This window comes from Rosa rugosa, chromosome 5, assembly GCF_958449725.1.
Source record: "Rosa rugosa chromosome 5, drRosRugo1.1, whole genome shotgun sequence".
In the NCBI taxonomy this organism is placed as follows: Eukaryota; Viridiplantae; Streptophyta; class Magnoliopsida; order Rosales; family Rosaceae; genus Rosa; species Rosa rugosa.
In genome coordinates, this window is record NC_084824.1 from 10,047,509 (window position 1) to 10,187,853 (window position 140,345).

The 140,345-nt window shown below is 40.1% G+C and overlaps 16 protein-coding genes, 1 long non-coding RNA gene and 3 pseudogenes across 22 annotated transcripts; 11 read left to right on the forward strand and 9 right to left on the reverse strand.

Annotated features, from left to right (window-relative positions):
- The first annotated feature begins 2,875 nt into the window (after positions 1–2,875).
- LOC133709769 (stemmadenine O-acetyltransferase-like) lies at positions 2,876–4,533 on the forward strand. Its single transcript, XM_062135635.1, has one exon. The coding sequence runs from the start codon at positions 2,986–2,988 to the stop codon at positions 4,276–4,278; it is 1,293 nt and encodes a 430-aa protein (XP_061991619.1). The 5' UTR covers positions 2,876–2,985; the 3' UTR covers positions 4,279–4,533.
- Positions 4,534–9,936: 5,403 nt separating this feature from the next.
- On the forward strand, positions 9,937–11,602 carry LOC133710373 (stemmadenine O-acetyltransferase-like). The gene has a single exon (XM_062136430.1). The coding sequence runs from the start codon at positions 10,002–10,004 to the stop codon at positions 11,280–11,282; it is 1,281 nt and encodes a 426-aa protein (XP_061992414.1). The 5' UTR covers positions 9,937–10,001; the 3' UTR covers positions 11,283–11,602.
- A 1,870-nt stretch (positions 11,603–13,472) lies between these two features.
- Positions 13,473–14,744, forward strand: LOC133711172 (ornithine decarboxylase-like). The gene has a single exon (XM_062137334.1). It carries the CDS (start codon positions 13,473–13,475, stop codon positions 14,742–14,744), a length of 1,272 nt encoding a protein of 423 aa, XP_061993318.1.
- A 4,034-nt stretch (positions 14,745–18,778) lies between these two features.
- Positions 18,779–22,177, forward strand: LOC133712281 (stemmadenine O-acetyltransferase-like). 2 transcript variants are annotated; one of them, XR_009847277.1, is made up of 2 exons: positions 18,779–19,521; positions 21,432–22,177. XR_009847277.1 is itself a non-coding variant. In XM_062138386.1 (2 exons), the coding sequence occupies exon 2, from the start codon at positions 19,846–19,848 to the stop codon at positions 21,136–21,138; it is 1,293 nt and encodes a 430-aa protein (XP_061994370.1). In that variant the 5' UTR covers positions 19,000–19,521; positions 19,825–19,845; the 3' UTR covers positions 21,139–21,284. The 2 variants fall into 2 exon arrangements, 1 of the variants encoding a protein (XP_061994370.1); XM_062138386.1 differs by lacking the exon at positions 21,432–22,177 and adding an exon at positions 19,825–21,284 and having other exon boundaries at positions 19,000–19,521.
- A 3,689-nt stretch (positions 22,178–25,866) lies between these two features.
- LOC133708821 (stemmadenine O-acetyltransferase-like) lies at positions 25,867–28,334 on the forward strand (annotated as a pseudogene).
- A 133-nt stretch (positions 28,335–28,467) lies between these two features.
- On the forward strand, positions 28,468–30,023 carry LOC133708820 (stemmadenine O-acetyltransferase-like). Its single transcript, XM_062134354.1, has one exon. It carries the CDS (start codon positions 28,535–28,537, stop codon positions 29,876–29,878), a length of 1,344 nt encoding a protein of 447 aa, XP_061990338.1. The 5' UTR covers positions 28,468–28,534; the 3' UTR covers positions 29,879–30,023.
- Positions 30,024–30,218: 195 nt separating this feature from the next.
- Positions 30,219–32,012, forward strand: LOC133708822 (stemmadenine O-acetyltransferase-like). The gene has a single exon (XM_062134355.1). It carries the CDS (start codon positions 30,633–30,635, stop codon positions 31,950–31,952), a length of 1,320 nt encoding a protein of 439 aa, XP_061990339.1. The 5' UTR covers positions 30,219–30,632; the 3' UTR covers positions 31,953–32,012.
- Positions 32,013–32,078: 66 nt separating this feature from the next.
- On the reverse strand, positions 32,079–33,625 carry LOC133711173 (BAHD acyltransferase BIA1-like; annotated as a pseudogene).
- Positions 33,626–33,782: 157 nt separating this feature from the next.
- On the reverse strand, positions 33,783–35,394 carry LOC133708823 (metal tolerance protein A2-like). Its single transcript, XM_062134356.1, has 2 exons — positions 35,278–35,394; positions 33,783–34,909 (listed from the first exon to the last, which is right to left on the reverse strand). The coding sequence occupies exon 2, from the start codon at positions 34,907–34,909 to the stop codon at positions 33,821–33,823; it is 1,089 nt and encodes a 362-aa protein (XP_061990340.1). The 5' UTR covers positions 35,278–35,394; the 3' UTR covers positions 33,783–33,820.
- A 3,814-nt stretch (positions 35,395–39,208) lies between these two features.
- LOC133709962 (acyltransferase Pun1-like) lies at positions 39,209–40,880 on the reverse strand. Its single transcript, XM_062135925.1, has one exon. The coding sequence runs from the start codon at positions 40,771–40,773 to the stop codon at positions 39,457–39,459; it is 1,317 nt and encodes a 438-aa protein (XP_061991909.1). The 5' UTR covers positions 40,774–40,880; the 3' UTR covers positions 39,209–39,456.
- A 2,610-nt stretch (positions 40,881–43,490) lies between these two features.
- LOC133712237 (geraniol 8-hydroxylase-like) lies at positions 43,491–45,674 on the forward strand. Its single transcript, XM_062138351.1, has 2 exons — positions 43,491–44,657; positions 44,866–45,674. The coding sequence occupies exons 1-2, from the start codon at positions 43,761–43,763 to the stop codon at positions 45,466–45,468; spliced, it is 1,500 nt and encodes a 499-aa protein (XP_061994335.1). The 5' UTR covers positions 43,491–43,760; the 3' UTR covers positions 45,469–45,674.
- Positions 45,675–52,842: 7,168 nt separating this feature from the next.
- On the reverse strand, positions 52,843–60,343 carry LOC133712635 (putative ABC transporter C family member 15). Of its 2 annotated transcripts, none has more exons than XM_062138744.1 (11): positions 59,845–59,909; positions 58,881–59,765; positions 57,223–58,649; positions 57,013–57,099; positions 56,321–56,917; positions 56,016–56,180; positions 55,555–55,849; positions 54,881–55,401; positions 54,370–54,433; positions 54,011–54,250; positions 52,843–53,810 (listed from the first exon to the last, which is right to left on the reverse strand). In XM_062138744.1, the coding sequence occupies exons 2-11, from the start codon at positions 59,704–59,706 to the stop codon at positions 53,686–53,688; spliced, it is 4,347 nt and encodes a 1,448-aa protein (XP_061994728.1). In that variant the 5' UTR covers positions 59,707–59,765; positions 59,845–59,909; the 3' UTR covers positions 52,843–53,685. The 2 variants fall into 2 exon arrangements, with proteins under 2 accessions (XP_061994728.1, XP_061994727.1); XM_062138743.1 differs by lacking the exon at positions 59,845–59,909 and adding an exon at positions 59,951–60,343 and having other exon boundaries at positions 52,844–53,810.
- Positions 60,344–70,275: 9,932 nt separating this feature from the next.
- On the reverse strand, positions 70,276–72,453 carry LOC133712269 (uncharacterized). Of its 2 annotated transcripts, XM_062138374.1 has the most exons (3): positions 72,233–72,453; positions 71,776–72,009; positions 70,276–71,335 (listed from the first exon to the last, which is right to left on the reverse strand). In XM_062138374.1, exons 1-3 carry the CDS (start codon positions 72,253–72,255, stop codon positions 71,206–71,208), a joined length of 387 nt encoding a protein of 128 aa, XP_061994358.1. In that variant the 5' UTR covers positions 72,256–72,453; the 3' UTR covers positions 70,276–71,205. The 2 variants fall into 2 exon arrangements, 1 of the variants encoding a protein (XP_061994358.1); XR_009847271.1 differs by having other exon boundaries at positions 70,276–72,095.
- Positions 72,454–74,937: 2,484 nt separating this feature from the next.
- LOC133712592 (uncharacterized) lies at positions 74,938–77,981 on the reverse strand. Its single transcript, XR_009847491.1, has 3 exons — positions 76,862–77,981; positions 76,230–76,308; positions 74,938–75,203 (listed from the first exon to the last, which is right to left on the reverse strand). It is a non-coding gene; the product is annotated as an uncharacterized LOC133712592 (long non-coding RNA).
- Positions 77,982–78,470: 489 nt separating this feature from the next.
- Positions 78,471–80,172, forward strand: LOC133710774 (mitotic spindle checkpoint protein MAD2). Its single transcript, XM_062136909.1, has 7 exons — positions 78,471–78,797; positions 78,909–78,924; positions 79,036–79,166; positions 79,261–79,381; positions 79,477–79,580; positions 79,678–79,799; positions 79,933–80,172. The coding sequence occupies exons 1-7, from the start codon at positions 78,722–78,724 to the stop codon at positions 79,987–79,989; spliced, it is 627 nt and encodes a 208-aa protein (XP_061992893.1). The 5' UTR covers positions 78,471–78,721; the 3' UTR covers positions 79,990–80,172.
- Positions 80,173–88,737: 8,565 nt separating this feature from the next.
- LOC133712970 (geraniol 8-hydroxylase-like) lies at positions 88,738–91,122 on the forward strand (annotated as a pseudogene).
- Positions 91,123–91,648: 526 nt separating this feature from the next.
- On the reverse strand, positions 91,649–95,322 carry LOC133708830 (trihelix transcription factor GT-1-like). The gene is made up of 5 exons (XM_062134364.1): positions 94,548–95,322; positions 93,335–93,373; positions 92,700–92,831; positions 92,333–92,557; positions 91,649–92,071 (listed from the first exon to the last, which is right to left on the reverse strand). The coding sequence occupies exons 1-5, from the start codon at positions 95,098–95,100 to the stop codon at positions 91,869–91,871; spliced, it is 1,152 nt and encodes a 383-aa protein (XP_061990348.1). The 5' UTR covers positions 95,101–95,322; the 3' UTR covers positions 91,649–91,868.
- Positions 95,323–95,381: 59 nt separating this feature from the next.
- LOC133708831 (uncharacterized) lies at positions 95,382–97,169 on the forward strand. Of its 3 annotated transcripts, none has more exons than XM_062134365.1 (2): positions 95,382–95,642; positions 96,021–97,169. In XM_062134365.1, exons 1-2 carry the CDS (start codon positions 95,516–95,518, stop codon positions 97,016–97,018), a joined length of 1,125 nt encoding a protein of 374 aa, XP_061990349.1. In that variant the 5' UTR covers positions 95,382–95,515; the 3' UTR covers positions 97,019–97,169. The 3 variants fall into 3 exon arrangements, with proteins under 3 accessions (XP_061990349.1, XP_061990350.1, XP_061990351.1); XM_062134366.1 differs by having other exon boundaries at positions 96,042–97,169; XM_062134367.1 differs by having other exon boundaries at positions 95,519–95,642; positions 95,944–97,169.
- Positions 97,170–99,023: 1,854 nt separating this feature from the next.
- LOC133708829 (F-box protein SKIP14) lies at positions 99,024–103,744 on the reverse strand. Its single transcript, XM_062134362.1, has 2 exons — positions 101,696–103,744; positions 99,024–100,809 (listed from the first exon to the last, which is right to left on the reverse strand). The coding sequence occupies exons 1-2, from the start codon at positions 103,001–103,003 to the stop codon at positions 100,255–100,257; spliced, it is 1,863 nt and encodes a 620-aa protein (XP_061990346.1). The 5' UTR covers positions 103,004–103,744; the 3' UTR covers positions 99,024–100,254.
- A 1,143-nt stretch (positions 103,745–104,887) lies between these two features.
- On the reverse strand, positions 104,888–108,555 carry LOC133709780 (uncharacterized). Its single transcript, XM_062135651.1, has 6 exons — positions 108,384–108,555; positions 108,156–108,292; positions 107,008–107,354; positions 106,554–106,650; positions 106,172–106,456; positions 104,888–106,041 (listed from the first exon to the last, which is right to left on the reverse strand). The coding sequence occupies exons 1-6, from the start codon at positions 108,508–108,510 to the stop codon at positions 105,052–105,054; spliced, it is 1,983 nt and encodes a 660-aa protein (XP_061991635.1). The 5' UTR covers positions 108,511–108,555; the 3' UTR covers positions 104,888–105,051.
- Positions 108,556–140,345: the final 31,790 nt, after the last annotated feature.

Below are 140,345 nucleotides of genomic sequence, written 5' to 3' on the forward strand. Positions count from 1 at the left end.
TGATTCTGCGCACCCCAACTGCTGAAATCCGCAGGGGTCCTCCGGAGGACTTGAGTGGGTCTACGAATGGGCAGGCTATAGAGAGTGAGAGCGTTAGCAGGAATGGAGTCTCGCGGTGTCGGACCCAGTCCGGCGTGATGATCTGAAAGCCTGAGAAGCAGAGGCCTCTGGACAGAGGTATGGATATGACAACGGCCACCGATGTTGGCTCCCCAAGTGCGAGCGACATTCTCAGTGAGCTCTTCTTCCTGATCGATAATCACCTTCTTTGGGGGAGCCATTTCTGGGTTTCTGTAAAGCGGGTATGGAGCGAGAGATTTCTGGGTTTAGGAGACTGGAAGGGTTTCTGATGTGACAGGTCTCTATTTGGCTGCGGTATTTAAATAAAAGATTTTGTGAGGGAAACGATGCGACGAAAAGACGTTTTGCCAAGCGAATAGACGCTACCTTCATTAATGACATCGTTTCGATCACCAGGCATGTCGTTTTAACCCCCTTCTATCAGTTACATCTTAGTGGGTCTGATATCGGGGCCTGGGGGGCAATGTTTGAGCCCAAAAGTAATTTTGGCAAGATCCTTTAGTGGATTCAGCACAGCGGGCCGATACCTGCGGCCCAAAAATAAGCCTATTCGGGTTTGGGTTACAGTTTCACCCATTCCGTGATCCATAAGGAAAACGAAACCTTATTGGAGTCGGGTAGCGAGGATTGAATAGGAAACTTCAACCAATAATCCTTCTGTGGCAAGGAGCAGTCGAAACCCTAGGTATATATACCAGGTTTCAAGGACGAATTAGGGACCTCTCTCATATCAATCAATCCTAGCGATTACAAAGCCTCCCCGGTGCAAACCTTCAACCTCGTTGAAACCCGGTGACCGCACGTCAGTCCTAGTCTTTCCAAGAGCCGACTGTCAGCATCACCAGATCAAACCCGGCGACCGTACTTCCAGTCCTAGTCTCCCCAGGAGCCGACTGCAAGCGCAAACGCCACCGTTACTACCAGCGAAGCAAGGGTAACGCCCTCGCAACCCAGCGAAGCTAAAGTCACGCTTTAGCGCAACCCGTGCTTTCTCCAAACTTCCCAGTGATTGCTCTGCTCAGTCTACAATACTAAGTATCGATTCAGTGACGCGAAGAGATCACACCCAAAGTCCTTATCCGTAAGGCAGAAAGTCCTTTCCCGGAAGGCTAGAGAAGAACTTTGTGGCGAGGTTGGTGCTCTCCTCGTCCACAACGCTTGAAGAAGAAGTCAGGTCAAGGGACTACCCCGACGACTGCACCCCACGGTGCTGGCACGCCTGCGCACACGCTCAAAAGAGACAGTTTGCAAGTCAACTGGTTTTGGAGCCAAACACCCACCATGTACCAGTGATCGTTTTGTAGAGCTTCTAGCCCCGCCGATCCAAGAAAAACTCGTGCAGAATCAGCATGAGGAAGGGCTGCCGTAAGGCTAGCCGTGGAGGAGGCCATCGAGGCGTGAGATTTGGTAGTTTTTGTCGAAGGCAATTCCACAAGAAAACCCTAACAAACGACGGTTAGATCAGATTTTACTCTCTCTAAAAGACTACTTACTAGTCTCTCTACAATTAATAACTAATTTTTCAAAGAAAGAAATAATGATTTCTCTGCATGCATAGCATGTGGGTAGTTTCTGGTTTTTACAGCATAAAAGAAAGAAGCTAAAAAAACGCTTGGATAATCGCTTTTATCATCCAAGTGAAAAAATAATAATAATAATAATAACCGTTGTGATAATTTTTTATTTCTATAAGAGCAACTCCAACAGCTTCCCTATAATTTCTGTATTATAAGGAAGCAAAAGTCAAAGTTTTAGCCTCTTTTTTTTCTCCAACTCTAACAGATTGCCTATTTTACAACAATCTCTAAAATATCTATATTCTTCCTTAAAATTTTAGAGTTTGCTGTAAATATAGGGAATTTGATTTTCTTTTTCCTCACTTTCCCTAAAATAGGGATAGTTATAGGAAATCTGTTGGAGCAAAAGAGGCTTATTTTTTTCCTAAAGTAGAGAAAAATCAAAATATAGGGAATTTGTTGGAGTTGCTCTATAAAGCACACAAAACAAGCAAAGAAGCCGGCCTAATCTACAGTTCTACACCATTATTAAGATAATTAATGATCTGATCATATTGTCAAAAAAATCAGCTAAACAAAAAATGTTTGGTCAATTAAAGAGTGCAGAAAAAGAATATATTTCAAATAAAACTTAATCGAAAACGATTGCAATCAAATGAACAATAACTATTTGGTTGTTTTTTCTTTTTTGTAACAAAACTAAAGATTAAATAATTCCTATCGTTATTATTCCAAAGTGATAATCTGTAAATACATACATTCTTTTGTCGAGGGCCTCATAGTATAGAGGATATAAGCAACCTTTCTAATCTTAAACCAGCGACATAACCCTATGCTTTAAGTTGGGTGATCAAGCACTCAATCCCGTTCCGTACGTACTATCTAATTTCGAATCTTATTCGTCTTCCAACCTCGTTGCATATTCACATTTCCTTTTTTGACATATTCAAATACTTATGGCGCCCAGTCAAACCCATTTAGCTAGGCTACAAGTGCATTTAATTAACATCCTATATAGTCCCCAAAATCCGCATCCAAACGACTTTGAATGTCAATAACTAAATTAAGTCTCCTCCTCAAGAAGACAAGAACAAGATGACAAAGCAGAAACCTACCACCTTTATCTTGTCTCGGGTGATAAGTATCCATTAAGCTTCATTCCGGCCTAACGACTTTCCTAGTTAATCATGTAGAAGAAGTAAACGTCCATATTGCATATGTAACCGCGTTAACTAGTAAACGGACAGCCGCCCCAGCCCCTATATATAATGATTGCATAGCCATGCAATATGCACACAAAACCATATCTTTGTTCTAGCTAAGCTAACACAACTCCTCCACATACCCAATTACTTATTGATCATTGTTCTTTTATAGTTTGATCAAGATGAAGGTTGAGGTGATTGAGAGGGATTGCATCAAGCCTTCTTCTTCAACCCCAAACCACCTTCGCAAACATGAGCTTTCATTTCTCGATCAAGTCGCCCCTCCCATTTTCATGCCCATGCTCCTATTCTACCCTGCTACTAATTATGGTCACGGTAATGACGAAAACGCTTTGTCTGCTAGCCGGGTTAAGCAGTCCCTATCCGAGACTTTGACGCAGTTCTATCCGCTAGCCGGACGGATCATCGACAACGCCTTTGTCGACTGTAACGATGAAGGTACTCCTTTCGTCGAAGCACGAGTCAACTGCCTACTTTCAGATGTTGTATCCCAACCGGACCCAAACCAACTCAACAAGCTACTCCCATGTGAGTTGGAATGTGTTGTCGACTTTGTTCTTGCAGTCCAAGCCAACATCTTTGACTGTGGAGGCATGGCTATCGGAGTGTGCATTTCGCACAAAATCGCCGACGCCTTGTCACTAGTCATGTTTCTCAACTCTTGGGCTTCCATTTCCCGAGGTGATAATTGTGATTACACAGCTCCCACTTTTGACTTGGCTACGTTCTTCCCGCCGAGATCCATATCCGGGTTCAAACCAGGGACTGGAATCGCAAGAGACAAAATCGTTACTAAACGATTCGTCTTCAGCGCCTCCACCGTCGCTTCTCTCCGAACAAAATACACGACATCTGCAACTGACAGACGCCCGACTCGTATCGAGGCCCTGTCAGCTTTTGTATGGAGCCGTTTCTTGGCTTCCACGCAAGGAAAGCCCAACTCGGACACAGTTTACAAAGTTCTCCACGCAGTCAACCTACGAACCAGAATGGACCCGGCGCTTCCGGAGAGTCATTTCGGAAACGTGAGCCGGTTCGCGACTGCGACGACGTCGTTTGAGGAGGGCGAGGAGGATTGTTATGGGTTTGTGGGACAAATGAGAGATGCTATAAAGACCGTCGACGGGGAGTACATGAGGAAGATTCTAGAAGGCACCGCGCATGTGAATTATTTGAAGCAGCGAGCGGAGGAGTTTCTGAAAGGTGAAGTGGTGTCATTTAGCTTCACCAGTCTCTGTAGGTTTCCATTGTATGAGACTGACTTCGGGTGGGGGAAACCGATATGGGTCGGCTCTGCTAGCCTCACGTTCAAGAATCTGGTTTGTTTCATGGATTCTGGGTCCGGTGGTGGGATCGAAGCGTGGGTTAATTTGAAGGAAGAAGACATGGCTAAGTTTCAAGAGGATGAGCAGTTACGCGCACTCACTTATCCGGCCAGAGATGCTAAAGTTTAGTGCTGGCTGGTCCACTGATAATGGATATTGTGCTTAGATTTTACTTTTCTTGTATTGAATTAATTGTTATTTAGTTGGGAACTTGGGATTGAATAAATTTGTTTATCAACAGAAGGAAAAAGTAAAAATGTAACTAAAGAAAAGGGATAGGATTAAGTCAAAAAAGGCTATATATTCTGTTTGTGTACTGCATATAATTCCCCAATTAAGCATTTTAAGGGTCATTTGGCAATACAGTTGTACCTACTCTTAGAAGGTTTGCTCTTCTTTTATTTGACATTTTTTTATTATCTATTTTACTAAAAGAACTTTGATTTCATGTTTCTCCGTACTCATGCAAATGAGGTTAACGGGCATGCCAACATAAGTGAGGTAAATAGAAATGTCCGTGAATTCGTGAAAGAAGCTGAGCAGACGGAAAATTGTGGTTTTCACTCTGGAATGATGTCCCAATTCTAGGACTATCTCTAAATTTATTCTTTTTTGGTCAGAACCCATGATTTCTTAGAGAAAACTGTGGACTACAGCATACGTTTTATTGGCCAAAATCGTTCTTATCAAAATCTTCCAATCTCAAAATCATGATTTTTAATCAATTGTTGAAATGATGAAACTCAAAAAATCTTGACTTTTTTTTTTCTTTGCTATTTCTCAAAATCAAGAAATTAGAAAATTAGTATTAAAAAGAGGATAAGTCTCATGCGTGTGGTGACTTTTAAACCCACAAATTGGGTTTATCTATTGATTAATTATTAATTTATCAATTAAATAATAATTATGCTAATTTAATAATTTTTCGTGGTTCCAACTTTATTAATTTATCAAAATTTTACTGTAATTAGGTTGAGAATCATAATAATGCCAAGTTGTTATATTGGTTGAATCGATCATATAAGCATTATGATCTTTTGTCGACCTCTTCTAATTATATTAAAGAATACTTCACCATGTATGTATGTATGTCTGTGTGTGTGTGTATATATAGTCGACCTCTTCTAATTATATTAAAGAATACTTCACCATGTATGTATGTATGTGTGTGTGTGTCTATATATATATATATATATATATATATATATATATATATATATATATCCTATCTAAAGCGAAGCTTCGCTTTGAAATTAAAGTGCGTATTTAGAGTTTAGGGTCACTTTTCAGTTACATATTCACATCTGAACCGTTCAGTTTCTAGGTACTAATGTATACATCATCTCTGCAAATTTTCAGCCAAATTGATGATCGTTAAGGAATTGATAACTGCCTTAAAACTAGTACGGTTCAGGTTGGACAGATTCAGTTCGTCCATTGGTTTAAGCGAGTTAGATACCTTAACAACCATTAATTTGGCTGAAAATTTGCAGAGATGATCTATATATTATTACTTAAAAATTAAACGGTTGAGATGTGGATATGCGACCGAAAAGTGACCATAAACTCTAAATGCGCACTTTAATTTCAAAGCGAAGCTTCGCTATGGACAAAATATATATATATAGAACTTTGCTCAGGAACGGACACGGAGTGTCCGTTCCTAAGCTTAGGAACGGATTTCCAGTTTTTTCCCACTTTTCGATCACACATTCACATCTTACCGTTCAGTTTTTAGGTCCTAATGTATAGATCACTTCTGTAAATTTTCAGCCAAATTGATGATCGTTAAGGCATCCAAAACTGCAATTTACACGAATGAATCGGAACCGTTCGTGTTCATTGTTGTAAATTGCAGTTTTGAATGCCTTAACGATCATCATTTTGGCTGAAATTTTGCAGAGATGATCTATACATTAGGACCTCAAAACTGAACGGTTAAGATGTGAATGTGTGATCGGAAAGTGGGAAAAACTAGAAATCCGTACCTAAAAAAAGGTGTTTGGCTCCAGTTTTGTTGCAGCTGGTCAACAGTCTCTTTTCTGCGCGGGCGTGCCAGCACCGTTCGGGTGCGGTCGTTGGGGGTGTCCCTTGACCTGACTTCTTTTGAGCGACTGTAGACAAGGAGAGCACTAACCTTGTCATGGGGGTCTTTTGTGCCTCGTGGTGAGGACTTTGTCTTGTGTCACCAAGTTGATACTCAACGTTGTAGGTTAAGCAGAGCGAAATCACCGGGAAGTAGAGAGAACTTGCCAAAGCGTGACTTTAGCTTAGCTGGTTTGCGAGGGCGTTACCCTTGCTTAGCTGGTTCCGTAACCGTTGTGGTCGCGGTACTACAGTCGGCTCCCAAGGAGACTAGGACCGAAGCACGTTGACAGAGGGTTTGGTGGCACTGACAGTCGGCTCTTGAGAAGACTAGGACTGGAGTGTGATCACCGGTAAGAGAAGGAGAGGAGTTGCTCTTAGAGAGGGGTTGCTCTAGTGAGGCTTGGATAATCTTAGAGATTGTTGTTGAATTGTGTTGTGAATTGTTACTTGTTGTAGCCTCTATATATAGGCTACCAAGCCATAGTGGTTGGCCTTAAAAAAATCATGATGGGTTAGTTTTGAGCACTTAAATACTAATGGAATTGTTAGGTTTAAGCACTTAAACACTAATGGAATTTGTTAGGTTTGAGTACTTAAACACTAATGGAATTTGTTAGGTTTGAGTCACTTTCTGCTCCTTTATTCCTTCAGTTATATCTCCACCAAGAAATCAGAATGGGCCTTCGACTTCTTCATATCAAATTATCCATAATGAGTGTAGATCATTGTGGTGAAATTTCAGAGCTTAATTCCATGTGGTTGGGCCGGAAACGCTGCTGGACTCCTTACAGGTCTAGTTTTCCAGTTTTGCTTCTGTAGAAAATTGGATTGATTGTTGGAAGGCTTTCCACTCAAAACTAGCTCTGGAACTTTTCATAAGAAATGATCCATGGGATGTCTAGAATTAATCTGGAAAGTTTTAGCTCATTTGGATTTCGGTTGGTTAGTCTGCCACCCTGCCTTCCTTGTTTAGCTCGGTTTCTCCTAACCGAAGTAGGAAAATATGCTAAAGTTGACTTTTCATTTCCATGCTTCCATCATTTCCTTTTCTTTCCATAATTATGCAGGTAAGCTTTATTTAGCCTCTAAATAATATATTTCAAACTTGTCGACAATATATAGCTTGAGCCAGGACAATACTTGGCTGACCAGCCCTGGTCAGCCCTTCCTAACCAACCCCTGCGTGTCACACTCTCGATCCAACACGTGTCTCTTTTTTTTTGCCTCTCTTTCTGTTCTCCTCCTTCCTCTTCCTGTACTCCGTCTCCCTCTTCTCCTGTCTCTATCGGCGACCAACTTGACCATCCTCAATCTCATTCCTCCTCCTCAACCCCTTCTCCACTCCCCATCGTCGGTTTCAAGTCACCACCACCGCCTTCCCCACCCTCTCAATCAAAGCCTACGCCACGGATCGAGATCCCTCCATACTTGTCTCCGGAAACGGCAAATCCTCCTTCAGAGTACTATTCCCTGCTTCGCAGCAGGACTACGGTTCCTCCACCTCCATTGAGGTCGATGCCGTCACCCGGGAGAACGGATTTTGAAGCACAGCGCCACAAACGGGTTTGACGTCGCGCGGCTCAACATCGCGACGAGATCGAGCGCGTGAGGAAGGCTTAATTGGCTTAGAAGGACACATGTCATCCAGTTAGTGGATATGGTCAGCCAAAGCTGACCATACCTGGTCAGCGAAGTATAATCCCTTGAGCCACTGACATTGGCTCAATTTTTCCAAAACACGCCTTGTCAGGCCAAAATGCTCATTTTGGGTCCAAACAAAAGGTACGGACGTCCGTAGCGGAGACGGACTGTGTGTGTGTGTGTGTGTGTGTGTGTGTGTGTATGTATGTATGTATATATATATATATATATATATATATATATATATAACAGATCAGAGTACCGGATTTCGAAAATTCGAAAAAGATATATATATATATATATATTATTTTGTTTGAGGCATACCAGAAAAATGCAAGTGGTCTGGTGGTTGGGCTCTTCATTTGCACACGTGGTGGGGTGGGTTCGAGTCTCCCCCATCGCAAAATATTGTGCTTATTTAAAATTTTTGGTATATCCGATTGGGTATAAAGATATATATTATTTTGTTTGGGATTTATCACTACCGAGCAAGTGGTACGGTGGTTGGGGATTTCATTTGCCAATCTGGTGGGGTGGATTCGAGTCTCCCCAACCGCAAAATATGATGCTTATTTTGGATTTTTCCATATCCGGTTGGCTATCAGATATATATTGTGTTGGAAGTGTGTCATTATCGTCCAAGTGGTATGACGGTTGGGGCTTTGATTTGCATATCTTTGGGGGTGGGTTCGAGTCTCCCCAACTGCAAAATTGAGAGTTTATTTTTTATTTTTCCATATCTGGTTGGCCAGGGTTATTTTCGGTATTTGACTTCCATGTGGGTCCCACTTTTGCTGAATTGGATTGCCACGTCAGCAGTTAACGGTTGAAATTGACGGAATCCTGACGGAGGGACCTATTGGATGAGAATATGATATCACAGGGGTGTTTTTGATGAAATTGAAAGTTGAGGGACTGAATCGATATTGGACCGATACCACAGGATACTAAATAGTATTTAAAAGTCTCTTGTTCATCCTTTGTTGCTTGCCCATGGGTTTTGCTTTGTGCATAGCTTACTGCCTAACTTATCATTCATTTCTTCTGTATAGTTTCTCCGTCCTTAGGCGAATTCTGCCGATCCATTAGGGTCCAAGCAAAAGGAATTAACTTTTTGGTACATGGTAGACCACAAGTTAGCCATGCAAATTGGCATTTTTGGGGCCCCGGGGGGGGGGGGAGGACTGGAGAACCTTTGTCCTAGTGATGGAGATGGCTTTCACAACCCTGTTTAGATTTATACCCCCGTCATGATCAATAAGTCACTACTACAGCCCAACACCCTAGAAAAATTTTCCAGATCGAGTTCCAGTACTTCTACCGACCCCTGTGGGAACTAGAAAACAAAGAAGAAAATTAATTTAGTCATCCAGGGAAATCAGCTATATATGGCCGACCATGTCCCCGGTAGAAGAGACGGCGGCCAGTTCCTATTTCAACTTGTTGGTAAACGAACTTTGAAAAATTAAAAGTTTCGTTACCACCGGCCTTTTATTATGAGTTTCGACAACAATGCCATGTTGATTGTCATCTGTGACGAAAAGGCCACTAGGGATCCAACCACGCACGTTTTCCATACGTACACTGTTACGTTCGCACCCTCCTTTTAATTTGCTGTTGGTGCATGCTAGATGGATAGCACACTATAAGTAAGTGGCTCATAATTAAACAAACCGAGTTTAGGTATATTGTAAATCTCTCAACGATTAAAGAAAAAACACTACTTTTCAAAAAAAAAAAAAAAAAAAAAAAACACTACAGAAAAAATGTGCCATTGATGGCTTCACGCGTTGTGAATGACAACAGTACCCTTATATGATCTATTGTAGGATTGTATATGAAATTATGAAGTATAAAACTTTGACTTTTAAAATTTTTATAATTCACATGCAAAGTCAAACTTCATCAGGCTACCATATGTGAAGAAGGATCCGTTTTTAGTTTTTACACAATAAGCACACACAATTGCAACAATCACACGTAATTTGACTTTGTATCCCTAGCTAGCTACGTATGTGTATAAGTAGGAGCAATCTAAACACCACTGAACCAAACAAAATCGAATAACAATCCGATATATCATTTTGCCACAACCACTCGATCGAGTAAGTTAGGAGAGATCGATGGGCATAATAAAGTTTGAAGCTGAAGTAATCTCCAAGCAGATTATCACGCCTTGTTCTCCAACCCCTGACCATCTTCGCCATTATCAGTTCTCATTTCTTGATCAAATATCTCCCCCGGTCTATAACCCTTTGCTTCTCTTTTATGAATTCAATGCCAAAACTCAACCCAACATCACTGAAATATCCAACCACCTGAAGACCTCCTTAGCCAAAGTCTTAACCCTTTTCTACCCCCTAGCCGGACGACTCAAAGGCAACCAATACGTGGATTGCAACGACAATGGTATACCCTACCTTGAAGCTAAAGTGAACTGCAAACTCTCAGATGTTCTCGACAATCCAATACCCGGAGAACTCAACAAGCTCATGCCATTTGAGCTGGACGATGTGGCAAACAAATCTGCCCTTGGCGTCCAGCTCAACATCTTTGAATGTGGAGGTTTTGCTATTGCTCAATGCCTTTCTCACAAGCTCGCAGATGGGTTATCATACTTCACGTTCAGCAAAATTTGGGCCGCCACTGCCCGTGGTGAACCCAAAATAGCACATCCACAGTTCATTTCCGCCACACTATTCCCTCCCAAGAATTTAAGTGGATATGATGCGCGCACTGGTATCACAAGAAACAAAGTCACAAAAAGATTTGTGTTTAGTGCCTCTAACATAGAGGAGCTCAGAAAAGATCATGCACATAAGGCCTTAACACGCCCTTCACGTGTTGAGGCCTTATCTTCTTTCATCTTGAGCCGATTTGTGGAGGCTACCAAAGATATTGGATCAGCTGACAAGTTTTACAGGGTGGTTCATGCTGTGAACTTGCGGCCAAGGTTCGACCCACCACTGCCGCACCATTCTTTTGGGAACCTTTACCGAGTAGCCATGACAGCTCCGTTACAAATAAGTTCCCGAGAACCATATCATGGTATACGAGAAGTGATAAGCAAGATCGACAATGAGTACGTAAGAAAACTACAGAAAGGTGATGAGCATTTGAGTTCCATCAAGTCCTATGCTAAAAGTTTTGCTAAAGGCGAGCAGGTTACAATTAGCTTCAGTAGTTATTGCAGGTTTCCTCTGTACGATAACGATTTTGGTTGGGGGAGGCCTACGTGGGTGGGGTCGCCGGCACTGACGTTCAAGAACCTAGTGAACTTCATGGATACCAAAGAGGGTGGTGGGATTGAGGCATATATTAGCTTGGAGGAGGAAGTCATGACTAAGTTTGAGAGCGATGTGGAGCTTTTAGCTTATGTGTCTCCAAGTGCGGTGCTGAACTAAGCAAAATTAGTATGCGTTGTGGACAGTGCAAAATATGAAGGTGTGTAGTGAAGTATGTCCTTTCGGACTTCCATATTACAGAAAGCAGTTGTCAGTAAATCCAGTATGCGCTCTTGTTTTGTCCCCCATCATCCTCAGTGTTCCAGATATTGAAGTCGATCTATATCTATGTATGCAATTAAAAGAAACCATGATTGAGAGTTCACCTAAAAACTGTCTCGTAGATGAACACTCTTGTGATGGATAATATTAAACTATTTTTACGCACTAATTAAGATGGTTGGAGAAGTTTAGACCTCATAATGCAATTAGGTTACTCATGCTCTTGTGGTCTTTGCCTGGTTTGTGCTTAATAAATGGATTTTAATTATCTACAGGCTCATTAATAGTTCATGTAAAGGGATCGACCAATATCAGGATATAATATATATAGCGACTCTCCTATAAATAATCACCTAACCCTTTCATTTTCTTGAGTTACATCTTGTTTTCTTGATAAATTTATCGAGTGCCAAATATCATAATACCGAAAAGAAAAAAAGAAAAAAAAGAAATTAGGAAATTACTCCAAGAGGAATAATCTATTTAAGCACACCATACACTTCGGCCAGGCACTAAGCTTTTGTATCTTTGGCTGGACAAGTATTTCAAGAATTATTGCGTGCGGAGGAGTATGTAATCCTACCAACATAAGCTGGTAAGCTTTCTAGCTCCAATTCATACTCGCTGGTATTAGGCGGAGACTTTTATAGTTTAACATCTCCTGCACATTTAAAACTTAGTACTGAATACTTTCAAAAAAAGAAGAAAAAGAAATTAGTACTGACTTCATGCATGAAGACTTGAAGAAGATAGGCCTGGCCTTTGGCTTTAATATAATTACAAAACAAGAACAAGTCATACCCTGGGTGGTTCAATCAGAGTAATTACTCAAATATATCAAATATATTATATTGCAGCATCAAACAGTGTATATGAAGAAATATTGCTTGAAATCTAGCCAGTGTAATTTGATCTCTTTAATTGCTCTCATCGCTTAGTCTTACAATTATGTTCAGAGACTCAAAATTTAAAACTGAACTATATACACATATTCTAACATAGAAATATACCCTAAAATAACAAACGTAGATTCATAATTTTAACACATGTCAGACCAATAGTAAACTCTAAATACACGTTCAAACGTTCAACTATATATCCTAAAAAAACAATAACAAATGTAGATTTGTAATTTTAACATATGTTAGACAACAGTTTCTCAGACATACCAGCAATATGTATGCTGCATAATGTATCTGGTTTATACAACGACTTTTCCTAATCTGCACCAATATCAAAATATCAATTATGATCGAATTATCAAATATAGAAATTATCACGATTCATCATGGAGTATTAAAGAAAACATTTTTAAAAAGTAGACCATAGTCAGGAAATGCCTATTTTTAGCATGACTCTTGCCTGGTTTCTGCTTTATAATTAACTAGATTTATAATTGCTTAGTTAGATATTGGCCCTATTGGCTCATGATTCTGATATTGATGTCAACCCTACTTCAGAAACTAATACAATTATTTGCCTTCTTATAAAAGTAATGAAAGCAGGGACTCATGATTACTACCCAGTTGGCCACTAGATCTTTGTTAAACAATCAAAAGAGCTATCAGTTCCAAGTTTAGCAATGACTTCCTCCACCAAACCACTATATACAGGACATATATAGTAACTCAAAGTCTAATCTCTCAACTTTTGACCCCACAAAAAAAAATATCTAAGCTTTCTTCTCCAGGAAAATCTGATTTTGTATGTAATAAAACTATTTTTGTTCTTTTATGATGGTGATTAAAATTATTAAGCTCAGTACGTAGCTGAGCTCACTGCCAATTCATCCCACTCAGCTGTGACAACTAGAGTAAGTTAGTTAGCTTGCTTAGCGTTTGGATATATCTTTGTAATAATTCTAAATAGACATAATATTTGCTTAAATATAGGCTTTGATCTTTGTAATAATTCTAACACAGTCGTTCATCAATACAAATTAATCCAGCTACTTTCAGCCTCGAATTCTCTCTCATTTCGTCTGCATCCTCTACCTTGCAGCTCTAGCTGTGGCTTCAGCATAGCTACTATACTAAAACTAATTCTCTGCTCTGTGTACGCTATTAGCACTAATTAGAGTGGACCAGCATGGATGTAAACAGCGTTGAACCCCGACTAAGTGCATCAGATAAGGTCATGAGCAATTACGGGCTGAGTAGTACTCATGAATATTTCCTAGAGAAAATCATTTCGACGATCAAAAAACAGCAAAGTGAGGAAGCATTTTACGTGCTGGATTTAGGTGTTGTCATTAACCTCATGGACACCTGGAAACGTAACCTTCCGATGGTCCAACCCTTCTACGCTGTTAAATGCAATCCACACCCGGATCTCCTCGCCACCTTGGTTGCTCAAGGCTCAAGTTTCGACTGTGCAAGTCGGTCTGAGATTGAATCCATTTTGGCTCTGGGAGTTTCTCCAGATCGCATTATCTATGCTAATCCTTGTAAAGCTTGCTCTCACATCAAGTATGCTGCCGCAGTTGGCGTTAACCTAACCACTTTTGATTCAGTAGATGAGGTTCATAAGATCCGAAAATTGCACCCGGAATGTTCTTTACTAATCCGCATCAAAGCTCCGGACGAGAGTGGGAGCAGGTGGCCAATGAGTTCCAAGTACGGTGCTCTTCCCGAAGAAGTGCCTAAGCTCCTCCAAGCCGCTCAAACTAAAGGACTCAAAGTTGTTGGGGTATCATTTCATATAGGGAGTAAGTCCCACAATTATCAAGCATATAAAACAGCAATACAGGCAGCTAAGGCGGTTTTTCAGGAGGCGGATAGGCTCTGCATGCCTCCCATGCATGTGTTGAACATTGGCGGTGGCTTCGTGTCCGATGCATTGTGCTTTGTAGCTGCGGCAACAGCCGTGAAAACTGCCGTGGACAAGTACTTTTCAAAGGAGGAGCAACAAAACTTAACGATGATGGCCGAGCCCGGTCGGTTCTTTGCGGAGACGGCTTTCACGCTTGCCACCAACATCATTGGGAAGCGAGTGAGAGGGGAGGTCAGACATTACTGGATCAACGAAGGGTTCCATGGCTCCATGATGCGCGTGGATCGTACAGCGCTAGTTGAATCGTGCATTTCTCTGAAATGCATGTCCAATAACAGTAGTGACGACAATGAGAAGAACCCAGGCATTATGGTAAGTGGTAAAGGTGTCGGTGGTGATCGCACTTACAGTTCGATTGTGTTTGGTCCGACGTGTGATCCCATTGACAAGGTCTTGGAGGGTCACCAGCTACCAGAATTGGAGGTGAATGATTGGTTGGTGTTTCAGAATATGGGTGCTTATACGTCATCCTGTAGCAACAAGTCTAATGGTTTTGGCGCAGCCAAGATCACCTACCTTACTAATTAATCGATGACGCATGAGTTTGCAATACGTACTCTCTGTGTACGCTCGCTCAAGTGTGCCATGCCACTCACCTTTTTTCTTTATGTATCTTTTATGTATGAAGTTTCATTTTGGTATTTTTGTGTAGAAGAATTAATTTTGGTATCACGTACATGTGGTAATAATTTTTTGGTTTTTTGGCCAATTAATAAGTAATTGTTGAATCTTAGAGAAAAAAAAAACTGTAATTGCAGTTTAAATACTAGCAACAACTCTAGTTTCATGGAATCCGATTGGGAGTGAATCAAGCCATTTGGTAGCATATTCCTTGTGAGATTCAGTGACTTTCTATTATTTGATCACGTAATCATGATTATTAAAGACTACTCAGCTCAAAAGTCTTTTAGAAGAGATGCAGCCAGTTATTAAAAGATATGCACACTTTCATAGATATGTTCGTTCGCAGCAAGTTGTCATATATTATAAAGGCAATAGTTAATTGCCTGATGCAAGCTATACGATTATAAGTGTTGTGGATCGTGGTGATGTTGAAACCCAAATAAGCACAGCACACAAAGAGAAACAATCACATAGATATGAATATAAGAATATAAATTTAAGGTGGTTCAGTAAAATTTTTGTCTACGTCCACGAGAGAGAAAAACAGTCTTTCACTATATTTATAATGGGTACGGTATATAATCATATCAAGTCTCTAACAGACTTGATGAACAAAAAGAATAAGAAAACAAGTACTCTGTCCTCTCTTTCTAATTCATGTCCCTCTCTTCTTTGCCCTCTTGTTAGTGTCATATTCATGTAATTGGCATTTTCTAAGTTAAACAATCAAGAGTCATATCTGTGTTGTAATAGTCCTTACTCGTGGAACTCAGAAGCTTGGATCACATACAAGACTTGCTACTCAACCCAACTCAGCACCTTCAAATGGTAAGTCTGCATTCATGTGTGTCATGTTACTTTTAGAAGAGAACAAGTTCTTCTATCCTAGATTAGGAAAGCATAGTTTTCTGTTTGCTGAGCTACTAAGTCAGACGTGTTTCTTAGTGTCGTGAATAGGCTTGTTATGAGATAGTTTATTATCCATGCTCGTTAAAAACGTTTTTAAAAGCCCGTGCACAACAGGAACCCTAGCGTAGCTCCAGTGTCACACTAGTATAAATACATGTTTGTTTAGCATGCTAAGGTCACGGCTTTTTTTAGAGAACTTTGAGCCTAAAGAGATTTTCGATAATTCTTCATGAGTTGTTCTATGTTAAACTCTTGAAGGATTATCAACACTTTAAATACCTTCTTTGAAAGCTTTGGTTTATGCTTCCGTGTGTGCTGCATTCGTGCATGGTTTGTGTCATTTCAAGATTGACGAAGGTGATCAGATCCACTTTCCAGATTTAGTAGCAAAGACAAGATCAAACTGCCTTTCTAATAGAGTTCTAGTAAGTAGAGTGTGTGAGTTCTTTATGTACTAATCTTTTATTAGTAGATTTTTTACCGGTATAGTGTCTGCAGTTTTTTACCTATTTGGAGGGTTTTACTGCATGCATCAACATATCGTGTGTTGTTGACCTACTCTTATACTTGCTTTGTGTTAAATGTTGGCCTACTGACAACATCCCATTAGGCTAGGTAATTCTGTTTCTGCAATTTCACCTCTCTCACTCTCTAACTCCGAGAAAAGAATATACACTTTGCTCTCTGTCTCTGTGATGCAAAACCAAGACCCTGAACCTCTCCTTATATAGTCATAAAGATATCACACGCTTCCCGAATATATGTTTAAGGGTGACCAATTACCAGAACTGGAAGTGAATAATTGGCTGGTGCTTTTTTGAATAAACGAGCTTATTTGTTTTCAATCAGTAGTACTTGTCAAATTTAGTAGTTTGCTTGGTTCCGTATATGGTTGATTCAAAATAGGAATTGATGTATGTGCCGTTCTGGCTATGATAAAGAATGAAATTATCTGCTTCGCTAAAAAAAAAAAGTTTGTTGGAATTGAATTTGCTCACCACGTACCTTAACTGGAGTGGTGATACCACCACTACTCTCAATCTTGAAACCTATGCCACTAGTTAAATATGGTTAACATTAACATGCAATAAATGGATTGTCGGAAGGAAATTTGGATGATAGGGACCCAACCACTTTGATAATTTTGGCATCCATGATGGCGAAATTATTAAAAGAAATAGTGCTTCTATTCGGGAGTGTATTCCATGCACTGACAGTGCATAGGTACTTGCAATATGAATGGATGTAATTTTTTTTATATTAAAATATATAAAGAGGTGTGATTAAATGAGTGGCTGTTATTTTTTTTGAGATTAAAATAACTGACAGTGCACTTGCACTGTCGGTGCATACAATCTGATGATCCTAGAAGGGGGTGAATAGACTCACAAATAAACTTTCTCTGGGATTGCAACTAGGTGATCAATCCTGAGAGTAGATATTGAATAGAATGTATTGAACAATCAAACAAACCAACTAAAGCAATAACGAACACAGATTTTTGTTAACGCAGTAAATACCCTATCGAGGGAAAACATCTGCGTGGCCTTTAACTCTTGAAAGACCAAACCAAATCACTAGTGAAAAACAGATTACAAGTCACAACACAAGGATTGTACTGACCGCGACAATCATTCCTGGACTGACTTGTTTACAACTCTGGGATTGCACTGACCGCGGCAATCCTATCTGAACAGACTCACTAGTTGTTTTTCAAACTGTTTTCAATCCTGGAACAAACCAGTTTGACAAAACAGAAATACATAGAGAACGACTCCTTTACAATAAAGGGATTGAAAAGAACAACTATTTTCAATGCCGAGAAGAACCACAGAACTCCTATATATATAGGGGGAAGAAATCACCAAGATTCCTTCAGTTTGGTTGAAGTGTGGCCACGAGATGCAGAGGCACTGACTTCCCACTTCCTTCTTAGACAGCAAGGTCTTCATGATTACACTGAGTGGACAGCAAGGATTCCATAATAGGAAGATAAGAAAGTACAAGCAAGAGAGAGAGCCCATGCTGCGGTATCCTTCAGCATGCTGAAGAGGAACTGACACACTTACAGTTTAAGCATATTTCATGCTTTGTCAGATTATTCCAAAGCCATAGAATTAAACAATTTGGTACGTATTTGGTTGCACATGGGACTTTGGGAGAGATTTGTGTTTAGTTATGAATGCCAATACTTTAATACTAACATTTTCTTCTTCACTCGGATCCATCTCAAGGGGATATTAATTACCTCTCCAAGATTTTCTTCCTCACCCGGATCCATCTCAAGGGGATATTACCTCTCCAAGATTTTCTTTCTCACTTGGATCTATCTCAATGGGATATTGCCTCTCCTTGCCAATATGTTAATACTAACACAATCCTCTCCAATTCGTACCTCTACATTTGATATATAGACCTCTCCAAATTTTTGTAATTCATTTTATCCCATTTTACCCCTCCAAAAAGAAAAAAGAAAAAAAAAAAACAACCAAGGTTGTCGTTTCCATCTCTTCTTCTTTCCCGCTCTTACGGACTATCTCCTCACTCTCTCTCTTTGTTTCTTTTCATTCTCTTTGGTTGAAGAGTAATTTTGCTAATTAATTTTGGTAGGAGTTGATATTTTAGATTCAAGGACGGGGTTTTGATTTTAGATTTGGGAATTCTTCCTTTCTTGATCTATATACAAATAGAGAGAGAGGGTAAAGAGTGTTGTAGAGGTCTGCAACATTACTTGTTGTAATTCTATGTTATTATTAGATTCGATGTCTTGATTCTTTTCTAGTTTATCAAGTTTTATACCACACGTAATCTGATACGTGGTTTTAGCAATTGCATATTGCAATTCTGCAATTGTCATACAATTCAAGTCTGCAAGCAGCAACATAAAAAAATAAATACTAGCTTCCCATGAATCACAATAAGCACAAACAATTAGAGAACAAACAAAGAGAGAAAGAGAAAAGGAGACAGAGTGAGAGAGAGAGAGAACCAGAGAAGAATATAGTCGTAGATGCCGGTTGCATTAGTTTTTATTTTTTTCTTTTAATTTTTTCGAGAGACATAATGGGATACAAATGTTTACAAAAATCTAATGAGGTCCGCATGTTAAATTGTGAAAATATGAATAGAAGTAGTCTAAAAGAAAAAAGACAATACTTGGATAACCATAGCTGGTTAGCAAATGTTGACTGTATCCAATAATAAGAGGACATTTGTTCTTTTAGAATTTTTTTTTGAAAGCTAGTGATCCGCACGTGATGTTCACATGTTGGGGGCTTATATAAAAACTCATGTGATGGCTCTAAAAGGACAGATGTCCTCTTATCATTGGATAATGACATAATGTTAGCTATGGTTAGCGAAGTATTATCCAGAAAACAGAAAAAGAAAAAAAAATGATTCTTTAAGGTTCTAAAGCCCAGGTAAATGGCTATTATATGAAATAAATGAAAATGGTGGTATCTAATTGATATAAAAGGGAAAACCTCAGGGGGCATCGTCTCCATATTTTTATCCCACTGAGAACGTCCGGACCCAAAGCGGCAAAGACACTGGACATGAGTAAAGGCTCGTGCTTTCTTCAAAATTTCTCATCGCTGACTCTGAATCACCTTCGACTATGAATTCGTTAATGATATTTTCAGAGTCCATTTCAATTGCAACGGTATTGAAGTTACACTCTTTCCAATTCTACAGCTTCCTGCACCGCCTTGGCCTCAGCTTGCAGCGACGAACCGGCTAAAGGGAAAGCTTTTCCGGTGATGAAAAACCAGTGAGTAACTCCGGCTTTACTTTCCCAATATAACCCCATTTGGGTTCTCTCATTACTCCTCTGTTGTAGAAATTAAGCTTGGGTCGAATTTACTGTTTCTATGAAGTAGAAAGCTTTGACTTTGAATGTTAATATAGACTTTTCTGCTTTGTATTTTAGCAAGAAAGCTGAGCATCTTAGACCACAAAGTCAACAATCAAACTTAGAACCCAATATCAATTGAACTACTTCTTCTTTTGTATATGTGTATTAGTTTTATCACAACCAAAGATCAGTTTTTTTTTTTTGCCACAACTCGATCAGTTGAGTTGATTAGGAAGAAGAATGAATATTGAAGTTGAATTGATCTCTGAGGAGATTATCAAACCATCTTCCTCAACCCCTGATGATTTTCGCCATTACCAGCTTTCCTTCCTTGATCAGTTATCTCCTCCAGTCTATAACCCTTTGGTCCTCTTTTATGAATTCAATGACGAGACGATGCCTAGCGTTACTGAAATATCCAACCACCTTAAGAAGTCCTTAGCCGAGGTCTTAACCCTTTTCTACCCATTAGCGGGACGAATCACAGACAACAAATATGTAGATTGCAATGATGAGGGCATTCCCTATGTTGAAGCTCATGTTAAGTGTGAACTTTCTGAAGTTCTCAACAATCCAGTCCCTGGTGAATTCAGTAAGTTCATGCCATTTGAACTAGATAATATTGCTAATAAGCTTCCTCTAGGCGTCCAGCTTAACATCTTTGAATGTGGAGGGTTTGCTATTGGTCACTGTATTTCTCACAAGCTAGCAGATGGATTATCTCATTTCATGTTCAGCAAAACTTGGGCTGCCACTGCCCTCGGAGATCAAGCCAAAATTGAGCCTCCGGAGTTTATTTCAGCAAAACTCTTCCCACCAAGGGATTTTACAGCCTATGATGCAGGCCTTGGCATCACAAGGAATAAAGTAGCAAAGAGGTTTGTGTTTAGTGCATCTATGATAGAGGCTCTCAGAGAAAAATATCAGAACAGCGAAGGCCTAGAAAACCAGAAACGCCCATCACGTGTTGATGCTTTGTCGGCTTTCATATGGAGTCGATATGTGGCCAACACCAAGGATACAGGGCCTGCTGAGAAGTTTTACATGGTGCTCCATTCTGTGAACCTGCGTCCAAGGTTTGACCCCTCGTTGCCGCACCATTCTTTTGGAAATCTTTATCGTGCTGCCATGACAGCTCCTTTCTTAAGTAGCGGGGAAGAATGCTATGGCTTGGTGATGAGGCAGGTACGAGAAGAAATAGACAAGATTGACAGTCACTACATGAAAGGTCTGCAACAAGGTGCTGAGCACTTGAGTGAGCTTAATGAAAGTGTTGGTAGTGTTATCAGTGGAGAGCTGATTACATTTAGCTTCAGTAGTTTCTGCAGATTTCCTCTGTATGATAATGATTTTGGTTGGGGGAAGCCTACGTGGGTATCGTCACCACCATTGACCTTCAAGAACCTAGTGGTTTTCATGGATACCAAAGAGGATGATGGAATAGAGGCATATATTAGTTTGGAGGAGGAAGTCATGGTTAAGTTTGAAACTGATATTGAGTTCTTGGCTTATGCGTCTCCAAGTGGGTGCTGAACTGTTTTGTTTATTGACAAAATAATCTTCTCTTTGGAGTTGATCGATTGTTGTTCTGCAGCTGATACTCTTTCATGCTTATAGTAAAACTATCAATTCAAATTACATGATTTATTAAACAAATTGTGGACTTCATTTTTGGTGAAGATGAAACCTCCCTGTTTGGGTAGTTCACATTCATAATGTAGAATAGAAAGGTGGACCACGACGATGTAGCATTATTATTCTTTATCAGTGTCAAAATATCTCTAAACATGTCAATAATGGAGCTATTTCTCTTTCCACCACCTCAGGGCCTCTTTTGATTTTCACCAAATTAGTAATTTGGTTCTTGCTGGTGCAATTAGACTCTGTTCAGACGGAGTCTATCAGGTTATTTCTCTGGGTTGAGTCCTCTGCTACAAAGCTACCTTCCAGTGCAGTGATCCCGAGTTCATCCCAATTGAACTAGATGATATTGCTGAATCTTTACGGTACAAAGTAAGAAAGTATAATTGGAGTGACTCAGACAGAAAAGGGCTTTTGTAGCCAGTAGATGGGCCATTCTAATATATCAACAAAGATTCCAGTGAGTAAAAAGTCCTCACCTATAACTCCTGTTCAATCTCATAGTGCAGATACTATGGTATACAGTATTGGTAATCCTTCTTCCCTTGATAAGATCAAGTCCGGTAAATATCCCCAGAGATTTATACTAGTTAATCTTAGCTAGAGTATGCTCTATGAAAGTTCAAGGCCATTGCCTATGGAGTTGATGATTATTGTTAGGTTTAGGTGCCTGTTTCATTTAGATTCTTAGCAGTAAGTACCATATATTGTACTAGAGAGGCATATATATTGGTTTGGGGAGGAAGTCATTGCTAAAATCTGAAACTGATAGCTCTTCAAGGAAGTCTGAAGTCTGACCTTCTCCTCAATAATAGTTATCCAGCTGGTATTGAGAGTATGAGACTTTGAAGTCTGACCTTTCCTCAATAAGTTGAACCACCCTATAATCAAGGCAAATAGCCTAACATACAAGTTCTATTACTAAATCTGATTTGATTTGACATGATACGATATATATGAATATTGTATTTTTTTCCTTTTTGATTACATTAGTAAACTCAAATTGTACAAAAATTAATTTTTCGTGAGTCGAACTCATATATATATATATATATATATATATAGCCAATACAACCCTTGCAATACAACCACAACCTAACTTGCACGAGATATATATATATATATATATATATATATATATATATATATATAGCCAATACAACCCTTGCAATACAACCACAACCTAACTTGCGTGTGTGTGTTTCTACAAGTTTAGAGGCATATATATTGGTTTGGGGAGGAAGTCAAGGCTAAATCTGAAACTGATGGCTCTTTCTTGGCTTTGAAGTCTGAAGTCTGACCTTCTCCTCAATAATAGTTATCCAGCTGGTATTGACTATTGAGAGTATGAGACTTCGAAGTCTGACCTTTCCTCAATAAGTTGAACCACCCTATAATCAAGGCAAATAGACTAACATACAAGTTATTTAGTAATAGCCGATTTGGTTTAATATATATATATATATATATATATATATATATATATATATATATATATATATATATATACAGATCCAATCCAGAGCAGAGCTCCGCTTTGAAATTAATGTGTGAAGTTCGAGTTTTGGGCTACTTTTTGGTCGCATATCCACATCTCGACCGTTCAGTTTTTAGGTACTAGTGTATAGATCATCTCTGCAAATTTTCAGCCAAATTGATGATCGTTAAGGTATCTAACTCACTTAAACCAATGGACGGACTGAATCTGTCAACCTGAACCGTCCTAGCTTTAAGGCAGTTATCAATGCCTTAACGAGCATCATTTTGGCTGAAAATTTGCAGAGACGATCTATACACTAGTACCTAAAAACTGAACGGTCGAGATGTGGATATGCGACCGAAAAGTGGCCCAAAACTCAAACTTCACACGTTAATTTTCAAAGCGGAGCTCCGCTCTGGATAGGATCTATATATATATATACATAGCCAATACAACCCTTGCAATACAACCACAACCTAACTTGCACGAGATTCAACAACCGGATAGTTCTGAGGGTGAATAATGGAATGGTAAAGATACATTACTCGAAAGTCTCCCACGGGGAAAGGGGATCATTTCAACATAATCAAATCCATATTCATTAAGGTTAAAAAAGTTAATATTCGTCATATATGTGTGTGTTTCTACAAGTTTAGAGGTATATATATTGGTTTGGGGAGGAAGTCAAGGCTAAATCTGAAACTGATGGCTCTTTCTTGGCTTTGAAGTCTGAAGTCTGCCCTTCTCCTCAATAATAGTTATCCAGCTGGTATTGACTATTGAGAGTATGAGACTTCGAAGTCTGACCTTTCCTCAATAAGTTGAACCACCCTATAATCAAGGCAAATAGACTAACATTACAAGTTCTATTACTAAATCTGATTTGGTTTAATATGATATATATATAGAAGTTTGCTCAGGTGCGGATATCCGCACCGAAGAAAAAGGTGCGGATTTCCAGTTTTGACCCACTTTCCGATCACATTTTAACATCTTAGCCGTTCAGTTTTTAGATCCTAATGTATAGATCATCTCTGCAAAATTTCAGCCAATTTGATGATCGTTAAGGCATCCAAATTGCAATTTACACGAACGGACTGAATCTGTCGAACCGGAACCGTTCGTATTTATAATGGTAAATTGCATTTTTGGATGCCTTAACGATCACTAAATTGGCTGAAATTTTGTAGAGGTGATCTATACATTATGACCTAAAAACTGAACGGCTAAGATGTGAAAATGTGATCGGAAAGTGGGTCAAAACCGGAAATCCGCACCTAAGCAAAAAGTGCGGACGTCAGCACCGGAGAAGCGCTGTATATATATACAGATTTTATCCAGAGCGGAGCTCCACTTTGAAATTAACGTGTGAAGTTCTAGTTTTGGGTCACTTTTCGGTCGCATATCCACATCTTGACCGTTCAGTTTTTAGGTACTAGTGTATAGATCATCTCTGCAAATTTTCAGCCAACTTGATGATCATTAAGGTATCTAACTCGCTTAAACCAATGGACGGACTGAATCTGTCAACCTGAACCGTACTAGCTTTAAGGCAGTTATCAATGCCTTAACGATCATCAATTTGGTTGAAAATTTGCAGAGATGATCTATATACTAGTACCTAAAAACTGAACGGTCGAGATGTGGATATGCGACCGAAAAGTGACCCAAAACTCGAACTTCACATGTTAATTTTCAAAGCGGAGCTCCGCTCTGGATAAGATCTGTATATATATATATATCCTATCCAGAGCGAGGCCTCGCTCTGAAATTTCAGAGTGATGTTAAGGTTTAGGGTCACTTTTCGGTCATATATCCACATCTCAACCGTTCAGTTTTTAGGTATTAATGTACAGATCATCTATGCAAAATTTCAGCTAAATTGATGGTCGTTAAGGTATCTAACTCGCTTAAAACCAATGGACGAACTGAATCTGTCCAACCTGAACCGTACTAGATTTAAGGCAGTTATCAATGCCTTAACGACCATCAATTTGGCTGAAATTTTGCAGAGATGATCTATACATTAGTACCTAAAAACTGAACGGTTGAGATGTGGATATGCGACCGAAAAGTGACCCTAAACCCTAACCTCACTCTGGATAGGATCTATTACATTCGTAAACTCAAATTGTACAACAACTAATTTTTCGTGAGTCGAACTCATAACTTTCCACTTACAAATGAGAGAATAGTGCAACGAGATCAAATGGTATCGGCCCTTTTTTAAAAATTTATTATTATTGTTAGAGTAAATGTCACAAACAGTAAGGGGTCATTCGACACTTTAATTCCCTACATTTTATAGTTATCATATTGTTACCTCAAAATTAATTTCCGACATACATTTAGTCACCTCCAATAGTTAACACTGTTAACTTTTTCTTTTTGTCAAGGGCATTTTCATCTTACTTTCTCTCTCTCCCCCCACCACCACCGTCTTGATTGAGATAATTATTCACTGATCAGTAACTAAAAAAAAAAAAAGCATAGATGGTATTAGTATATGAAAAATGAGAAGTGATTAGGATAACTGTTATTCAATTAACCTAAAAGAGAAAAATATTAAAATACCCTTGACAAAAAAAGGAGTTAACGATGTTATTAATGGAGGATAAGCACTAAAGTTATGTTGGTTAATAAATTTTAAGGTACTAATATCATACTTTTAGAATGTTAGCGACTAAAATCTCGAATGATGTGGGAGAGGAAGAGTTTATTATTGTTAACATGAACCATGTGTTTGTATGTATTACTTTATCAATAGCTTGTCTTCCTGGCAAATGATTTCTAATCGATTTTTCATTCGTTTGAGCTCTGCACGATGATTATACATTTAGTTGTCTATGTATATTTTTTTTTGACTTTGTCAAGGGGAACCCAAAGGCTTCCTAGGCCTAAGATAAACCCATTCGGCCCATGTGAAATGCTCCAACTGTGCATTGCAGCACAGTGCCTCACCACTTTGACAGCTTCGGGGTTCGAACCTAGGTTGGGGAGCACACCCAACTAGGCAAGAACCACTAGGCCACTTGCAGTGGTTAGTTGTCTATGTATATGAATCTGATCAGAGTAGGGCAAATTATTAATAGTACATTACCATAACCAGACCAGGAGTTATTAAACAATTAGTTTTGTATCTGTATATAAACTTGATCAGAGTAGGCCTAATTAATAGAACTACATAACCTTAGTACTCAATCGAGTTCAAAAGATCGATCTAGCTAGTAAGAATGAAGGTTGAAGTAGAAGTAATCTCCAAGGAGCTCCTATCACTCCATCTTCTCCAACCCCTGCTCATCTTCGCTATTACCAGCTCTCCTCCTTTGATCAATTAGCTCCCCCAGTCTATAACCCTTTGGTCCTCTTCTACGAATTCAATGACAAGACAGTGCCCAACATTACTGAAATATCCAGCCACCTCAAAAAGTCCCTAGCCGAAGTCTTAACCGTTTTCTACCCATTAGCCGGACGAATCAAACACGACGACTGGCATGTTGATTGCAATGATTGGGGCATTCCCTACCTTGAAGCTCACGTCAATTGCAAACTCTCTGACTTCCTCAAGAATCCGATCCCTGATCAACTTAGCAAGTTCATGCCATTTGAACTTGACGATCATATTGGTAAGGAGTTGGTCCTAGGGGTCCAGCTCAGCATCTTTGAATGTGGAGGATTTGCAATTGGTCAATGCATCTCTCACAGGCTTGCCGATGGGTCATCTTATTTCATGTTCAGCAAAACTTGGGCGGCCATAGCCCATGGCGAATCCAACATAGAGCATCCAGACTTTCTGTCAGCAACACGTTTTCCACTGAAGGATGTTATGGCATATGATCCAAGCACTGAAATCTCCAGGAATAAAGTCACAAGGAGGTTTTTATTCAGTGCCTCTATGATAGAGGCTCTCAGAGCGAAGTATGGGGAAAGCGCTGTAGGCTTAGAAGAAAACCAGAAACGCCCATCACGTGTTGATGCTTTAACGGCTTTCATATGGAGTCGATATATGGCCAATACCAATAAGATTACAGGACCTCATGATGAGAAGTTGTATAGGATCGCCCATGCTGTGAACCTACGCCCAAGGTTTGATCCACCATTGCCACAACATTCTTTTGGAAACATTTACCGTGGTGCCACGTCAGGTCCCTTACTAAGTACTGGGGATGCATGCAGTGCATATGGTCGGGCTATGAGGGAAGTACGAGAAGAAATAAACAAGATCGAGAATGACTGCGTCAAAGGACTACAGCAGGGTGCTGAGCAGTCAGGGCTCCCCTTCAATGAGAATACTGGTAGACTAACCGAACTAGAGCTGGTTGCGTTGGGCTTCAGTAGCTATTGCAGGTTTCCAGTGTATGATAATGATTTCGGTTGGGGAAGGCCTGCGTGGGTGTTCTCAACACCATTGACCTTCAAGAACGTAGCAACTTTCATGGACACCAAAGAGGGTGATGGAATAGAGGTATACATCAGTTTGGAGGAGCAACTCATGGCTAAATTAGAAACTGATGCCGAGTTCTTGGCCCCTATGTGTCTCCAAGTGGGCGCTGAAGAGCCCTTTGGTTGTTAACAAACAGCTACTAGTCCTGCTCTCATAATTTATACAACATCGTCTGCCGTACTGAACTTTGGTCTCATCTTTGGTAACTAAATTAAGTTTCGAGTAAATCTGGTCATCTTTTGGTAAGTAATGGTTATCTTCTGGGTACCGAAAGGATGACCAAATATCCAAAAACTAAAAAGTTTCATTACGAGATAGATGGTCGCTCAAATCAACTCAATAAGTGCGCCTGCCTGGCTGATCTGCTCTTAAATTGTGGATTTTTTTCTTCTAATAATAGTATTTGTTGATGTCAATCATGGGGTAATATATGCAGTAAGTAGCTCAGAGCATGAGGAGGGTCAATCTCCTTAATTCGCAGCAAAATAGTTTTATCTTCATTGCTACTAAGTGGGATATCCCTTTGAGTTGAGATCGATCTTGTTCTTAGCTCGTGTTTTCTTAAGAGGCTTTTCTCTTTGTTTGGCAGGGTTGTTCCTCGTTGGTTGTTTAATATAGTTTTATCTTGCTAGCTGATGCAATTAGACTCTGTAATTCACTGTAAACAGTGTTTCAGCACTGTTATGCATGCTTTTTATAGTGTGAAATATTTGACTTCCTGGACTAGTCTGTTGTCTGCAACTCTGCATACTTTGTGTTTTCTTTGAAGTTCAAACTTTCTCTAAACGTCTTGCCCTTTCTTGTTAACAAGGATGTTAGGTTATCTTACCTGCACTTCACACGCTACATATATACTGTTCTGCAAGAAAAGTCGGACTAATAATTTACCAAATCACAAATATTATATTTCTGCTTTTCTTAGAATTAATTAGGCACTTTTAATGGAGAGATGAGTTAACTCTATCTGAGAATGATCCCTATCATAATCTCATTGGAAAATCTTTCCAAGCTAATCCTGAGATTCATTCCTTCTATTTCGATCTCTTGTAGCACAAGAAAAGAAAAGATTTTTAATTTTTGTATGATACTTCAGAAAATTATAAAAAAACATAATGTGATGCTATGCTGCACAAGTATCTAATTGTGATTCGTCTTTTGGAGTTTAAGAAAAAGAAAATCACACAGTGTATAGGACGTCATTGTGATATCAAAATTTGCTTAACCAATGGGCCTTTGTTAATTAATTTTTTAAGATGCATTCTATCCCCTTAGCATTTAGCTATATATAGCTTTATATAAGTCTAACTGAAACACATACAACCATACAAGCACAACCAGACATACCCATTGTTTGTAGGAGATCAATGATCATGAAGGTTGAGGTTGAGGTTGTCTCCAGAGAGCTTATCAGACCATCTTCTCCAACTCCTGACCACCTCCACAGATATCAACTCTCCTTTCTTGACCAGATATCTCCCCCAGTCTTTAGTCCTTTGGTTCTATTTTATTCATCATCCGAGGCTGATACAAATTTCGACATTGCTGATATATCGAATCGGCTAAAGAAATCCCTCTCCGATGTCTTGGTCCAATTCTACCCACTCGCTGGACGAGCAAATGACAACATGTTCATAGACTGCAACGACAAGGGCATACCCTTCTTGGAAACTCGAGTTAACTGCCAACTATCTGATGTTATCCAAAACCCAGTTCCCAGTGAACTCAACAAGTTGGTTCCATTTCAACTAGACGAAGTTGCTGATCTAGCCCTTGGTGTCCAACTAAATGTCTTTGACTGTGGTGGAGTTGCAATTGGTGCTTGCATTTCTCACAAGATTGCAGATGCTTTATCGTTTTTCACGTTCATCAAAACTTGGGCAGCCACTGCTAGAAAAGATCATTATCATCAGACAGATGATCATGCAGCTATGTCTCCACAGTTTGTATCAGCCACACTGTTCCCACCAAGGAACATATCCGGGTTTAATCCACGTGTTGGGATCACAAAAGAGAATATCGTAACAAAGAGGTTTGTGTTTGATGCTTCCAAGATAGATTCTCTTAAATCAAAATATGGTGTTAATGATAATGATCATGAGCATGAGCAGAGCCTAGAAAGTTACCAAAGACCGCCATCTCGTGTGGAGGCTCTATCTGCTTTCATATGGAGTCGCTATGTGGCTGCAACCGGAGTTGGGTCTGAAGCACCTGAGAGGGTCTATGCCATTGTTCATGCTGTGAACCTCAGGACAAGGTTTGATCCACCACTTCCAGAATGCTCTTTCGGGAATCTCTACCGAATTGCAGTTACGGTTCCACGTCTGGATACAGGGGAGGAGTGCTATGGTCTTGTGAGGCAGGTCAGAGAGCAAGTGAGTCATATTGACAAGGATTATGTGAAGAAATTGCAAGAGGGCAGTGAACACTTGAGTTTCATCAAACAAAGCTCCGAGAATTTCTACAAGGGAGAGATGGTTACACTGAGCTTCACAAGTTTGTGCAGATTTCCTCTGTATGAAGCTGATTTTGGATGGGGAAAGCCTACTTGGGTCGGCTCTCCTGCCCTGACTTTCAATAATTTGGTTGTTTTTATAGACACTAAATCTGGGGGTGGAATAGAAGCATACATTAACATGAAGGAAGTAGAGTTGGCTAAAATTGAATCTGACAAAGAGTTCATTTCATTTGTTTCAAGTGAGTCAAAGTAATGAAGAATGTCAGTTGTCAAAAAAAAAAAAAAAAAAAAAAAAAAAAAAGTAATGAAAAATGTCTGCCTGCCAACGCAGCTCTTGGTTCTCTGTTGTTGATTGATGCCATATATTCTAGGTGTGAATGAGTCTATTATTGTTATTGTATTTGGTAAACTGCTACTTGTAAAATAAGATTGTTTAATTGTTTAAGATTGGTAAACGTGCCACCACCCTTGCTGCACAACCACCGCCGTCGAACAACCTCAGCCACCACGCCACCGTCCCCATCGTACCAGCAGAATGCAGCACACAACAAGACCACCAACCCACCCAACCTAAGAACTGGATAACAACTAGTTCCAAGCCAAAGCAGGTAACCCAACCTTGCCGCCGTCTGCACTCCAACGACCAGGTGACCGGAGGAAAAGCATCGGAGAATCCAGATCTCTAACCCGAGATCTTAACCCTATCCAGCCGCAATTCCCAATCAATCCAAGACCACCACCTGTCAGAAGCCGTTTAATTTCTACTTTTCATCACAGAAAGTTCATTATATATTCTTCCCTCAATTTGATACAATTCTTTGCAAATTGAAAATTGAAGATAGAAACAAAAAACAAAAAACAGACGGAGTAACTTTGGGTATTCCTCCAAAATTTGTTGTCAATGGGATTATCTTATTTCATTAAGACATTGATCTATTTGAGTAGAACCAACTATTCTTTCTTTGACAACAACTCAACACTGTTAAAGTTCACAGAGACAGATCAAGATGAAGATTGAAGTTGAAGTAATCTCTCAAGAAACAATAAAACCTTCAACTCCAACCCCTCACCATCTCCGCCATCACCAGCTCTCCTTTCTCGATCAGTTAGCTCCCCACGCCTACGTCCCTTTCCTCTACTTCTACTCCCTCCCCAACACTCACAACAACCACACCCAAATCTCCACCCACCTCAAGAAATCTCTCTCCAAAATCCTAACCCAGTACTACCCAATAGCCGGCCGAGTCAAATTCAACCTCTTTGTGGATTGCAACGACCATGGAATCCCCTTCTACGAAGCTCGAGTCAAATCCCACTCACTCTCTGATGTCATCACCAATCCCTCCCTCCCCGAATTGAACAAGTTGTTACCTTTCGAGCTTGACGTGGTCACAGACATAGCTCTCGGAGTTCAACTGAATCTGTTTCCGTGCGGAGGAATTGCTATTGGGTTGTGCGCTTCGCATCGAATTGCAGATGGGTTGTCATTTTTCACGTTTGTCAAGAACTGGGCATCAACTTCTTGTGGAAATGAGTGTGTGAATCCCGATTTTTCTGCAGCTTCGATCTTCCCTCCAAAGAATATGGATGGGTATAACGGCGTTCCTCTCCCGAAAAGGAAAGATATTGTGACCAAGAGGTTTGTGTTTGATGGGTCGAAGATCGAAGCTTTACGAGCAACGTATGCAGAGAGCATCAGACTGAAGACCAAGAAACGCCCGTCGCGGGTTGAGGCATTGTCTGCCTTCTTGTGGAACAGGTTTATGGCCGAGGTTGCAAAAGAAGAAGAATCAAGTTCAACAAGGTTGTACACGGTTGTGTATATTATGGATCTCCGTTCGAGGTTTGACTCACCTCTGCCGCAGAATAGTTTTGGGAACTATTACCGGGCAGCCACTGCAACTCCAACATTGGTTGATGGGGAGGAGAGAGGTGGCCTTGTGAGGCAGGTGATTGAGGAAATAGAGAAGATTGATAGTAAGTATATGAGGAAATTTCAAGATGGCTATAAGGAACATTTGGATTTCATGAGGAGAAGGATGGAAAGGGCTGCAAAAGGAGAGCTTGTTACAGTGACATTTTCAAGTCTGTGCAGGTTTCCATTGTATGAGGCTGATTTTGGTTGGGGGAAGCCAGCGTGGGTGAGCATGGCTTCCATGAGAATCAACAACCAAATAGTTTTCATGGACACCAAATTGGCTGATGGAATAGAGTCGTATTTTAGCTTCAAGGAGGAAGACATGGCCAAGTTTGAACTTGACTCAGAGTTCCTCGAGTTGATTTCTCCAATTGGTAATGTCAAGAAAAATCCATTTGCACGTCTTTAAATATAAGTTGAATCATCCATCAATAATATTTCTAGTGTAGCAATGTGATCACATTATGCATTAGTGCATTACTCTTGCCATATATAAATAATTTAGATGTATAAAATGTTACAATATATCTGTGGCTTAATAAGATGTAATGCTTGGATTCAAAGATGCATATGCTGGCAGCTCTTGATCACATTTGAATAGTGTCATGTCTTCTTCGCTCAAGCTTACTCAGGACTCCATTCCATCACGGCCTTTTATATCCATCAGATATACCATATTCTTGGCAGTTGGAATAGCTGAGCTCACCCAAATTGGTTTTCCATACCCAAAGTCTGCACCCTCGTATAGTGGAAACCTAAACCAACTTGTGCACACATAGAAGTCCATGCCATCACTGGTTAGCATTCTTATAGCCTCGTTCTGAGGCTCACTTATCACTGAAATATCCTCACTCAGTGGTAGTCTTTTTGCTTTCTTGCAAAATTCTTCACTGCCTTCCCTTAATTGAGTTAATTCAGTAACCAAGCCATGTAACTCTGCCTATGCGTCCTCTGCCCTCGCAATAAAGACCCAACAAACTTCCCAACAGAGTTATTTGGTAGGGGAGGGACTATTCTGTTTCGAATGTTCACATTTTGGTACAGGGACGATAGCCTAGATGAGGATCCGAAATTTGTCCTTGAAGCCTTCATTGCACATTTCCAGATGAGTGCTGCTACCCTCTTCACCTTTGTCGGTTGTTTGACACTCACAGAAGGTGCTTTGGCCCTAAGGGCAGCAATCTTTGAGCCATTGAATACAAACCTCTTTGTTGCAGATTCGTTCTCTGATCTTAAGATTTTCAAGATCTGATGTAGTCATCGAGATATCTCTTGGTGGGGTTATTAACATGGCGTTGAATATAGGATCCACTTTCTGGCCAATCCCAGAAGCATTATTGGCCCAACTTCTGATGAATGTGCTCAATGTGGCTGCATCAGCTATCTTGTGAGAAAGACATAAGCCAAGGCCAATTGCACCACACTTAAAAGTAGTTGGCTTGAACATGCAGCACACATCCCCTGCCTTCTAGAAAGACTTCACAATTGATAAGCAGCAACTGTTTTAGTACCTCGTGGTCTGTTGCTTTGAGAATGTCTGCAAGAAGGCAGCTGACTTGAGCTTCAGTGAACCCCGCTCCATCATCATTGCAGTCAATGGAGGAATTGTCTTTGATTCTTCCAGCAAATGGGTAGAAGCGAGTCAGAGTTTAAGATAGTGATTTCTTTAGCTGCAAGGTTCTTCCAGCTGCAGCAGTATGATCACTTGTGGTATAGAAGAGCAGCAACAGAATGCAAGTAGCAGGAACCAGTTGGTCCAAAAGGGAAAGATTGAAGGTTTTCAACTGGATGGGAGTTAAAGAAGAAGGTTTGCTGGTTTTTTTTTTTTTTTTTTTTAGCAATAATACCAATCTCTATAGTTGCCATTTTCTTCTTCTTGCTCCAAGTGTTGATAGGTTTCAACTCACTTTGGAAAGTTGTTTAGCCTCTACATGTTTATAAGCACAAGCACAACAATCTAACTACTCACATGCAAATGCTGTGAATGGGAGTTTGTTGAATGAAATTACGTACTGAAAAATCTTTCAGTTTTTCCTTGAACTCTAAGTCAGTAATGGTTAGCGAGTTTACCAAAATAACCATACCTTCGACGAATTCCAATATTTACTAGTAATGTGGAAAACGAATGACTTTACCTTTGCTTAAGAACAGAATTTAGTAGTACCTTAAAATTACTTGGTTCTTTGAATGCTTATATGTGGATTAGTATACAGTTAGAAGTTATATTTATTTGTTAAACTGGAGCAAAGCCAAGCAGATGAACATAACAAAAAGACTTTATTGAGATGCTAGCTGCTGAGGCTCAATTTGAATTGTTACATGAGTTATATTGTACTCTGTTTTGATATAATTTATAGCATTTTCTAACACCCTATAAGAATTAGCTTCTTGGTTGACAATTAGATGGCAAGTTAGTAAACTCTTCCCAGGAGTTATGCACCATATGTGCAGTTCATGACAGGCAACTACTGCATCCAGCTCACACAAAGCTTTCTCAAGCTTTAAGGTGTCGATCCCTCTTGGAGTGCTCTCCATAAGAACCCCAACAATTTTCCGCAGCATGCCGATGGTTGTAGCCAGCACAACTATTGAAAATACTAGTGTGCATATGAGATCAGCGATCTTCCATTCAGGCTTAGCCCATATGACCACTGCGGTGACCATCACTCCAATGCTCTGAATGATATCCCCAAGTACATGAAGATATGCCCCATGGAGGTTCATATTGCGACGATTGTGATGTGTCCCATTGTTATCTGTATGATCATCATCATCATGATCCTCGTTATGATGATGATCACCATGGCTGTTGCCATGGTTGTGATCATGACCCAACAAGACCGCCATGGCGATGTTAAGCACTAAACCCACGGTGGAAACAATAAACATGAGAGAGCCCTTAACTTCGCCAGGGTTGCCATTCTTAAGTCTCTCAATGGCTTCATAAATTAGAATACCAGCAGTGAGCCATATTATAAGGATTGAAACGAGAGCACCTAGGGTTTCAATCCTTAAGAAGCCATAAGTCTTGCCTGGAGTTGCCTTCCACCCCGATGCCCAAACTGAGAACACAGAAATTGCAAATGCCACAACATCTGTTAAGACATGTAGCGCATCGGACCGAATTGCCAAACTATTGGCTTTGATGCCTACAACAATTTCCACTGTCATGAAAATGACTGAGGCTACGAGTGCTGTCATCAGGTTTCTCTTGGATGCCTCTCCATAGTTGGAAGTTAACGCTTTACATCGTCCTTCCCCACAACTATGTGACACCACCCTGTTTGTCTCCGGATCTCGTTCCCGATCTTCAACCATTTCAATTTCTGTAGTATTTGCAGACCCGGAATGATTCCCTACTTCCATCTGAAAATTAAGCAACAAGAAATTATATGGCTAAAGTATCATATATACAGTAATAAAAAAACTTCAGAGCATGCAAGGGAATCATGTAGAAGTGTAGAACCAACTGATACAAGGATATGCATAACTTATGGAACTAGGATAGGGCCAAACTGATTATCGTGCAGATCCCAACCGAGTATATTTATCCATGAAAGCAAAAATGACAGGCTAAATCAACGACACCGATACAACTCATATAGTATACAAAACTTACTTCCCCCTCCCCTCTATCATGATATTGGCCAATTGAAAAAGCATTAGGTTAATGGATTCCAACACAAGGAATCAGAAAAGTACTAATGAATCTGGAGAGAGATATATTCATTTACCTCCGAATTCAGTCTTGTTTCTTGACTTGCAGAAGTGTTAATATACGAAACACAGAGGAGGAATATTACGTGAACTTCGATAGTTTTCAATTCACTGTGAAGAGGTATTCAGCCTCTAGCTAGATACTGATATGTGTGTGTGTGTATTTATAGCAGTATAGCACGTACAAGCACGAGAAGAAACAGAGGAAACGTGTAAGAAATCGAGTTTGTTACATAAAATGGCGCAATGAGACTTCTATTTAGTTCCTACACATGAGGGAAAACGAATGGAAAACTTTATGGTTAGGTGCCTTGGTTGTAGTCATGCTATCTGTTTCAGATTACAATTTACATTTTGCAGAATTTCACTCGCATGCTTTTGTTTTTTTGTTTTGGGGTATCCGTAACTATAAAGGAGTGAGGCTACCTAAATTGTCTGGGAGCTCCAATTGGGGGGGGATGGAGCCTAAACCTCTTATTACAATAAACATGCATCTAGAGTATTCTATGAAATAATATCAGAAATATTTACACATAAGACATATATTCTAAGTTTCTAACAAGCACCAACTAGCAAACAGTGCTCTATTGGCTACTCTATTTGCTTTGACATAGAGGTGACATAACAGAAAGATAACTTGATATGTAACCCGATTACAACGTAACATAATTATCATAAGCACAGCTTTCTTACTATGTTGCCGCCATAGGATAAATCCGGCAACACTTAGTTTTACCCTGCTAGTAGGAGGTTGCAACCATTTGATAAAGCAAGGAACTCGCCGCCTACGTACCTAAAGCAGACAAGGCACATAAGATGTGTAACTCGAAACCAAGCCCGCATCCCCCTACCACGTACCGGTAGGTACTTAATGTGGTTGGTAATTAAATTTTGTGTATAGGTAAGGTTAGATCCAAGAAGAAAATGAACAGACTTTCTTTGTTGCTCAGGAATGAGAATGATGCAATAGAAGACCTTACTTTGCGATGCATTGGGCAATGATGATGGTGATGATATTGTTGTGAGTGGATATGATGATTTGGAGGAATGAAGTGCAATTCTTTTGGAATGAATGTAGTTTTTTATTTTTTTTATTTTAAATCTTAGCCTACCACACCCTTACATATACCCAGTGAGAATCGAACCCATGCCATGACCTTTACAATGTTGGAATGAATGTAGTATGAAACTATGAATAATTGAATTTAATGGTCTAGGAGTGATTATTTTGGGACCTTGTTTTAATTAAGCATGAACTTTTTATGCTTAAATAATGACAATCAATATTTACATATTATTTATACATGTAATGTATTAGACAAAATTAAATTCAAATCCAAAAATTAAATCTCAATGTATTTCAATAACATATGCGAAAAATGCGGACGCCTCAATATTTTGAAGAACTCACCTCGCTAGGCACTAATAAAGACGTCTCGCCTTTCATCTTCGCCTTTGAAGGCATTGATTATACCCACATGCTTTTGTTTCTTGTTTTGCAGTAACTAACCTTATCAGTATAGTTGCATTTGTATACATATTAAGTAAGAACTGTTGGAGAATTTTTTAAAATATAATTTTTATTAAAGAAATCAAAAGGTGTAATTTGGTTTTGCACATTTTGGGTTTGTCGAATGAAGCAATATGACCAAAGTCAAATGGTACAAGTGAAAAAGTACCCTACCATTTGAAGGGGTGCATATACTTCTATATAAATGATTCATTCTCTACCAAACAAGACAATCCAAGATAGTCCCAAGTGTTTGGCGCAAAAACCAGTTGGCTTGCAAACTGTCTCTTTTGAGCGTGTGCGCAGGCGTGTCAGCACCGTGGGGTGCAGTCGTCGGGGTAGTCCCTTGACCTGACTTCTTCTTCAAGCGTTTGTGGACGAGGAGAGCACCAACCTCGCCACAAGGTTCTTCTCTAGCCTTCCGGGAAAGGACTTTCTGCCTTACGGATAAGGACTTTGGGTGTGATCTCTTGCGTCACCGAATCGATACTTAGTATTGTAGACTAAGCAGAGCAATCACTGGGAAGTTTGGAGAAAGCACGGGTTGCGCTAAAGCGTGACTTTAGCTTCGCTGGGTTGCGAGGGCGTTACCCTTGCTTCGCTGGTAGTAACGGTGGCGGTTGCGCTCGCAGTCGGCTCCTGAGGAGACTGGGACTGGAAGTACGGTCGCCGGGTTGATCTGGTGATGCTGACAGTCGACTCTTGGAGAGACTAGGACTGGCGGGCGGTCACCGGGTTTCAACGAGGTTGAAGGTTTGCTCCGGGGAGGCTTTGTAATCGCTGGGATTGATTGATTTGAGAGAGGTCCCTTCTTCGTCCTTGAAACCTGGTATATATACCTAGGGTTTCGACTGTTCCTTGTCATAGAAGGGATATTGATTGAAGTTTCCTATTCAATCCCCGCTACCCGACTCCAATAAGGTTTCGTTTTCCTCATGGATCACGGAATGGGTGAAGCTGTAACCCAAACCTGAGTAGGCTTATTTTTGGGCCGCAGGTATTGACCCGCTGCGCTAAATCCACTAAAGGATTTTGCCAAAATTACTTTTGGGCTCAAACACTAAGAAAGTTCTAGGAAGATCTAAACCTCTAATATGAACCAATTACATGTTTTCTTACACATAAAACTACTAGAAATTAATAGTGCACAATTAATTTCTAGTAACCTTGAGCCATCTTGTAAACCTTCTTTTGAGTGTTTAGGTTGGTTATCGTAAGTGAAAAACGAAGACTAATAATAGCATTGTGGGTTTCATTGTATCCAAAAGACATATTTGATTATTCCTCTTTGCACACTTTGTAGTTGGGCAAATAGTGTCTTACTGAAAGTGTTGCTACACCGTGCCTTAAATGTATAAACTCTCTCATAATCCATACCCACAAATTTATTCTAACAAGAACATGTACGAAAGTAATAGATCAGCATAAAGAAGCTTTCAATTGAATTTGTACTTTGATTGTAAAACTGGACCAAAGGCAAGCAGACTTGCAATATTGTACTCCACAGTTCCTATACTCTGTTTTGATTTGAGCACAATAATTACTTCACAACTTCCTATACTCAGTTTTCGTTTTGATTTAGTATTCCAAAAAAAAAAAAAAAATCTCTGTTTTGATTTGAGCACAAGTATTTGGCCCAATAATAAGATAGCAAGTTATACACCATTTGTGCAATTCATGCAAGCTTTATGGCGGACTTCTCTATATACATAAAAACCTCCTAAATGTTTCTTCAAAAAAAAAAAAAAAACTCCTAATGTTCCCTAGCATCGTAACAATGTAATAAATGTCTACATGCAATATAAGTCAGATACACAGTCAGTCAGTAACAGTAAATGAATCGACAGTGATGAACAATTTACCTCCGAATATTTCAGTATTGTTTTCATCAACTTGTAAAGGTAAGACTGACGGGGAGTGGCAAAGGCTGCAACGTCCAATAGCAAATGTGTTGCAGCAGTCACTATTGCTACGCTATTGGCATCCATGCTACCAACAACGATCAAAAGCTGTGTGCAAGCTTTTAGACGTTGCGGGGTCTGTCTACTCCCAATTGTAATCGGTTCGGGGCCCAGATATTAGTTGGGCTCCTGCCAAGGCTTGCCTCGGAAAATCGGGGCAAACGGTCGATCATAAAGTTCCTGAACCGGGGGACCTGCCTCCCCTCTCCCAAATACTAATATCCAAAAAAAATAAAAATAAAAACTGTGTGCAAGCCTCCAAGAGAACCAGCTCACATGTCATTATCTCATTTTCTTTTTTGATCAATGCAAATGTAAGCCTGCGATCAAAATGATTTACAATTCCATCTTTCATGCTTCAATCAGCTGCAATCCTTGTTGGAATTCAACCAGATCACATTAATTTAAACTAAGTAGACCCCTTAAAGGCTTAAACAAAATTAGGAACTTTTGTCTTTTTTGGCAGAACTAGAAAAATTTATTAAATCACAAGGATATCAACATCTAATTAAAAGGGGATATGAGAACAAACTTCTTATCAAAAGTACAAAAGACATTAACAAACCATGACTATAGTTTAAACTATAAACCAAAGTCCAAATAACTCAAGGTTGAGAGTTGAGACATTCGTAAGAGTCTGATTACAAGCAGAACCATACATATGTTCTGTTGCTTTTCTAGCACACTTTAATCTAGTAGTTATAATAGCACATGCAACTACAACATCAAACTTGGCTTGTTAATGGAGTTGGATTTAGAGCAGCAAATGCTAGTAACTCCTCATCACACTCAAAAGCAGCCATGTCTTGCTCTTCCAGAGTGACAAAAGCTTCGATCCCATCCCCACTTTTACTATCCATCAGAATTATAACATTCTTGTCAAGACAAGCCCCAATACTCACCCACACAGGCTTTCCCCACCCAAAATCTGCTTCGTATACTGGGAACCTGCACCAGCTACTACAATTGTATTGCACACATCGCTTACTGCTTTTGAACATAGCCCGCATCTTCTCCATGGTTTTGCTAATGCTCAAGGCCAATTCTGTACCCCTTACATTCTTAACATATGTGTTGCAGAAATCTGACAAGGCCTCTTTCATTTGACCCACCAAGCAATGCAAACTGATGTCCTCCCTTTTTGGTACCGGAAATACCCAACTGATGTTACCCACATAGTTTTCTGGTAGCGGAGGAATCATCCTGGTACGAAGGTTAACATTTTGGAGAAAAAGGGTTGGTCTTGTAGTACCTGATGAACTTGCATTGGCGGCAGAAATTGCACACTTAAATAGTAGAGCACTCACAACCTCTACCTTTGTAGCCTTTTGCACTTTGTCAGCTACAATGGCTTTGAGGGCCGCAATTTTTTGGGCATCGAATACAAACCTTCTGGAGGCACAATTTTCTTTCTTGATGGAATATTCCGGCTGCGGCATAAGTGGTAAGTCACCCCTTGGAAAAATCGAGGGTGTATAGAGCAAAGGGGAAACTTGTTTACCTGAGTTTGAAGCCTTGGCAGCCCAGTCATTGACGAAATTGACCATGGTTGCTGCATCGCCAATTTTGTGTGACATGCACACACTTAATGCCATTCCCCCACAGTCAAAGTAGCTGACTTGTACAGCAAGTAAAGTACTCAAATTCGTATCATTCCACTGCAAATTGTCTGCAAATAAAAGGTCCAAAATTTCATGTTTCGGATTCTCAAGAATTTCAGACAACTTCAGTTTGACCTTTGCTTCCAAGAACAAAATTCCCTCGTCGTTGCAGTCGATGAACTCTTGATCTTTGACCTTTCCGGCAAATGGGTAGTAAAAGGCTAGGGTTTCAGATAAAGATTTTTTGAGGAGAATGGATGTCTCAAAAGTGCTAGCAGTGGTATTGCAAGGGTTATAGAAAAGAACAAGCGGGATGTACTTACGAGGAGAGAGCTGATCGAAGTAGGAGAGGTTGTAGTCTCTTAGTCTTAGGTGATGTGGAGTTTGAGAGGAGGGTTTGATGAGCTCTCTGGATATTACTTCGAGCTGCACCGTAGCCATGATCACCGAGCACGATCGAGCTTCTGTTCTGTGGTGGATGGAGTCGCTGATTTAAAGTCAGAGGCGGCTCAATTTGTTGAAATGAAAGGATGGTTCGAAATGAGTTTTATTGTTTCCAGCTGGTTGGTTGGCTTTTCATCGAGTCCAATTGTCAATGAGAGACTTCTCTATCAATTTTTTATTTTATTTTAGGGAAAATTTCACAAACAGTACACCAAGTAAAGACCACTAATAATTCTTATACATAAAGTTCCAAACCAAACATTTCGGTACACGAAATCTGAAACTTGACCCACTATCAGTACACGACATCAATTTTTGACACCAAAATGTCCATTATGCCCTCAGTTTTTTTTTTTTTTAATAAATATTTTTTTTTTTCCTTCATTTTTTCTGTTATTTTTTTCTATTATTTTTTTTCCTTCATTTTTTCTGTTATTTTTTTTTCCTTCATTTTTTCTATTATTTTTTTTCCTTCTTTTTTTCTGTTATTTTTTTTTCCTTCGTTTTTTCTGTTATTTTTTTCTATTATTTGTTTTCCTTCATTTTTTATGTTATTTTTTCTATTATTTTTTTTCCTTAATTTTTTCTGTTATTTTTTTTCTTCCTTCGTTTTTTTTTCCTTTGTTTTTATCTCTTTCTTTCTTTTCACATGACTAAATATTGGCTGAGTTACAAATATAAGCTGTAGAACCATAAATCTCACCAATTGGAGGGCAAGGGCGGCGTTGGAAGCGAGGGAGTGAGCCCGGAAGAAGGAAGAAGAAAGAGATAAAAACGAAGGAAAAAAAAATAACAGAAAAAACGAAGGAAAAAAATAATAGAAAAAAAAATAACAGAAAAAACGAAGGAAAAAAAATAACAGAAAAAAAAAGAAGGAAAAAAAGAAAAGAAAAAAATAACAGAAAAAACCAATGAAAAAAAAATAACAGAAAAAAAGAAGGAAAAAAAATAATAGAAAAAAAAAAACAGAAAAAAAAAATTATTAAAAAAAAAACTGAGGGCATAATGGACATTTTGGTGTCAAAAATTGGCGTCGTGTACTGATAGTGGGTCGAGTTTCAGATTTCGTGTACCGAAATGTTTGGTTTGGAACTTTATGTATAAGAATTATTAGTGGCATTTACTTGGTATACTGTTTGCGAAATTTTCCCTTTATTTTATTGGTGAATGGATAATTCAATAGAAAAGCTGAAAAGCCAAGAAGCTAACTGAAGAGAAACAAGGCCCTCCTAGTCAAAGCCCAACACGGCAAGACCAGAGGAAACCAAACACGCAACAAAACAAACAAACTCCAGAAAACAGAGCTGGAAAGAAACAAACGATGATCCAATAAAAGGGAGACTTCAGAGCTTCTGTGCACTTGAGAAACAAACGATACAATTAAAGCGTGAGGATGAGTCTTCTACTGTATTCCAAACTTTAAAAAGTATATAGAGAAATTTGAAAATTTTTGTGCACTTAACTATCATCAATTTTTAGCTGAAAATTTACATAAATCATACATTAGGACTTAAAAATTGAACGGTTGAGATGTAAATATGTGATCGAAAAGTGGGTCTAATAAGAGATCTCTTAAAATGACTAAAAAAATGATATAGACACACACACATGGCCCTTCTAATCAGAGATCATTTTTTTTTTCTTTGTCATTTTAAGGGATTGATTATTAGACCCACTTTTCGATCACATATCCACATCTCAACCGTTCAGTTTTTAGGTATATATGAGTAGATCATCTCTGCAAATTTACAGCAAAATTGATAATCATTAAGGCATCCATAACTGCGATTTAAAATTATGAATACGAACGGTTCAAATTGGACATATTCGGTTCGTCCATGAATTTAATCTAGTTCGATACCTTAACGATCATCAATTTAAGTGAAAATTTACAGAAATGATCTATACATTAGCATCTAAAAACTGAACAGTCGAGATACCGAAATGCGATCAAAAAGTGGATTCCACAAGAGATCCCTTAAAATTACCAAAAATAGGGATCCATTAGTGAAAGGGCCCTCTATATCTATATATTAGCCACTTCATCTTCCAACCCTTGTTCTTTTAAAATTAGACACTAAAATGCATTATGAAATGTCACAATTCATATATGTATGCCGGAGTGTCTGTGTATATACATGTATTGTGGACACTGATCAAGGAAATGAGAGCTTTGACGTACTAGACAGACAATTAAGTTGAGCTGATAATACGAGTTTGAATCAACATGCACTTTTGTAAATTGTCACTACAATTAACCAAGATATGTTTCACTAGACATATAGACAGAAAAATATATTGAATTCATGCATGTTATGCTTGCATGAATATATGTACTAAAGTGGTTCAGCCATTGGTCAAGATTTCTTGCACTGCTCTGATGCTGAATACTTACTTGATGTGGGGGTGGGGGTTGGGGGGTGGGCAATACTGAATACTTGTGTTTGCAGAGACCTCAAGCTTTTGCTACCGAACGGAAATTATTACAGTAGGTCATGGATCCTTATACAAAGGCCGGCTAGAATTTAAAAAATGTTAAGAGAACTTTGATTGTGCAACAAATATTATATGCGCAGAACCGAACTTGGGGGGTCTCACAATAAAGTATCCCCTATATATAAAATACCACCAGTAATATGTCAATTATATATAGTCTATGGTATAATTCTCATTGTATTCTTCTCCAAAGTGGAGGATATGTATACAACGATGCAAGCTACCTAAAGCTGTGTATGAAAATTATATACAATAGGTCAAGTAATACAACTACATCAAATACATTAGCTAGAGATCTTGTCTGTTAGTCCATATTTGCTGCTGTTACAGTAGTCCAGATTTGCTGCTTGCTGCTTCTACTATTGCATAGGTCGGCTGAAGAGAGCAGCTCACGTAACATAATATTAATGGATGATGAATTCCATGTGCTCCAAATATCGTATATATTTGTAAGGGAAGGGTAACAAGTTTTGTGATAACTTCTGAGAATGGATTTCTTGAATTGTATGCTCTTATGTCTTTGCCTTGCCGGGCTCTCAGTCCAAGCCTTCCGTTCATTTGGAAGAAGCAAGGCAATTCCTAGAACTAGGCTTCCACCAGGACCAAAACCACTTCCATTAATTGGCAATCTCTTTGAGATTGGAGACAAACCCCATCTCTCTTTGACCAAGCTTTCCGAACGCTATGGCCCCATAGTCAGTTTGCAACTCGGTCAAGTAACCACAGTGGTGATTTCATCAGCATCCATGGCCAAAGAAATCCTCCGAACCCACGACCATCTCTTCTGCAACCGAACTATCCCAGATGCTGTCAATTCCTTCAAGCACTGCGAGGACAGCATCGTGTGGCTGCCTGTTTCAGAAAAATGGAGAAACCTTCGCAAAATATGTAACTCGCAGCTGTTTGCCACCAAAGTTCTTGATGCAAACCAAGCCAACCGGCGCGTAAAAGTGCAAGAGCTCATTGCTGATATCTGCGAAAGCAAGGAGAAAGGTGTGGCAGTGAACATTGGAAGGGCTGCTTTCAAAACCACGCTCAATCTGCTGTCGCGGACTTTCTTCTCGGTGGATTTAGCTAACCCCAGTAGTGAGACGGCTAGGGAGTTGAAGGAGACTATTTGGGGTATCATGGAAGAGATAGGGAAACCAAACGTGGCCGACTATTTTCATTTTCTTAGAAAGCTTGACCCTCAAGGAATAAGGCGGCGGTTGACCTACCACTTTCACAAGACGATAGTCCTCTTTGACAGCATGATCAATCAAAGGTTGGAATCCAGAAAAGTGCAAGATTATATTCCGACTAATGATATGTTGGATACTCTTCTAAACATGAGTGAAGAGAAAAATGAGGAAATGGACAAGACCAAAGTTGAGCATTTGTTTCTGGTTAGTCTCTAATTAATTATCAACTCTTTCTTACTCATCCTTCTTGATTAGTTGCTTTAATAATGTTAGATTCATCAAATCTGTCCAAATAATTAATGTCATAAAAAATTAATTTATGTGTATGAACACTTCGCTTAAGTTTGTTATATAGTACTGTATGATGAAATTAATTTATGATCCCATTGATTTTGTCTTACTAAAATCTTAGGACTTGATTGGTGCGGGGACAGATACAACTTCAGCCACAATGGAATGGGCAATGGCTGAGCTACTCTGCAGTCCAGAGAAACTTGCAAAAGCTCAAGCAGAGCTAGACCAAATAATTGGGAAAGGAAAACCAATTGAGGAATCAGACATTGCTCAACTCCCTTACTTGCAAGCAATAATCAAAGAAACATTTCGATTGCACCCAACAGTGCCATTGCTACTTCCCCGTAAAGCCAATTCAGAAGTAGAAATCGGAGGGTACATTATTCCTAAGGGTGCCCAAGTTCTGGTCAATGCTTGGGCCGTAGGCAGAGATTCCAGCGTTTGGGACAACCCAAGCTTGTTTACACCTGAGAGGTTTTTGGGGTCCGAAATTGATGTTATGGGAAGAAACTTCGAGCTTATTCCGTTTGGCGGTGGGAGGAGAATATGTCCAGGTTTGCCATTAGCGATGAGAATGTTGCACTTGATGTTGGGTTCAGTCCTGAACTGTTTTGATTGGAAGCTTGAAGATGGAGTTGTACCTGAGACTGTTAACATGGAAGACAAGTTTGGCCTCAGTTTACATATGGCTCATTCTCTGAGGGCTGTGCCCAACTCGTAAGAAAAACAATTGGACTTTGCATGTTGTCTGTTATTTGTTTTGTTACTCTTATTTTACTTTGATTAAACATGATATCCCTAAACTCTCTCACATATACTTGAGACTCATTCGGTTCCAATTGGTTCCTTGAACAGGTCTTGTCCCTTAATTGATGTAATCTGTTTAACTTTTCTGTTTTTGTCTAGCAGTTAAATTAATTAATCAATAAAAATTATTGTTGTCATCATTAAATACAAAACCCTTTGCTGATGTGATTACTTCATTTGAGTTGGTTTAGATGGATCAACTCTTCTATAATTTCCAAGATATACACACACTAATCAATCCTACTCTTGTTGCACCAATTGTTGGGATTGTGATTGCTATGCTCATTTCAATGATACATACTCAACTCCTACATTAGTGTATAGTTCTGCTAAAAAAAAAAAAATTTGGGGCTCGCTCAAAGAAAATGATCTAAAATTGTACCCACTCATTTTTCAGATCCTACATCCGCCACGGTCAAGAACCGGAAAAAAAAAAAAAGGAAGTGAATTATTGCATGCTGAATTATTCTTTCTCTATTTGGGGTGCCGTGCACTCATGTACGTTGAGTGGTTCCACACCCTCAATCTGGTGAATAGGCTACAATTATTGGTGGAGTACCAGCCTGCGTCCAAAGAAGAGAGGTAGCTAGCTAGCTAGATGCAAACGATTTGGTGCATCACTTCACATAGCTGGGTAAATAATTAATGCTGTGCATATTTTGTTGGTTGCGTACATTTTCAGAAACAGCTGAATGAATTAGTGGCTAATAATGTAATTAATTAAAAATACTAGTTCATGTTATGCTAATGAGAACTATGAGAATTAAAAGAGCCCATTCTGTGATTGAACAAGTCTTTCAAAGAGATCGAGGAAAAATAGTTCATTGATCTTTTCCTGTTTATATCACAGGATGAAATTAAATACAAACCAGTACGAACAGTGAAAACCCAAACTTAAATACATGCGTCGATCGATGGATGGAAGATCAATGATAAATGATGATACTGATCACTAGCTACCCTAGCTAATACACACATTACACCTTAAATAAGCATCGAGCAACTACATACTCTACAGTTACAGCAAACTGGCGGTACCTCTCCACCCAGGATGGGGGAAACGGGATAATGTTGCAAAGCTTCACAACAAGCCCAAGTAGGAAAACTAAAACAAGCAGTAGTAGTACCAACATGAACAGCAGATCTCGACCATCCATGATCTATTACCGGAGAGAGAGAGAGAGAGAGAGAGAGAGAGAGAGGAAGGATGTGCGAAAGAAATAAGTAGTAGCAAATGCTATTATATTCACTAACTAGTCTGGACTGGAAACTACTAGCTAATAGTTAGTTTAAATTGGTGAAAGAAAGTCATACATTAGCATTCTATACGGTCTAGCTCGCTTATGGTATTGACGTTTGCAATTGTGAAAATAGGAGGATTGTGTCATGCACCATGAGAAAAAGTTAGTTTTTGCAGTTCTGGATAAAAGAAGACAAATGGCAAATAGCTAGATTACATAATTTCAAGTAGCTAGGTAGCTAGGTTAATCTCTGTGAAAGTGGTCCTGAAAAGTTTGAGAGTACGTGCATGTCTAAATTGGTGAAAGAGAGTCATACATTAGCATTCTATATGTGCTAGCTCACTTAGTGGTTGATCCAGGTTCTAATTTGACTAGTGTTCATCATGTTTATGTTGGGTTTTGCTAATTCTGGTGCTTTGCTTGCGTGTAACTGTGATACCAACTAAGTACGTAATAAGAACATCTCCGAGGCTAGCTAACTACCTCATTCGGAGAAATTTACCCGGCCTATTGCTAAAACTCATAGGCATGTTGAGAAAAGCTTGAAAACTAAGCAACAATGGCGAAAAATGAAAACCTAACTAAATGAAGAAGACGAAGAACAGAGAGAATAGTAAGAAGCAACTGGTATTTGATTCTTGGTAATTGACTAATTGTACAATTTGTTGCAACTGATAGAAACTGATTAGAAATGAGCTAAAAACACCAATTTATACTAATTAGCAGCTAATTTCTGTTACAACTAAGTAAGCTATTCTTCATGCAGATTCTGACACGTGTACACCATGGTGTGGTCCAGATTCATTCTTCTTGAGCTTGTGACTTTTCTTACTGACTCATGCTTTTCACCTGAGCTAAGTGTAGATCAGCTGCACGATGGCCGTGCCTAAGTACATTGCTGCTGTTGCTGCGCTGGCTAGTGTCACGCGCTGCTATTGCTGCACTGACTGACATCACCAGTGTGCCTCAGTTGCATGGTGCAACCATTGGGCAGAGGTTGAGCACCCTTTAGCTTCTGATGAGTTTCCTCAAGACCAAGTTCAGCTGCACCCTTGTTACTTCCAGTTTTGATTTCCGATGCATTGAGAAAGTTATTTGTAATGTGGAAAACAATTTACTTTCCATTTTGTCTGAGAACAAATTTAGTAACAAACTAATAATAATAATATTAATAGTGTAGCAGCCTAGCATGTTTTTTTTTCACTGAAATTTTGGATTCATGTTGGTTTCTCGACCTGCTGGATCATGATTAATTCCCCTTTTGACTTAAGTTATTACAGATTGTCATTCGATCACGAATTCGAGTCACAAGGGTTTGTTAGCATCTGGGTTGACAATTAGATGGCAAGTTAGTAAATCCTTTCCAGGAGTTATGCACTATATGTTGATGCGGGAAGCGTGAACACGATAGTAAAAGCCTCCGTTAAGCATCGAGAGCCATATGAGATGAGCTAGAATTCACTAGTAATTACGGGCACAGCCGTAAGAAACATAGAGAAACTTCTCTAATATTTGGTTTTTTTAATTTATTGATAACTTGAATGAAAATTACAGTCTAAAAGGTGCCTTATATAGGGCACATAGCATAAACCTAATACAACTAGAAAACAAAAAGAACAATTAGTTTACAATAAAAACTAGGAAACCTAATTAAACCTAGCTAATTAAATAAAAATCGGAAATAGAATCCTAGATACTAAAGAATATTACGTTTGGAATCACAATCAAGATTTTGCTCGAGAATCCCGATATATCTAAAAGAATAATTTATGATTAATTCCATCATTAAGAAGCCTATTTGAATACCAATTTCCAATATTCAAATTATTCTTCTTAATGTGAAGATGATTCTTTCTTTTCCAGATTTTTTGTTGAAATTGGCTAAAATATCGTCCTACATCAGTCTCCTCCACTTGAAAAGAACTCGACCTCGAGTTCCTCTTGAATGCAGCTCGATCAGTACTAGGAATAAAACATGATAAGCCATTAATTTCAATATTCTCAAAATTAAAAGATATATCACCATGAATCCAATACCGTAGACAAGTTTAGAATAAGCATCTTGAAACTTGAACTCCTCCACTTGAAAAGGAATGGACAATGACTTCTCCTTGGGTTGATCTTGAACACAATTAGGCATGCATGACATGGATATCTATGTGATGAATGAATCAGCTTTCTTGTCTTTAATGAGTTTCTCTTCAATCTTCAAAGTGGCTTCTTCATGTTCATTTTCACACACCTCAGGATGGTCATTCTTGATATTCTTCCTTCCAAGCTTGATTTTAATTTTGTGCGACTTCCACCTAAATAAATATGTATTGTCTTTGCAATAACCACCTTTGAGGCTTCCATGCCATGGTCTTCCAAAAAGCACATCAGTGTCGTCCATTTCAATCACATGACAAGTAATCTCTTCTTTATAAAATTTTCCCATAGAGACAGGAACTTTACAAACCTATGTTACTTGTGCATTTTCATCATCTCCAAATGGAATCCAGTATGGATCACTCAGCTTCACTGTTGGTAATTGAAAATAATCCACAACTTTGTTTGCTACAAAGTTCTCTCGTAGACCACTGTCAATTATTACAGAGCATACATTGTCTTTGATGACACATGTAGTTTGAAAGTCGTCGTAATCCGGCGTTGTGAATATCCAACGTTCCATGTTTTGTTTTGGATTGATGAGGTTGTCCTAGGGCGAATCCCTTGGCATGTTCCTCTTCAACGAAACTTTCTTTGATAGATACTCTACGACCAGCTTCGTTGAGGTTGGTGGTAGTGAACTTCTCCCTTGGATCGTCGTCTGCTAAGAAGCGGGCGATACCCGCTCTGATACCAAATGATGCAGGAAGCGTGAACACGATAGTAAGAGCCTCCGTCAAGCGTCGAGACCCATATGAGATGAGATAGAATCCACTAGCACTTACGGGCACAGCCGTAAGAAACATAGAGAAACTTCTCTAATATTTGGTTTTTTATTGATAACTTGAATGAAAATTACAGTCTAAAAGGTGTCTTATATAGGGCACATAGCATAAACCTAATACAACTAGAAAACAAAAAGAACAATTTATTGTAGACTAAAACTAGGAAACCTAATTAAACCTAATTAAATAAAAATCGGAAATAAAATCTTAGATACTAAAGAATATTACGCTTAGAATCACAATCAAGATTTTGCTCGAGAATCCCGATATATCCAAAATAGTAATTTATGATTAATTAATTCCATCATTAAGAAGTCTATTTGAATATCAATTTCCAATATTTAAATTATTCTTCTTAATGTGAAGACGCTTCTTTCTTTTCGAGATTTTTTGTTGAAATTAGCTAAAATCTCGTCCTACATCATATATTCAGTACGTTCATGATCGAGCGGCAACTACCTCATCCATCTCACAGACTCACACAAAGCTTTCTCAATCTTCAAGGTGTCGATCCCTCTCGAGAGTACTCTCCATAAGAACCCCCATAATGTTTCCACCTACAGCATGCCAATTGTCATAGCAGCTCAACTATTGAAAATACAAGCGCACGTGGATAAGAGATCAAATTGAGTGAATGAAATTGATAATTATTTCTCTGTTTGGGTAGCCATGCCCGCGTGTAGTATTTCTGGTACTGCAGTGTGGCCTATTTGATGTCATGTTAATGATCCATCTGAATAAGGCAAACGCTTATTAATGACTTGATGAACCAACCTAGCTACTCTTTCGACCAAGAAATGCCAACCAACTCTGCATAGTAACGCGAAGCATACATAGTACTTTACAGAAGCAAACTTCTCAAGGTAACAAAATTAACAAATAAAGGTAAACATGCCGGGTTTAAACCCGCTCTAACATTCTCTAAGCAAACTTTGGTTTGCATAAGCAAGTTTACTGGCCAGTAGAAGGAAGCAAAGATATGTCGCATCAAGCAGCTAGGGGACCATGACCATTACCGCTACACATTACATTACTCGATCTTCAATTTGCTAATTACTTAAAACTACAATATTATTTGAATGTTATATCGATCTGTTCCTATGGTAAGACTGGTCATGAGTCGGAAACTTTTTGAGGTATAGTTCAGTCGATTTCGTAACTTACTGGAATCTCCATCAGTTTTCGAAATTAACTCTTTTTTTAATTTCTTTGGCAAACTGTTAATGAGAAAATTTAAATATAAAAAGAGCCAAATAAATAATGAAACAAGTTTGAAAAAGGAAGTGAAATTAGCCCTCTCCAACGACCAAATTTCTCTCAATTTCATGAAGAAACCACAAAAGACCAGCAACGTTAACGTATCAAGGAATGGAAGTTAGTGGTGAAAAATAACAAACAAGGAGATATAATATTTGTTTCCCAAAAATGTGTAAAAACATCTTTTTCCTACCTTTGGAAATAAAGTTGGTTTGGAAGCATATATATTTTTGCTGGGTGCGAATATACACTACCAACAAGTTAATTTTGTTACGTACATGGATGCAATTACGAATTTGTAAACCCATTATCAGGCAATAATTAACCAAAGTCTATTTGAATTTTGAACGTTTTAGCATAAGCACCCAAATTAATGTATAGTGAAAGAAGGAAGTTCCCTCAATGAAAACTAAGGGACATCTCAAAATATAGATAGCATATATAATATCATATATGCATCCATGAACCAAAATGCTTTCAGAAAGGAAGAAAATAATGATAACAGAAGAACAATAGCACTAATTTTCACTTTCATCCATCTCCACTTTTGTTTTCTTGCATACGTACGTGGATAAATGTATCATATAAATAGTCATCATTTCCTATTAATGTAAATAGTTTGTAAAATCACCCTGATCGATCAAGTAAATAGATTGTGTTTTACCTGAGGAACAAAGATATTTGGGATTTGGGAAGCATTGTAAATTAAGGAAGCAATGCTAGGTCGCATCAAGTGGACTATGATTATGACTAATACGCATGTCCTGAAAAAATGTCTCTATAGACAAATAGCTATTAGTCGTTTGGAGAATGAGAAGTACTGTGTTTTGAAATAGAGAAAATATTTGCAAATTCTCTTTTGTTCATGGAACTTTTTTTTTTGGATGTGCTAATGAACCAAAACAAGTTCATGTATTTCCCAAATTCATGATCGAATAAGTCTTATAAAGAGATCGAGGCAAATTAATATTTCATTGATCAATTCCTGTTTGTTTCATATAGGATGAAAATACATTACAAACCAGTACGTCTATTGAAAACTCACTTAAATAGATGCATGATGCGATGAATGGAAGATCAATTAATGATGATGATATCGATCACTAATACACTCATTACACTTTTAACAGGCTCTCATCCAGCAAATACGCACTCTACCGTAGCAGCAAAGAGGTTACCTCTCTCCACCCAGGATCGGGGAAGCGGGATTGTGTTGCAAAACTTCACAGCAAGTCCAAGCAGGAGTATTAAGACAAGCACCAGCAGTAACAACATGAACAGCAGATCTCGAACAACCATGATCTATCGTGAGAGAGAGAGAGAGAGAGAGAGAGAGAGAGAGAGAGAGAGAGAGAGAGAGAGAGAGAGAGACTTTAGAAATGAAAGATGAAAGAAAACCAGGTCTGATCACCTCCAATAATGCAAATTGATTTTTGCAATTGTAAAAATAGGACGATTGTGTCATGCAATTCGAGAGGGAAGTGTTAGTTCTTGCATGCAATTCTGGAAAAAGACAAATGGCAAGTAGATATGATACATAATTTCATAATTAATTTGCAGTAGCCAGCTAGGTTGATTCTAAACGTGGCATGGTCCTGGAAAATTTGAAGAATACGTGCATGCATATGCAACCTAATTGGGTGAAAGAGTCGTATATATTGGCGTTCTATATGTATGCAAGTGGTCTAGCTCACTTAATGGTTGATCCAAGTTCAAAACTACTAATTTGACACGGTGTTGATCATGTTTAATTTGTCTCTGGTTCTAAGGATATATGACTTGGTGGATCTTAAAAGCACCAGTAGTAGCACTGGTCACTAAAGCTGGTATTTGCCACTGATCATCGGAATCTCCAAGTTACTTGTGAATTGTGATATTGGACTCCCCAGTCCACCCAGCTAGGGCTGATCTCGTCATGGACTTGTGGTTATCATAAGCTCCAGCTCGGTCACCAAAAATCATCAATTGTTGTCATTTTAATGGCACGACAAGAGAAATTGTATTCCTTTTTCCTTCGTACACGAGCGCTCTCAAAATAAAACACATTTGTGGCGACGAAATTTCTTAAGCCTAAAACCTAAAGTATATGGCAAGGTCGAACTATACTTTTACTCCCAGAAGGAAATAGGTAACGATTTCGATCAAAAAAAGGAAATAGGTAACGACTATGGAATATTAATTACAAACGGTACGGAGCCTTTGGTCTCTATCAGACAAAGGCAAAATGGGCCTTTGCTCTCTTGAATTTGGGCCGCACGCTATAAAGATGATTTGACTTGAGCAAATGAAAACTCTGTACTGCAGTCCACTCATTCCAGGACTTCAATCTTCTGAAATGAGTTATGCATGTCTCACTTTGTTTGAGGTGTGCCATCACAGCGGCAGCTTCTTCAGGAGTTCCAAATTTTCACCAGTAAGGACCCTCGTAAAGCACTTCTCGATCGACCAGCTCAACCACATCCTTCTCCCATTAACAATTAGGCTGTATGATTACAACTTGAACCAGCTGCAACATTATTGTATCCATGAATGTTATGCACCAAGGAAATGTCTGCTCACAGATTCCCAAGCCTTCACGGCATCAATGTATTTCGTTACTCAACAAGAATAATCTTTTGGTTGGGGGGGAGAAGGACACAGGCCTCTTAAATTTTCAGGAGTTTGGAGTAGTTGAGGTTCATGCTCATTTCACCAAAATACTCAAGATAGGTCTCTAAAGCAGTTGCTCATGGAAGATCTCCTCGAGTATTCTGCCACCAACTTGGAGAATGCAGAAGAACTATCCTCAAGTAACCGAGCTGGAGAGTCATACTCTAAAACCTTTCCTGTACAAATCAAAGAGTTTGTAAAAAGAAGATCAAATCATGTAACCTAAAAAATATTAAGTTTACAGTGATCAAAGGGGAATGTTGTCTTGATTAAAGTTTTAATTTTTCACCAAAAAGAAACACGAATGTTCTTTTTTTGGTTCCAAATTCTGTCATAGAAGCAAAAGCTTTGCCTCTTTCAGGATTTTGTACAGTACCTTCATCAAGGACTAGAACCAAGTCATTGTCAATAACAGTAGGAATTCGATGAGCCACAGTAATGACAGTGCATCCACTTGTTTCTCTCCTTATAGTCTCCTGAATTACAACATCTGTGGCGGTATCAATAGAAGCTGTAGCCTCATCCAACACCAGAATCCTCCTTTTCTTTAGGAGTACTCGTGCCAGGCACACAAGCTGCCTCTGTCCCACACTCCAATTTTCTCCATCTTCAGCAACTGTATTACAATCCAGGTTTTGGAAGGAAATATAAAAGCCAACATAATGATCAAGACAAAACAAATTCGACTTTGATTATATGACTGAGCTGATTACTATATTTTCTTTTCTTACATACCAGGTGCATCAAGAAGCCTTTGGTCTTGCCTAACTATCTCTGCAAGTCGACACTGATTGAGAACCTGAATTACGTACAAAGGAAAGCGAGAGAAAAGTGAATGACTACATTGTTACCAACTTGAATGAGATCAGAGAATTAAAAAAATTATATATTTATATGACATCAACTAATGCTGGTGAAATTACCTATCCTTAACAACATTGTGCAATTTGATGTACGAGCTAGTTCACAACATGTGCATGCCTTAACAACATTCTGCAATTTGTTAAGGCATGCAAATGTTGTCAACTGGATCATATTGTACAATGTTGTTGCATCATTTTTGAACTTTACAAGAGCAACCATATATTATGAGGAGAAACAGTCACAAGCGATTATACGTCATCCCGAAAGAAAACAATGAGAAAAACAAGCACAAACAATAATATTAGTAAAAAACTAAATATTACCACCATATCAATCTTCTAATTTCAGTAGCTAGCGCAAACTAAAAAGTTTTGATCCTAACCTCCCAGATTTCTTGATCTGAATGCTGTTGCAGAGGATCCAGATTAGTCCTCATGGTTCCTTGAAATAATGTTGGGTCTTGTGGAATTATTCCCAACCTTGATCTCAAGTCTTGCAGACCTATTTTAGAAATATCAACACCATCTATTAATATATGTCCACCAGAGGGCTCTACTACTCTAAAAAGAGCTTGGATCAAGGTAGATTTTCCACTCCCCGTCCTGCCCACAACTCCAATTTTCTTTTGTCCAGGGAAGGTGCAACTGATCCCTTTGAGAACCATTGGAAGAGCTGGATCATACTGAACTTGAAGGTTTTCAAGTTCAATTTTTCCGACTGTTGGCCATTCAGGGTTTGGTCTACAATCTTCAATGACTAGTGGTGCCTCACTTGGAATATTTGTGAATTGAAGGATCCTCTCCACTGATATCATTTTGTTTTCCACATTACAAAAATTCCATATCACCCAAGCCTGGAGAACATTGAGGTTCAAACCATAGGTAGCTGCCAGTCCTGCCAAACCTGAGATGGGAGAACTTTTTTCATTAGTTCCGAATTTGAAGTGTCCAAGAATCAATGAAAGAATACTAAAACAGAATGACATAAGTTTAATTGTCAAGTCATGTTTCTTGGTAACTTATTTCTGACTAAACGTGAGGGGTTGAAGGGGCTTACTAGGGTTAATGGCAGACCTTGGCAAGCTCACTAAAATGACAAGAACAAGGAAGAATACAAGGTTGAACAGAAAATTGATTCGGACCGATAACCATTCCATTGTGGCATAATTGTGAAAGGCTACACGAGAATAATCGTCAATGAGGTTCATTATCTTCATCAAGAAGCGGTTTTCTTGGTTGAAACAACGAAGTGTTGCAGCCCCTGTGATTGATTCTGAGAAGTGATGGAGGATTGGAGCCTTTCGAATTCCAACCATCCTCGCAAGTTCTCTAGCTGTGGTAATGTAATAGGCCTGCAATAAAATAAAATGAAACATAATACTTATGTGCACCAAAATAGTTGAATATTAGCCGGAAGGAACATTAACCACAATCTTACTTGTATGAGAATGACTACTGTATTTAAAACCAAGATCTTAAACAATGAAGACATTATTTCGAAATGAGCTCTGTTCTTACTTGATACCATATGGAGAGTCCAAGAACCCCGAGGAAAAGAAGGAAAACTTGCCAAGCCACTTGAGACATAAGGACTATGATGCTTGTTAGTTGGATCAGTGCAAATGCTAATCCAGCTAATCTATAAGGAATGTCCATGTCTACAGTGCTTTGATCCGTGGAAGACTGCAATCCATTTTGATTTTTTGTTTGTTAGGAATTCAGGAAATGATAGTTAGCTTTTAGTTTAAGAACTTGATATACTTCCACAAAACAGAATCTAATATACTGGAAGAAGTAAATAAAAAAACAAAAATATAACTAACCCTATTCAGGATTCGGCTAGAAGGAGTGGAGTCGAAAAATGAGATGGGTGCTCGGAATACTGAAGTTATCATTCTAAGGAAGAGACTCTGAGCAGTCTGTATAGCAATAGTTGCCAGAAAAACTGCCCTTCCCAATATGAAGATGGAGCTCCCTCCAGACAACATAATAAATACCCATATCAATCGCTCTCTACTGACCCTACCTTCCTTCTCTGTTCCCCAAGCCATCCAGTAGTTGCTGCCCATTTGCAGCCCCTGGAAGAGGACTTGGCAGAGAAGGATAACTGGGACAAGAGCACCTCCATAAGCAGAAGTTACAAAGGTGGAATAAACACTCAATTTCACTGGACCAGTTTCTGCTTCTTCTTCGTGATTCTTTTCCGGAAGCGTGCCATTGTTGAAAGGCCCTTTCTCTTCCACAACCTCTATTAGATTAACTTGATGAGGTCTACTCTTTAAGGAAACATCTATTTGGCATATGTTAACTTGGTCTAACGATTTCCTATGTGCAGCCATTTGTCTGACAAGTTCACCATTGAGGTCGGCAATCAAATCTTCATATTTTCCAGACTGAGCAATCTGACCACCTTTAATTACCTATGAAGAATTAAATAAGAAAAGGAGAGATAAGAGACTATATGAAATAGTGTTACCATATACCTGATTAGAGCACAAGAAATCTAAGAACTTACCAAGACAAGGTCTGCTGCTTCTAGAAATTCTAATTGGTGGGTAGCATAGATGACAGTCTTTAGAGACAAGTGTTGCAAGAGACATTTCTGCAAAAAATTCCAAATTTTTGATCAAATCCATATCAAATTTTAAATATAAACTTAAATGTGCATGCATGAACAATAAACACAAGCTATGATGATGAGTAATTTCCTAGTGTATTCCAGTACCTTGAACAAGTGTGTTCCTGTATGTGCATCAACAGCACTAAAAGGATCATCCAAGATATATACATCGGAATCACTATAGATTGCTCTTGCCAGTTGAATCCTTTGTTTTTGTCCCCCACTTAGGTTCATCCCTCTCTCCCCCACTATAGTCAAATCTCCATCTTCCCACATTTTGACATCCTGGTCCAAAGCACAAGCCTCCAAAACATTCTCATAATAACCCTCAATCATCTCCTTGCCAAACAACACATTCTCCCTTACAGTTCCAGTTTGAATCCAAGAACTTTGTGGAACATAAGCTTTTGTCCCATAAACCCTTGCTCCTGCCCCAGAAATTTTGGGAATCTCCCCAAGTATACTACTTAGTAAGCTTGACTTGCCCGAACCAACAGAACCGCAAATTGCTACCTTGTATCCTTTCATTATCTCTATCTTCTCCACAATTTTGATTGTAGGCTTCTTTAAGTTCTGATCACTTGTTTTCCATGCATATTCTCCTGTCTCAATTACAATCATGACGTTGGATTCTTTTGAAGTATGACCAGGAATTAGCTTCAATTGATCTTCTTTGATGAATTCTTTGATACGATCAACTGATACCTTTGTTTGAGCAATCATGGAAATGAGCTCTGGGAGGTTGTAGATGGGCTCTTGAAGAATTCTAAAAGTAGCCAAAGCAGACAAGACAGTTCCTGTGTTTAATGGTGTATTGAGTATAATGCATACACCAAAAGTGGCAACTGAAACCAGAGTAGGTGAAGCCCAGAAGAGAAAAGCCACTACTGAGCATGTATAGAGGTATCTCTTCAGCCAACTCCTCTCAGTTTCCCTCAGCTGAAGCAGCTTCTTCAAGAATGTGGATTCCCAAGAATGCAGCTTCAAAACTCGCATGCTTTTGAGAGTCTCTGATGTTACTTTAATTCGTGAATCCTTCGCCTCCATCATCTTGGAATGAAGCCTTTCTTGCATGTTGGCCAAAGGTGTGTTGCAAACCATGACCAAAACTGTGGCAATAAGAGCAGCAGCAGAGGGGGCAGCGCCGAGATTCCTGTAAAGGATAACCAAGGCCAAGAAGACTTGAAGAGGAAGCAACCAAATTCCATGAATGTACCAGCAGAAGTCTCCAATTCTTTCTACATCCACATTGATCAAATTAATCATTTTCCCATTGCTTGGACCAGAATACTTGATCGAAATAGACTTCTTGTAAATCAACACACTGAGAGCTGCTCGTACGCGTACACCAATTATCTGAGCACCAAAATACCACTGCCTTTGACTCAGTGATTCCATTGTCTTCGCAATGAAGAATATAAATGCAAGAATCAATCCATGATGAATGCTTGAATCATCATGCTTTTCCAGTAAATAGTTCACAAAGTTTGTAATTAGGAATGGTCCCATATATGATGCAGTAGTATTAACTCCTACAAAAATAAATTAGAAGCATATAAAAACCTGCAGGTTGTATAATCAGGACAAGTGAAGATTTTAGTAACATACATAAAATATATAAATCTCAAACTTGATGCCATACTTTCACACACAAATCTTTGAATGCATAATTCCAACATTTCTGAAAAATGTAAAGTAATCGTGGCCAATGGAATACTACTTCCAATCACACTATTTGAATAGTACTAAATAGACAGAAATACCTGCAAAAACTGCATTTACAGCTAATGATTTCCATACGGCCCGAATTATGGCTTTTGGCAATGAAGAATCTTCCATCTTCTGTTTCCGGAATGATTCTTCGAGCAAAGCTGAAGCATTTGCTGCTCTTTCTGAAGGAGGGACAGATGGTATATGGTATAATTCCAGCTTTTGGTTTCGACCCCTCTTGAAAAGTGGATTTAGCCATCGGAATGTGACTTTGCTCCAAATCCCAGCATCAGTGTAACTATCGGTGTGAATTTCGAACTCCTTCTCGAGTAATGGTTCTTTAAGATCACTGTCTTTCTGGACATAACTCAAAGCATTGCAACAAAGTAACATTGACAGAGGTAAGGAAGCAAATTCGACTATGTTAGCCTTTGGAAGAATATCTGGCAACTTTGTAGATTTTAAGAAGTGGGTGATGAAGTATAGGCACACTGAAAGTGAGCAAAAAATGAAGGAGAAGATCCACCAAAAAATGAGGACCCAAGGCCACCTTTTGTGCTCACTAAAACCTCTGTTCTTGGAGTAGATTGTCACTATTGTTGCCAAAACCCAAGTCATCCCAGAAAAGATTGATTTCAAACTTACATTTCCACTACCGCAGTAGTCATAAATTCCAAAAACAACGTAGAACACTGAGATTAAGGCATTTGCAATAAGAGTTATCAAAGCAAAACCTTTACATCCTCTGCTTGCTCTGTCTCTCAAATATGTCTCATTTTCAGTACCATCTCTTCTTCTTCTTCTCAGTGTATCTAGCAAAACCCACGTCAATAACACTATGAAAAACCCAACATTGACAATTTCCAGAGAGATCTCCATGAAAGTCGAGTCTAAATTCCAAAGCTTTTCCCAGTCAGATAAGTTCTGAACCAATGCACCTGCATATATAACACACACTTTTGGATAAGTCCAATGGCAGAACCGATTCAGATAAACACACAAAGATTGGAAGCAAACCCAATTGCCATTAGAATATAGCGGTGAAATCAAAATCTTTGGGATTAGAGAAGTTGATTAAGAACAAAAACAGATGGTGGCAAGCTGGGATTATAAAGAAGCAAACCTGTTGAAGGAGGCACGTGGCTTGGTGATGAAGAAGTATAAAAGCTCGGTGCTTTACACCTAGTGGGTCTCTGAAACCACTGAAACAGTGCTTTGGATTCTTGTAAAGGAACTAGCAAAGCTTATTGCTCTGGTGCGTGTTGGAATCTTGGATATTCATATTTATAATATACAAAGGCTTCCCCCCCATGTCAGAACCCGTGTATATGGTTGAATTTCAAAAATGTAAAATATGCTTGAAAATTCTATAAATTGAATTAACTTCTGACTATTGTTAGGCTTGCACTAACCTCATTTGGTTCGTGAATTTGAGAACTTGAGATACATAGTGCACATAAGGAAAGAAACAACTTTCCTTCCTTTAAGAAGTGAAAATATGAGGATAAATGAATTCTCCCATGCATCCTCCAAATGATTTATTTTCCCTTATACTTTTCAAACATTAATTAATTTCATAATATAAATACATTTATATCCAATTTTATTCACAAAGTTTACGAGATTTGTATAATTCTATATTTTAATACATAAGGATATAAATGGAATCTTAATATGATTTAGCTTCATTTCCTTGTACAAACCAAATACTAAAATAGAAACTTATATATATTTTCTTGTTGCTTCCCCAACGTTTTCAAACAGCGGAAGGAAAACAAACTTTCCATTAGCTTTTCTTTCCCATAGGAAATACAAAGGAATTGATTTCCTTTCCGCGGATCGAACGAGGCAAAAGAGTCTCGCAACTAAGATTTAACTCTGTATTGAAGAACCAGCTAATCCTTACAGCTGTAAAATTGACCAAATATAAATAGCAGTCTCCATAGTTATTTATAATTGCTAGCTAGTAATGTACCAAGTGGACGAGTTCAAAGCAAAGGTAGGCGCGCTCAATGTTTTGGTCGAACATAACCTACAACTATATGGAGCTGGTTTAGTGGCTTTTACTAGGAATTAGTATATCTTGATGCACTCGTATGTTAATGTACCATAAAAAAAATTATTTCTTAATTCAGCGCCTGAAATTTTTACTTGTTTCTTGAATCTAAGAATGTGTACACGTATGTTTTCATTTCTAACTATGATGCATCAAAACAATCTTATGCTATCACTAATCCCTTAATCCCCCGCCTAAACTTTCAGCCTGTCAATTTCTTGAATCTAAGAATGTGTTCATGCGTGTCTCCGTTTTCAATACGAAGCACATACAATCTCATGCACCGTATCATCCAACAAGTTGGTCTTTCTTATATAGATATAGCCTATCATTTTCCTTATGTAAGTTGTAATTCATCATCAGTTGCACAACACCACAATCTAACACAGTTGGTTAATGCGAAGAACAAGTTGTTCAGGCATTTTGTCGAACACTTTACCTGCATCAACACGTGCGCAAAATTACACATCTAGCATGGCTAATTGGTTAATGCAAATAACTATTCCGCTGTCTTATGCTATATAGATACATCACGATTTCATAGCTACCAGTGAGCACAAACAGAGACATATGTAGCACTAGTGCATGGGTTGGTAAAAGCATGATTATGAACAAACATATGTACGTTATGGTCACAGAATCAGCTCACCCCACATTGCTATAAGTGAACCACCTTTCATTAATTTGTTTCTCCATTTCAGCAAGTAGAGTTCATAATGGAGATCCAGCTGCTCAACTTTATTCGCTTTTCTTTTCGCGTCTGGGCCGGGCGTGCTGGGTAGAAAGCAATCTCGTGGGAACTACCAGCTCTATCATATCATCTGAACGTACCTCCACTGCAGTTTCTTTTCCTTTTTCTTTTTTGTACGTTTAATCCTTGATTTCTCAATGTCCACATATTCATTGAATTTTCCCTTCTTCTCCAACTTTATAAAATCGAGGATTTTTCACATTGCGCCGCCGCGTTGTTTAGACGGGTTATAGTTTCACAAAGCAGTCATCGACACTGACAATTTCAATGTTTAATTGGTTCGTAGGGAAATGTATCATTTAGTGCTCTTAGGTACCCTCTTCGCGAATTTACGTGTTTGTACATATCGATTTTAGATCATCTCCTCGCGCGTGGTGGTAAATTTGTTTTCCTTGATCTGTTCCTTTTTTTAATCAAAGATTTGAACTTAGAACTTGTTTGAGTTGTTTCTGTGAAGGCCAAAGAAGCTACAAGCTAGTGAATTGAGACTTCGTAAACAACTACAAGTGTAATAAAACAATTGTATACTTTTTATCTTTGAGCAAAACATTGTATAACAATTCCTTCCTTCTCCATTTCTTGTTTGGAAAATATTATCAACCCTAATACATAACATACCCAAAGCTTTACATTCAAAACCTAAAGGGCCCTTTCCTTTTGGTTTGTGGAAAGGAAAGGAATCATTTTCCTTTCCATTGGGAAAGTGGATACTGGAGTGGGTTGGAGAGAATCATTTTCCACCTCTTTTTCCTTTCCATTGGGAAGCATTTTCCCTTCCATTGTCACTCCCAAACACAGGCTTTTCCAATGCCCAAAATCTGTGAAACAAACACAGCTTTAGAGGTTCCTCGATCAAGTGGTCTTAAAAAGGTTGCCAAAATGAATGATTAGTTTGATAAGATTTTACTTTTGTTAACTTGGATTCATTCATCTAGAAAAAGAAGTGCAAAATTCATGTTTCTCTACATGAACTACAATTGTACTTCATCATTTGGTTAAGTTCATGTAACCTAAACAAATAATGCATGAATTAAATCACAATTTAATCCTCCACGTCAAAAACATGATGGACCATTGCTATCCTGTCCTGCAAACTTGGAGTTTTCTCTAATGGAATATTTAACCTTTCACAGCTTTTTCATTTTTGGCAGCTGCATGCACTTTTGCCTTTAATTATTTATTCCCTGCAGTGATCATCATCTTCTTTTTTTTATTACTTTGATTATTATACTTCCAACCGACCCATATGGCTTCTCCCTTTTGTTGTCTTTTGGTTCAACAAAAACATTAGAATGAATGGGTCATAACCTGATTAACAATATCTAAATCACATATATAGCTAGCACAAATTCAAGGGAAGTAAAAGTGGTTCAATTTGACATTAGTAACAAGTTAAGGGAATTATTGTAAAAGCTAGCTAATATAAGACTCAGACGGGGCTTGGGGTTTATTGATAGGTAGAGTTAAGCTCTTTGAGAGCTGTCGTCATGCCTTTAAGAGCTATATATGTACTCTTTCGCAATCCTTAATCTTTTTTTTTTTTTTTGAGACTAATCATTGCTCGGGGGATCTTGTCGGAACGCTTCCTCCCCCCTGGCCACCAATAATATATTGGGATTTAACTCCAATAAGCGTCGGCGGGATTCGAACCCGGGTGTGGTAGTTCCACACCTGGAGGCTCTTACCAACTCGACCACCTGTGGTGGTTGCAATCCTTAATCTTTGATAGTGGATTTCTTTGTCATTGTTGCTAGGCTAGACGGCCGATCTTTTGCCGAACCACGCGCATTAAATTTTTGTTCTTTATAGCAAGGTCTCATTTTTCCCATGTGGGATGTATATCATCTCAACACGCCCTTGCACGTGTGGTGGATTTTCAAGCCATACATATGGACAACTTTGGGTGACGTGGAGCCCGTGTGGCCGTGAGGCATGCACACGTGGGATAACCTGGCTCTGATACCATGATAAAGTAATCTGGGGTTCACATCCAAAACCAATTGACAATGGATGAAGTGGCCCAAACCCTTAATTATAAATCCACTAACAAGGTTCAATTTTTCCCATGTAGGATGTATATCATCTCAACACAAACAAGCATCTACGGATCTTCCTCTCTTTTTGAATCACACTCCACTAATTATTACCTGCATGTGAATGTATTGGAATCACTTATATTAATTGAACATGCATGGCACCCAAAACTGTTGAAATGATAATTCAGGCATCCCGTAATTCATCATGTCATTATGTGCTGCAGTACCACAAATAGGACGTCGGTAGTTGAGCGGCCTTCATATATGGATGAAATTTACGTTGAGATAAAAAGAAAGAAGGAATGAACGAGCACAGAGGTTCGTGGCCATGCCAGTGTCGATACTCTGTACGTGATGGCATGGAAAAAAGAATACAGGTCAAAAAATGGAGTCGATCGAGGACCACAGTCACAGCAAAGAGACGCATGCATATATGCACTTACCCCTCAACCAATCTTTTGGTTCACGCCTATGTAGGTACCATGCATTTTCTGGAAAGCTACATCCAGATCACCTTTTGATATCATCCATAGTTTGGTTGTGACAATTGCATGACTAGCTAAGCTATATATGTACGTAGAGTTGCATCATATTACCATATAGAAGATTAGACTCTGTGCAGTCCAACGAACTCTTGATGTGAAGAAAAAAACTAATCGAATGCATGCAAGAATCAGAGTTCGTATGAAAAAGTTACGGTTTGAAAAGTCAAAGTTACCATTCCAAAAACTACCTATAAATAGCAAGTGTAAAGGGAAACTTTCCATTTCGGGAAGTTTCCATTTTCAACTGAAAAACCCTAATTTCGCTTTCTCTCCAGCGCGACCCAACCTGAATACAAACCCGATGGGTTTTGCCACCGTCCCGCCACCGTAATCTGCCAGACAGGTTACATTTGGAGCGTCTCCTCACACCGGCCATGTTTCTTGCCTTGGTTTCCTCCGATCACCATCAACAGAAGCAAATCAAAGCAAAAACACCACGGCAGACTCGTATTGTTGACCCAGTTCGATCGCTGTTTTCAAATAACCTCCAATGACGCCACTACCTAGGTTTTGAAGCTCTCATCTCGCTGGTTATCCCTATACCCACCAATTAGTTCAAATCGAACAAAGTTCAGAGAATCGAAGGCTTGAAGATCTCGGGTGTCCAGAATTTTCAAGCCGTTTTCCGGCCAATCCACTTCAAGTTAGGCTGAGCTCTAGGTATGAAAAACCTTCCCCTTGTTGAGATGAATTGATTTGTGCATAGGTTGTGTTCCAATTTGTAGGTTGAGATGGAGGCGCATGGGGCCCAGTAGCAGTTTGTGACATCGCGTGGGGGTGCGTCCGGCCACTTCAGACAGTCTGTTTTGATTCGTTAGGTAGAACATAGCGTTACAAACATCTGGATATAAATTTTGGATTGATTGGTGTACGTTTTGAAAATGATCGGAATTTCCAAAGGTTTGAGATTTCGGGGTGTTATTTGTGATGATCCAACTGTTGGTTCAACCCCATTTTTCAATAGGTTGATATAGTTATCGAGTCAATGTAACCGATGAAATTTGAGCTCGTTCCGATATGATTTCGAGCTTTTGACAAACTATTGTTTTAGGGTTCTGATTTTATTATCGATTCTCGAAAACAATTATTCATAATATCAATTTTTTCAGGAAGACGTGTAGATCTAGCTTGAGGAGGAATTCGTCGGACGACCATCATAGCCGTAATTCTGTGAGTGGACATTTAGTTTTAATTAAATATGCATGCAGTATTATGTTCGGAATATTAGTTTATCGTATTGATTTATATTGATAATAAAAAAAATATGATATTCGAGTTTTTATTTATGATTGATTTATTGAGATTTCATGAGTTATGTTTTCGATGGCATTATCACATTATGAGGTTGATGAAGTTGATATTATTTTCATTCCAAAAGTCTTTATTATTTTATCGAGTTAATTGAATTTCGAGGTATAAGATTTTCTTTCGAAAAGTTGTTGAATTATTGAGATTTTTATGATGATTTTTATCAAGTAATTTGAGTATCGAGTCACTAATAATTTTCCTTTTCAAAAAATGGAGATGAATATTATGAGTTGATGAGTTAATTATGAAATGAGGAATTAATGGTTTGGATTATGGATTGAGAGGTAAATTATGAAAGATGATTATGATCGCGCACGCATGCATTACCTGGTCAGCAGTACCCTCCAGACAATATTCAAGCCTGCAGTAACCCTCCATAATATATATTCAGGTCGGTAGTAGCCTCCAATGCATCATCTGGTTAGCAGTACCCTCTAGATGACATGAGATAGTTAGTCGCCAATACCCTCTAACTATTGCCTCATAGTATTCCGGTCAACAGTACATTCTGATGCATCATCTGGTCAGCAGTACCTTCCGATGCATCATCTGGTTGGCAGTACCCTCCAAATGGCATGAGATGGTTAGTCAACAGTACCCTCTATCCATCGCCTCCTTATATTCCAGTCGTCAATACCCTCCAATGCATCACCTAGTCGGCAGTACCCTGTAGTCATCGCTTATTTTATTAAGAATTGATTTTGAAATGGAGTTTGAGATATCAGTATAATTTGAGATTTCTGAGATATTAAAGTATTTTAAATGAGTTGATTTACAGTACATTTTGAGATTTCAATACAGAAGATGATTAGAGTATTTTCATAAAATTTGAAATAGTTTTGAGATGCCCATTTTAGTTAACAGTTAAAAGTGTTCTTCTTGAACTTGTACATCATGTTTTGGTTTTTATATGTAAGTAAAACGAAAAAGCATTACATTTATTTTATTTATGTTGAAATCATTTATTTTTCGTCCACTCACTCTAATGATTTTTAAATGCTTTTCCCTGGGCTTTTCGGTTTCTCGTTCTCAGTCTGCAGATTAGTTGAGAGAGCGTGTGTAGGTGTAGTGCCCACCACCTTTATCTTTATTGTAGGTTACCCATTTAATCTACTCATACCTTATTTCAGTATTGCATCTAGATTGCTCTGATTACCAGCCATCGTGTATTTGTAAATTTGAGAAGTTCTAGTGTTACATATTCATTTAATCTGATTGTGGAGTTGGTTGTGGTATACAGATAGTGATCGGCCAGGAGATGAAAAAGCAAAGAGCACCTCAGGTTATGTTTTTGATATTGGTTCTGGAGTTATATATTGGTCATCAAAGAAGCAGCAAGTGGTAGCTCTTTCATCAACTGAAGCAGACAAAGTATGTTGCAGCAATTAGGTGTGCTACTCATGCAATTTGGTTGCATCGAATTCTTGGTAATTTGCACCAAGAACAGAAGATTCCCACAACAATCTTTTGTGATAACAAATCTGCAATCTCATTGTCAAAGAATCCAGTCTCCCATGAGAGGACAAAGCATATCCATGCCAAGCATCACTATATTCAAGATTTGGTGAAGAAAAAAGAAATTGCGGTTCACTTTTGTTCATCTAGAGCTCAAGTAGCTGATATATTCACAAAGCCTTTTAAAGCATTTGCTTTCTTAAAGCTAAAGGAGATGATGGGATGATAAAGTTTGAAGATCTTGGCTTGATTTAAGAGAGGCTGTTGATAAAATTGGTCATGCTAAATGTCTTCAATTTCAGCCTTCCAGTCAGATAGTTTGCTTGGGAGAGTCAAACAATCAAACCCACCAGAAGAAAAGAAAGAAAAAACACCGTGAAATCCATGCGGCTGAAGGCTGCAGCTAACCATTATGCCAGAAACTGCAAAATGTATCTACAGGTTACAATTCTGATTGCCTCAAGCAAAAGATGCTAAAAAATTGGCAAAGACCCTGACTCTCATATCTAATGTGAAGCTAATTTTGTTACAGAAACTCGGTCTCAAGTTGATCATGTCCCTTAGGCAGAATTCCTTACCCATAATCTGCTCATCCTGCATCTCAGTTTGATCAACAAGAGGGAGGTTGCCCTCGTGGCTTTTGTTTGTAGTTATTTGTATTGTATTTTCTTGGATTAAATTCAGTTTCCTCCCCTGAACTTTGGGGTTGAAATCAGTTTGGTCCCTCTTTTTCAGAATTAATCTGGGCGGTTCCTGATGTCTCAAATAGCATCACCCGAGTCCAAAATTTGAATTTGGCTCGAAACATTACGTCATCTGCTGAGTTGGAGCTGACATAGAGGCCCACTGTTCAAACTTTAAACCCTACAAGGAGGGCAAAATAGAAATTTATTTATTTCTCTCTCTCTCTCTCTCCGACCACACTAACGAACCCCTTCTACCACCTCCACTTCCCTTCGATTTGAAGCTCCACACCACGCCATCTCACTCCTCGTTCGGAATCGGCGGCGTAGGCACAAGCTTCTAAGAGGTGGGTGGTAGAAGGGGTTTGTTAGTGTGGTCGGAGAGAGAGAGAGAGAGAGAGAGAGAGAGAGAGAGAGAGAGAGAGAGAGAGAGAGAGAGAGAGAGAGAGAGAGAGAGAGAGAGAGAGAGAGAGAGTGTGTAGAGAAAAAACAAAAATAAAAATTAGAAATTAGAATAAATTAGAAATGTCCATTTTGCCCTTCTTAGGTGTTAGAAGTCTGAAAAGTGGGCCCCTAAACCCTATGTATGTCGGCTCCAACTTAGCACATGACGTCATATTTCGAGCCAAATTCAAATTTTGGACTCGAGTGATGCTATTTGAGAGATCAAAGACCACTTTGAATAATTCTTAAAAAGAGGGACCAAACTGATTTTAACCCCAAAGTTCAGGGGAGTAAACTGAATTTTTTCCTATTTTCTTTCATCGAGAAAAGACAGGAAAAGGAAAAAAAGTGTATATACATATAATCTCTTGCAAATTTGACAATTGGTTATTGGGTGTGGGAGTCGGACTATTAATTCTACTCTACAAGACCATGACTGACTCTTGACCAAAAAAAAAAGACCATAACTGACTGATAAAACTCATGAATGTAACAGATCATAAAATTCTTGGTCAGAATGAAATGTACAAGACTTGCATTTCTTTGCAACTCAACATAAAGGTACATATTTACAAAAATTGCATGTTCAGGCTATGTGCAAGAATAGAATCTGTTCCAGTTCTTGGTTATTGTTCTATCTACCATACAAAAGGCACATGCTTCCCCTCAACTCATTACACCATCACACCACAATATATTGTAGTATTGTACCAGGTCGAAGATCATCCATATTTTCAATAGTGACAATTAACTCCAAGAACAAAGGTTTTAGTGAGCACAAAAGGTGGCCTTAGGTCCTCAGTTTTTGGTGGATCCTTTCCATCGAACACCTCTCTTCGTTATTGGTGGGTCCAAGAGGTCTTCTTCTTTCCTCCAACAATCACTCGAACATCTCACTTCTTTATTAAAAGCCATACTGAGGGCTAGATGGAAATCACTAGCCATAAATGTAGTTTTTCCAGGTAACACAACTCACTTAGCTTTCATTCATTGGTACAAGTACTCCTTATAGTTTATCAATTTATGGGAGTTGTTTTGTCCAAAAGCTAATTAATTTACACTCTAAGTTCAATGTTTTATTATCTCTAAATAGTTTAATTATCCCGAATGAGTGTGTAATTAGAAATCTGTGTATGATGATGACTTTCTGAAAGTTCAAATAACATTGCATTTTATTTTTGGCATAAAATTGAATCCCTCTTTACAGTCATGTCTTAATGGTTTAGTAATTGATAGAGCTTCAGTGAAGATCTTCTCTGTTTTCCAGATAGTAGTTTTATGATGGTTATGTATATTGCTTTTGGAATGTATATTATATACATATATAAATATATATGATTAATATAACTACAAAAATTAATTAATGTATCACTTAGTTCTTTAGAAGTCAATGTTGATGCATCCTATATTGGTCCCTTCGTAATCAGAAACTTTATGAAGTATGATAGCTCAAACATGTATTATGGAGACAAGCTTGCCATCATATTCTTTTTTGCAATGACTTTGGACTCAATTACTCAAAGGCAACTATCTTTTGGTGCTCGGCAAATTGGTCTACAAGTAAGATCAGCTTTGATCGCCCTAATCTACAAGAAGTGCATCTCGATTAAGTACTCTGGTCCAAGCAATGGTAAAATCGTAAACTTAATCAACATGGATGTAGAAGCGGTTGGAAAATTCGTTTCTTCTATTCATGAAGTTTGGGTGTCTCCCATTCAGATGTTTCACGCATTGATTATCTAGTACAGAAATCTCAGTGCTGCTCCTTCTCTAGCAGTCTTTCTCGGTCTTTCTGACCACAGTAGCAGTAGTTGGTATGCAACACACCATTGGCTCGTAGGTAACAAAATCTCCAATCAAAAATCATGGAAGCAAAGGATTCAAGAATTAAGAGAACCTCAAAGACTCTAAAGAGCATGAGAGTCGTAAAATTCAATTCATGAGAAAGTAGTTTGTTAGAGAAGCTCCTTCAACTCAGAGAAAAGTTGGTTAAAGAGATTTTTGTACATTAAGGCAGCAGTGATATTTCTCTTCTGGACTTCACCGACTATAGTGTCAGTAATTACTTTTGGTGTTTGCATCATGATGAAAACAACATTAGAACCATATACAGTCCTGTCAGCTTTAGCCACTTTCTAGAGTGAAACATTGACTCTTAAAGGAGTTTGAAATACACTGATAGGTTGTAAATATGCTCGATAAGGATTCTGAAAGTGGCTAAAGCTGATAGAACTGTATATGGTTCTAATGTTGTTTTCATCATGATGCAAACACCAAAAGTAATCATTGACACTATAGTCGGTGAAGTCCAGAAGAGAAATACCAATGCTGCCTTAGTGTACGTACAAAAATCTTTTTAACTAATTTTTCTCAGTTTTTCTGAGTTGAAGGAGCTTCTATAAGAAACTATTTTCCCATGAATTGAATTTTACGACTCTCATGCTTTTTAGAGTCTCTAAGGTTTCTTAATTCTTGAATCCTATGCTTCCATGATTATTTTGATTGGAGATTTTGTTGTCTTCGAGTCAATGGTGTGTTGCATATATACCACTACTGCTACTATGGTCAAAAAGGTCGACAGAGAATGAGCAACACCGAGATTTTTGTACTAGATAATCAATGCCAAAAACACTTGAAAGGGAAACACCCAAACTTAATGAATAGAAGAGACGAATTCTCCAACCACTTCTATATCCATGTTGATTAAGTTTACGATTTTACTATTTCTTAGACTAGAGTACTTAATTGAGATGCACTTCTTGTAGATTAAGGTGGTCAGAGCAGCTCTTACTTGTAGACCAATTTGCCAAGTGCCAAAAGATAGTTTCCTTTGAGTAATTGAGTACAAAGTCATTGCCAAAAAAGAATATGAAGGCAAGTTTTTCTCCATAATACTTGTTTGAGCTATCATACTTTCCAACTATATACTTCATAAAATTTCTGATTACGAAGGGACTAATACAGGATGCAACAACATTGACTCCTAAAGAACTAAGTGATACATTAATTAATTTTTGTAGTTATACTAATCATATATATATATATATGATCGGGCAAGACCCATATCGAATTCAAGGTTACCAGCCTAGCCTCCAGAGATTCAGAAATCACCACACCGAAATTCTTCCGCCAAGAAACCAGAGGAACAACAACCGGATGAAAAGAACAGATGAGATCGAAGATACACAAACCCTTGTTGCTTCACCAAGAGCCCTAGTGGGCAAACCCCACTTAAACCGACCACGGCAGAAGACAAGAACAGTGGAATGAAAAGGGTGAGTACCAATGAAACTGAAAAGTGGAAGTTCGAAATCGAACAGATCCAAATCAGAGACAAGCTCCGAGCAAAACCACCCAAGACGGTGGGCATGGAGAAAACGGGAGAGGGAAAACCGAAATTAACAGAAGTAAAAGGAAAAACGGAAGGGAAAGCCTCCCCCATTCTCAAGCCAAGGATCCCGATCAAAACATTGATCAAGATCTGGCAACAGAAGGGGAGGAAAGATAGAGTTTTCTATGGGGAGAGACTCTGTGGGTTTTTTACGTAACTTGATTCCATACTTTCACACACTAATCTTTGAATGCATAATTCCAACATTTCTGAAAAATATAAAGTAAGAGTACTACTTTCAATCACACTATTTGAATAGTACTAAATAGACAGAAATACCTGCAAAAACTGCATTTACAGCTAATGATTTCCATACGGCCCGAATTATGGCTTTTGGCAATGAAGAATCTTCCATCTTCTGTTTCCGGAATGATTCTTCGAGCAAAGCTGAAGCATTTGCTGCTCTTTCTGAAGGAGGGACAGATGGTAATATGGTATAATTCCAGCTTTTGGTTTCGACCCCTCTTGAAAAGTGGATTTAGCCATCGGAATGTTGTGACTTTGCTCCAAATCCTGAAATGCCAGCATCAGTGTAAAATGAGTGTGAATTTCAAACTCCTTCTCGAGTAATGGTTCTTGTGAGATCGATCACTATCTTTCTGGACATAAAAGCATTGCAACAGAGTAACATTGACAGAGCAAAAAAATGAAGGAAAGGATCCACCAAAAAATGAGTAGATTATCACTATTGTTGCTAAAACCATGTCATCCCAGAAAAGATTGATTTAAAACTTACGTTTCCACCACCGCAATAGTCATAAATTCCAAAAAACAACATCTTTACATCCTCTGCTTGCTTCTCCTCCTCCTTCTTCTTCGTCAAACCCTTGTGATCGAGAGCTATGTGATCTTTCGCAATCCTTGATGTTTGATAGTGGATTTCTTGGTCATTAGACGCACGTAGGGACGAGACTGCCCCCAGTGGCTTTTCATTTTTTTTGAACTGGCTTCATATATATTTTAGGGTCCTTGACCAAAAGCCCCAAAATGAGCCAAAATTATCCCACTTACCCCAGCAACATATTTTTATTCCCACTAACCCAATTTAAAGAGAAATGACAACTTTGCCCTTCACCTAATTTAAAAACTACATGATGCCACTCTCTCATCTCTCTCCTCCCTCAGATCCGGTCTCTCTCTCTCTCTCTCACACACCACACGTCTGCTCTCTCTCTCTCTCTCTCCTCGTCGCTCCCTCCTCGTCGGAATCGGACAGACGACGTCACTGGCCAGTTTGCCTCAGTCGTCGTCTCTGTCGCCGTCTCCGTGGCTTGCCTCCAACCCGATCCGTTTGGAAATTGGTTTTACGGTGTCAAAGATCCGTCTCCAAACGTCGGAGCTCCGTTTGCGTTCGCTCTCCACCAAGCTCAGATCACCATACTCGCTCCTTGAGGTTGCTCACACACGACGACTCAACCGGCACCGACCGAGCCAGTAGCTATAGCAGTAATAACTCCGTCTCTAGCGAAGCTGCACCACCCGGACGCCTCGTCGGAGGCCTCTTCGGAAGGCCGGGATTTCGAGATTCCGGAGTCAATCTGAGTTCAAGGGAAGCTCTGATTTCAAGGTCGGAGATGATTTGGGTTCGAGATGCGTCTGCTCCATGCGCAACTTCGCCGGGCTTTGCTGTCAGGGATTGGTCGGCGTCGTTCTCTGGACAGCGTCGTTCTGATTTTTTTTTTTTTTTTTTTTTTAGTAAATGGGGGCAGAAGGCATATAATGCAAGAAAAGGGGGAAAAATGTTTTATTGGGGGCCACAAGTCAATTTATTTCTTTCCTTTGCCTTTTTTTTTTGGGTAAAATGGGGGCAGAAGGCCCGGAAGGAAAAAAAATGAAAAAGAAAGGTTTATGTTGGGGCAATAGAGGTTTGTTAAAGGTCTATTGGGAGGGCAATAGACGTCTATTGGGGGGCAATACATGGTTGATAGTCGTCTATTTTGGGGCAATACATGGCTGATAGTCGTCTATTGGGGGGCAATAGACGGCTATTGGGGGGCATTAGACGTTTTGAATTGATGTAATCTCCTTGTTTTTTTTCTGTAATCAAAATTTTATTTGTCTAAATTTAGAGAGATTAGTTCCCATTCTGGAAATTGAAAGTCCTATTGGGAAGCAATAGGCTTCTATTGGGGGGCAATACATGACAGATAGTCGTCTATTGGGGGGCAATAGGCTTCTATTGGGGGGCAATACATGACAGATGGTCGTCTATTGGGGGGCAATAGATGTCTATTGGGGGCAAAAAAAACTTTCCGGTGAGATTTGCAGCAATTTCCGGTGGGCGGCAGCCGGTGACCGGAATCCGGCGAAAGTTGGCCGGATTCCGGCGACCGGTGACCGGCTCCGGCGAAGTCTCCTATAGTTTCTCTCTCTTCCATTTTCTCTCTCTCTCTCTCTAAGTAACAAAGGGGTGAGGGGTAAAATGGTATTAAAAAAAATTAAAAACAAAAAAAAAATCTTAATGGGGTATTAGGGAAGACTCCCTTAGAGTGTATTGGGTAAGAGGGAATTAAAAAAACTTAATGGGGTAAGGGAGAAAAAAATCCCTAGAAATGGGGTAAATGGATAAAACCCCTATATTTTATTGAGAGCAATGCCCCCAGTGGCTTCTCTTTCAACAAAATGCTTCTTGAAAAAATATAGAAAAAGATAGAATCAATTCCAAAATTAAAAGGAAGTTTAGACTTTATATTTCCTCATGCGATCGGATTAGTTGGTTCTGGGTTAATTTGAGGCTTCTATGGAAAGTTTTCTTCAAAAATAGAAAAAGAAAGAGAAACTAGAGAAATTCTAGGGGATTATAAATTTGATGTTCGATTTGGAAGCTACTGTAAAATTTTCTTAGATGGGCCAGTTGAATTTTTTGATTGACAGAAATAAAGGGAGAAATGGTTTGCAGAGAGAGAGAGATGAGAGTTTCTGGGTTGATGCCTTGACGAGAACAAAATTTTCTTAGATGGGCCAGTTGAATTTTTTGATTGACAGAAATAAAGGGAGAAATGGTTTGCAGAGAGAGAGAGATGAGAGTTTCTGGGTTGATGCCTTGACGGGTGGTAGAGGCAGAAATGATTTGCACATGGTGGTGTGGTGTTATCGAGAAGAAAAAAGAGTAAAAGTGGAAGTCAGTATTTTAAGAAAATATCTCAAATTCTTGTTATTGGAAACCACTGCCATGAGCTTGCTATACATATATATATACTCATTGAAGTTTTTTGTATTCATCAGAATTTTGTTCTGTGGTTGTTCATTTTTTTTTTCCACCCCCAATAGCCAAAAATTTCTGCGTCCGCCACTGATTGCTAAGGAGAGAGTGGGTGCGATTTATCCCTAAACGGCGAAACAGTTGTGCATGTCATGACTTGTTCAGAGCATTTCTTTGTGAAATTTAGTCCATCCCTTGAATAATTGTGGCAGACAGCATGTCACGCCCCGAATTTTGAATAATCAATTCAAATCCGAAACATGAATAATAACAAATTACAACTAACATCCTGAATTTTTTTCTCACAAACAACCACACTTCACAACTCTCAAATTTACAATAACCCAAATCCTCAAGTTATTTATTACAGCACACTCCCACCAAATCAAATTGTAATGCTCAAATGAGCTTAACTCGCCTCACTATTACAATTGCTGTAAAACTATAACCATTGCTCTAACCGCACGATCACCGTCCTGGTTCTCCTGTCCTGTAGGATTACCCGCTACGCAATTTGAATAGTGTACCGGGAGTTGCAACAACACAAAACCCGGTAAGCTTTTTACAGCCAGTATGAGTAAACAAGAAAGAACTGTTGATTTATTAAATTACAATTCAAGTAAAATTCAACAGTATTACGTCTGCAAAGAGACATCAAACCACTCATGGAAAACCACAAGGAATACATTTTCACAATCCTCAAATCACAATACACCACACTGGTCCTGCAAACACCCAACCCACATAACACCACTCTGGTCCAACCCAATAACACGTTAGAGCTCTAACTGCCTCGTTACCTCTGACACCTTGGCCTAGGGTCAAGCAACGGCAAAAATACTTCGGTTAACACTATAACCGTCGCGCTTTGGACATCCCCATCCTCAGCACCATATACTTCGGTTAATAATAAACCGTCGCACTTTGGACATCCCCGTCCTCGGTACACAACTTCGGTTAATAATAAACCGTCGCACTTTGGACAACCCCGTCCTCAGTACACAACTTCGGTTAATAATAAACCGTCGCACTTTGGACATCCCCGTCCTCAGTACACAAACACTCCGGTTATCCATAACCGTCAAACTTCGGACACCTCGTCCTCAGAATCCTACATTCTCCAACTCTATACATACTCCAATGTAAATCATGAATATTAACAAGAACTCATCAATCATGATCATCACATATAAATATGATAAGTCAAATTTCAAACCATAATAAATAAATCATCACAATTCCACACTCTTCAATGTCACACCATTCCACATATAATCACGTAAATATATATATATATACGTAATCACCCACTCAGGAATGACCACTAATACCAACTATAGTTCACACAAGAAAATCATGAAATTCATTTTGTATAATTAAATCATTTTACTTACCTATGGACCGTAGTTGATCAAGTCCATATGATTTAAAACAAATATTTATTCCATAAATATTTTCACACAATTACTACAGAAAATAAAGTAATTAAAGGTACTCGGTTCGTAATATGAACCACGTGAGGTTTACTCACCTCTAAATTCCCGCTGCGTCTTCTTAACAGCTCAAAATACAATTTCACGAATCGTCCGCCAAATCAAACCGTCGATCACCTAATCAAACATGACCTTAACTTAGCCAATAACTCAAAAACATAATCAAACGACAATCCAACGGTCGGATTGAAATTACATGATGATCCAACGGTCGGATCCTCACGGATCGCCTTCCTAATCACTGTTTTGCATTTATACGAAGATCCAACGGTCGGATCTTCGCCCATGACCACACAAAGCCACTGGGACAGTCATAAGATCATCATATCAAAACTACAAGTCCATCTGACGGTCCTAACTTCACAGATCACAAATCTAACGATCGAAATCGATCTAAACTTAAAAATTCATAACTTAATCATACGATATCCAAAAATTGCGTATAATATATCGAAATGATCGTATTGAAATATAGAATCTGAAAATGTACAGAAACCATATTTTTGATCCCCGGAGGTGGCCGGAAAGGGCCGCCGGAGTTAGTGGCAGAGCCGCCGCCGACCACCACCAATGGTGTCGGGGCCGGGCTGCTCTTCTTCCTCTCATCATGCTTGACAACTTTCATAACTAGCACGAAGTCTGAAAATGACCGGAAGGGGTCGAAAATTACCTTGAACAGTATGAAGGTGGCCGGAATTTTCCAGAAACCGGCGAGAAACTGCAGAAAACGGCGAGCTCCAATTCGACGTAAAAACGTCAATTTAAGGCTTCGATTCCTTCTGAAGAGTTGTTAAGAAACTCAAGAAGAACTCACTGGTTCAAGAATCACAGAAAAATATGGTCTGTAGCTCGAGATATACCGATCGAAAGCTTCGGTGGTCGGAAAAATTCCAGAATTTTGCAGAATCCGGCAAGGCTCGATTTCGACGTCAAAGCTTCAATTTCAGGCCTCGATGCCTTCTAGAGAGTTGTTAATAACATCAAGGGGAACCCACTGGAAAAAGAATCAATCAAAACGATGCACTACAGCTCGAGATATCTTGATCGATAGCTCCGGTCTCGTTCTTGGTTGGGTTTGACTTGCAGCCACTGCTACGGGCCACGCCGCCGTGTGAGGCTGCTTCTGGGAGTTTCAGGAAGTTGAGGCGAGCTTGTGGATGGATTTTGGTGAGGATTGGTGACCGGTAGCTTGAGATATCAAGCTTGTTTCCAAAACGAGCTCAAACCGGGCGGAGCTTCCCGCCGCCGCTGGTGGCCGTGTCACGGTGCAAGGCTGCCTCTGGCAGCTGCGCAAGGCTGAGACGAAGCAAAAGGAAGTGGTTCGACGCCGTTTGGTGGCCGGTGGAGGTAGAGAGAGACCGAAGAGCCTTTGCTCTGTTTTCGGTTTCGGTCGAGCGAGAGAGAGAAAGAAGAAAAAAAAAAGAGAAAAAGAAAAAGAAGGAAGGAGACCCGGAGGAAAGGAAAAGGAAAAGGAAAAGGAAGAAAAAGAAATTTCTAAAAGAGAATCCGAGGAAAAGAGATTATAAAAAGAATCTCATATTTCCAAAATTCGTAACATAATCGTACGAACTCCAAAAATTTCGTTCGACATATGCACGCGATCATATCGACGAGCTCTACAACTTTTATGAAGGAAGTTTTTCCCAAATTCCGTACGTAGAAAAGTCGATTTTTCTTGAATCGCACAATTCGAGCTTTTGTTAAAACGAATATTTCGAAACTTCGATAATTCAAAAAGTTGAATTATTTCGGGTAATATTCGTGCAAAAGCACTTTAATCAATTCGCACAATTTCACGAGACGAAATGGAAAATTGCGGGTATTACACAGCACATGTGATTGGATTCTATTGAAGCCCAATTTCTTTTTGTTTTTTTTTTTTTAAATGAGGGCTTTGTGCGGCTACCCTCCAGCCTTGATTAATGAAACTGTCGAATACAAAGGGGGACATGGAGCCTAAACCCCTTATTACAATAAGCACCTATAGTGCGTCCTGAAATAATATCAGAAAACTCTACAAAAGACATGTATTCCAACAAGCACCAAGTGCGCCAATTTCTTTTTTAGAAGCATTTCTTTGTGAAATGTAGTCATCCTTCAATAGCCAAAAATTTCTGCGTCCGTCACTGATTGCTACGGAGAGAGTGGGTGCGATTTATCCCTTAACGGCGAAACAGTTGTGCATGTCACGAGTTGATCAGAGCATGAAGCCCAAATTCTTTTGCTCCGATTTGTGTCGTCTTCGTTTAAAGTACCACGTGGCAGCTTGAAAATGGTGACAGGACTCGGACCCCACAGATTTAAAATGTTACCGTTCGATCCTCGGGACGGAACAAAAACAAAAACAAAGAAAAGGAAAATAGCCGTTGCAATTCCACTACTTGTCGTTTTTTCCCAACCCTAAATCTACTTCTTCTTCTTCAGCCTCCTCAATCCCACATCGCTCCAATCAATAAGTTTTAATCTTTCTCTCTTCCCAGATTGAATCGGATAGAATCGTTATTGGGTTTTGGATTTTTTTGGGGTACTAATGGCTTCATCAAGAACCGCAACCAAGGACATCATCACTCTGCGTGGCTCCGCTGCCATTGTCAGCGAGTTTTTTGGTATGTAATTCAGACCCTTATGATTGTTTTGTCTGATTTTGATTGCCAATTTCTTTGTTGGGTTTCCGACTGATCTGGGTATTTTGATTTTCTTTGCGATTTTTCTCTCAGGCTATTCAGCGAACAGGTAATGGGCATGGGATCTTGATCTTTGTTCTTGTTGTTTATGGTATCAATTGGGGTTGTAAAGTTTGATTCTTGAAACTGATTATGGTTTGGTCTTGTGGTTTTTCAATAGCATTTTGTACAATCGAGGAGTGTATCCTGAAGAAAGTTTTGTAAAGGTCAAGAAATATGGGCTGCCTATGTTGCTCACTCAGGATGAGGGTCTCAAATCTTTTATTGCCAATCTAACTTCCCAGCTTTCTGGTATCAATTTCTCATTCTGGGTCTGTTTGGGTCTGATTCTGAATGAAAATGTTGTTCTTGATCACTCACATTTTGATGTATTAATCTTGTATAGAATGGCTGGAATCTGGCAAGTTACAGAGGATTGTTCTGGTGATCATGAGTAAGGCCACTAATGAGGTTCTAGAGAGGTGGAACTTCAGCATCGAGACAGACAGCGAGGTCGTCGAGAAGGGGTAAATCAGTTCAATTCATTGCGAAATTTGTTAATTGTGTTACAATGTTCTTCATTTTGTTACTAAATCATTTCATTGTTTTGTTTGGCATCAAGTGTTTCGAGGGAAAAGAGTGACAAGGAGATTATGAGGGAGATTCAAGCAATCATGAGGCAGATTGCTTCTAGCATTACTTATCTGCCATGCCTTGATGAACCCTGTAAGAGCAAACACCACCTACACATGCATTATTACACACCCAAATGATCTATTTCTTGGCGTTTGTCATGTTCATGTGATTTTGTCTCTTGTTTTAGGTGTTTTCGATGTTTTGGCATACACTGATAAGGATGTTCAAGTCCCATTCACTTGGGTGGAAAGTGATCCCAAACTGATAGACAATCCACAAATGGTGAAGCTGCATTCCTTTGACACCAAGGCAAGTTCGATTCTATCTCTGATTGATTCATTGATGAAATTATTTAGCATAGAGAAATGGAAAGGAACTATTTAGCATAGAAATGGAAAGGGTTTTGATGATTATGGATCAATTTGTTGTTGGCTTTATGCAGATTCACAAGGTCAACACTCTGGTATCCTACAAGAACGATGAATGGGATGAGGAGTAGGATATAATCCATTTGTCTTAGACTCTGGTGTTGTGAATGTTTCAGTTCACATTTTGTTAATAGTTGGAAAGTTGACGATTCATGTACTACTGTACTAGTGCTATTTGCAAGATGTTCTCAGTAACATGAATATTATCGAATTTATCGGCTGTATGTATAATTTGTGTGGATTGTGAGTTTTGTGTGGATTGTGAGTTTCGTACTTTTGTATTCTCTGTGAATTGTGATGCACACATAATTCTCATGATGCAAGTGCCAGTTCCTTGCGTATCTGTACAAGAATATAAGGTTCGATTAACACTGGTCATGCTTTTCATCCTCCTAAATATATATAAGAAACCATGTCTTCTGTTTCAGCCTCCCAGTCAGATTGTTTGGGAGAGTCAACCAATCAAACCAGCAACCATTGAAAAACCACCATGAAATCCACGCTGCTGAAGGCAGCAGCTAACCATTGTATTGTGAAGCTAGTTAATTTTGTTACAGAAACTCGGTCTCAAGTTGATAGGCAGAACTATGAACAAATATGAAAGAGCCAAATAAATGAAAATTGATGTTATGGGAAAAAACTTCGAGCTTATTCCGTTTGGTGGTGGGAGAAGATTATGTCCCGGACTTCTATTGGCAATAAGAATGTTACACTTGATGTTGGATTCACTAATTACCTGCTCTGATCGGAAGCTGGAAGATGGAATCGTACTCGAGACTATGAATGCAGAGAAGTTTGGCCTCACCCTACAAATGGCTCAGCCGCTGAAGGCTGTGCCTGAGAAGTCGTAGGAGAAGCATCACCTACATATTCGCTTTGGATTTGTATTTTTGCTTGGCTCCTTGTAGAGTGTGTGTGTGGTTTTTTTTTTTCCTCTTCTTTTTTTGAAGGAAAGTTCTAGCTCAGACAACTCTGATGAGTTTGGGACAGTTGGACATAAAAATAGAAGGTTTGAGGGGGAAAAAAAAACAATAGTATAGATATATATATATATATATATATATATAATAGTATAGATATATATATATATATATCTATACTATTATGATTTAATTAATTTTCAACGTTTATTAATTTTTTAGGGTCATTTCTGTCAAAATTTTGGATTTTGGCTAACAAACCCTCTTCTCTTAATAATAGTATAGATATATATATATATATATATATATATATATATTAAAAGCCCAATAATCATCATCACTCAGTATATATACACTTTTTTCTATTATATTTTCATAATTGCCTAACAAGATGTAAAAATAAGTAAAAAGATAATATATTTTCTGAAGTCTGCTCCGCAGAACTCGGACTGCACCTAGGGTTTTCCAGATTTCCTTCTCGTCCGGCGGCGCTCGTCGGCGTTGGTTCGCCATGCCGATTTGGGCTGCTGCCGGGCGAGTCTTGAATGCAATTGCCCGGTAGTCTCTGAATGGGGGTGGCTCGAGGTTTAGCGGAGGGGTCCGGGCTGGGTGGTTTGTACAGGGATGGTGAGTGTCGACAGAAGCTTCCATGTCCTGTGGCGGCGGGGCTTCGTCAAGGATCTCCAGAACCTGTGACGGTGGCGTGGCTATGGCGGTTTCTGGGTGGATCGGTGTGGCAGCGAGGCTTTGGTGGTCTGGGAGGATCGCTGGGGTGGCGCGGCTATGGTGGATCTGGTCCGATCGTGGTGGCGGCGTGGCTAGGCGGTTCTGCGCGGTTCGTGGGGGGCGCGGCGGCTGTGGGTCTGGTAGTGTGATCGGCGGCGCTGGAGGATGAAGATGGGTGGTGGGCACGGGTCAATCTCTGCTGGGCCTTGGGCTGGGCCCATTCTCTTGGGGCTGCCCGCCTGCCCTCTTGGGCCTTAATTTGGGTTTGGGTGTTTTTGCCCTAGGCCCACCTATGTTTGTTAGTTTATCTAATTAGTAATTACAATAATTTCCTTGTATTAGGAAGCTATGCATTTCTATGCACTCTATGAATCTCTAGCGCCTCTAGAGTAGTACCAAAGGAGGGTTTTCGCTACCTCTACGTATTTGAATGTATAATGAGTAGGACTATATGTACGTACCACTTGTGGGTACTATCACTACCTTCTTGTCTGTCTATGCCCTTAAATGACAGCGGAAGGGTATGTAACGATCTATTCTGGTTTTCAGATGAATATATGTTCCTTTAACTCAAAAAAAAAAAAAAAAAGATGTAAAAATAAGTTATATGCCTCCTATATTTCTAGACTTTCAGCAAAAAAATAAATAACGATGAAGATTGGACTTTTATTTAGCATTATATATATATAGTAGAAAAAATATTTTAGGCCTGAGCTGCCTCTTGGGTCCTCTCCTCATGTCTGGGCCTGATTGTACGATAACTTCTACGAAAAATTTAATTAAGTACATACAGAATGCTTGAAATCAATCAAATACCCTTTCTTGCGGGGTATGTAGAGCCCATTACCCTTATAGAAAAGGGTAATGATAACTAGGGTCCCGAGAATGCTGATTCATTGACTGTGTCACTTATCCCTAATGGAGAAAACTTTTTCTAAATGCCATGAGGTGACCAGAGAATGAAATAGTGAAATGTAGCTTGATAATGACTCAGTTATGGCCATTGGAAGGCCCACCATGTGACAAGTGGGGGCTCATGCAGCCACTTACTTATTATTTTTATTATATTTTATATGTTAATTGATAAAAGTTTAGGCTATGATTATTATATATGCCCTAGAGCTATTGGCGGACCCACCATGTAACAAGTGGGGGCTCATGCATACACACCTTGAATCATTTGCTTCTAAGATTTTTGATTGGAGATTTTGTTGCCTTTGAGCCAATGATGTGTTGCATACCACTACTACTATTGTGGTTAGAAAGGCTGCCAGAGAAAGGGCAACACCGAGATTTCTATACAAAATAACCAATGCCATAAACACTTGAAGAGGAAGCACCCAAACTCCATGAATAGGAAAAAAATTTCCCCCAATCACTTTTACATCCATGTTGATTAAGTTTACAATTTTGTCATTGCTTGGACAGTTGGACCAAAGTACTTAATCGAGATGCATTTCTTGTAGATTAAGGCGGTCAGAGCTGCTCTTACTTGTAGACTAATTTGCCAAGCACCAAAAGACAGTTGCCTTTGAGTAATTGGTCCAAAGCCATTGCAAAAAAGAATATGAAGGCAAGCTTCTCTCCATAATACATGTTTGAGCTATCATACTTTCCAACTATATACTTCATAAAGTTTCTGATTACAAAGGGACCACTAGTATAGGATGCAACAACATTGACTCCTAAAAAATTAAGTAAAACATTAATTAATTTTTGTAGCTATACTAATCATATATATATATATATATATATATATTCCAAAAGCAATATATATAACTATCATAAAACTACTAACTAGAAAACAGAATAGTTCTTCACGGAAGCTCTTTCAATTACTAAGTCATTAAGACATGACTGTAAAGGGGGAATATTATGCCAAAAATAAAGTTCAATGTTATTCGAACTCTCATAAAGTCATCATATACACTCATTGGGGATAATTCTACTGTCGAGGAATAATAAAATATTGAACTTAAGATTTCAAATTGGGAAAATCGTCCAAATAGTGTCTGAACTTTTCCAGACTATTAATTTTCATACCTATACTTTGAAAAATATCAAAATGATACCTGAAGATTTGAACCTGACCCAATTTCCATACCTAGGAACAGTAAAAACGTTAACCTTGTTAACTTTTCAAGGGTATTTTCGTCCCTTCACTTGAACCCTAATCTTTTTCCCCTAAATCAATAATTTCGTCGAAGATGGCGACGAGCTGTGGTGTGGGAGATGCCGAGGAGCTGGACGTACGGGGTTGTCCTGTGGCGCCTTCGCTATGACGGTGGCTTGTCGCTTCGTCGGACGGGCCATGGTGATGGTGATGCATTGACTGGTTTTCTTTTCTTCTCAGGTGGTGGTGACGTCTGCTACGGGGTTTATCTTTTGGTTGTCGGAGGTCGAGGAGTGGGTGGGAATGCAAGTTTGGTTTCTGCAGATGAGGATGATAATTAATCGAATTGGATTGGTACTTTGGTAGGGGATATTAATTGCTGGAATCTGGCCGGGTTACTGATGGGTGGGCATGGTGGCTAATAATTTTGTAATTGGGTGGACTGGTTTTGGAGTTTTTGCTTTGACAATTGGTGCTGATGAAGATTTTCCAGTTGAACGGTGGTTGTAATTGTTGGTTGTAAGAAGAAGAAGAGTACCCATTCACAACTCTCTCTCTCTCACAATTTGATCTGGGTTCATCTACAATTTCTATCCAATTTAATAACTAGGTTTTCTCTCTCTTTGAATTTTATCTGGGTTCATCTTCTTTTAGCAACTAAATATCGATCATGATTGATGATGACTTTCCCCCATCTTTTAGCCTCTCTCTCTCTCTCTCTATCTCTTATTTTTGTGCTCTGAAAGTTTCACTTTTTCTGCCATTGACGATGGCTTTCCCCCATCTGTTTAGTTCTTTAATTTATTTTTTATCCTAATAGGCTTCCTCCCAATTAAATTGATGATGACATGATTACTTAGAATTTGGAAAATCACAGGCCGAATGGAATTCTTTTCATGCTTCTACGCGATTACAAAAGGTATCAACATTTCCTTATTTATGCCAAAAGGCTTGACGCTATCAAGAGCAGTAATCCAGAATTCCAATACTGCAATCGATGTCGAAGAACATTCTTCCTCCAACCAAATTTGCTGCAGTGAATTTAGTTGATGAATACATACTCCCAATCCTATTCATAACAAATAGCTATAGAGCTCAATGATGGAGAAGATATGGGGGGTGTGCTGAGTGTGGATGTTTTTGGTTGAAGAAGATGGGGGGGAATGGGGGATGGTGGTTACAGCGTTTGGCATACTTAAGAAGCTAAAAGTAATAATTAATGAACTTGTACGGTTTTTTGCTGATGTGTATTGATAGACCATAGATAATAAATCAATGGTCTAGAATTAAAAAGGAGAAACAAGGAGATTTCTTTGCGAAGGAGAGGATTCGGATTCATTGGGATGAATACTGAAAGGACAAAAATGCCCTTGAAAAGTTAACAGGGTTAACGTTTTTACTGTTCCTAGGTATGAAAATTGGGTCGGGTTCAAATCTTTAGGTATCATTTTGACATTTTTCAAAGAATAGGTATGAAAATTAATAGTCTGGAAAAGTTCAGACACTGTTTGGACGATTTTCCCTTCCAAATTATATTACTTTTGGACAAAACAACTCCTATAAATAGGAAAACTACAAGGAGTACTTGTACCGAATGAAAGCTAAGTGAGTTGCACAAATACTGAATTTATGGCTAGTGATTGCCATCCAGCCCTCAGTATGGCTTTTAATAATGAAGAGTGGTGTTCGAGTGATTCTTGGAGCAAAGAAGAAGAGCTCTTGGCTCTTGCTGAAGGAGGAATGGATGGTATATGACATAGTTCCATCTTTTGGTTTCGACCCTCTTTGAAAAGTGGATTTAGCCATCGGAATATGTCTTTGCTAGCTCCAAATCTTGAAATCCCAGCATCAGTATAAGTGTATAACTATCAGTGTGAATTTCAAACTCCCTCTCGAGTAATGGTTCTTTTGAGATCACTGTCTTTCTGGACATAACTTAAAGCATTGGAACAAAGTAACATTGACAAAGGAAAGCAAATGAATTTGACTATATTAGCCTTTGGAAGAATATATATCTGGCAACTTGTAGATTTCAGGTAGTGGGTGATGAAGTAAAGGCACACAGAAAGTGAGCAAAAGATGAAGGAAATGATCCACCAAAAAATGAGGAGCCAAAGCCACCTTTTGTGCTCACTAAAACCTCTGTTCTTGGAGTAGATTGTCACTATTGTTGCTAAAACCCAGGTCATAGCAGAAAAGATTGATTTAAAACTTACATTTCCACCTCCCAATAGTCATAAATTCCAAAAACAACATAGAACACTGAGATTAAGGCATTTGCAAGAAGGTTGTTATCAAAGCAAAACCTTTACATCATCATCATCTTCTTCTTCTTCTTGGCCGGTCTCTTGCCAAACCACGTGCGATAACTTTATTGTACGCAAGGCCAAATCTGAGATTTTTAGACCTAAGATGAACTTTGAAACTTGGGTCCTCTAATCATAGTATGTGTTTAATTTTTTTTTTTTTTGGAAGAATTGTCTGGAAATAAATCAATAAATTCAAGATCTAACAATAAAATAGCAAATAAAACGTAATATCCAAAATATTTATATTCACATAATATATAAAGCTGAAGATGTTACAAATCAAAATTTAAAAGATTAAGCTAAAGATGTTTCAAATTAGAACTATAAAAATAAACTAAGAGCATCTCTAACAAATTAATTACCTAAGTGAGAGTTAAATATAAACTTTTGGGAAATGGGTAGCTATATTTAGCTATGAAGTTTGCATAGTTATATTTTTATCTCCTATTTCCTTTGCCCTTTATCCAGACGGCAATTTGTGATTTGAGAAAACATTTGAAATAACTAATATTGCTGGGAAAAAATTATTAAACTTATAGCTATATTTCAATTCTTAGTAATTTTAACTTAAAATATAGCTTACGTTGTTGAAGATACGCAAAAGATGTTATACACTAAAATTAATTTAATAAAGTTGGAATGGTTGACAAAAATGAGAGACAGATTGTTTGGAAGAGTCAACCAATCAAACCAGCAAAAGAAAAAAAGCATGAAATCTATGCTGCTGAAGGCAGCAGCTAACCATTGTATTGTGAAGCTAATTTTGTTACAGAAACTCGGTCTCAAGTTGATTATCTCCCTAAAGGTACGCAGAATTTGTTGCCACAGAGAGAGAGAGAGAGAGATATGTGAATTAACTTAACATTTAATTTGTTCGCAAACTACTAGAAACTATGAACATATACGAAAGAGCCAAATAAACGAAAGTTGATTTTGGGAAAAAACTTCGAACTTATTCAGTTTGGTGGTGGGAGAAGATTACGTCCCGGACTTCCATTGGCAATAAATGTTACACTTGATGTTGGGTTCACTAATTAACTGCTTTGAACGGAAGTTTGAAGATGGAGTTATACTCGAGACTATGAACATGGCAGAGAAGTTTGGCCTCACCCTACAAATGGCTCAGTCACTGAAGGTTGTGCCCAAGAAGTCGTAGGAGTACCATTACCTACATATTCGCCTTGGATGTGTATTTTCGCTTGGCTCCTTGTAGTTAGTGTGTGTGTGTGTGTTTTGTTTTTCTCTTATTCTTTTGAAGGAAAGTTGGAATCAAGTCTAGCTCAGACAGCGCTGGTCGGTTTGGGATAGTTGGACATAAAAAAATAGAAGGAATGAGAACCTGAAGAAAAAAAGAAAAAGAAAAAACTATTATGTTCTGACTAATGAAAACAATCAATTGGTTGGAAGTGGACTCTTCCCTCATTCTTGACTTTTCTTTCATCTCCTAATTTAGTTTCATGGTAATTTCGCATTGAGTGGAACAATTGGTTATATTGTATACCTTAAATTAATTTCCACTCTTCTCACATATTTCGAAAGAGTAATTAATTAATTAAGTTGTTTATATATTAACAAATTTTGGTGCTATTTTTACAAGCTTGATTTGGTGAGACTTAGCACCATCTTTCATTTTTGCAATTCAATTCTAACAATTGTTTAAGACTTCAAGAGGGGGTAATACAGTCATGATCACCTGGTCACCTACTGACCAAATGATATTTGGTCAGTAGGTGACCATGTGAACGGGGCTGGGGGCAATATCTATGAGCTTGGTTTGGTGTACTTGGTTTGGGAGGGGTAACCGGTTAAATTCGACTCATATAATTATTCTCAAAAAAAAAAAAAACAAACAAAGGCTATTGACGGTTCTATATTTGTCAAGATTGAAAAATCATCATCTTTCTTGTTGTCCTAATTTAATCATCACTAATAAAGTAAATAAGCATGCAATAATAATGATATGTGTATCTTTTTTGTTTTTCTTATTTAATACAAAAAATGTGTTTCATTTGGTTTTGCCATAATTGAAAGTTGAGAGCGAGAGAGAGAGAGAATCATTTTGCCTTGTCAACAAACTTGTGAATACATACGCTTGCATCCTTCCTCTAGTGCAGAAAGTTGTGATACTCATTTTGCCTCACTCGCAAATCCTGGACATATTCGCCGCCCACATGTTTTTGTTTACTCATAAGCGTCGTAAGTTGTGATTCTCATTTTGCCTCACACGCAAATCCTGGACATATTCGCCGCCCACATGTTTTTGTTTACTCATAAGCGTCGTAAGTTGTGATTCTCATTTTGCCTCGCTGGCAAATCCTGGACATATTCGCCGCCCACATGTTTTTGTTAACACATAAGCGTCGTGAATTTGTGCGTCGTACCATTTCCCATATAAGTAGGACGATAGGACAGAAACAACATGTCCTCAAATTAAGACCCTCGTCTGCCATTGCTAGTTTGCAACGCCAGTCAATTCCAGCGGCTACAAGGAGACAACGCCTCTGGAGATTAATCAAGTGCCTAAATGTACTAATGCTGACCCTGATATAGTAACAATCTGTACATTGAAAGCTACTCTACGTAGCTAGTGCATGTCATAATTAATAATCAGAGATCTCCTATATCATCATGCAATGTATTGTTTGATATTGGTCAAATCCGAAATCATTTAGCTAATTGATTACCATCTTTATCAGATCAATTTTGTGTGTCAAAAAAAAAATATATATATATATATATATATGTTATTGAAATTTACAAAACTTCACACCCTAGGCAGGCCGGGGATCTCATCAATCCCAAGCTTCTTTGCTAATTGTAACAACTGTCGATTCGAGTTCGCAACCTAGTTAGAGCAGAGTTATGGATTTCTTGAATTGTATAATAGGTCTTTGTTTTGCCTGGATCACCAGCCAAGCGTTCTATCGTTTTGCAAGAAGAAGCAAAGCTATACCCAGAAAGCTTCTTCCACCAGGACCAAAGCCATTTCCACTGGTTGGGAATCTGTTTGAGCTTGGAGACAAACCCCACCTCTCACTTACTAATCTTTCCCAACGCTATGGCCCCATCATAAGTTTGCAACTCGGCCGATTAACCACAGTAGTCATCTCTTCACCAACTCTGGCAAAAGAAATCCTCCGAACCCATGACCAAGTCTTCTGCAACCGACCCATCCGAGATGGAATCCACGCCTGCAAACACAGCGAGTACAGCATGGCCTGGATTCCTGTGTCAGCAAGATGGAGAAATCTTCGCAAAATATGCAACTTGCAATTGTTTTCCCCCAAAGTTCTTGATGCCAACAAAGCCAACCGACGCGTAAAGGTGCAAAAGCTCATCGATAATGTCAATGAAAGCATGAGGGCTGGTGAGGCAGTAGATATCGGAAGGGCTGCATTTACAACCGCGCTCAATTTGTTGTCGCAGACTATCTTCTCTGTGGATTTAGCTGACCCCAGTAGTGAGACAGCTAGGGAGTTCAAGGAGACTGTTTGGGGTATGTTTGAAGAGACAGGGAAACCAAACTTGGCGGACTATTTTCCTTTGCTTAGGAAGCTTGACCCCCAAGGCATAAGGTGGCGCTTGACCTATCACTACCAGAAAATGATAGAGATCTTTGATCGAATGATCCATCAAAGGCTGGAATCAAGAAAAGGGGACAGTTATATCACAACCAATATATGATATGTTGGATACACTTTTGAACATCAGTAAAGAGAAAATGGAGGACATGGACATGCTCGAAACACAACATTTGTTCCTGGTTAGTCACTACTTAATTAATACTCATAGTGTTTCTTGGTACTTAATTTCTTCAAATATGTCACTAGTGTCGCTAAATCTGCTCACAAAATATACAATATGTCACAGTAGCAATACCAGTATATATTTTTCCTAAAAATAAAGTTCTTAAAAAAATAAAATATGTCAAATTTGAATAAATAAAGCAATGACACATTACCTAGTGAACATGGTTGGATTACAATTTAGTTATTGAGGCATGCACTTTTAATTCAACGTTATTATTATTACGATAATTGGGGTTGTTTTTGTTTTCGCTTATCATTACACATTTGCCTAATTATTTATCTAATTATTAGTAAATTATGGAATATATAGGATTTATTTGCTGCCGGCACGGACACAAGTTCAGCCACATTGGAATGGGCAATGGCCGAGCTACTACGCAACCCAAAAATTCTTTCAGAAGCTCAAGCGGAACTCCAGCAAGTGATTGGAAAGGGGAAAGTAGTTGAGGAATCAGACATTGCTCGACTCCCTTACTTACAAGCAATAATCAAAGAAACATTTCGGGTGCACCCAACAGTTCCATTGCTACTTCCCCGGAAAGCAGAAGCAAACATAGAAATTGGCGGGTATGTAATCCCGAAGGGTGCTCAAGTTCTAATAAATGTTTGGGCCATAGGTAGAGACCCCATCACTTGGGAAAACCCAAATCTGTTTAAGCCGGAGAGGTTCTTGGGATTAGAAAATCAAATTGATGTTATGGGAAAAAACTTCGAGCTTACTCCGTTTGGTGGTGGGAGAAGAATATGTCCCGGACTTCCATTGGCAATAAGAATGTTACACTTGATGCTGGGTTCACTAATTAACTGCTTTGATTGGAACCTTGAAGATGGAGTTGTACCCGAGACTATGAACATGGCAGAGAAGTTTGGCCTTACCCTACAAATGGCACAGCCACTAAGAGCTGTGCCCAAGAAGTCGTAGAAGAAGCATTACCGGCCTACATATATTCGCTTCGGATTTGTATTTTTGCTTGGCTCCTTGTAGTTTACATTTCACCTCGTGTGTGTGTGTGTGTTTTTCTTCTTCTTCTTCTTCTTCTTTTGAAGGAATGTACGTTAGAATCAAGTCTAGCTCAGACAACTCTGGTTGGTCTGGGACAGTTGGACGTAAAACAAGAAGAATTGAGAACCTGAAGGAAAAAAAAAAGTGTCATTCTGTTAGAGTACACTCCTAAATAATGAAAAAAAAAATCAATTAGTTGGAAGTGGACTCTTCCTTCATTCTTGATTTTTCTTTCTTCTCTTAATTTAGTTCCATGATCATTTCGCATTGAGTGGAACAATTGGTTGTATTGTATATCTTAAATAAATTTCCACTCTTCTCGCATATTTTGAAATGAAAATTAATTAATAAAGTTGTCGATGCATTGACAAATTTTGGTGTTATTTTTACGAGCTTGATTTGGAACTTAACTCCATCTTTCAGTTTTGCAATTCAATTATAACAATTGTTTGAAACTTCAAGAGGGTAATATCTGTGAACTTGGTTTGGTGTGCTTGGTTCGGGAGGGTAACCAGTTAATTCGACATGTATAATTTCAAAAATAAAAACAAACAAAGGCTATTGACATCAAAATCTGAAAATCATCTCTCTCGCTCTCATTTGATCTAATAAAGTACATAAAGCATGCAATAATTATTAAATGTGTTTGTTTTTTCTTTTTCTTATTTAATACGAAAAATGTGTTTCATTTGGTCTGCCATAATTCAAGGTTGAGAGAGAGAGAGAGAGAGAGTGTGTCCCTTGCAAATTTGACAATGGGTGTGGGAGCCGGACAATTTATACTGTACGAGACCATGACTGACTGCTAACACCCGTGAATGTAATAGAAAAGAATACCATTTGGTCAGAATGAAATGAACAACAGTACAAGACTTGGATTTCTTTGCAACTCAAAACAAAAATACATATTTACAAAAATCGCATGCTCAGGCTATGTGCAAGAACAGAACCTGTTTCAGTTCTTGGTTATTGTTCTATCTACCATACAATTGTTGTATTCTACATGATTGAACAGTACAAACCCGCCCGCATTTAAGAAGAAAATATAATGAAAATGCACATGCTTGCCCTCAACTCACACCACGATATATTGCACCAGGTCGAAGATCATCCATATTTTCGATATTTCTGTACCCATCAAACTCCCGCAAACATGTCCACCCACGGCGGGTTAGGAATTCATGATAATCATCTTCGGTGTAAAAAATCTTCTCCTCTGTATGTACGGGTATGTTTTCTGGCTCATCATACAGGCACACTTTTACAGCCAACCCTGAAATTGGAACATTCAGCATCAAGTTCTCATTATGCAGAGAGAATGTTTTCAAATGCATTAATCCGAGGCACTTTAAAGGTCATAACCGAGTGGACTTCAACCTAAATACTATTGGCATTTGTCTTGGCACCTTTAAAGTTCTCATCTTATCAATTCCCACATAACAATATCAGTTTTGATGAAATTTTGCAAAATGATATTACGACTTTACTACTGCTTAAGAAGTATCAACACTTATGGTCAATACAAAACCTATACCTTCGTCAAGATGAAGGGTGTAATTTCCCAGAGGCATGTCCCTGTCAAGACTTCGGACAATTTGGTCTTCATCCTCCAACCAGAAGGCGCGTTTTGTTCTCAACCTAAAAGCAGACTTGATGGCCTCCTTAATGGCATCTGCCGAGCCATCAATTCCAATCCTCCGAGTATAATCACCCCAGGTTACTACTATGACTCTCCCGCCATATGATTGATTCTCACCACCTGCCAAGGGAGAAAAATTTGATATAACTCCAACATAGACAATGTTCACAACACAATCACATTTGAAGAAGAAAGTCAAGATATTCGAAGCATAAAAACATCAGCAAATTTTAAAACTATGTTTCAAATTTAGTTGACTTACCATTTTCAGGGGTCTCTCTCCAATTCCAAGGTGCAACTCCATTTGCTGCAACTGCATCAGCAGCAGTAATGGCAAGAGGATGACCATCATGGTCCAAACCTGTCTCGAGATTGAGTGTTGGCCTGCCATTAGCTGCACACCGAGCAAGTTAAAAATAGAGGAAGAACATTTCACTTAGAGAAAAAAAAATTATATATAGAAACAAAACAAACAACTTGTAACACTAAGACAGAGTTCATTTCTCCATTTTGCACCTTCTTCATGCGGGAGAAGTCAGAATTGCCAATCTTTTTTACTTTTTGTTTTTTTTTTTAAGGAAGGTATCACTTAATGATTGTTCATTAGACCATGAATTCCATCTATTATAATAACAATATCCTACATTGACTTTTTATTTTTTTATGGAAATTATCCTACATTGACTTTTTATTTTTTTATGGAAATTATCCTACATGGACTTTCATATCAAAATTTTAAGTGCTTGCATCTGCATAACCTTAAATCATCTGTTTATTTCCTGAAAGCTTATAAGCAATCATAATTTATACAGTGTTCATGAGTAACCAGGCAAGTTAGGTGATAAAATAGATGTGTGCAAACTAGAGTATTGAAACTCAAATTACATTAGCAGTTACCTTCCACATGTGCAAAGGAAATGTTTGTATCTTCCATCCCTGCATAAAAATGAAATCAATCAATGGTCTTTGTCATGTTATCAAAACATGATGGAGACAGAAGGGGTTTGAGGAAAGAGGGAAGAAAATGTAGTTTTTGTTGCTAAGTTTTCGATTGTAGGAACAGCAACACATTAGCAGAATTTTTAGAGAAAAAAGGCTAAAGAACATGAGTAGGGATGAATTGGAACTTAGAAGGATGTCTATGTGAATCATGTACACGAATCCCCATGCAACATCTGATGATAAGGAACAAAAAAAACATCAGAACTCAAATGCTAAGCATCCTCATTGTCAATTACAAAACTTAAACCTGGCATGTCCCCAACTCCAGGACACATGTAGCTATTTTATAAAATCTCTAACAAAGTCAGGGAAAAGTAATTGCATATGAAGTCTTTCCTTGTTTACAGGATTCGTCTTACTGAAAACAGCATCTTCAAAACAAACTAAATACATTTCCAACCAACTAACCAGTATATTAAATACAACCCACCTCTTCTTGTACATCCAACACTTTTTTGAACCTAAACAAAATATCTCTGTGATCAACAATTATAAGACAATTAAAAAGACAAATCCAATGCAGTACCATAGTAGAACTTTATTTATCTTTTATCATAACAATCACAAAAGGAGTACATTTCCAAACCATACCACTTGCCAATCCAGAAACTCTATTATCGCTTCTTCCGCATATTTCCATTCATTTAATTAAGCAAAAGATGAATTGGAAGTCTGAAATGTAGTTAAGTGCAATATCGTAGTACAAACAATCAGCATGACCCCAAGGCCGGAGAGCCAGCACCTATCCTCCAACATTCCAGAGCAATTCAAATTCCAAATAATATCAGATAACTTGCCAAGTTTTCAGATCGTTATAGTGTTCAGGCAGATTAATCATAACTAAATGCTACCATTGCAAGAAGCACACAACTCAGGAGCAAATTCCAGATACAGTAACATTTATAAGTTCAAGATACCAAGAGAACCCCTAGTGCATTGATATTGCACCAATCTATTTTATAGTAACAGTAAGCACTAAGCACCATCAATTGGGAGAACACAAATTCAAATATTGAATTGCTTTGCTCAAATTTTACAAACCCCCTTCCGATTCTTAACACCACATTTAGCCATGGCACATGAAGTTTCAAAGTAAAAAGGCCAATACCTTTATCTGAGAACTGCATAAAAGAATCAACCTTGGGCGGAGTAGGGCTTTTGTACTGACCATTCTTGTTTCTTTCTTTCAAAATCTCCTCAATCTCTTTATAATATGACATCTTAGCCGAGCCACTCCCCCTGTCATGATTATGCTTGGCCTTCTTGAACTCCTTAAGCAAGTTCCTCCACTTGTCAGTGCACATATTGGGATTGCGGTCGAACCCTTTCTCCCTCATTTTCGCCGAAATCTGCTCCCACAAGTGCTTGTTAGACTTGGAAGTGTTGAACATGCTGTCCATTTCTCGGCGCAGAGCTATCAAACTCCGAGTCTCATCCTGCACCCAAGTTTCGGCTCTCTTTTTCTGGGGCTTAGCTTCGTGGTCCTCCCCACTGCCGCTACTGTCCCCCAATAGCAGCAATTGGTGATGCTGCTGCTGCTGATGATTCCGGTGATGGGTTTGGGAAACATCCTCATTCGGAACCACCTCAATCATCATGTCCTCGCCGCCTTCGTCCCCTTTGTGAAAATCAACCGGGTGAGGCTTTTCGGACAAATACATGGTGTTTGGGTATTGAAATTTCGGTCTGTAAATTGGGTTGTGTGACAGAATTAGAGAGGAGTAAGATTAAAGAAGAAAGTGAGGGACTTCATAAGTAGCAGCAGAAGCAGAAGCAAACCCATTTATTTGTGTGTCTAGAGATTTTTATGGGTTGCGTTAAGTAGAAGCTTTTTCTGTGGGAGTGATTAGCAAAGAAAGGGAATTGAATTCAGGTGGACCTCTCTGGTTAGTGAAGCTTCTTAATCTCAAGCAGCTTTAGACTCAAATTTGAAGCAAAACGACCCGTTTTAGCATTAAGAAACGACGCCGTGTTGCTCTTGGTATAAAAACGCTTTGCCTCTGGGAAACGCTTTGCGCTCTATCTCTGAATTTGCGGAAGCAAAACCCTAGTGATGGTGGCAACCATCTACTGACGATGAAGCTCGCTCAAGTCTCTTCGTCTCAGTCAAGAGCTTCTCTTTGCTCTCTACATGGAGTGCCCTCTTCCTCCTTCGCAGCTGGCAAAGGCAAAGTCGTTGCCTTTAATTCAAGGCCATTCTCAGGTATAAATTCCGACACTTCCAGGCTCATTTTGGAACCAAGTTGTGTTAATTGAATTGGGTAAGCTTCAGATTGAATGGGGTTTTGCTTCTAGTTTGAATAGCATAATGCATAAGGAGAAAAATGATTCATTTGGTGAAAGAATCAATACTTGTGTTGAAGGAGGAAAAAAAATGTGCCTAACTTTAAAACTTGTCCAATTTTGATTAAGGAGAAGATTAATCACTGTTCAGATAAGGTTATATGTGGCCAGCTATTTTGCATTGTTTGTAATGGAAATTTTGTGTTTGTTTGGGAAACCAGTACCTCAATGTTTTTATCTTACGGTAGACAAGGTTATTCAATGTGAGGGATATTGATTGGACTACACTATCAAGCAGTGTGTGGGTTTTGTAGAACAGGTCATCAGAACAAAGTAGCTGCCGGTGGCATTGGCGTATCAGCAATGAGCAATGCCTACTGCACTGGATTCTTCTGCAGCTTTCATCATAAAGCAGTGGAAATGCTGTCTTCGAGAAAGATGTGTGGAAAAATATTTTTTAGGGCCTTTTCGACATGCGCCTCACCGATGATCTCTACGAATTTTGCTCTGGTGATGCGTTCCCCATCATCACTTGCGTTGGCTACCCGGGGTGCACTATCTGATGCTCCCCAGCGTTCAGAGGAGTGGTTTGCCTTGCGGCGAAACAAACTGACTACAAGCACCTTCAGCACTGCCTTGGGATTTTGGAAAGGAAACCGTCGACCTGAGCTCTGGCATGAGAAGGTATTTGATTCACAGAAAGAATTCGCGCAAGCTTCTAAAAATGCCATGCAATGGGGTGTGCTCAATGAAGAGGTGGCCATAGAGCGGTATAAAAGCATCACAGGTCGTGAAGTGGGTACATATGGATTTGCATCCCACGGAGAGGAGCGGTTTGATTGGCTTGGTGCCTCCCCTGATGGTCTGCTTGATTGCTTTCAAGGTGGTGGTATCCTGGAAGTGAAGTGTCCTTTTAACAAGGGAAAACCGGAGCAGGGTCTGCCCTGGTCAACGATGCCTTTCTATTACATGCCTCAGGTGCAGGGTCAAATGGAGATAATGGATAGAGAGTGGGCTGATTTATATTGCTGGACACCAAATGGAAGCACAATATTCCGCGTGTGCCGAGACCGTAGTTATTGGGACTTGATGCATGGAATTTTAAGGGAATTTTGGTGGGAAAATGTGATTCCTGCTAAGGAGGCTCTTTTGCTGGGTAATGAAGAAAAGGCCAGGGAGTATATGCCAACTTCTACTCACAAAAAAACCGGCCTTGCAATCGTTAAGAGCTTGGAGTTAGCAAGAGGATCAAAGTTGCTGTGCAGGGAGATTGCTGGCCACATCGAGTTTTACTAGCGACTACTGGCCACTAGTAAAAGGGCGAGGAACCCTCATTTTGTATGTGTCAATTGAATTGTACTATACATCGGTTCCAATGTATTTATCAATTGTATTAGATGATTTAGATCTCATCTTATAATTTTTATAGTTCAAATTTTTCGATTCATTAATTGACTTATTCTTGCTACCTGCAACTTTTGAATTTGCTTCAGTCAGTTCTGCTGAATTCTAGCCTCTTGTTGTTTATCACTAATGCTGAAAAGAGATTGGTGCATCTCAGACAATAAGAAAAGGTCACTGACTTGACATGGTTGAATATAAATTTACAGGGCTTGGCATGGATATAGGGTTTACTATTTTAGGCATGGCTTGACTGCTTGTTGCCTGCTATGTGACTCGGTCAATATTGTTCACATAGGGACACAGCTTCCTTACCAAAATAACCAAACTATTAACCAATACCATTCCTCAAGTCAAATTAAGAACCAAGTTAGTTAACCAAGACACTTAATAACAGAATAAGCAAAAGACTGTTGAACCAATTTCCAAACTTGTTCATCCAACATAGCAAACATTGGCCAAGCTTGTTCCTTTTCCATCCATTTAAAGAATAGCAAAAGTGAGATAAAATAAGCAAAATTGTGGTTGCCAAACATTGCCAAAGCTCTGCATCTAAAAGAAGTTCTAATCCAATTAAGAGGCAGAAGTAAAGAAAAGCAGAGAGAATATGGATGGTGGGTTGTCCTGGGCTGATCAGTGGGACACTAATCCCGATCCACCGCCATCAAGACCATCGGAGAATGACAAGAAGAAGAACAAGGAGGGGAAGAGCAAGTTCGGGAAGCTGAGCTTCAAATGGTTGAAACTCGGCAGCAAGAAAAGTTCAAAGGAGCAAGGCCGGGAAGACAATGTCTGACAAGCCTCTTCAACTCTTTGATTAGCAGCAATACAATGTGAATAATGAGATTCATCCCAATTGTGTTCATTAATCAGTTCTATTAGCTCTGTCGCCTCAACAATGGTTCAATAATAAAAGTTTACGTATTTCTCTAACTCGTTAAGTTTGTAATCCAAATGCTGAACAGTTTTATACGTACTTTCTTACAATGTCTATGCAGCAAGATAGATTCTTTGGTTGATTTAAAAGACGATATAAAACTGCTCTGATTATCTCCTCTTCTTGTTATCATCATTTCACAATGGACTCGTCTCTTTCGTTTCGTTTCCTGAGAACAAAATGTGAAACATGCAAACTGAGGTACATTGTTGATTGTCCGACGAAACATACGGATAATGTAGATTTCTAGCCCTAATCAAAACACCACATCCATCTCATTCTCAAAGAAAAGACCTGTTGTTTCACAAATAAGCTTTGCTATTTACATACAGATTCTGATAGAAGATGTAAGCACATGCAAGAAAGGTGAACATGCCCAAATATGTACGGGGAATAAGTACGCATCGAAAACGTGAACTACGGATTTTGGATGGCTTTACGTCGTATTGTTATTCTTCCTTGCTTCCAGTTTAAACTTCGCATTTTCGTTCGTAAGCACCAAAAAAGAAGGTTCTGTTTTCCTTCCGTGGTCTTTGACAGAAGAATATTTGCTTTTGAGAATGAATTTGTGTGGAACAAAGTAAGGTAAAAGGTAAGCGAAAGTTCGATCTCTCAAAGGTAAAAGTATGGAATTTCCAGTAAGGTATCTCTTTCTTCTGACACACTTTTCAACAATATTTCTCTATTCATAGCTTTTGGTAAAATAAAATGGCGAAGGTATTACAGAACAAAGTCACTAATGGATGAGATCAAGTCCTTTTCTAAATAACTGTCCCTAAAAGCTAGAAATAGTGTAGAAGCCCAAGGGGTAAACCCTTACATCCAGTAAACCATAGCCTCTCCAGTATTAGAAGAGGCTAGACTATCACCTGTTCCATTATGAACAGAAGAACTCTCAACAGAGATCATACCTTGGATCAACAATGCAAAACGTCAATACTCGATCAACAATGCAAAACGTCATGATGAGAATGATAAATTCCCGTATGTGATTGCATGTTTATTACAAAGCAAGATAATCCTGTGTTTAACGACAACAAAAAGAGCAAGAGACCAGCATCCATCAACAGGAAGATGGATGAGAATACATTAACAAACTATCTCAACAGATGCTAAAAAAATTCTAATGCAAGAAATTTATCCCTTGGCATCAAGGTATTGATTCTCGAATTTATTTTACAACGTTCAATCATCTCAAAGGAAGCATTGACAAGTCTTCTTTCTAGTTATCAGCCAGAACAATATCAAGCCCAACATATATTCTCCTCGACAGCACAAGCATAACCCATGAAGGCTGCACAGGGTGTGCATAATAGAAGCTGCATCTGTGGAATGAACAGAAATTGATAGTCCTGCACTCCTGCAAGAGACTTCATCCCTGTTAGTGCGCCACAGATGGGCGTGCTACAACAGCAATCTTCGTAACATAAACTGCTGCACAGCTAAGAAGAACGATTGGCATGATTCATTGTGGGATTGGGCATGGCTGAAACAATGGTCACTGTAACTCATAGATTGGATGAACAGTGCAAATTCCACAGGTAGACAAGTGCTCTTCAAAAAGCCAGCAGAGAGTTCATACAGAAGAACTCATAGTATTGTGAGAACAGCACCACATCCCACAGGTACACGAGTGCCTCCTTCAAAGAGCCAACATAGAGGCAAAACCCCTACCACAACAAATAAGTCATCTTTCCACTTTGCTTTTTACAAGAAGTTACCCCTCCTGACCGAGCTGCTAGACCACATCACATCCCAGTATTCTAAACTTCACAACCCACTATTCACATGCAAATCAACATACTCTCATAAAGCTTTTATTCGTACCAGAGCCAAAGAAATCACCAAGAAACAAAGTTCAAACCTTTGATTGGATGCAGAACTTTGTCTAATAATTCTTCATTTCCTAAGTTACCATCTCTTTTTTTTTTCTTTTTTTTTTTTCCTTCTATAGAATTTTCTCAATTCATCACAGAGCATTAACAGCAGGAACAGGTGATACCCTAAGAAAACCACCAAAGTTGAAGCCAACTGATAGGCTGAACCCAACAAAGTCAGCTAACCCGAGCGGCAATGAGACAAAGGAACCAGTCTTAAAAGTATCTCTTTAATATTTCTTGATAGATGTCTAAAGTAACCACTTGCAATTTCTCATCCATAACATGTAACAGCAGATCTGCACAACCAACGGTGTCTAGCCATGGCGACAAAAGCTATGATTCTGTTCATGGAGAACAGCAGAGTTGGATGGAACAAACTCTGTATCCTCCCCCTCCTGAGACTTGAGTAGCTGCTTCCAACAATCTGAGCAAAGCAACTCCAGACAGAATGTTTCCTCATATTCACTATCATTAATGCACCGACCACACTGAGCACACCTCCCTATGCATAGTGTGCAGGCCCTGCATAACTGAGTAGGATGTTCTTTTCCTTGACAAGCCTCTGCGGGGCAATCATAAACAAGCCTCAAGTTCTGGCATCTAGGGCACATTTCGATATCAATGTCACTATCATCATCACAGGACAAATAAAAGTTCCCTCGGTGATAAAAGTGCGGCTTGCGGGCATTCTGCTGCATCTGGCTATCAGTGCCCAACAAAGATTTCAACTCTTCAAAATGCTTCTGTGTCACACCATAGAGTCCGCCAATTCGTAAATGCTTCACACCATGTGCACCCTTAGACTTAAAAGCCTTTAAACTATTCACAATGCCCTCAATACTGAGTCTAGTACATCCAGGCACACTTAACTGCATAAATGAAGAAGATATCAGAAGCTTTTAACCAAAAAAGCAAGCAATAAAACACTCCAAATTTCAATGCTTTCTTGTTTGTTTATTAATTTTTTGATAGCAAGAATCTCCCAAATCTGCTTTGCAAGCCCAGGATCAAAACTGGGGAATTAATGTCAGTACTCTAACTGGAATGTCTATAAACAAAAAGCAAACAGAGAAGGGGTCATTGTGCCAGGAACAAGTGGTATGCTACTTGGTTTGTGTCATTTGATAACTGCTAAACCACAACCATGGAAGCTAAGATCCAAAACATAACAAATGAGGTTAGAATTTCCAATCCAGATAAGGGAGAGGGGGAAGGGTTACCTCAACATGCGGGACTGATTCAAATTAGATTACTTAATTATTACTACTGACACAACAACAAGAAATGAAATGGTGTGTCTAGCCTAGATAGGAAGACATGCATTTTGATGACATTTGTTTGTAACTGTAACTATCGCTTGGTAACGAACAAACTTGCAAACAAAAAGGATATTCTGTCTACATTTCCTACAGTACAGTGTAGAAAACAGCCAAAACTAGGGGCAGTGAAGACCACATTTTCCGGGAAAGAATATTAATAAAAACATACAAATCTCAGCACCTAAGCTGTATTAGGAAGTAAGGTTTATTTACTTATTTTTTACTAAAATTAACCGTGAGTATGAGATCATGAAGTTTAAAGGCGAATATGAGATCATGAAGTTTAAAGGCGAACATCACTAAAGAGACAGTAATAGGAACAGAACACCACACCAAAAATTAAACAAATCAAATAGACTAGAGCAGCAATTAAAAAGGTACAAAAATTCAGCATTTTGTCGGTAAATAACAATGATAATATGAAGTCAATACTGACCTTGGTAAGCCTAGGATTATTTTCAAGCACACGCTTGAGACCATCGTCAGTGATCCTAGGGCACTCCACCAGGCTCAAGCATTGCAAATTTCCTTGAGCCCTATCAGTCAATTGCAAAAGAACTTCATCTGTAAGTTTCTCATTCAGTGGCTGATCTATGTGAACACTTCTCCACATAAGGGGGTCGCCACGAACTGTAGAATAGAGAGATCTGCAAACCCTTTCCACAACAAGGAGATCCCGCACACCCAGATAACTAAGGGCCAACATCAAAGCTCCATCATGAGCTCCTCCATCTCCAACAGAGCAAATCCCATTGACATGCCGAGGCTCTACATTTTGCTGATTGGAAAAACCACAAGTTTCATTGCGAAAAGACAAAATGTCAGCCACTGCACAAGCTGATTCGAAATCACCTTGGAAGGATGATGCATCAGATGCATCACCAATCCCCTTCTCTTTCAAACACCCACCAAGTCCACCATGGCAGGGTGGATCAACAACCTGCTTCTCTTTTGAACACCCAACCAAACCACCATGGGAGGATGAATCAACAACCCCAACCAAACCACCATGGCAGGATGAATCAACGACCTGCTTCTCTTTGGAGCACCCAACCAAACCACCATGGGAGGATGCATCAACGACCTGCTTCTCTTTAGAACACCCAATGAAACCACCTAGGGAGGATGCATCACCCACCTGCTCTTCTTTCAAACACCCAACCAAGCCACCATGGGAGGATGCATCACCCACCTGCTTCTCTTTCAAACACCCAACCAAGCCACCATGGGAGGATGTGTCACCCACCCGCTTCTCTTTAAAACACCCACGGAATCCGCTTGCTACTTTAGACTTGCGATCAACCCCAAGATTCCCAGGGAATGTCTGGAACCTCATAGCATTATTCCAAATAAAATTCAATCCCGCAAAAAGTTCATAATTCCCATTGCTAGTCCCCACATCATCCCTTCCATAACACCCATAATCCATTTCCAAATCCTCGAGCCACCCCGTGATGGCCGTAAAAGTTGTACTTATATCCATCCCAAATGGGTCCGAAGGCAAAAGATCAATAATGTCATTCGAAACTGGCTCCTGTGAGCTGCCCTTATCACATCTATCCCTCCCATAATCAAAGGGATCCTCCACATCCCGGTTAGAGTGCCACGGCCTACCAAAACCATCTCCATTCCTCTCCGAGATACCATCGGCAAGGTACCCATTGTGAATCCTCATCGGTGACACCAAATTGTCCTCAGACAGATGAGCCGCAAAGAATGGTCGATGGGAAAAATTCAAGGCCATCGAAACTACACCCCAACCCAATTTTTCTCTACATGTACAATACCTTACCCTAGATTTCCACAACCCTTTCTTTTCTTTTTTCTTTTTTTTTTTCTTTTTCTCTCTTTTTTTTTGGTTTTCTTTTTTCTTTTCGGATCAAAGAACTGAGGATAAAAAATCAAGGAAAAAAAAATATGAAACAAAAGGAGGAAGATCTACAAGGAAAAACCCTCAATTTCTGATGGCAAACTAAAACGACGCCCAAAAATTTCACAGAGTTTCACAGGAAGGAAGCAGAGAACCTAAAAGATCAGCTAAGAATCGAAAACCAAAAGCCCACGACGCCGTGAACAATTTTATCTACAAGAAAAGAATCAAAGAATTTACTTTTTTTTTTTTTTCCAATTTTTTTTGTCTCCGTCTAACCTAGGGCAGAACCCAAAACGAACAAAAAAAAAACAGAAAAATTGAATACAGAAGGGATCAAAGAACCAATATTTCTCTAAATCAGAAAAAGAAAAAAATTACCAGAACCCTAATTTGGTCGCAATCGACGGCGGAGGACACCGAGCCCTATTTTGCAGGGGAATAAAGAGAGAAGAAAGAAGAAAAAGGGAGGAGCCTTAGGTCCGATTCGTCTCCGGAAAGAGAACTAGAGTTTGTTGCGGTGGGAATCGATCCGAATAGAGAGGACGAGGGCCTGCCGATCGAGTTCTGAAGAGAGGGAGGCCGAGAAAGGACGGGAAAATTGAATAAAACGAAAGAAATATTAAAAACGAAAGAGGGGAAAATATTTAAGGGGGGTTAGGGGTGAATTGTCCAATTTGGGGAGAGAGTGACGAGGAGGACACGTGTCGGTGGTTTAGGAAGGGTTACTTGTTCTTCGCATCAAGGATGTGGCGGGAGATGGAATCCTTGTTTCGCTCTCAATCTAAATGGTTTGCAAACCCCCTCCCGGCCTCATCTCTCGCTCTCTCTCTCTTGTTCAATCACTCGAATTCTTCTTTGTTCCGCCTATGACATATTCTAAATTTTTCTGTCGTAGAATTGAGTAAAAATAAATAAATCCAACGGTTAAAAAATCTAACGTAACGATATTTTGACATTGAAAAAGAAAACAAGATGAGAAGTGGGGGGTGTTTGAGTCATTTTGGGGTTATGGTTTGGTGGGTAAGTTAGAGGAGAAGATAGGTTGTGATATGGGAAGTTGGGAGGCGTGTTGGTGAAGGCCTGGTGGCCTAAGGGGCTCAGGCAGGGACAGAGAAGATTTATTTGTTTTATCATTAAATTATCCACATGTGGGATTTGGAGATTGGAATATATGAAGGAAACCTAAACTCCTAAGCAAGTATCCTATCGAACCTAAACAACTATAACAAAAAAACTACTTTGAATGGAAAATAATAAGGAAAATAATAAGCAACTATAACAAGGAAAATAATAGTAGCATTGAAATAGTCCAAGCCTTGGCCCCTAGGAAAAGTAGAGAGCACGTAATTTTTGCATCACATGGTAAAACTAGCGGCATGATTAAACAGTGTAACAAAAATCACGGAATATATAAAATTTTCACTTGATACCTAAGAATACTTCATAACGTGGAGATCTCAAGCATCAAAGAGATATCCTCTCAGACAAGGCATCAATTAAGCATCAACCTGCCTATCACTATAACAGCTCCATTTCACAAGTAAACAGTACGAAAACTTTTCACTTAACCACTGCAAGTGACCTAGTGGTTCTTGTTTAGTTGGGTGTACTCCCCAACCTAGGTTCGAACTCCGAAGCTGTCAAAGTGGCCAGGCACTGTGCTGCAATGCACAGTTTGAGCATTTCACATGCGCCGAAGGGGGTTTATCTAGGGCCTAGGAAGCCTTTGGATTCCCCTTGACAAAATCAAAAAAAAAAAAAAAAACTTTTCAGTTTTGATTGTCTTGAATCAAAAGTGAGTAGCAAAAGCCCGTGCAAAATCTCTCAGCTTACACCCTAGAGCACTAAAATTTAAGTAAATAAAATTCTGCAACATTTCGGAAAAATCAACCAAAAGAAATAGACCTAGATCCTTTAAACTAGTTCCTGGACTTTTTTCTTGACTTGGATGAAGTCTTCGATGGCTCTGCAACTGAATTCTGTGAGGCTCCTTTTGAAGTGGTTGCTTGGTTTGATTTTGCATTGCTGGAAGTGGCACCAGCTTCATGTTTGTCTCTAGCTACAGAACCCTGAGAGCCTCGTACTTGAGCAGCTGCTCTCTTATCCTTTCTCTTAGGCCTATAACTTGATCTTTCTCTCTTGGGAAGCCACCTTTCTGGATCCGGTGGGGGCCCGGGGTTCGCAGGGTCAAACCCTTTAGGATATCTTGGCTTTCTCTTTCTCTTTTTCTTTGCCTTTGACTTGCTCTTCCCCTCATATGTCTCGGCGACCTTAACTTGAGAAATACCCTCTTCATGTTTGGCACCAGAAGTCTTCTCTAGATTATCCACATTGATCCCCTTCAAACCTGGTAATGGTTTCAGCTTCTGCTCATAAGCTTCTGCCTTCTTAACATCCACTCGAGCAACTGTAGTTACAAGCCCAACCAATGCTTCCACACTTCCATGGCTTTTCACAAGCTCCTCATATAGACGAGAAGCTTCCTCTTCTCGTCCATGCCTCAGCTTGAAGGAAGCAGCCTCTTGCATCAAAACATTGAGCTTGCTGTCCTCGGTCATGGAATTTGACCACCAGTTTATTGCAGCGTCAAGCACAGCAGCAGCGCCATCAATGTCACCAGCACGCTCTTTAAGAGACACAAGAGTAGCAACAGTAGCAGGCATGTGCTGGATATCAGGTATCTTAGAAAGGGACTCCGCAGCAATATGAGGGTGGCTGGCAGCAGCAGCAACCTGTGCCCTTGCTAAGAGAAAAACCTTGGACTTTTCAGGGAACTTCTCGGAAAACTGGGCTAAAACTTCTTCAGCTTTTCCAGCCTTGTTTTCTCTTACAAAAAGTGCGGCCTGAAGTAGAACAGGCATCACACTCTCGGGAAACATGTCTGGAAGTGCAGCAACAAGTTCTCGAGCCTGTCAATTTTCAGCAATAAGTAGAGATTAGCAAGGGAAGCTGGAACACCCACAATGACTTAAATCTGTGATGTATTTATAGAAAACTACTTGAAAGAAAAGGTAAGATATAAAGAGAAAAGAGAAACACCTGATCCATCTTATTTGCATGGAGAAGTAAGAGGACCCGAGTCACATATATTGATTCTTTTTGTTTTGGTGAAAGCTTCGAGTCCAGTTTACCAGTAAGGTGGAAGCTTTGCTTGTCGTCCTTCTGTTTTAATCGATCAAGTTTCTTTAGGCCATCAGAAACATCTTTTGGACTTCTCAAAGCTATTAGGTTGTTGACTGCCACTGCAAGTGATAACTCATCTCCCACATCTGATTTAATGATGTGCGTGTAGGCCTCAAGGGCCTCTTGTCTGTGCCCAAGGAGCTGTTGAATGAAGCTTATTTACATTAGTCGCTAATGGATTGCCAACATGGCAAAAGAACTGAAAATAAGCAGAAACATTACTTTAACATTACAGTACCTGCTGAACATAGGCCAACTGGACAGCTATTGGCGCCAATTCAGTTTCTATCTCATCCTCGGGTGCACCATCTTCCAGCAATGCTTCATGGCCGGTTCTAAGAAAACCAATTGAATTTCTCTCATCAGCTCATTCTGACTCACAGAAGAGTCTTTATAATACTCAAGGTTGTATAAACAGTAAAATACAAATTAGAAAAACAGTTGATGAGAAAGAAAATAATTCATAGTTTAAAATATAACAGGAACTTATAAAGCGCTTAATGGGGAAATAACAGATCCACAAAGAGAACCTTAAGCAGTCATGAGGCTTGATTGAGTTAATTCCCTTAACAGATCCACAAATAATTCCCTGGTATACTGTACTAGGCTAAATCTTTCTCTCAAGAAATACTCTGTATAAAGGTTCAGTCCAACCAAATATCAGGCAGTATAAAAGTTCAGTAGCATCTTACGTTCTGGCTAGCAACAGGAACTGCTCTGCATCAGTGTACTTATTGCTTTCAATCAAAGAACAGGCAGTGTTGAATGCTAGCTCAAAGCTACTCTTTGCTTTACCCCTGAGTGCTTCAACTTGTACTTCAGAAGCCCTCCCAGCAGCAACCAAGCTAGCTACATAATTTGTATCTAATAAGTCAACTTTGGACTTTTGAAGCTTCTGATATATGTCGATACAAGCATCAAACTTTCCCAAGCGAAATAAGATCTGGGCTTCTAATAGCATTGCTGCAGGAGTTGTCTCTTGGCTTTTCAGGGATTTAAGAGCTTCATCTAACTCGTTTTCTCTGTATAAGCAGTATGCCTATTTAGGAATAGAAAGAGTAAATTAGGAGTAGAATAAGTATAAAAGAATATCACTGAGAGACGTTCATGCATGTATTTTAAGCATTATACAAAACTCAACCCACATTTAACCGTCTCTCTCTGGGCCTGAAGGAGGGAGAAGTTCAAGGGTCATAAGACTTCTATTCATGAAGGACCAAAACGATTAAAATATGGGATGCATCATCTCAGGCTCAGATCAAAATAATCACTTCTCAAATAAAAGACAATTACTGTAACTCGAACACAGAAGCAAAAAGAAACAAATATAAAGGACAGCTAGTCAGCTATCATCATCATTGGCGTTACAAATTGAACAAATTCGTTTCATAGAAATAACTGTGGTTCATCCATAACTAGAAAGTACAAGCGAACGAAAAGACTCATATGCCAATTCTCTTCGGATACATTTCAAACCCCAAACCGATCAAACAACAAAGTATCTGCTACTCTCTCCGAGCAAAACCATTACATCTATTCAATTCAACCGAACAAAGCGGCACTCCCACATCACGATATTACTTTGCTTATTACCTAAACACTTCTCATTACTAGCAGTCATTCTGTAAGCAAATGTGAATTCTAACTCCCTAACCAAACCTAGCCACACACATATATGTAAACTCACAATTAGCAACAAGTTTCTATCATATCACTCGAACCGAAAATGTAATTAACCTATGTAAGCAAATGTAATTATTCACAATGCGGCCACAATTTTTCAATAATGAACCAAAAACTACACAAAATTTACTGCAAAGAACAGGCGGATTTTACAAACCTTGAAGAAGCTGAAATCCAGAGCAGGATTCTTGCAAGATCGAATCACGGAAAGCGCCTCTTTGGTCTTATCGTCCTTGATCAAACCAACGACCTTGCACTTAATCGCATCCTCGTCGCCAGGAGCAATCGACAGAACTGCGATTAGGTTTTCAAAAAAAAAAAAATCAAAATCACGAAACGCAATCGGAAATTACAGAAATTGGAGAATTAGAGGTTGAAAATGGACCTTGATCTGCGACTTTGACCGCTTTCTCGAATTCGAGTTGCTCGATGTGGCCGTTGAGAGTGGCGAAGAGATCCTCCATGGGCGGCGGAGGAGGTTTCTGCTGCTTGTCTTTGAGCTTGGGAGCCATGGCGTCGGGCCTGAGAGGTTTCGGCTGAGTCTGGGTCGAGTCTATGAGACTATAACGCTGGTCCTTGCAGTTGAGGATTTTGGCGGGTCGGGTATGGCCCGGTTCAGCCCTGGTGACAAAATGAAGCGAGGGTTATGGTTTCATTGGTTTGAAGACTTTTTAGGCCCAATGTGAGGCCACTGTCTTGAAACAAAACGGGCCCGTGGATATAGAGAGCACCAAAATTGCTTTGAATATCCGAAACAAAGGAAAATTCTACTTTGCAATCGGAGTATGCCATGCTCCAGATTTTTGAACTGTAAGATTTTTACTCACACAAACTCAATACATGTTGCTTTCCCCAAATCTCAGGGGTAGAGGTGAGATCCCTCCCCACCCTCTTTGGTTTGGTATTTGAATAATTGACGTACATACATAAAAGGGACTCGTTTACGATTGCTTCTTAAAGAGTGGTTTGCGATATAGCTAGCACTTGTGACAGTGCTCCTTCACTGCTAGATTCACCATATGACTGGTCCTAAGTCCCGACTCCCGAGTCCCAACTCCCTTCGAGGTAAAGGGAGTCAATGCTGCCCACACCAAGCCCCCAACAACAACACGTAAATTTCATAGTATGCATGCCGCAAATTTCACATAAGACAAAGAGGAATACAAAATATGAATGATAAATACATAAATAGAGAATTAGAGATCGACTTGGTACCTAATGAAGTCATGAGAATGCAGTAAAGCCGAAGTATAATACGGTATACCATCTCTATGATGTTTACCATCTTTGTATAACAATTGTCATCTGCGAGAATAGACGGAGGGTTTATATTCTACTCTAATGATTCTATATCATCTCTATCCATATCATACGTAACTAGGTTATGCATCAACTTATATCTAATTCTAAGACCAGCTTAGTACACATCATTAGCAAATCCTATACATAATTAATGCATCTTTGAGCCCAACAATAAATTTGTAAACGATAATGGGCTTGAGAGAACAAATATCTTGTCAGTACTGATACTTGGTAGAATATACATTTGTTGTCATAACATGAAGGGAAAATGGTTCGTACAGTACCCGAACTTTTCCTCCTTATAACTTTTGGTACCTAAACTTCAAAAAATATCAATTCGATACCTGAGGTTCTTTGCCCGACCGAGGATTAGTACATATCGCCATTACGGAACTTGCCAACTGGCAATTTTGAACTTAAAATGACCAATTTACCCTTTCTTTTTTCTTAGTTGTTTTTTTTATTATAATTTTTTTTTTTTTACAGTGAATGCAACGGCGGTGCTGGGCTGGACCAAAAAGTGGCCATGGGAGGACATGGGCGACGGCCGCGGTGCTGGGTTGGACGAAAAAGTGGCCATGGGAGAACACGGGCGGCGGCGGTGGTTCTGGGCTGGACCGAAAAGTGGCCACAACATCAAAATCCTTGTCGGATCCAGGTTGTGGGTGGGAGAGGACACGAGCTGAAGATCCTCATCAGCACCACTTCCTGTCTTCCTTCATCGCCACCCCCATCTTCGACCATCGATCATTCCTCGCACCATGATTCCAATTTCCACCCCAACAACTTTATCAACCCCTCGTCCTTGAACAATTTCCATCACAGTCAAACCCATTCTCCTTTTTCGCCTAACAGAAATCTTGGTATCAATTATCAATTTGATTCATGACAATTCCAATCTCTCACCATCAATATGAATTGCAACAATAGCCTCAATTGAAGCATGAAGTGGTAACAGTTCATTTGAAAGGCAATACACACAATTTCATCCGAATTATAGAAGCCAACCCAAATCATCAAATTCCAAACCTCTTCTTATCTTTCTGGGTTTCTTTCCCCCTTAGCTTTTCTGGGTTTTCTTCCCCAATTCGATTCCAATCTCGTCCCACCTACTTAACTTGAACCTAAGGAAAAATCAAACCCATTCCTTCTTTCTGAAAACCCTATAATGCTTCTATGCTGAAAACCCCATTTCTTGACCTTTCTTCCTCTCTTTTTTGGTCCAGCCCAGCACCGCCGCCGTCACCCATGTCCTCCACTGGCCTCCAAGAGGACATGGGCGGTAGTTCCAAAGCGAGAGAGAGGGGGGAAGAAGAACAAGAAGAAGAAGCTAGAAAGAAAGAGGATTCGAAGCTGAAAATCTGTTAGAGAAAGCAAAGAGGAAGAACCTGCCTACACATTCTCTTTCTTGCTGGACTAGAATCGATTTCAAAGAAGAGCTAATGCTTAGGGCGAAAAAAAAGAAGCATGAAAGGACGAAAATGGCCTTCTAAAATTGCCAGCTGGCAAGTTCCGTAACGGAGGTAACGGCGATATGTACCAATCCTCGGTCAGGCAAAGAACTTAGGTACCGAATTGATATTTTTTTAAGTTTAGGTACCAAAAGTTATAAGGAGGAAAAGTTCGGGTACTGTACGGACCATTTTCCCTAACATGAATTATCTCATAAAATGTTAAGGATTAATTTCAGTTTACCCCCCTGAGGTTTGGGGGTGTCGTCATTTCACCCCCTATACTTTCAATTTTGAATTTTTACCCCCCAAACTTTCCAATTTCAATCAGCCGTGTCCAATTTCTCATATTCCGTCCAAATTGGACGTTAACTCTGACAATCGGACCCACTTTGAGGGCTAAAATGGTCATTTCAAGATTTTTTTTTTTTAAAAAAAAAGACTCTTTCTCACTTTCGGGGTTTCTCTCTCTTCTCCAAATCCCTCTTTCTCTCTCTCTCAGATCTGCAACTCCAAGAATGGAAATAGCAACCCAAATGAAGCAACCCTTCTCTCACTCTCACTCCCTCCATTTAAAACCCACCACACTTCTAAAACCCACTTCAAAATTTTTCATCTTTCCTTATTCTACCCATTATGGGCTGCACGGCGTCCAAATTGGACAACGACGACACTGTGCGGCGGTGCAAGGACCGACGCAGTTTAATGAAAGACGTCGTCTTCGCCCGCCACCACCTCTCCGCCGCTCATGCCGACTACTGCCGCTCCCTCCGCCTCACTAGCTCCGCCCTCGTCTCCCTCTCCATCTCCGACACCAGCCCCTCCTCTACTCCCCAGAGCCAGAACTCCAACTTCACCGGCAGCGGATTTCCGACGGCCTTTCAGGCGAACTCGAAGTACTCCAGCACGCCGTCGCAAGCCTCATCCGTGTGGAATTAGGAGAATTTCTACCCTTCGTCGCCGCCGGACTCCAAATTCTTCAACCAGAGAGAGTAGGAGTCCAAGCAATCCCACCACCTCGACTATTCCGACGACAACACCGAGCCGGAAACCAAACCGAGGCATCGGAGTACAATTACTTCCACAAAATGCCCAAATCCCAACCCACCGCCCACCAAAACCACTCGTATTCTCAGTCGGAGAAGTACGCCCAGTCCGAAACCGAGAGATCAGAGTACGATTTCTTCATCCCCAACCGTAACCCTAAAGCTCCGACCAAGACTCAGTCGGAAAAGTACGCTCAGTCGGAGAGAGAAGAGGTCCATTGCAGCGAGTGGGGCGATCATGATCGCTACAACACCACGAGCTCGTCTGAAAACGAAGACGACTACAGGGATTCGAGATCCGAGATCCGAGAGGGATTCCCACACTCTCTCAGACGAAGGATGGGAGGAGCTGCACGACGGTGAGGCCCTTCTACTTGGCCACCGACGCTTCAATTACGAATCTGGGTCGGTCCATTTTCTGGGAGAACTGGTGGTGTTTCAGGTCGACTTGGGTTTTGGGAGTGGGGGATTGGTTATTGGGATCAGAGTGAGGATTCGAGAGACGAGGAGGAAGAGCGAAGAGAGGGAATGCGTGCAAATTTGATTTTTGGAGTTGCAGATCTGAGAGAGAGATAGTTGCAGAAGAGAGTTGCAGAAGTGAGAGAGAGAGAAAGAGGGATTTGGAGAAGAGAGAAAAACCCCGAAAGTGAGAGAGAGAGTTTTTTTTTTTTTTTTTTTTATCTTGAAATGACCATTTTAGCCCTCAAAGTGGGTCCGATTGTCAGAGTTAACGTCCAATTTGGACGGAATAGGAGAAATTAGACACGGCTGATTGAAATTGGAAAGTTTGGGGGGTAAAAATTCAAAATTGAAAGTATAGGGGGTGAAATGACGACACCCCCAAACCTCAGGGGGGTAAACTGAAATTAATCCAAATGTTAACTTATATTCTGAATTCAAACTTAGACTATTTTTTCAGACATTTATCATTATAATGTACATGGTGGACCAAATATTATGACAGTTCAATGATCTTAATTTTTTCATTTTCATGAAAAGGGAAAGTAATTTTTTTTGTTTTTATTAAAAGGAGTAGACCTCCATTTATTAGAAAGAGAGAATATCAATACAATAAGGATGGGAGCAAAACAAAACACCTCCAAATATAAAGCTGTTAATGCTCAAAGTCTGGCGGTAGCCAAACTTTCGTTTAACGCAGGTCCGGTGAGCGGACCGCTACTCTTTATACTCGACGATCTTCGCTGGCTACCAAATGAAAGGCAGGGCGTCAGAGGGAGACCGCGTTGGACGGTCTTCACTTCTCCGATGCCTAAGTCAGTTAACACATATAGGCAGCACAACAATAAATGAGTAGTAAAAAATGCGTAAATATGAAGAGAGAAGAGAGGACCTTTTTATAGTTGAGGAGAGGTCTGATCTTCTCTTTGTTTTCGATGTGGGACTGATATGTTTCAGTTCTTAGTTTCAGTAGCTTCTGACGCTGTCTTGGCGCAGCGCGTGGCGGCGCGTCGGCGGTGATCTGGGGACGATCCTGTGCCCAGGCCGTAGCCCGCCTGGCTGTTTATCCGTAGGACATTACTTTGGTGGGAGTTGGTACTTCTGGAGATACAATGAGCGTAGCTCATTTATAGCTAATTATGCTTGCAAATGTACATGTAGGTACAAGTCCCCCAAGTCCCCAGTCAAGGAGGGCAATCTTGGTTGGGGAGTTGACCGGCGGTTTGAAGCGTTTCTTCCGCTAGACTTTGCAAAAGCATAATTAGCGTCAGTGCGTTGTCAACCATGGATTTTTTTAGCAAACGCTTGATACCCTTTCGGGTGGGCCCCTGCAAGGCCCCCCAAGGAGTCCCCCACTCCCCGGCTAAGATGGACCTCCGGAAGGTCGGTAAATTGTTTGTTGAGGGGGAGCTGCACGGAGCAGAGGGTGTTGGGTAGCGAGCCCAATGTTAGTACCCAAGTGATGGGGGCCAACGTACCTGATCAGGGCCGTCGTAGACTGTTGACTAGTCCCCGTGTCCCGTAGGGACAATCTGATCGTAACGCCGTGTGGCGGACGTTGTGGCAGAATGAGGCGTGGCCTCGGGATCCGCCTCTGGCGGATATCCCCCCGCTGGTTGAAGCAGGAAACAGCGTCCAGTAGACGTGCTTGGTGGTATTTTATTGAGCGGTACCGCGCTGAATAAAGTACGCGACATGCCAGATGAAAGAGGGTTCCGCTAGCGGTGTGTGGTGTAGCGGAAGATGCCCCGTTTGCAGGCTGACAAGGGAGAAGCTCCAGTGTTGGAGACTCTGATGGTGACGAGACGGGCGGGGCTGCGCCCAGCGGAGATTTCGTCAAGGGATGAAAAATGAGAAGTTCTGCTGGCGGAGTTTCGCTCAGCGGAGACTTCGTCACGAGATAAAAAATGAGAAGTTCTGCTGGCGGAGTTTCGCTCAGCGGAGACTTCGTCACGAGATGAAAAATGAGAAGTTCTGCTGGCGGAGTTTCGCTCAGCGGAGACTTCGTCACGAGATGAAGTGAGAGGTTCCGCTGGCGGAGTGTCGCTCAGCGGAGACTTCGTCACTTGATGAAGTGAGAGGTTCCGCTGGCGGAGTGTCGCTCAGCGGAGACTTCGTCACTTGTTGAAGTTGGCCCAAGTGGTTGCTTCCATTAGACGCTTCGTCTGATGGTGGCTGACACGTGGCAAACTGCGAGAGGGTTAGCGTCCGAAGGCTTGGTCTCTTTAGTCCGGCCGTCTTCTCGCCATTAATGCGAGTAATGATGGATTGCGGAACCGAGGCGTCGGTTCGGTTAATCCGGAGAGTTTACTGCAGACGTGGGACACGTGTACGGTCGGTAGGTGATGTCGTTTTTTACTTGACGGCCCAGAATCCCCTGACGGGGACATAAAAGGGGGGGAACGTAGCGAAATTTTGTCAGTTTGGCAAAACTTCAAACCCTACTCGTCTTCAAGCTCTTCGCGTGTAAGATTTAAGAAAGAGGCTGCTGTGTTTTTGTGGAGTTCTCGTGCTCGGAAAGACGAAAGCTTCCGTCGTCGGAGACCAACACATACCACGACCTCACAAAGTTCAGCGGTTGAGGTTAGCATTCTGGGTCTCTGTGCTGTTTCATTAGTTTTGTCGATTTCTGGGTTTATTTGCTATTTCTGGGATTGGTGTCTTCTTTGCTGTTCTGGGAGGGTGTAGAGTGCGATTTGGGGGTGGGTTATGGTGTTTTGACAGAGAGTTGGTATATAGGGTTTTACTAGATGGTCGAATCTGAGTTGAGTGTGTGTTCGTTTTTTGGTATTTTTCTGGGTAGCTGTTCTTGGTGTTCTTGGCTATAACTGGTGTGGGGATAGGTTAGATCCATTTTTGAGCTAACTGATTTGGGTTTTAGGGTTTGGGATGGCTAACGTCGTAGAGATTTCGAGCAGTGAGGACTCCGGGTCTGACGTGTCGTTCAGCGCGGCGGATAGAATTTTTATTGACTCGTTGCGTTCGTCTGCCCGTGCAGGAACCTCACGGCTGGAACCGCTAGAGGTTGAGCCGCTACAAACCATTCCTTGGGAAGTTATGGGTCGTGGTTCGCGTCCGGAGAGTTCCAGGGCGGAGGAGGCCGCCGCCGCGCAGGATAGGCGTGAGGAGCGGCTGGCAAGTAACAGTGCCGCCAGTGGTTCCGCTAAAGGGGGAGATGTGACGGGTGAGGATACCGAGTCGGCATGGGTTTTCCCGGATGGAACCCCCGTTGATGAGGCAGGAGGTAGGATGAATGCCGCTGCCGTCAATCGGATGAAGCGGGTGTACCGGTTGCCTGGCGTGGTGAAACTGCGTCCGCCGACAGTGGATGAGAAGGCTTCCATTCTGCCAGCGGGGTTTGCCGCTGTGCATGAGGCAATATTTCGTCAAGGGGTGACATTCCCGCTCGTGCCCAATCTACAGATCCTGGTGTGCGAGTTCGGCCTTGCGTTTGGGCAGATCTGCCCCAACATGTGGCGGTTGATGTTGGCGGTGAACTCACTGTGGCGGCTGTCCGGCTGCGATGGGCCAACTGTGGCGGAGGTACTGCACTTCTACGAACTGGTGTACGTGAACCGCCAAGGTTGCAGAGGGCAGGTGAATTTGAGTCGCCGCCAGGGAGCGCCCAAGCTGATTGAGAACTTGAGGGATTCGATGTCCTACTGGTGGGGGACCTTCTGCGTTGCCACGGCGGGTTGGGAGTACCAAGCGGAGTCCAACGAGGGGGAGCCGACGTTTAGAATTAATTCGGAGTTTCAGCCTATCCGAGGTTGTCTGGTGGTCTCCGCTGAACACGTCTGGTTTTACGTTTTGTATAGCCCTTGTACCTTATGCTAACCATTATTCTTGTTTTGTAGCGGGCTTGCGGTATGCCCTGACTCGTGAGGAAGAGTGCCGCGTGGCGCGTATCAGAGGCTGTTGGCGGAATCGCAATTTGCTGGACTTCCGCCTGCTGACCGGTTGGGAGTTGTTGGTCGATAAACAACTGACTCGTGCTGTTGGTAAGACACCTCCGTCAGACAGTACATTTTGCTAGGTTGTTCGAGGTTGACGTTCGCATTTTGTTTTTGTTGTAGATACTCCGCCAGGGAACAAAGCTAGCCGCGACGCTTTCGAGAAGGCCATGGACCGTGCTGAGATTAATAATTTCTTGGAAGCCATGTACGCGTCAGGGCAGGCAGCCCAAGAGACTGCCGTAAACCCGGAGACATTGGCGCTGAGCCCATCCGAGGTTCCGGTGGTGTTGCCCATGCCGCACCACTCCCACCTTGGCGCCGACGGCCTGCCAGTTGTTCAGGCTGGTGCCACTGTGGAGGGCGGGAAGAAGGGGCCCGCTGCTCCTGCTCCGCAGAAAGAGAGGGTGATTGCCCTCAGGCGTGGCTCACAGAGGGCGGGACATCCGGTGGGGACGGCCACGACGCCCGCTGGAAACACACGGGTGCTCCTGCGGAAGCGCCGGCAGAATGACTCCGCCAAGGAAGATGAGGATGAGGCGGAGGTCATCGGGATCCGCCAGCAAAAGAAGGTTCGACAAGCTCCGCCAAAGGCCTCGGTGGTTGCTGAGAAAGAGGCGGTTGTGAGCGATCTGGACTCCTTCGCCGAATATGCCGAGTTCATGACCGACAGTGAGCGGGAGTTTCTCTTCCATCTCTGCGAGCGGTTGGGCTTTGGCGGCCTAGCGGGGATTTCGCGCCCAACGGCGATTGACAAGTCGCCCTTCAGCTCGGCCTTTGGTCACCTGGCGGTTGGGCTGAATGAAATGTTCCTGGCGGCGTCGAAGCAGCCCCGGATCGAGGTGCAGCTCAGGGAGGAGGTCAAGAGACTCGAGGGGGAACTTGCGGATGCAAAGGACAGGCTGGCGGATGTGGAGCAGCGCTTGATGAAGGCTGACTGCGATGCTGCGGACGCGCGCGGCAAGTTGGAAGTCGCTATCCAGCGGGATGTGGAGCGAAATGATCACGTCTCCAAGCTGGAGCAAGACAGGGCCCTGCTGCAGGAACGGATGGCCGCTAAGGAGAAGAAGATTGATATCCTGCAGCGGGAGTCTGCCGCCAGGCAAGGGGAGGTGAAGAAACTAGAGGGTGAGGTGGCCCGCCTGAGGGACGAAGGGAGCCGTGTCGCGGCCGCCGCAGTGGGGAAATTTAAACAGTCGGCGGAATACAAAAAAGCGATGAATGAAGCGGCGAAGGCGGGCGCCCTAGCCAATGTGGAGATGCTGTGACAAAAGGGTGCCATTGACTGGGCAAAGGCGTCCCAGCCCGCCGTGCCGCAAGCGCAGAATGCCCCGCCAGTGCAGAATTTCGTTGACGCTGGCTCAGGCAGCGGAGAAAATACAGCCCGGCCGGTGGATGGTGCCCAGCGGACTCCTCCTACCCAGTCGGATGTGTCCCTTGCCGGCTTTATGGCGGCGCATACTCGGGCGGATGGGACTATAGAGACCCCAAGTCCTACGGCCCGAGAGTCTGAACAAACAAGCCGGGCGCAGCCGCCGCCGCAGAGGATGCGGGAGCCAACCCTTGAGATGCTGAACTTTCCCCCATTTTGTTTTTTTTTTTTTTTTTGTGTAGCCGGTGAGGCTGAATATTGAGTGAATGTAAAGAATATTTTTGGGTGGGGAGTCCCAGCCCTTAATATATGAAATGGAATTTGGAATTTTGGCTGGTAATGATATGCTTGTACCGCTAGAGATTTGACTTAGAATTTTCTTTTGCAATCAATGAAACATTAAAGGAATTAAGATTGGGCCAAGTGCACAACGTAGCGGACGTAGTCCGCTGACGATTACTGGCGTTGCCAGTTGCCCTCAGTGCCAGACTTGGTAACAATGATTTGAATAATTCCTCGTTTCATTGATAACTGACGGATCAGTGTTGACAAAAGTGGGGATGTACCCGTTGGGTAGCTTCCCTTAGCTAAATATTGAACAAAAGTTTAGCTAAGTCAAGATGCTCCTGGGTAGTGACATGACTATTTATAGTAATACCGAAGGTGTTCGGTATTCCAAAGGTGGGTAGTTGTGACGCCACCCTTGTCCATTAAGTAGAAGGTGCCAGGGCTAACAACTTCTACTATTTTGTATGGACCTTCCCAAGTTGGTCGAAGTTTTGTTGGTGGTGGAATGACTTCCTTCATTACCCAGTCCCCCAGTTGGAGGTTCCGGGCCTTGACCCTGGCGTTATAGAAACGTGATACCCGCTGCTTGTTTTGCAGGTTGCGCAAATGGGCATTGTGTAGTTTTTCCTCTAGGAGGTCCTTGTCCAGGTTAATGCCGTCACTGTTGGTTGCTGGTTGGTAGCCTTCGATCCTAGCGGTAGGTTGAGTTACCTCAATAGGTAGGACAGCCTCAGTGCCGAACATCATACAAAAAGGAGTTTCACCAGTGGCGGACGCCGGGGTTGTTCTGATGGCCCATAGTACTTCTGGAAGCTTCTCCGCCCATAAACCCTTGGCGGTGCCGAGTTTCTTTTTTAGCAGCTTCTTGATTATCTTGTTTGCTGCTTCGACCTGGCCGTTGGTTTGGGGGTGTGCGACAGATGCAAAACTCATCTTGGTGCCAAGATTGGCGGTGAAGGAGATGAGTTCCTTGTTGTTGAACTGTGTGCCATTGTCCGTAATGATTGTATGTGGGACACCATAGCGACAGTAAATGTTCTTCCAAAGGAAGTGAATAACCTTGGCGGTAGTTATTGCCGTCAGTGGCTCTGCCTCTATCCACTTGCTGTTGTAGTCGATGGCAACGATGATGTACTTGAACTGTCCCTTGGCGGTTTGGAATTTCCCCATCAAGTCGAGGCCCCATGTAGAGTAAACCCATGGACCGATGATGACTGAAAGTGGTTCCGCCGGTGCATGTGGGAGATCAGCAAACTGCTAGCATTTGTGGCAAGATCTTGATACCTGTCGGGCGTCATCACCAAGCGTAGGCCAAAAGTAGCCCTGTCGCATTACGCGATTGGCCAGGGATCTAGCGCCCGAGTGGTTTCCGCACTCCCTGCCGTGGATTCCTGCCAGCACGACCTTTCCCTCCTCTGGGGTTAAACAGCGGAGGTTGGGGTGAGTGAACCCCTGGCGGTAAAGCTTGCCATTCTGGATATTGTAGCGGGTTGCTCTCCGCTAAAGTTGGCGTGCCTTGACCTTATCCTCTGGTAATGTGCCGCTGCGCTTGTATGCAGTGATCTCGTCCATCCAGCTGGGGTTGATTTCAATGTTGAAGATCTCCGCTAGGGTCTTTGTGATGCTTGGCTTCTCAAGGCATTCCACCTTTGTGTCCGCTGGACTCTGATGCGGCTGGGCGGTTGCCAGTCTCGCCAGTGAATCAGCTTTGGCGTTCTTTTCCCTGGGGATTTGTGTGATGGTGTGAAATTTGAACTTTTTTAGCAACGTTTTGACGTACCCCAAGTATGCCGCTAACTGCCGGTCCTTGGCTCGGAAGCTGTCGTTGACCTGGTTAACGACTAATTGAGAGTCGCTGAATATGTTGACGCTGTCAGCCCCTGAGTCAATGGCGAGGAGAAGACCGGCGATGAGTGCCTCGTACTCCGCCATGTTGTTTGAAGCTTTGAAGTTGAATTTCAACGCGTACTCCGCGTTCAGTCCCCCAGGTCCTGTTAAGATGACTCCGGCGCCGCTGGCCTTGGCGCTGGCGGAGCCGTCCACATGCAGGTTCCACTCTGACTGTAGGGGAGCTGCCTCCTCAACCGTTACCATTTCTGGTCCGTGTTCTGGCTCAGTACCGTGTTCTGGCTGACGCTTGGTGAGTTCAGCGATGAATTCCGCCACTGCCTGGCCCTTCATGGCGGTTCTTGGTTTATATTCTATGTCGAACTCGCTGAGCTCGATGGCCCATTTGCTGAGGCGCCCAGAATGTTCGGGGTTCTGCATCACTTGCCGCAGCGGCTGATTGGTTAACACATGGATCGTGCGAGCCTGGAAGTATTGGCGGAGGCGTCTGGCGGCAACGATAAGTGCGAGGGCCAGTTGTTCCAAGGGAGGATATCTTGTTTCTGCTCCGTTCATGCCTCTGCCGGCGTAGAATACTGGGAGCTCATCTTGGCCTTGCCTTCGGACAATTGCGCAACTTACCGCCGATGCGGATACCGCTAGGTATATGAATAGGGTTTCTCCTTGCACAGGGACAGAAAGGAGAGGGACTGCCGCCAGGTATTCCTTCAGGCCCTGGAACGCCGCCTGACATTCTGGATTCCAGTCGATGACCTTCTTGTGCGTTGTTTTGAGGAGTTTGAAGAATGGGGCACATTTATCAGTGAGTCGAGAGATGAATCGAGAAAGGGCGGTTAACTTGCCCTGGAGGCACTGGACGTCCTTCTTATACTCGGGGTCCGCCAGGTTAAGGATGGCCTGTACCTTGTCTGGGTTAGCCTCGATGCCCCGCTCGCTGACGATGTATCCCAGGAATTTGCTAGCGGTGACCGCAAAGAAACATTTTTCTGGGTTGAGGCACATACCATAGGCCAAGAGAATGGTTATTATGATCCTGAGGTTTGTCACATGTCCGCTGGCCTTTATGCTCTTAACTAGCATGTCGTCCACGTAGACCTCGATGATCTTTCCCAGATGCTCAGCGAACATGGCGTTCATCAACCGCTGGTAAGTTGCACCGGCGTTCTTCAGACCGAAAGGCATGACATTGTAGCAGTAGAGGCCCTTGTCGGTGGTGAAGGTGGTGCATTCCTGGTCGCTGGGGTGCATTTTGATCTGATTGTATCCGGAGAAAGCGTCCATCATGCTGAGGAGCTCATGTCCGGCGGTTGAATCGACCAACTGATCGATATGAGGTAGTGGGAAACTATCCTTTGGGCAAGCCTTGTTGAGATTTTTGAAGTCAACACACATCCGCCACTTGCCGCTGGGCTTTTTGACCATTGCCAAATTTGAGATCCACTGGGGATAGATGACTTGGCGGATGAATCCAATGTCCTGGAGTTTGGCGACCTCCTCTCCGATTGCCCGGTATTTTTCCTCATCGAAGGCCCTCCGCTTCTGCTTGATGGGATAAAAGGAGGGTTTGATGGTCAGTTTATGAGTGATAATTTCAGGGGAGATACCTGGCATGTCCGCGTAGGACCATGCAAAGACGGCGGCGTTATGACGTAGGAATTGAATGAGTTCTGCCTCCACTTCTGGGTCTAGTTGGGCGCCTATGCGGACTGTCCGCTCAGGGTGCTCGTCTGAGATGCAGACAACTTTCAAGGATGTGCCCGGGTTGACCGGCTCCTTCCTTACATACTTCTCCTCCTCATCCCTAGGGTCCTCGAAGATATTTGGTGGCGGTGCCTGGTTTCCCACTGTCAGGATATCATGGCGGCGTATTGACCGCGCTATAGTCGTTGAATAACATTCGCGTGCCAACTGCTGGCTTCCCCTCACACTGCCTGTGCCATTAGGTGTGGGGAACTTCATGAGAAGCATGTATCCGGCGATGATGCACTTAAGCTTGTTGAGCGCCGGTCATCCGAGGATGGCATTATACGAGCTGAGACAATCAACGATTATGAATTCTGCATGTACCTCCGCCATACATGGACTAGCACCAATAGTCAACCGCATGTAGTCAGAACCGAGCGGTTGCGTGACGTCACCGGAGAAGCTGAGCAGTGGCTCATGGTCCTGGAGCAACTTGTTATTCCGCTTGAGGTGGCTGTAGCAACCGCTGAAGATGACGTTGACAGCGGACCCGCTATCTACTAATATTCTCCCCACTGAGAATCTGCCAAGAATGGCGTCGACCAAGAAGGGGTCATCATGGGGTAGATGCACCCCGCGCTCCTCCTCCTCTGAGAATGTAATAGGTTCCCAACCCGCCTTTGGGATTTTGGCGGATCTCTCGTAGCGGATATGGCAGACTTCCTTTGGGTGATTAGCGCGTGCATAACGCTTCCTTGCTCTGTGAGACATGCCCGTGATTGGAGCACCGCCGTCGATGGTGTTAATGCGGCCCAAGGTCTCTATGTTGGCGATCACAGGTGGCGGTTAGCACACCTTGAACTGCTCCAACTTGCCTTCACGGTATAAGGTCTCAATGGCCGTTTTCAGTGCGTTGCAGCTGTTGGTATTGTGGCCGCTGTCTTCATGGTACTTGCACCACCTGCCGGTGTTTCTAGGTTTGCCCGTCTTTGGGTATTTTGCTGGGGGTGGTGGCGGGATTTGATCATTGCACTGATTGTATATTTCCTCGTACGAGGTCATGAGGACCGTGAACACTGCATACCGCTGAGAAGACTCCGTTTGCTTGTTGCGGTTATCCTCCTGGGTTAGGCGGTTGCCCTTGTGGTATTGGTCCTTCTGCCGCTTGCTCTGGTAGTGGCCCTGTTGCCATTCCCTTTTCTTGTCAGTTGGCGGTGCGGTGGGTGCTTTATTAACGGTCTCATGACGACTGGAGGTGGGCTGTGTTGTCTTTGCTGGCGTTGCCGGTGGCGGTGGGGCTTCTCCATATGTAATGAATTCCGCCTGGGCGTGAATGACCGTCTCACTCATGATATGGTCATATGCCGCGTTTGGATGGTTGTAGTTGAGGTGATAGAGGAACGGCCCCTTGAGGAGTCCTTGCTTGAAGGCCGCCGATGCCATCGATTTGTCTAGATCGCGGCACTGAGATGCTGCCGCTCGCCACCTTGTGACGAATGCCTTTAGTGATTCGTTTTCCCCCTGTTTGACGCTGAACAGCTGACTTGTGTTATGATGTCCGGCGGACAATAAGATGAACCGGGAGAGGAAGGTATGTGATAGTGCATGGAATGAGTCAATGGATCCCGGCGGACACTCGAAGAACCAATTCATTGCCTCTCCGTCCAGTGTTTCGCTGAACAAGTGGCACAGGGTGGGGTCGTCAAATCCTTCGTTGTTGGTGACTTTTTTGAAGGTGTCCATGTGGACGAAGGGGTCGGACGTACCGCTGTAGTGTGACATCTTTGGAGTTTTTGCGTACGCCGGCCTGATAGCTTGCAGAATTGCAGCGGTGAAGGGCCCTGGTCTGGACGTGAAAAGTGGACTTTGAGTTGGCGCCGGGGCGCCCGACTCCGCCCGTACCAACCTCTGTTCCAACTGTTGCATCCTCTCCAGAATTTGGGCTGTTGCGTCGCCGGCGGATCCGGCATATGCACTCCGCTGAGCCTGCCTACGCCTTGGCGCAGGCGGATTGCCCTCAGTTCTTGCCCTAGCTTCCGAGCGGTTGGTGCGCGGCACTGACTCCGCCTCCTGCTCCATCATGAGCTGGGGGATGGGCGGTGGTCCCATCCCCAATAGTTCAGGCGGGTCCAGCGGAACCTGCATCTGTATGACTGGTCCTGGTGCTAATGTGCCAGTGTTTGGCTGACTACGCCTGGTGCTGTGTGAATGCTCGCTTTGCGCTGGATTGGCGGTTCTTTCCAACGTCCTTTTCAGGTCATCAAAACGTGACATTAGCGTAGCCACCTGTTTTTGGGCCTCAGTCTTCTCTCTGCGCTCCTCTTCACGCTCTCTGTTTGCCTTGTGAAGGTCTGCCAGTGCCAGCTCGTACATGGCGGCGAGGTCCTGGCTTGGTGGGCGGCTGCTGCTTGGATTTGCCTCACCGCCAGGGTTGGCCGGGGTGGTGAATAGTGCGCGGTTAACACCTACCGCTGGATTGGAGGGTTGGGGGATGGCGGATTGGTCTACCTGCTCCTCAGCGTTTCCCCCGCTACCGCTAGTCATGGTAGTTGTGATGGGATGACCTTTTGTTCAAGGGGTTCCCACAGACGGCGCCAATGTTAATGCTCAAAGTCTGGCGGTAGCCAAACCTTCGTTTAACGCAGGTCCGGTGAGCGGACCGCTACTCTTTATACTCGACGATCTTCGCTGGCTACCAAATGAAAGGCAGGGCGTCAGAGGGAGACCGCGTTGGACGGTCTTCACTTCTCCGATGCCTAAGTCAGTTAACACATATAGGCAGCACAACAATAAATGAGTAGTAAAAAATGCGTAAATATGAAGAGAGAAGAGAGGACCTTTTTATAGTGGAGGAGAGGTCTGATCTTCTCTTTGTTTTCGATGTGGGACTGATATGTTTCAGTTCTTAGTTTCAGTAGCTTCTGACGCTGTCTTAGCGCAGCGCGTGGCGGCGCGTCGGCGGTGATCTGGGGACGATCCTGTGCCCAGGCCGTAGCCCGCCTGGCTGTTTATCCGTAGGACATTACTTTGGTGGGAGTTGGTACTTCTGGCGGTACAATGAGCGTAGCTCATTTATAGCTAATTATGCTTGCAAATGTACATGTAGGTACAAAAGCAAAGCAACCTATAAACAAAACTTAGTAGCCACTACAAGAGAAAATAGCAAAAGCGAGGAATTTCATTATGACAACCTAAAATTCGTCGCAAAAGCTTGGCAAATACGAGGAAATTTCAGTTGTCGCACAAAATCTCATTGGTGACAACCAATTTGTCGCATAAAGTAGGAATTTGTAAGAAATTGACAGTTGTCGCCCATATGACATTATGCGACACCCAATTCCTCAAAAAATATCAATTAAGCGACAATTTCTACCAATTGTCGGTTAATGTTTATGTGACAACTTTAACTTCCTCGCAAAAGATTAATTAAGCGATGACTTTTGTGAATTGTCGCTTGATGTTAATGTGACTACTAGATTTTTGTCACTGAATACTGATTTAGTGACCATTTCTGTGAATTGTCGGTTAATAATTATGTGACAACCTTACCTTCCTCACTGAAAATCACTTTGGCGACAACTTTATCGGGTTGTCGCTTAATGTTTATGTGACAACTTGAATTTCCCCACTAAAAACGAATTAGGCGACGACTTCTGCTAGATGTCGGTTAATGTTTATGTGACAACCTTAACTTCCTCGCTGAAATCCAATTGGGTGACAATTTTTACGGGTTGTCACTTAATGTTTATGTGGCAACTGGAACTTCCTCACCTAAGACCAATTGGGCGGGCGACAACTTCTGTGAGTTGTCGGTTAATTTTTTTGTGACAACTTTAATTTTCTCGCAAAAGGTCAATTGAACGACAACTTCTATGGTTTGTCGGTTAATGTTTATGTGATAACTGAAACTTCCTTAGTGAAGACTGATTAGGCGATGACTTCTGTGAGTTGTCGGTTAATGTTTGTGTGACAATTTTAATTTTCTTGCAAAAGACCAATTATATGACGACTTCTACAGGTTGTCGCTTAATGTTTATGTGACAACTTGAAGTTCCTTGCTGAAAGCCAATTAGGTGACGACTTCTATGAGTTGTCGATTAATGTTTATGTGACAACTTTACTTTTCTCGCAAAAAAACAATTAGGCAACGATTTCTATTGGGTGTCGCTTAATGATTTTGTGACAACTTGAACTTTCTCGCCGAAAACCAATTAGGTGACGACTTGTGGGAATTTTCGTTTATTGTACGTTTGTGAAAATATATATTAGAACTTCATCATATACTGTTTGTACTTTCTTGTCAAGATGAAATTTATCTTTCCTAGTTGAATTATATTACTTAGACAGCTTTCATTAGTTAATCTATTCCTTATTGGATTATAATTCTAATCCTAGTCAACTTATATTTATTATTTACTTCTCTATTTGATACAATAAAATTTCTATAAGTACTTCAAAGATGGAGAAGAATAAATCCATCGAAGCTTATTGATAAATTTTGCCTCTCTAGCTTTCTTTGACATCACGGTTCATTTAGCCATGCACTTGCCACGCAAGATTAAACTTGTTGAGCCAATAGGATACCGTTGCATGTGTCCAATTGAGAGGTAATGCATATTATTTGTTTGGACTTATTTATATTTTTCTACTGTGCATTCTAAACCAACTAACTAGTTTTAATTCGTAGGTTATTGAGAACATATAAAAATTATGTGAACAACAAAACATGCTCAGAAGGTTCTATTGCTGAGGCTCATATCTCGTACGAATCATTAGTATTTTGTTCAATATATCTTCGAGCTATCGAGACAACCTTTAATCTACCAAAACGAAACCAATTGGGAAGTGAACCCCACGCAGGGGTATCTGTTTTTGCTCAAAGAGTACGTCCAACTGGAAAAAATGTAATGGTTGAGTTGTGGAATGAAGCATCGAAACAAGCAAATTGGTTTATCTTGAATAATTACAATGAGATAGAAGACTTTAGTAGGTATGTGATTGATAATCTACATCATTTATTTTGTATATCATGAAATAAATAAAACATTAACAATAAATTTTGTTTTGTAGTGAGCATGTAGAAATCATGAAAGAAGAGAGTACTGAAAGCATAGATCAAAGACATATCGAAGAGCTTCAGAAATTGTTTCTAAGACTTCATGCTAAGGCATTATATGATCAGGGCCGGGATTGATTTCTGAAGAGATTTTTCCTTAAGGAAAAAAGTGATAAGGAAAAAGTGCGGCAAATAATCAGTAAAACACATAAGGCGACAACTAGTTGCGACAACCCAAAGTCGTTGCATTTTCAATTCAACGAGAAATTTAGACTTTTTACGACAACTTTGGGTTGTCGCCGATGACATTTTCTCTTGTAGTGCTAGCACTAAAAGAAATTTAGTGCAGAACGAAAATGAGGTAAGCCAAGTTTTTCCTGATGAGAAAGGTTCATAAGGAATTGGGGGATTGAGTCCCAATAAACCAAGCCTGAATAAGTTAAACTGATATTTTCTAGAGCATCTGCAACTTGATTTCCTTCTCGAAATGTATGAGAACAACGAAATTGCATTTGAGAAACATGAAACATATGATCATCCCAAGCCACATGAAGTCTCCATGGAACAAGCTGAGGGGAATGGATGAAGTTAAGAACAAGGGTAAAGTCAACTTCTAGCCAAATACGCTTCCACTCCCGCACCCAAGCCAGTTCAATTGCCTTGATAATAACCATCACCTCCGCGTCTACTAAATAAGGGATGTCAAGATTACATGCAAAGGCACCCATAAACTCTCCCCTAGAATTGCATAAAACTCCCCCAAAACTAGCCTTGCTTGAATCATGATTGAATGGTATTAATCTTGATGCAATCAGGGATAGGAGGAACCCAGTTCTCTTCTACAATTCGAGGAGCTCTTCTAGGCTTACAAGGGACATCAAAGCACTTTAAAACACAAAGCTCCAAGATAGAATTATTCATGCAATCAGAAGCAAGAAAACTGGAAGCCCGCATATGCCCCGTTATTAAGCAACAAACACGTGATGGTAAACAAGCATAACCATCAAACTTGACTTTATTTCGTGTTTTCCAAAGAAACCAATACTTGAACAGGGAATCATTTTGAACAACTGAACAAGTTTTGTTCAAGTTTCCAATTCTTACATAAATATGACCCAAGTTGAGTATTTCAAAAAGTATGTCCAGACCTAAGGTACCAAAAGAGCCAGAGCTCATCCTTTAAAAAAAAAAAAAAAAAGCCAAGCTCATATCCCGTTCATTTACCTCTAAATTAAGCAACAAAAGCCTGTGTGAGCAACACAAGATAAACATAAGCCTCCTACTATTTTTTTTCTTTTAAATCAAGTTAATTATTTGATAAATGCAATATAACTAATTTAGCTCAAAAAGCATTGTTGTTTTGTGGGAGATGCTTTTTTTTTTCTTTTTCTTTTTTTTTGAAATAATATCATGTTGATAAAGATTAACAATTGATCAATATGAACATATAAGATGGAAAACCCTAGCTTCTCTCTAGCCACACTCTTCGCGCTAATCCTAGCACTGCGCGCCTCTGTGTGGTGGCAACGAGTACATCGACTCTGGTCATGTGTCCTCTTCTGGATGCTTTTGTCCTGGCTCTATCTATTGCTGCAGTATGGTGGCTTTTCATGGCCTTCCTGCTATGACAGCTGTTGATTTCTTCTGTGGAGATGCTCCGGTGAGGGGACCTGGCTGGGGTGATTATACTGATTTTTATCCCAAGTCGGAGGTCGACAATCAGGTGGAGTTGGTTTCGATCTGTATGCTGGACTGGCCGGGGCTTGTGGCGGAGGTTGGAGTTGTGCTTTGGTGTGGTAACAAAGTCGCAAGTCGTTGGTGTCAAGATTGGGGCCCTCTAGCGGCGGAGACAGTGTCACAAGTGCAGTCGAGGGAGTCTCTATGGCTCGAACTTGGTGTTGGCATGGAAAGTGAGAGGTTTATACCCAAATACGGCGGCTGCCGAGGTTCCCCATACACTCAGGCGGAGGATGAGAGTGGTGATCAACAACGCTGCGGACCTGGCATCCTTGAGTGCGACGACTGGCTACGAGCAGGAAGAGATGCCAAAAAAATAGACGGGAAACCCTAGGTTTGAGCTAGGTTGACTGTTGGTTTGACCGGGCTGGATAGAGTCTTTGGGCTAGAAGATGTGGCTGGGCTTAGGGCTACCTTCTGTGCGCTGCTAGCGGTGATTGGGCCTGTTTGTAGAGGGCTCAAATTTGGAGAGGGGGCTATATACTGCAGACCTTCAAGAAAAGCCCGAGGAGCAACCTGTTGCCGAGGTTGTTGGCCGTCTAATGAGGAGGCTGAATATGGTGCTGGTTTCAACCCTAAGGGGGAGGGACTAGCACTCTCTTAAGTTCTCTAAGCTTTTAGACATTCTTGACTCAAACCTTTTGAAGTAGGGGTAATTTCTATAGGCTTTTCTAAGATGTTTCTAGTTGATATTTGTACCATAATTGCGTGATTGGAAGATTAGACTAGATGAATATATTTTCCTTAGAGAGCGAGATTATTCTTGCTTAGTTTAGGCTTCCTGTGATCAGCGAGCATCCCTTTAGATTTTAATTAGTTTAGTTGTGGCTTAGATAGGTTATCCGGTTTGTTCAAGGATTTCTTATTTAAGTTCTGTTAGACTCTGGCATGTTTTCATGGCTTTTATTTTATTTTATTATATATATATATATATATCATGTTGATATATTAATACTCAGGCCAGAAATGACTATTATATATCCTCTCTCTACTATCTATGAGTAGATAAAGAGTTTGTGGTAAACCACAGGGATACATAGATTAAGTCCGATCACTTGACGGTACTCATGCTTACTTATTCAAGAAAGCCTATAAACTATGTTACCAAAGACAAGTAAATAGGCATAGTTCAAAAGAAAATAAAACTAAATTTTCTCCTTGCCCTTAACATATTATATTAGGGCTAGGAGGTTTTCCAGGGCATAGCACACTAAGCACCTCTTCAGCTGCAATCTTCTTATTCTTAGTATAGTTCTTGTTTTTCAACCCAAAAAAGGCCTGCCTCTTTTCTCCTTCTGTTCCACTTTGACCAGCTGCATAGATTCCTTATGGAATGATCCTTCCTTAGGAACTAAGACACCTCCCGGAGCTTCAATGAGACCTAGAGATTTAGCAGAGAATTTGGTGTGGAATTCCGGGACTTTCAGTTTCTTAGGTAGCATAAATGAGCTAGCAGCAGCCTCACCTTCATTGAAGAGAACTTTTAGTTTCTTTGGGGACGTATACAGTGATGTAGGCCTGCTTCTTTTCGCAGTTGATGACTCAGCTTCCACATGAACTAAGGCTAGGGCATTTGCATCTTCAGCAGGCCTTAGGCCCGCACCACGCACCACAATAGGTCGGGCAGTGCTTGTGCATAGCAGGAGTGTCAAACAGATTGCGCGCAATTGGTGGCAGTAGAGGTGTTTGCAGCCCCTGAAACCGAAACGCTCCATTCTGGAAATGAAGATCGGAAAAACATGGAAATTGGGATGTCAGAGACGTCCCCGGTGCCTCCGGTCTTGCAGCAGTTTCATGCACAGTCTGTGCATCAACACTTGGGCAAACCCCCTATTCATGATAAAGAAGATGGTAAGCCCTGCATTTTGCATGTAAATTCTCAAAGAAAAAGGTAATCTCTTTCACCAGTCCAGGCAATGGCGGAGCCAGGATTCTAGAATGGGGTGGGCTAAAATTTTGTTAACAAAAGTTTACTAATTAATTTTTTTTTTTTTTTTTTTTTAAGTTTTACAAACCACATCTTAGATTAAACACATATCAAACAATCAAATAGTTAAATGATTAAAAGAAATCAACATTATAACCTTTGATAGAAATTCGATAACAAAAGTCTAAGACAAAAAAACATACCTACTCAAATTGCACCCTACGCTCTTGAATAGAAGCAAAATCTTTAATTATTGAGCATGTATCATAATTCTCGGCCAACTCTTTTTCAATGTGGACAATCAAGTTATCAGCCAAAAAGTCATTCTCCATCTTGTTACGCAATATTGTTTTGATACGTTTCATAGTTGAAAATGATCTTTCTGTAGTTGCTGTAGAAACCAGCAAAATCAAAATAAGACGAATCAACCGATCAATCATTTGATATCTCTGTGATCTTTTTGTTTCAAAAAATCCTCGGCATAACTCAGAAAGAGTAGTCACATTCTTTAGCACATCATGATGAGGTACATCAGACTCATAAATGATCAGCTCGCTTTTTAAAAATCCTCGGCATAACTGACATGATGATGCTCATTAGATGCAAGGGGTGTACTGTTATTCTGATCTTCTCTTATTTTCTTGAGCCATGAATCAAGAGTTTTTGCTTTCTTGGTTGGTCGATTATGATCAGACATTATATTTAAATACCTAACCATCACCAATTGACAAATGCAACAACAAAATCAAGTAAGCAACTATCTAATATAAAATCAAGTAGCACATAAACACTACTCTAACAATGCATTAAACGATAAAACGAAGAGCCAATTGATCAGCAAAAACAAGCAAACCCATAATCCCAAACCTTAATTGGAAAAGAAAAATACAATCTAAGAAACTGATTCAAAGCCTTTGAAGAATTGAAGATGCCGTTGGGGTTAATTATATATGTATATATACCTAATATACCAACACATCTACGCCTTTCAAACAAAGTCAGAAAGCTAATATAGTATATTAATAAAGTAGCAATAGTGTGATGGGACTCATGGATTTGATTACGCAATTGTGAACTAAAAACAAAAAAAAAAAACATATGAATTAAAAGATGAAGAGGTGCAAAAGATCATAAAACCAAGAGGAATAGAGGATTAGCTTGTACCTGCAGAGTGAAGAGGTCAAGAGGGAGAACGGCGGTCGACAAAATGACCAAAGCTTTTCATCTGATGTTTGGAACTGATTGATTTTGGAGAAACAGCGAGAGAAAAAAGTTAACCTAATTTACTTAAAAAAACGAGCTTTTTATGCAACTATATCTGTTAAAGCAGAATAGAAAATAAAATAAAATCAAATACTTCAAGAAAACAAATAATATATATCTGACTAAAAAAAGAAAAAAGATAATATATGGACCAAGTTTAATAATATATGGGCTAAGTATAAAAATTTGGGGTGGGCTAATTTTTAATATTTAATTTTTTTAAACTAAAATTAAGCTACTAAGTAATGTTTTTTTCAAAATTTGAGGTGGGCTGTAGCCCACCGGAGCCCGTGTGTAGCTACGCCTTTGAGTCCAGGGATGATCTTATGGGTTCGTTTCAGGAAGAATGGGTGGGATATAGCATGAGCTACATGAACCCTAATTTGACCCTTATTGTCATACAGTCTTTGATCAAAGTCCAAAAATTTCCTCGCAACAGAAGCAACATTCATGATAGTTTTTTTTTTTTATCTTCTAGGGCTGGCAGAATACCTATGATTTTGACCTAGAAAAATAGCAAATTCATGGAGATGGCTAGTGGATCTTCCAGGCCATCATATTGCTGTATTAGAACAGGAGCTTTGTTAAAGTACCACGGCCCTCCCCTTAAAACCTTGTTTCGATCACATTTCAGATCAAAGGAGAAGACAAAACAACCTTGGATACTGTCTTGGACCTTGAAGGCTCCATCGAGCACCCAAATGCGCCGGAGATGACGCTGCAAATCTTGGGTGCCGAACTATTTCTTTGTCATAGGTTTGGCCAAGAAAAAGCTTGAGAGTTTGGCCGCTTTTCTGAGCCGTTCAAATGCTAGATGTCGACGACATCAGAGCCCGCAAAGGCGAGAGATGCAGCGAAGCTCGCTGTAACGTCGTCAATGGACGTCATTTTGCAATAAACAGGGGCCGTAGGGTATACCCCCGTGAGGAAGAAGACTAGAGTTTGGTAGCGGCTTCAGATCGAGTCGCCTTAGGGTTTAAAATTCGTTGGAGCATTCAACTTTTTGTGGGAGATGCTTAATTACATGTGATATTAATTTATTTATTTTTAATAACTGTGAAACTTATCTTTGTTTGGTGGAATGGTGGCTATTAGTTTACTTAATGGACGAATTGTTTAATTAGGGTTTTAACAATTGCCCAAGAACACCTTCGTATGAGGTGACGTCAGATACAGATGCAAATGTGACGTCAAATGTACACGCTATGCAGATGTATAGGAGGGAACGTTCTTTTAAAAATGAAGCATGAAATTGACTCCGACGACGTTAGGTTAGAGCTAGCCAGGTTTTTGTGATTTGAAACGTGGTTTTTGTGATTTTTTTTGTTTTTTCATTATTGAATTGGCACGTAAAGATTGGAAACCAGGGATAGGCTCTTATAGGCTAACACAGATTCTGCGTAGTTTGCATTAATTCAGTCCTAATTGAATACTAATTTAATTTGTGATTCTAATCATGTGTTCATTTGGGATATGAACTGCATCTGTTCATATCTTTTTGATTAATTTGAGAAACTATCGGCCATTTGATCTGATCATGCGCCATTCATATATCTTTTTTTTTTTTTTTTTTTTTTCTTTTTTCGTTTAATTTCGAGGAAGCAAAACATATATAATTTGCTACTTAAACTAGCTAACAGCAGACAGTACCATGTTGTGGGATAAGCTAGTTAATTATTCAAGTCTATCTGAGAGATTAATTGGTTGACCTCCTCACATATAGAATTAATATTAGGGTTCTTAATTGCTCCCAGTTTCACACGCTGCTGGGAAAACAACATATAATTAACTAGCTATCAATCATTATTTTTTTCTTGTTCTTGAGGAGAGACGTTTGGAAAGGTGTGGACAGGATCAATACGTTGAGTTGTATAAGGAGCCACGATTTGCTCATGAGGAATAAAAAAATACATGCGAATATATTTGAAGATAGCTCCCTTGACTTCGTTTCGTCCCAGCGTTCCCAACTAACTAAGCTACCTAGTACGTAATATATATATATATATATATATATATATATATATATATATATATATATATATACAGTCCGGTTACACTAAGGATGTCTTTAGTTTTTCTTAGGTACGAATTTCCGGTTTTCACCCACTTTCCGATCAAATTTTCACATCTTAACCGTTCAGTTTTTAGGTCCTAATGTATAGATCACCTCTGCAAAATTTGAGCCAAATTGGTGATCATTAAGACATCCAAAACTGCAAATTACAACAATGTAAACCAACGGTTCCGGTTCGACAGATTCGGTTCGTTCGTGTAAATTGCAGTTTTGGACGCCTTAACGATCACCAAATTGGTTGAAATTTTGCAGAGGTGATCCATACATTAGGACCTAAAACTGAACGGTTAAGATGTGAAAATGTGATCGGAAAGTGGGTGAAAACAGTAAATCCGTTCCATAAGAAAAACTAAGGACATCCTTACCTGAGAAAAATCCTATATATATATATATATATATATATATATATATATATATATATATATATATATATATATATATGCCTTCATTTCTTTCACTTGAAGAGCAGTCACCTAGCTTTCAACTGCTTGCGCCAGATTTTCTTCTTCTGGCTGAATTTGCTAGCTCTGTACGTTCAAAAGCAGTGTTTTTCTTTCCTTTTGTGATTGCGACAATGAGCTATAGGAGTAATAATCAGATGGCACGGTAAGAGGATCACTATGCATGTGAAGATATATAGGAAATCATTGATAGATCATATATGCTTGCACTCTCAAATGTTATAGTTTATGATCGAAGCACTCCGATGGATCTCATCGCAATAACTGTTTAAGTGGGGCCTAACTAATCCTGGTTTGCTAGAGTTATTCCAAGGTTTTTGGTGTATCCATAAAATCATATATTCCATCTTTTAGTTTGTGCCTTTTGTTTTAGTTACTGATTAATGTCTGGAACTAATAGCTAGAATTGGGTGTTATATTCAGGATACGACCGAGTTTTGATAAAGAAGCAAATTATGCTGATTGCAAAGATGATAACCCTGTTTTGAAAGCAGTGTGTTCTTATTATGAAGTTCTGGGTTGCAAGACTAGAATTCTTGGCCCCAAAGAGCACTGTCTTCAGACGATTAACTACATCTTTCTTGTTTTCTGCTTTATTGCTCTCGCTCTGGATCCTTTATTCTGTTACATCCTTATCGTCAACGACGAGAACAAGTGCCTTAGATTGGACAAAACAGTGAGTACCGTAGCTACTGCTTCGCGTTCTGCCATTGATTTCTTTTATATGTTTCATACCATATATATGTCAGTACTTCTGTGCTGCCCTCCGTGATGGTACTATTGTTACTCCTCATTCATATCCAAAAATCATCCGAAAACATAAATCCTTTCGAAAAAATCATAAACTGGCACCAACGAGTAAATGGGAATCCTTCTTGTCGTACCTTTTCTTCCCGCTAGTCGACATATTTGTAATTCTTCCACTCCCACAGGTAACCAAGTTAATTCTGAAAGTCGCTTTACTTAGATTTAATTAAGTACAAGTGTACATGCAACTACTTCATGCTTCTTTTTTTTTCGACAGAAGCTTTGGACTCATAGAACAGTACTTACTCCAATCGATCCATCTATCTGCATGTTTTCAGGTACTGGCTTTTGCTGTCATTCCAAAATTAAATGAGTCAAGGGTTTTTGATGCAACGCAGACACTCAAATCTGTGTTTCTCTTTCAATACGGGCTAAGGGTTATTCGAATCTGCTCCTTGTTGAAAAATGTTACAAGGGCATCTGTCAATATCCTCTCTGAGACTACATGGGCTAATCTCTCCTTTTTTCTACTTGCTAGTCATGTGAGTTTCATAATTTCCCAGTTCTCAAAAAAATAATGTTTTCTCTGCATGCATGAGATCGATTGATCTATTTGAAGTTGCTTGCAATTTTAATTTCCCAATCACTGCACAAATCAATTGATCAAATCACTTAACGAGTATATCTTAAATATAAATTAACTGAACAACACAGACATGAGCTAACATTATGCATGTGTACGTAATAAATCTCTATTAGATCAGAAAGAAAGTTCATTATATTAAATTTAGGCAGAATGAAAATTAGATTTATCTAATAATGACTTCAATTATAACGAATAAGTGAAATTTGCGAATACGTACATTTGTCTTGTAGGTGCTTGGAGCTTTTTGGTATTTATTTTCCATAGAAAGGAAAACAACTTGTTGGGTAGAAGTATGTAAGAATCAAGGTGTTGCTTGTTCTTTGTATTGCGATGACACCATGGTACTTAACCCACTCCAACTGATCAATGACTACTCTTGCTCTACAAAGACCAATAACACAGCCTTTGATTATGGAATATACCTTCATGCTCTCGAATCGGGTGTCGTCTATTCAGATAATTTTCTACAAAAGATTTCTCTCTGCTTATGGTGGGGACTGCAAAACATAAGGTTATTTACTTTTTGCACCCGTTAATCGATCTTTTTACTAATTACAAATAGATAGAAGATATTTTTTTTTTTTTTTTTTAAAGAAGATATCTATTCAGCATTTGAATATATATTTTTTTAACTTCATTATATTTGCATGCATTGCAGCTCCTTTGGTCAAAGTCTCAAAACAAGTACCTATGTGTGGGAGATCTACTTTTCAATTGTCGTTTCAATTTCTGGCTTGGTACTGTTTGCATTATTTATTGGAAATATACAGGTTAGAGCTGTAATTGAATGAGGAAATTATCATTCAGAACTTGCACAATGTGTTAACATTTATTTAATTTGAGCAAAATATGTGTGTGTTTATTTCACGAACTTAATTTTTTGTAATATGATCAATTTGTTGCTTCTGGAACAGACGTACTTGAATTCGAAAGCTGAAAGAGTGAAGGAAATGAAATCGATCGAACGGGCAAGAGATTGAATTGTGGATGGACTTTCATTCACTTCCTAAGTGGCTTAAGACTCGGTTCAGGAAGTATCAGAAATATAGATGGCAAGAAACCAGAGGGGTTGATGTGGGGAAATTCCTTCAGAAACTTCCCAGGGACCTTGGGCGGGATACTAAGTTATATCTTTGTCTCGAAGCTCTCAAGAAAGTGAGATTTTTTTTTTTTTGAATTAATACAAATTAGTTAATTAAACTGAAAATTGTTTACTTATTACAGTGTGTGTATACTAAAATTTAAATATGTAGGTGTTAGAATCTCATTGCAAAGACAAACGAGTATTAAGAGCAATCTGTGATCATCTGAAGCCAGTATTCTACATAAAGGACAGCATCATTTTCCAGGAGGATGACCAACTTGATGAAATGTTCATTATCACTCATGGCAGGGTAAGGACTTCCACCAAAATTAATGGCTTGGACACTACAAGTCTTGAAAAAGGGCACTTTTACGGAGAACAACTTTTTGAATACTGGATTTCGAATTCTCCAATCAAATCGTCATCAAGCCCTGCGTTACCCTTGTCGGAGAAGACCATCGTGGCCCAGACAGATGTTCAAGTGTTCGTCATAAGAGCCAATGAATTGAGAATTGTGGTGGAGAAATTCTTGTGGCTCTTCATCCAGGAGGAGCGTGTGTACGGTCCGGCGAGGTTTAATTCAGAGAAATGGAAACCTTGGGCAGCAAAGACTGTACAAGCAGCATTTCGCAGGCACATTGCTTTAGCCGTCGATTTGAACCCAGATAGACAGGAGAGAAGGTTATAGCGGCTTCAGACTCACCTGCATGTTTCATCACCTTGGGTGTTTCTTTCCATGGTGTTGCTTGTGTCTTTGATACCGATGGATCCATTTCATCCATGCATGGTGGCTGATCATGGTACGTGACAACGTTGCCGGCCTGGTTTCTTATTTGGTTTCACTGTTTGTAACATTTTGGATCTACATCCACTCACTATTTTTTTTTTCTTCTTATATGTGTCTATATCGAGTATATGTACGTATTATGTGATTGATCAAGCAACGCACCTAATTAAGATTTTTTGTTCTTCTATTTTCATTAATTGTTCCGTTGTAGATAAGTTATGATAGATATCTATGATACCTATATAGAAATTGGTTTTCAATATCTTAAAGTGTGATAATGTTACACAATGACCCTAATTTTTCATTCTCGAGTAAAATGCATCAACAATCAAGCTAGGGAAAAAAGAAAAGATGGAGTAAAGGAAAATATATGTGATGTTGAAGTATCAATTACTAATATCTTAAAAGTTTTCATGAATCATTTCCAAGCATATGCAAATATATATGCAATGTTAATGTCTCTTGATCTTTCCTGCATCTGTTCGATATTGAATGCCAGATGAACTGTAAGGTGCATTCTCATAATCTCATGTCAGAAAGAACCCAGAAGGTCGTGGGAGGGAAAGGCATGCAAAAATCAATCGGTACATGACCCTAATGAAGATAATTATGAAGCTTTGGTCATCAAGTAACCGAAGAAATCAAGGGCTGCTGCTAAAACGCTAGTTATATGACAAGCAAAATCAATTGGCAAACTCATTTAAGATTATTTCTTATAAAGTGATGTTATAGTACATGTAGCATTCATGAAAATAGAGTTCGATCTCGAACGAGCCCTACATATATCGATCTTAAATGCGGCACATACCTAGTACGCCCTAACGATCCTAACTCACCATGGCATATATAGATTGATGGGAATTGGCAGGCCATCCTTCAACAACTAAGTTCGTATACAAAATGCTTGGTTTGGTTCTTAATTACTTAAATATGATAGAGAGAAGAAGAAGAAAAAAAAAAAAAAAAGCAGAAGAAGAAGAGGGTTCATATATAGTGGGTTCATAGTTGTACAATGAAGCAGATTCTATGTCGTTTAGTAAACATCCTTATGACAAAGCATAATCAGATGTACAAATGAAGCAACCAAATCCACTCCAAGTCTCCAACTGTTTACAAATGGCTATGAATGCCTCAATCCAACTCTTACATAATACACAGTTACACACATAAGCTTGACGTAAGTATCCTTATTTATTTTAAAAATGGAAACTCTATTTAAATTTAAAAAAAAAATGCAGCAAATATAATTAAAAATAACAAGAATGTTGCAACAACGTATCATAAAATAAACCTAACAAAAACATAATTAAATGTAAGGCTCCACTGTATAAAACATCATATCTGAACTAGATAAAAAAAAAATACAAAAAAAAAAAAAAAAAAAAAAAAAAACCTATGATAAGACCAACTGTACACTATATAGATTTCACAAAAAATTATACGTCAAATCAAGCAAAATCTTTCATGTTTCATCAACATAAACTCATACAAAAAAAGGAAAAAACTTTTTCTAAATTGCAATATTCAAATCAGAGCCACGTCGGGTCATACAAAACGGGCCAAGGTCCATATCCGGCTCAACAACCCCTGAATTTAAGCAACCAAAGCCCGTGACAGCGACAAATGATAAGGATAGGCCGATAGGCCTTTCCCCTATTTTTCAAAAAAAAAAAAAATCAAAATTAATTTCAATAAATGCAAGTCATTTCCAAGTCAAAAGAGGTCCACGACGCTGTGGCTTCGGTTCCACTAGATAAGATTTTGAAGCAATTCACTCATTTCAGTATGATAATCCAGCTGAATAGCTCATGCATTTGAATTCTGCTACGAATTTCGCTTTTCAAGCATTAGTTTATGCTAAGAATCTCTAATTTTAATGGAGGACGTGGAGTTTCACTATTATAGTGGTTAATTTGAGCTGCTTTTGTTTCGTACATGGTGCATTTTTGCAGGTTGCGTATATGAATGTTATTTCACCTCTAGCTGAATTGGAAGCGCAGCAATTTCCACTTGTACAGTCTTGTGTGTTTCCAAAGATGGTGTCTACCAGTGATGATGTTCGAAAAGCAAGCGCCGAGGCCGAGCGGAGCTTACTTTAAATAAGAGAGAGTAGATGCAGCGTGTGAGAGTCCAAATTGATGAGCTAAGCTTGTGCTATATCCAAAATCTACAAGAGGATTGTTCTTTCCTTGTCTTCACTGAGACTGAGTTGGCTGGGGTACCACAAGAGTTTCTCAAGGTATAGGATAATCTCTCATTTTTCCCATCATTTTTAAATCAACCATATTGAACGCCGCATATGCAAGTTCACTTGGGCTGTATTGTGGATGAAGTTTCCCCAAACTTAATTTCAGATTAATATAGTTTTTGGTGCTTGTTTGCAACCAGTAAATTGTTTAGGATGATACCTTGAATTCTTCTATGTTCTCAGTATCAAATTAAGTTTCTACCCCGGACTGTATAATGATAAATCAATGATCTCAAATTTCCTTTACTTGTGGATATGCTCATATTGAATTAGAAAAGATAGGAAAAAAAAAGGCAACATGGAATACCATTAGTCATAGGCAAGCTTGAAGGGTTAAACTCTTTTCATTTCCTTGCCAGCCATTTACAGTACAATTCATTATGTATGTGTATAATCTTTTTTTTTTTTTTTTATATGCAACTTTTTAAAATATGAACTCAGTTAAATCATGTGCAAGGAAAATAGGTAACTAAGCTCATCATTAATCGATATACATTGTCATTAAATGAGTAGCTAAGCTTTCTACAATAATTTGTTCAATTTCTGAACTAATTTTGTACTTGTGCAGAGCTTAGACAAAGCTAAAAATGGTAAATTGAAGGTGACCCTGAAAAGTCATCATGTGGGGGCGGTACTAGAAATTTGCGAGGTATGCTCTGCGGAGTGGTTTTATGTTTCTCAGTATTAACAATAAGTCTCTACCTCTGTTTGTATGGGAGATGATTGTATGCACCGACAGTGCAAGTACCCATGCACTGAGGATTGTATGTTCTGTGAAATCATTATTATCTTTGTTTTCATTTGGTTTTTAGATTTCAATTTTTATAGAGGACAATGGGTCCCTCTCTCTTTCTATGTAGTTTTTTTCCGTGAAATCATTATTATCTTTGTTTTCATTTAGTTTTTAGATTTCAA

Excerpts from the sequence above, each read along its gene's own strand:
- LOC133709769 (XM_062135635.1), top strand. The coding sequence starts at position 2,986 with ATGAAGGTTGAGGTGATTGAGAGGGATTGCATCAAGCCTTCTTCTTCA.
- LOC133710373 (XM_062136430.1), top strand. The coding sequence starts at position 10,002 with ATGGGCATAATAAAGTTTGAAGCTGAAGTAATCTCCAAGCAGATTATC.
- LOC133711172 (XM_062137334.1), top strand. The coding sequence starts at position 13,473 with ATGGATGTAAACAGCGTTGAACCCCGACTAAGTGCATCAGATAAGGTC.
- LOC133712281 (XM_062138386.1), top strand. The coding sequence starts at position 19,846 with ATGAATATTGAAGTTGAATTGATCTCTGAGGAGATTATCAAACCATCT.
- LOC133708820 (XM_062134354.1), top strand. The coding sequence starts at position 28,535 with ATGATCATGAAGGTTGAGGTTGAGGTTGTCTCCAGAGAGCTTATCAGA.
- LOC133708822 (XM_062134355.1), top strand. The coding sequence starts at position 30,633 with ATGAAGATTGAAGTTGAAGTAATCTCTCAAGAAACAATAAAACCTTCA.
- LOC133708823 (XM_062134356.1), bottom strand. The coding sequence starts at position 34,909 with ATGGAAGTAGGGAATCATTCCGGGTCTGCAAATACTACAGAAATTGAA.
- LOC133709962 (XM_062135925.1), bottom strand. The coding sequence starts at position 40,773 with ATGGCTACGGTGCAGCTCGAAGTAATATCCAGAGAGCTCATCAAACCC.
- LOC133712237 (XM_062138351.1), top strand. The coding sequence starts at position 43,761 with ATGGATTTCTTGAATTGTATGCTCTTATGTCTTTGCCTTGCCGGGCTC. Across the intron at positions 44,658-44,865 it reads AAGTTGAGCATTTGTTTCTG|GACTTGATTGGTGCGGGGAC; the intron begins GTTAGTCTCTAA and ends CTAAAATCTTAG.
- LOC133712635 (XM_062138744.1), bottom strand. The coding sequence starts at position 59,706 with ATGGAGATCTCTCTGGAAATTGTCAATGTTGGGTTTTTCATAGTGTTA. Across the intron at positions 56,181-56,320 it reads CTAGCCGAATCCTGAATAGG|TCTTCCACGGATCAAAGCAC; the intron begins GTTAGTTATATT and ends AATGGATTGCAG. Across the intron at positions 53,811-54,010 it reads GGTTCTAGTCCTTGATGAAG|GAAAGGTTTTAGAGTATGAC; the intron begins GTACTGTACAAA and ends TGATTTGTACAG.
- LOC133712269 (XM_062138374.1), bottom strand. The coding sequence starts at position 72,255 with ATGACTATTGCGGTGGTGGAAAC. Across the intron at positions 72,010-72,232 it reads ACTATTGCGGTGGTGGAAAC|GATTTGGAGCAAAGTCACAA; the intron begins GTAAGTTTTAAA and ends CTGGCATTTCAG. Across the intron at positions 71,336-71,775 it reads TGTAAATGCAGTTTTTGCAG|TGGGGTTTGCCCACTAGGGC; the intron begins GTATTTCTGTCT and ends GGTCGGTTTAAG.
- LOC133710774 (XM_062136909.1), top strand. The coding sequence starts at position 78,722 with ATGGCTTCATCAAGAACCGCAACCAAGGACATCATCACTCTGCGTGGC. Across the intron at positions 79,382-79,476 it reads AGCGAGGTCGTCGAGAAGGG|TGTTTCGAGGGAAAAGAGTG; the intron begins GTAAATCAGTTC and ends TTTGGCATCAAG. Across the intron at positions 79,800-79,932 it reads TGCATTCCTTTGACACCAAG|ATTCACAAGGTCAACACTCT; the intron begins GCAAGTTCGATT and ends GGCTTTATGCAG.
- LOC133708830 (XM_062134364.1), bottom strand. The coding sequence starts at position 95,100 with ATGTATTTGTCCGAAAAGCCTCACCCGGTTGATTTTCACAAAGGGGAC. Across the intron at positions 92,558-92,699 it reads GAGAGAGACCCCTGAAAATG|GTGGTGAGAATCAATCATAT; the intron begins GTAAGTCAACTA and ends CTCCCTTGGCAG. Across the intron at positions 92,072-92,332 it reads CACCCTTCATCTTGACGAAG|GGTTGGCTGTAAAAGTGTGC; the intron begins GTATAGGTTTTG and ends TTCCAATTTCAG.
- LOC133708831 (XM_062134365.1), top strand. The coding sequence starts at position 95,516 with ATGAAGCTCGCTCAAGTCTCTTCGTCTCAGTCAAGAGCTTCTCTTTGC. Across the intron at positions 95,643-96,020 it reads TAATTCAAGGCCATTCTCAG|TGTGTGGGTTTTGTAGAACA; the intron begins GTATAAATTCCG and ends ACTATCAAGCAG.
- LOC133708829 (XM_062134362.1), bottom strand. The coding sequence starts at position 103,003 with ATGGCCTTGAATTTTTCCCATCGACCATTCTTTGCGGCTCATCTGTCT. Across the intron at positions 100,810-101,695 it reads ATAATCCTAGGCTTACCAAG|TTAAGTGTGCCTGGATGTAC; the intron begins GTCAGTATTGAC and ends TCATTTATGCAG.
- LOC133709780 (XM_062135651.1), bottom strand. The coding sequence starts at position 108,510 with ATGGCTCCCAAGCTCAAAGACAAGCAGCAGAAACCTCCTCCGCCGCCC. Across the intron at positions 106,651-107,007 it reads TTCCTGTTGCTAGCCAGAAC|AACCGGCCATGAAGCATTGC; the intron begins GTAAGATGCTAC and ends TGGTTTTCTTAG. Across the intron at positions 106,042-106,171 it reads ATGCAAATAAGATGGATCAG|GCTCGAGAACTTGTTGCTGC; the intron begins GTGTTTCTCTTT and ends GAAAATTGACAG.